This window comes from Pleurodeles waltl, chromosome 12, assembly GCF_031143425.1.
Source record: "Pleurodeles waltl isolate 20211129_DDA chromosome 12, aPleWal1.hap1.20221129, whole genome shotgun sequence".
NCBI classification, from domain to species: Eukaryota; Metazoa; Chordata; class Amphibia; order Caudata; family Salamandridae; genus Pleurodeles; species Pleurodeles waltl.
Genome location: NC_090451.1, coordinates 429,717,648 through 429,861,826, shown reverse-complemented (window position 1 = coordinate 429,861,826; position 144,179 = coordinate 429,717,648).

The window sequence follows — 144,179 nt, the reverse complement described above, 5'->3', positions numbered from 1 at the left end:
ATTAATGGCATGATAAATTGAATGACATCCTCCACTCCCTCCCGGACCTCCCTCCTCCATTGAGCCCCGCTCCCCAAAAATTCCTGCCAAGCCTGACTGTACGTCTGTCTTGTCGACCCTGCCAAAGAATCTAGGACCAGTTGAAGCATCCTCTGGCTTTGACCTTCCACAGCTCGAGTTGCATCCAGTTCTTGACCTTCTCTGTGGCCGTGTCCATCCCACGGAACCTCTCCCACTGTGAATGACACAAAGTATCTGCAATGTCATTGTCCATGCCTGGTATATGCGTCATGCTTCAAACAATGCCATACGAATATCTGCATTAGCTTCAATATCTTGGTGTCCTGGCAAATTGTCTATTTGTACCACTGCCATATTGTCAATGTGAAATAGCACCTTCTTATGTGCTAGCTGATATCCCCATAAAGTTACTGCTACTACCAAAGGGAAGAATTCCAGAAAAGTGATACTCCTACCCCCTCGCTTCTGCTTCCATTCCCTGGGCCATTCCTCTGCACACCATTGACCTTACCAGTAGATGCCAAAGCCGGTCCTGCCAGACGAATCCGAGTACACTTGTGCATCAAAACTGATCTCCTTAAGGACAATAATGGTATTCCATTGAAGGACTCCAAAAAGACCCCCCACATTCGTAAGTCCTCCTTAACCCCTGCTGACAACTGAACATGGTGATGCGGCAAAGCCTTGCCTGATAATGCTAGCCCCAATCTCCTACAGAATATCCTCCCAACTCTGACAACCCGGCATGCAAAATTAAGATTCCCTAGCAGCACTTGAATTTCTTTCACCTTTTCCCTGCTCAGCATGGAGTCCAACAACAATCTCATTGTCAATTTTTTGTCCATTGGCAAACACGCCTCCATGGCTTCTGAATTAATCTTAACACCTAGGAAGGACAGCACTGTTCTGGGTCGTACTGGCTTCTCCGGTGCTAAAGGGACTCCTAGATCCCCCATGACCTCTTTGGAGTCAGCCAACATGTCCTTGCATTCATCCATCCCTGCTTGTCCCTCAAAGAAAAAGTCATCCAAATAGTGTGTCACCCATGTCTGACCCATTGCCCATGTTAAATCCCACTGCAGAAATGTGCTAAGATGCTCAAACAAGGCTCAAGATATAGAGCATCCCGTGGGAAGAGCCTTATCTACATACCATTGTCCTTCAGATTGTATACCGAGTAACTCAAAGTCGTCCGGGGGCACTGGTAACAACCTAAATGCCAACTCAATATCACTTTTCACCAATAAGGCGCCCCTGCCTACCTTCTCCACCACAGCCATTGCAACATCAATTGAGGAATAGTTAACTGAAGATAACTCCGCCGCTATATAATCATTGACTGATTGCCCTTCGGGCCAAGAGATGTGCTGAAACAAGCTACATTTTCCTTTCTTTTTTTTAGGCACCAATACAGTGGGGGAGACAATCAAGTCTGGCATGGGCCAATCGTCAAATGGGCCTGCCATCCGTCCTTCCCTGACTTCTTTCAACAACTTCTCCCGTACCACTTCCCTTGTGGCTGCTACTGATTTAAATTTTGTGCCCATCTCCTCACTCTGGGTCCCTTGTATCCCAAATGAAAAACCCGTATAAAGCCCTCTTCCAAAAACCTACTGTTGACTGTCCTGTCGTAGTATGCCAGCCAAACCCTTATTCTGTCCACTTTAATGGGCGTACGTGCTTTTCCCCACAGGTCCTTTACATCCATGGCTACCCTGGAAGCCTGAGGATTGCTGATCCTGCCGATGCATGGCAGATCCCTGCGCAGGTGCCCAGTTTCCGGTTGCTGCTTGACAGTGTCCCTCTGCACCACAGCAGTGCAGCAATGCATGTCTCCCTGCACACTTAGAACACTTGTGGCGAAACTTGCAGTACTTCCTTGTGCAGAGGTCTTTATTAAAGTCCCTGCACGTCCCCCCTGTCCAGTCTGTCCTTTAGCTATGTTCCCCACCCCCCTCGAGTGGGGCGACCTTGAAAGCGGCGATACACGACCGGCAACCCACTGGCCGTGAAAATGGTCTTCCAAACTTGGCTGGACCCATTGTGTGGTGCCATAAATCAGACTCATCATCCCCCCATTGTATATCAGGATCTGCCACCATTTGTGTGCAAAATTCATCATCATATTGCACCCAGGAGTAACCCCCGCAATTAATCTGCGCTTTCCTGATAATATCTATATATTTAAACATTGCTACACTCCTCTCTGGGTGTTTTTCACAATATAAGCTTGCATAAATCAGAAAGGCGGCCGTCCAATTCTCAATCATCAAGGGAACCTTTGGACACTTGGCCAGCTCATATTCCTCCTGTTTTGATCCTTCTTTTGCCCTTAGTTCCCTGTGTAGAAACGTCAGCATCTCCATTTACTCCCCATACCAATTTTTTTACTTTGTGGCCTGCATAAGCTGAGCCCCTGGCTTTGAAATTCCCATGTACGGCAGCTTTTTAACCTTCACCTCCTTGCTTTCCTTTGGCGCTGCCAAATCACCTCTCTGTTCTTGCCCCCATTACTCTCTGTAACCTTCCCCTCCAATTAGTTGTGAGACGTGTCCCGCACTTGTGTCCCTTTCACCCCCGTCTCCCCTGTCGCCACACTGTTGCCTATTTTGTCTTCCTGAACTTTTCCCCCTGTTCTATTATCTGCTTGCCTTGAATGTATGTACCTACCCCGGTGCCTTTTATAAGCTTTCCACTGTGCAATCTCAATCGTTGTTCTCGTCTACCCCCACTGAAACCATGATCGCCCGTTCTGGCATCCCGCTCTGTTCTTACCTGGCCTTAGAATCAGCACCTGTGCTGGAGCCCTCTTCTTCACCACCTGTATTGCTCTAGCATACCTTATACTCTCTTGTGTTGCCTCCTCTGCCACCTGCCAGCCCTGAAAAATAGGAACTGAAGAGCCATGAGAGTTGCTCCCCCTTCTCCTCCCTGTGCCCACCATCGTTGTTTTTCCCCTTCCTGTAGTTCATCCTCAATCAATTCACCCTCCTTCAGACTGTCCTCCTCATAGTCAAGCTAGACTCTGCCCCCTTAAATTTCATATGTGGTAACTGTGGCAGAATGTGCCGCCTGCCACTGCAGCCTTGGGTATAACATGCCTCCCCGACTGTCAGTCTCCTGAAGGGAGTAGGCCGCACTATGCCCTCCCTCCCTGTACCTAGACAAACTGCCAGTGCGTAAAGTGATGTTCCTGACCAGAAGCCGTACCTTGCTCCCTGACCCGGTGCGCTGCCGAGGTCATACTAGGCCTTCGTGCAGCAGCGCTATTGACGTCCCTCGCTGGGGTCGGTCTGGCCATTCTGGGCCACGCCTTCTCTTCCCCTCGGGTTCTTGGGGCTGTACTGGGCGCCCCCGAGTCCTTGACTTCGCCGCCCTATCGTGTCTGAGAAACATGCATCAGATCTATTGCACTGGCTGACTTGTTGCACTGTGCAGTGCGTGCCCCTTCTTGCGATCCCTCGCTGCATTTAACTCTACCCATCGCATCTAGCCCCCTGTCCCAACTATGTGGCCGCTCCTCATTCTTCTTTGCGTAAACTTTCAACTGCTTTGTCCCCTTTTTCCTGTCTTTCCCTGTTCCCACTCCCAGCTCAACCCCAGATGCTGATTTCCCCTCTCTGCCCCTTCCTCTTCATCACTCCACTCCAATGCCTGGATATATCATCGCACCCCACCGCAAGGGTATGTATTCCTGGGCATTTGTAATATATATAAATCCAGATGCTCCCTTGCTGCCCCCGACACCCTATCCAGGCATCCCTCCCAACTCAAAATACTCACCTCTCCCAGCTCCTCTGCCTCCTCTTTATCGCTTTGCATGCCCCCACCCCATAACTATTTCCACCCTTTCCCCTGTCCTAAAAAACCCTTCTACCTGCCCACCAAACTACCTTCCCTTAGATAACCCTTCCCTCACCACATGTAATCCCTGCTTTATCCCTCCTTCCTGTACCCCTCTTTTGGCAGCCCCCACTGTCACTCTTCCCCTGGGGGTTCTGTCCCTGGTGTTTCCTGCTGCTCCCCAACCCCCCGTCCACACACGCCTTCCATTTCAGCGAGCAGCGTGCTATTGGCACTGCTCGCCGCCAGGTTGACGCTTTTCCCCGCCGGAAGCCTTCCTGCCTGTACCTGCTTCACCAGGCCCCACCCCCTGGGCCTCCCCTCGCACGCCTGCCCTCCTACTAGGCCCGGAGAAGCCCAATGCTGCCTGGGCCACGCCGTCGGCTGGCCCCCTCCTCAGCCCTCTCTGGCCTCCTTGCACCGCCGAGGCTGCTCTTCGTGTATGCGAGCGGCCTTGTGCACTCACCTCGGTCTCAGCAGCATGAGGGCGGCACAGCAGAGCTCACACCTGCACCACCACCGCTACCCCCGCAGACTCTTTTCTCATCAAGCGGCCTGCTTCCCCAGAACCCCTGATTAAGAGGTCCAGTAGACCGGCCTTCCGTAGGAGCTCAACGGCCTGTGCCACTCGCGCATCGCCGTCCACAGCCATCCCATTAAGCACTCTAATCTATTGCTGCCAAATATATAATGTCTAGCCTTTGCAATGACCGTAATGATACCCATTGGAAAAAATGCTTGTGCACTATTGTCAGTCAGACAAAAGGTTTACCTAAAATGGTGGTATGTGCCAAAAATGGCCACCTATATACCCTGACGCCCAGTGTAGCCCAAAGCTAGCCCAAAAAGCTGAATGTGCAGCCCTGGGCTGCTCCATTCCCCAAACTAAACCCTGGGAGCAAGGCGGGGGAACCTCCCTGTGGTCGTCTGTCCCCCCCCCCCACCAAGTTCCCTTTTTGCTGGTTACATGGATAATTGCACTTTTGCTGAAAGGTTTCACTGCGAGTGAACTTTTATTTTCCTTTGTGTGTCTGATTTACGCTGATGGCGGCCGTCTACTTTTCAATTTATGTGGCTAGAAAAGTCCAGTTAGGAGTTTACAATGCTAATAGCTCAAACTCGAGCAAACGCGAGACCCATTACATTGCAAATGCTTGTTTGGAACTGTGCTTATTGCCACCTTGACACACTGTGCTTTTCTCCCTAAAGCAAACAATTCTAAAGCAAGAAATCAGTTTGTGGATTTTTATATGGACCTGGGCGAGCTTAATGTGGGAAATAAACACCCAGTAAGTCTTAAGCGTTTATTTCTCTTCCTGCAGGTGTGGCGTCGAAAGTCAAGCACTCCTTCAATACCAAATACTGAGAGTTTGGATAGGCTGTTAGACAGTCTTGACTTCAGCAGTGACGAAGAATCTAAAAAAAAGAAGGTATGATGGTTTCTATCCTGATAGATGGTAACCATGTCCGTGTGAATGAAGTGCGAGGAGATGCGAGTGGCCAGACCAGACTCAGCATTCAGGGACCTTGCAGAGACGAAAGACAGAAGAGACTGGACAGGTTGAACTGACTTTGGCACACAATGACCTTAATCAAAAAAGAGAATTCATGTGAGTAAATGTTAGGGCGAGGGGGGCCGCTACATAGAGGTTGACCATGCATAATGCGATGTGACGATGTGATAACAAACAAAGTGAAATAGAGAGGATTCCGTAAACACATGGAAAAAGTAACAGAGGCGTGGTGTGTGTGAGGACGGTTTTATTATATGAAGGACAGTGTCCGTAAGGAGGTTGGCCTATGTAAAATTCCTCTGTGAGGGGGTGTTTGATAGAGTGATTTATGTGTGAGGGTAAGGTCTATGAAAGTGGCATATCTCTGTGAAGAAGGCTCTGTTTAAGGATGTCTGTGTGAAGGTGTGTGTGTTCGAGTTGAGAATATGTATGTTGGGGGTATTTGTGTGGGGGTGGTAGACGTCATTTCAAACTTCCGAAGATTCGCAATGGGCAGCACTCATGAATTAAATAAAAATGAACAATTGTGATTCAGTGGATTTCACAACTGCTCATTCACCTGGTAAGTATTATCTGAGAGCCTGCACCTTAAAATGAATGGATGGTCTAACACATCAGGCTATCGGCTAATTAGGTACCTTTGTTACCATGCAGGCGCCAAATAAATATTTAGCTTAGTCTATCCATACAGTAAAGGTCTAGAGGAGCAACTGGAGAATGCTGGCCAGATGCCAAGGGCAGAATCTAGCTGTACACTAGTGACATGAACATGGTATTTAATGGTGTGCACTGCACCTCATTTTTTATTTAGTGCTGTGATCATACCCTCATTCTCCCTGGTCCCCTCCTGATATGCACACTCCCATTGTCCCAACTGTGCATTCGGGCCCAGGATGTCCTCATTCTATCCTCCAAGGACTCCTGTAAAAAAGCAAAGAAATAGGAGTATTCAAATGTTCTGATCTAGAAACATCATTCACACTCACTCTGGCGCCTGAAATAGACAAAAGTCTTTGTTCCACTGCTTCATTTGCCCATTCCTTGCATCCAGTTACATTTCACTCATTTTAGACATGCTGCACGTGTTGCACCTGTGTACATGAGTCAAGTGTCAACCCTGCGTTTCTTGGAACTGTGCTAATTGGCAGCTTCAAACACTTTGCGTTGCTCTCCAAAGCAAACGATTTAAGGCAATACATCAATTTTTGAATATCTACATGGACATGTGGGAGCTTAAAGCAGGGCATAACACAGTGAGCCATAATCGTTTACTTCTTTTCCTGCAGATGTGGTGTCCAGAGTCAAATACTCCTACAATACCAAAAACTGACAGCCTTGATGAACTGTTTGATAGTTGCGACTTCCGCAGGGATGGGGAATCCAAAGAAAAAGAGGTGTGGTTCTTCCTAACCTGATAAGTGGAAACTATGTTAGTGTGATATGTGTCGGGATATGCGTGGCTAGACAAGCATTAATAATGCATGCAAGAAGCTTGCAGATATAAATGACTGAAGAGATTGGAGAGGCAGAATGGCCTTTTGGCACAATTACCTTAATCAAGAAAGAGAATTCCTGTGAATAAAGGTTAGGGTGAGGGGGGCCTCTAAGAGAATTTCTGTGAGAAAAAGGCAGGGCGAGGTGGGCATCTAAGAGAATTCCTTTGAGTAAAAGGTAGCGCTGGATGGGCCTCTACAGGGAGATTGACCAGACATAATGAGATGTGATTGAGTGAATTAGAGAGATGAGAATTACTGAAGCACATAGAGAAAGTAACAGAAGTGTGGTGTTTGTGGGGAAGGTTTTATTACATGAAGGCCTGAGTATTTAAGGCGGTTGGCCTATGTAGGATGCCTTTTTAAGGGGGGTCTTTGTGAGGGTGATTTGTGTGTGAATGGTAAGGTCTATGAAAGTAGTATGTTTCTGTGAAGAACGCTTTATTTAAGGATGTCTGTATGAAGGGCTGCATGTGTTTCGGTGAGGAATGTGTGTATTGGGGTATTTGTGCGGAGTGGGAGATGCCATTCCAAACTCCATAAGCTTTGCACTGGGCAGCTCTCATGAATTGTAAAAAAAATGAAACGTTGTGATTCAGTGGCTTTTACAACTGTTGACATCCTTAGTAAGGATTCCCAGGAAGTCTGCAGCTTAAAATTAAAGGATACTCTAGCGCATATAGACTATCAACTGACAAGCTACCTCTATGATTTATGCAAGCATGCTGACACCAAACAAATATTTATCTAGCAGTGGCGGCCGGCAGCTTTAGGAGGGAGGGGGGCGGGCGACACACACACACACACACACACACTCATTCTTTCACACACAGACACTCATGCACATCCATTAACAACACTCATACCACTCAAACATGCACGCACGCACCAAACATTCATTTAAAAAAATCGCACACACTCATTCTTTCACACACACACGCACGCACATCCATTAACAACACTCATAACACTCAAACATGCACGCGTGCACCAAACATTCAATTTTACACATCACCCACATACACACACACACACACTTACCTTCAGCCTCCAGGTCCCAGGAGGGTTGGGACTGCTGCCTTCCCTAAGGTCAGCCAATGAGGGAAGGTAGCAGTCCCAGCCTCGTCACAGAGTGGGATGGGGCCAGTGAAACTGCTGACCCCACCCCACTCTGTGACAAAGTGTCACTGATTGACACTCGCCCTGGGCACTTCAGGGCTTAAAAGGAAGCGCCCAGGGAGAGTGTCAATTGGTGACGCTTTCCTTGTCACCCAGGGGAGGGCCTCGAGGCACCTTTGCTGAGCCGAGGAGGTCACGCCCATAGGAGCTGTGACCTCCTCAGCCCAGCAAAATTCAGCTCAGGCAGCCAGGAGTGTGTGCAAATCGTGCATGTCTGCTCCTGGCTGCCTGGGCTGAACATGGAGAGTGTCTGTCAGGCTGACCTTTGTTCAGCCTGACAGACACTCTTCATGAGGGGTAAAAGGTGGGTTTGTGTGGCCCCTCCGCCCTAAAGGACGGGCCGCCACTGTTATCTAGGTTTATCCACAGAGTAAAGGTCCGAGGGAGCAACTGGAGAATGCTGGCCAGGGCAGAATCGAGCCAGGCAATATGAACATGGGGCTATAGTTATCAAGCTTTTGTCACCTTTGCGCAACACAAAGGGCCACAAGAGTGATGCAAAACCGACTTGAAATTTACCAAGCAATGCAAGGCCACCTTCCTATTCTCCAAGCAACCGCTGTAAAAAGCAAAGAAATACATGTCTTCAAATTTACTATTCCAAAAATATTATTCCCTCTCACTCAGACTCTTGTAAAAGATAAATGTAATTGTTCCACTCCTTCATTTGCTAATTCTTAGCATTCAGTTACATTTCACTTATTTTTGAAATTTCCCCCCTTTTTTACTTTGGACATGGACCAAGTGCAAACCCATCATTTTTTGGGACGGTACTTAAAGGCACGTTCACACACTGTGCTTTTCTGTCTAAAGCAAACATTTTACAGCAAGAAATCAAACTTTTCATTTCTGTATGGGCCTGTGGGTGCTTAAAGCAAGACATATACATGCAGTGAGCTTTAAACGTTTACTTCTCTTCCTGCAGGTTTGGCGTCCAGAGTCAAATTCTCATTCATTACCAAATACTGACAGTCTTGATGGGCTATTTGACAGTCTTGACTTCAGCAGTGATGAGGAATCTAAAGAAAAAGAGGTATGGTGCATCCTAATCTGATAGATGGAAACCATGTTAGTGTGAAATGTGTGGGGATATGAGTGGCCAGATCGGCCTCAGCTTGCAGGAAGCTTGCATAGATCAAAGACTGAAGAGAGGATGGAACTACCCTTGGCACACAATGACCTTAAACAAGAAAGGAACTTCCTATGAGTAAAGGATAGGGCACGGGGGCTCTCTACAGGAGTTTGCCCAGACATAATTCGATGTTATAGCAGGCAGAGAGAAATAGAGCAGTGGCGGCCCATCCTTTAGGGCGGAGGGGCCACGTCCCCCCACCTTTTGCCCCTCATGAAGAGTGTCTGTCAGGCTGAACAAAGGTCAGCCTGACAGACACTCTCCATGTTCAGCTCAGGCAGCCAGGAGCAGACATGTGCGATTTGCACACACTCCTGGCTGCCTGAGCTGAACTTTGCTGGGCTGAGGAGGTCACAGCTCCTATGGGCGTGACCTCCTCAGCTCAGCAAAAGTGCCTCGAGGCCCTCCACTGGGTGACGAGGAAAGCATCACCAATTGACACTCTCCCTAGGCGCTTCAGTTTAAGCCCTGAAGTGCCCAGGGCGAGTGTCAATCAGTGACACTTTGTCACAGAATGGGGTGGGGTCAGCAGTCTCACTGACCCCATCCCACTCTGTGACGAGGCTGGGACTGCTGCCTTCACTCATTGGCTAACCTAAGGTCAGCCAATGAGGGAAGGCAGCAGTCCCAACCCTCCTGGGACCTGGAGGCTGAAGGTAAGTGTGTGTGTGTGTGTATGTGTGTGATGTTTAAAATTGAATGTTTGGTGAATGTGTGCATGTTTGAGTGTTATGAGTGTCGTTAATGGATGTGCGTGCGTGTGTGTTTGAAAGAATGAGTATGTGCGATCTTTTAAAATGAATGTTTGGTGCGTGCGTGCATGTTTGAATGGTATGAGTGTTGTTAATGGATGTGCGTGCGTGCGTGAGTGTCTGTGTGTGAAAGAATGAGTGTGTGTGTGTCTGTGTGTGTGTGTCCCGCCCGCCCCCCTCCCTCCTAAAGCTGCCAGCCGCCACTGAAATAGAGAGGTGAGAATTTCTTAATCACATAGAGATAGTAACATAGACGTGGTGTTTGTGAGGAAGGCTTTATCATATGAATGCCAGTGTCAGTTTAGAACATGACCTAAGTAAGATGCCTCTGCGTGGGAAAAATTGATTTATGTGGGAGGACAAAGTCTATGAAAGTAGCATGTCTCTTTCAAAGAAGGTTTTGTTTAAGGATGTCTGTGTGAGGGGCCTGCATATGTTGGAGTTAATAATGTGTAGAGGAAGGAAGCTATATTTGCAGGGTTGTAGACTTAATTATAAACTTCACAAGCTTTGCACTGTGCATAGCTCATGAAGTTTAAAAACCTCAAAATTGTGATTCAGTAGATGTCAAAACTGCTTACACCCCTGGTCGGGATTCCCTGAGCATCGGCAGATTAAAATTAAAGGATGGTCTAACATATGCAGGCTATCTGCTGACAAGCTGCCTTTATTATCCATGCGTGCATGCAGGTACCAACCAAGCATAGGAAGACTTCACGATTATGTACAACTATGGTAAAGATTCCTTGAGCATCAGCTACTAAAATGATTGCCTGTCAATCTGCCTGATTTCTTCCCTCTCCTGCATGCAACACTGAACAAAAAATTAACTTGCCCATCCACCACGTTTTGTTCCAGTATGAGAATTCACAGCTGACAGTGTAAAGAGAGTTTGCAGTCTTTGTATGACCCGTAGCAGAGCTCTTACACTACCAGACAGATAATTCCACAGAGGGGACTGCCTCACTATGTAAACATTGGTTGAACTAGAAAATGCATGTGGTGGTAAATATAACAATCCAGTCAATCAACTGCATGATTTACCCTCTTAAATGTACCCAATGGGTATGCATAAAAAAGGGCACAAAATGATAGGGAACGTCAGATACTATAGGCACAAGTATGCCACAAAGCAGTTACTCGAAAAAATTGGTATAGTGGTAAAGGTGGTTGATGCCGCTAGATATACCTGTCAAAGCCAGGCTATAAGCCAAGGTAATCAGACAATATTTTTGTTCACACAAGAGAAGGTACTGAAAATTCATGGTGTTAATGGTCTGGGTGGTGTACTGTCAACTGTTTACTTGCAGGGTGTAGCTCCATTACGAAATAACTCTTCGTAATCAGAGAATATGTTTCTCAAATTGGCCATCCATTTGGTCTGTTGAGTGTGAGTACTAACCAGATCCTACTGCAACTATCCCGAGGGTATGTTATGTATCTGCGTGTTTGTGGTCTGTGGTACATGAACAGAGTGTTTGAGAGTACCACATTAATGGACGACTATGGGTTATATTTTGGAAGCCCCTGGCTCATTACTGTGCACAAGATGAACCTGAGACTGTTTTTCCAGACAATGAAAGTATAATACTAACCTTTCTGAAGCCAGAGGGAGGAGACATAGACACTGAAATGGGGAAGAGGAAACAAGGCTCTTTCGAAATTCAGTTAATTTCTTTGGCTGAGATGGGTTGTTGATTAGTCTTCCAGTAGCATGGACATATGTTAGATGGTGGTGGTGAAATGTGGGACTACAGTCTCTGTTGGTTAGTGTGAGAAGAGTCCTCTCAGTAACACCTTAGTTTGTGTCTCTTTCCTGATCACTGTTCAGTGTAGCTGTTGACAACCAATGCAGAGACATTGGAACTCCATTGTGCTTGTGTTTTGAGTGCCCCTGGTTGTGTACCATATTGCTGAAAGGAACACCAGTATGCACTAAGGCCCTCATTATGACATTGACGGTCTTTTCTGAAGACCGCGTGGTGGCGGCCACCAACAGACTGCTGCAGAGGTGGTAATCCGCCCACCAGATAAAGGCACACAAACACAAAACCGACAGAAACCAGCCACAACCACAATTCCGCCAGACCCAACGGAGGCAAAAAACTGTCGGACCCACCCTCCCCGCTATGCCAGCAATACACCACCCTCCAAATAATGGACCACGAATCCCCACAGCGGACATTCACTGGCGGTCAGCAATAGGCGGTGCACACCGCCGCAGCAGAATTGGGCACCCAACACCACTAGAAGCCAACATTGGCCAGATTAAAAAAGCCACACCTGACACATATACACACACCGTACACACTCACCAACAGCACTAAAAACCCCCCCCCCCCCCCCCACAATCCTTTGCAAACATGAAAAGACTGCTATATGTTGCCAGGCCAGACCTTTAGGGAACTGCACACACACATCACATCCACCTATACACCTGTCACGCATCACACACCATACACCCTACCTCAACACATGACACCCTCTGCACAACACACACACTACACAATAGGTATGTACCCACAAAAGAACCCACGTTTCACTGATGAGGAGTTGTGTGTTATGGTGGAAGAAATCATCAGGGTAGAGCCACGGCTGTTTGGTGCACAGGTCCAGCAGATCTCCTATGCCAGGAACATGGAGATATGGCGGATGATCGTGGACACAGTCAACTCCGTGGGACTATATCCACGCACAAGGGATGACATTCAAAAGAGGTGGAATGACCTACGGGGGAAGGTGCATTCCATATCATCGAGACACCAGGTGGTCATCATGATGACTGGCGGTAGACCCCCACATCCTTCCCCACAGTTCACAGCATGGGAGGAGCAAGTCTTGGCAATCCTGCATCCTGAGGGCCTAACTGGAGTAACTGGTGGGCTGGACACTGGTAAGTCACCACTACTACCCTACCTCCACCAATACCTGCATGGCATGTCATCCCCTCACCCTGACTCCCTACACCCCACTCCATCCAATACAGCACCACCCCAATAACCACCCTCAATCGTGTACCCCTGCATGCCCTACCCACTGCAGGCACACCCTCCCAGCTCTGCATACACACACAACAGCAATGCATGGGCAGCATGTCGAACTACCAATCCCACAACCCATCACCATTCACTAACCAAAGGTGGGAGGACAACACCAAACCCATTCGGAAAGCCAGAAATGCAGAATATGTGACAGACAATGACTCTAACAAATCAAACACATCTTCACAGGTGCCCCAGCCAATGTCAGCAGCGAGCAGGTGCCTCAGCAACCCAGTCCTCCACCAGAAGATGCCCTCAGTGATGACAGCAACTCTGGATGTCCTGAGCTGGATCAACTCTCTGGCCCATCTGGGACCACTGTTCAGTCTGATTCCACATCCCACAGCAAGTCCACCACAGGGCACCCCCTCCGACTCAAACACCACAGCAGCCATCCAACATCCCCAAACCTCTGTCCCTGGACACGTTGACTAATAGTGTGCCCACCTGTACAGGGACTCGAGTCGAAACCACACAGGCAAGACAGTGAAGGTCCTGGTGTAAGTGGGAGTGGACACACCATTCAGGGGACACAGGGGGCCAGGGACAATGAGAGGTCAGCTGTGCACCAGGGGGAGGCCAGGGCAAGGACACCGACTGCCCAGGAGGCACTCACACATGTCCTGGGGGCATACCAACAATCCAAGGACAGGATGGGGCAGGAGAACCAGTGGCTGCAGGGGGTACACTATCAGTAGGTCATGCAGCAGTTGCAGGTCCTAACTGCCAACATGGCCTCCATTGTAGGGGTGTTGGGTGTGATGGCCAACACCATGCTGGAGCAGAGAGCACACCACTGGGCCACTTACACTAGCCAATCCACTCAGCAGACATCAAATCTGCTGCAGCTAGTGCACAGGAGGATCTGCAACACCACCCACAGGCCACCAGCACCCCACCCCCTGCAGAAGTTGAACCACCCCACATATATTCCCTGTGACCCAGACAGACACCAGGGACTGTTGCCAAGCCAAAGACCACTGCCAGGAAAGGACCCCCTCCAGAATGTCTCCCTTGTGTGCCACTGAGTCACCTTGTTCACTTTGGACTGCCATAGCTCCTTTTCTTCTGTCCCAATGGACACTGGATCTGTGCTACAAAACAACTGGGCCACTACACTGAAGTCTTCGTTCACCATCACCACACTATTGCACAAACCCTTCCTTTTTGTCACTTAAATAAACACCCTTAAACACAACCTGAGAATTTGTGCCTTTTCATACAACAATTTGCAATGTATGTAACTGCATTATCCTGTTCAAATGTCCTGTAATGTGTGAATCTATTAAACAAATGTGTTTAAGCAGTCTGTAGTCATCACATCAGTACACATCTGTGCCCACACCAATATCTGCAAAAAGGGAAAGCATAAGTGACAGTCAATTGGAAAGTAAAAGTAATGCTTGGCACAGCACAGCAGGCACACAGCACTTTACTGAAACGGAGACATGAACAGAACTTCAGTCTTTCCTTAGTGTCATTGGAAGTACTGCTGTATTATGTGTGTCCTGTTTCCCCATCCTCCTCCTCCTCATCCTCATCACTGTCTTCAGTGTCCTCTGCTGCCACAGGTGCATTGTCTCCTCCCTCCTCCTGCAGGTAGGGCACATGGCGTGTGATGGCCAAATTGTGCAGCATGCAGTAAGCCACCACTATCTGGCAGACCTTCTTAGGGGATTAGCTTAGGGATCCACCTGTTAAATGGAGGCACCAGAACCTGGCTTTCAGTAGACCAAATGTGCATTCAACAACCCTCCTGGTACACCCATGTGCTTCATTGTACCGATTTTCAGCCCCTGTTCTAGGATTCCTCACTAGGGTCAACAGCCAGGACAGGTTTGGGAAGCCGGAGTCACATGGAAGTAGAGAGGGACACACATTACTCATGAACAATGGTATGGAGTACAACTCCAGTTGGCATACACTGACATACATTGTGTGAAGACTTAAGTTCATCTATAAGCCACACTCTGTGCCTCTGTAGTCATGCCATCACCTGTGGGACTCTGCTGTTCCTCAATACGTAGGTATCATGCATAGATCCAGGAAACATGGCAGTGCCTAGGAGATGTATTGATCAGCAAGGCACACCATCTGGACATTTAGAGTGGTAACTCTTCCTATTCCTGTAGACCTGCTCATTTGCCCTGGGAGGGTCCAAGGCAATGTGCGTCCCGTCAATGGCCCCAATCACATGTGGTATGTGTCCCATGGCGTAGAATATAGCCTTCACAGTGGGCAAATCTTCACTCTGGGGGGAATGAGATGTAGCTGCTCATGTGTTTGAGCAAGGCAGCCAAAACCCTTCCAAGCACATTTGAAAACATTGGCTGGGACATTCCTGCAGCCAAGCCCACTGTCACCTGGAATGAACCACTTGCCAGCAAGTGGAGCACTGACAGTACCTGTACTGCAGGGGGCATTGCTGTAGTGCTGTGGATAGCAGGAATCAGATCTAGCTCCAATAATTGACACAGCTCAGTAATTATGGCCCTGTCCAGATGATAGTATGATGTGCCGGTTCTGCAGTGTAGCCAAGTCCACTAGGGATCTGTACACAGATGCTTGCCTCCTCCTCCGCAGTGGTAGGTATATAAATAAACCGAGCATGAGATGTGTGTGACTACAGGAAGTATGGACACACAATATCATAGTACACAGAGCATCTATGTATGTAGCAGACTGGAATTGCCTTGAGGTGTACAATCGATACCTATGAGGCATATTAAGTTATCAAAATAAGTACCAGCATTAGGAAATGACAATGCCCATGCTACAGGGGAAAGGGCCCCAGCCTTCACATCAGAGGAGTTGGAGAAGCTTGTGGATGGGATCCCACCCATGGGCAGCTGTATGGGCCTCCAGATCAACAGGTGAGTACATCATGGGTATGTTGAATGCGACATTGCTGCATGAAGATGTATGTGTGTGCTGGCAGTGTATCATTTGGGGGGGTTGTCTGTATATAATGTGTATGCAGAGGTACGGGTCATGTGTGTCCTTAATGTGGGATGTATGCAGTTTGTAAACCACTACTGTTACAGATTGGAGTGTTGAGTTCATGGTTTCCTTCTGTCTGTGTTCCCTATGCAGGTCAGCACCCATCAGAAGAAAGAGTTGTGGCGTGCTGTTGCCAAGGACGTACGGACCCTTGTGGTACATAGCCGGCGGAGCACCCACTGCAGGTAACGGTGGGAGGACCTGAGAGGCTGGACCCGGAAGACTGCAGAGGCCTGGCTGTAGATGGCCTCCCAATGAGGGAAGGGTGCCCGTCGGACCCTGAACCCCCTAATGGCCCATACACTGAGTTGGATGGGCACTTGAGGCCAGCACAGCAGCCACAAGGTGGGGGTGTGTGGTATTAATTTGTGTTGCCTGCCATGGGATTTGGGTGCAAGCTTCTAGTCAGTGGATGCCCCGATATGCTGGTTTAGCTTTTCTTGTGGGGTCCTGCTTAGCAATGTAGGGTGGTATGTATAGTTGATATTGGTAAGTAGCTAGCATAGCATGGCAGACATGGCTTAGTCAGTCCCAGTAGGTGTGCATATAGTAGTGTTTGGGTTCTTTACTGCTGTTGTACACAGGTAATGGTGTGACATTGTGGGCCACAGTGCACAATGTTAGTCCCAGTGAGTAATTGTGATGTGGATGCCATACGTGCTGTTGTTGCTGTGATTGACCCAGTGCTCCCTTTCTTTCTCCCCTACCCTCTCTCCTTGTCTCATCTTGTCCTTGTGTGCATTAGCATCATCTCGCGAAGGAGCAGGGGCACCCGCGAGTGGGGGAGCTGCAGCCCACTGGACACAGGAGGCAGAGTCCACTGATGCCGAGGGGACCAGTGGGTTGGAGGGCGAGGGGAGCTCCACGGGGGAGACTGGAGCAATGTCATCTGACTCAGATTCCTCCTCGGATAGAAGCTCCCTGGTGGTGGCGGACCCTTCTGTGACCACCCCTGCTACAACATCTTCCATCACCCCCCATACCAGCACCGCCCTCCCAGTAGCCCCCCACCCAGTTGACGGTGCCCGCTCTCCCAGGAGAGTGGGTGTTTCCTTCGCCCCAGGCACCTCAGGCCCTGCTCCAGTCAGCAATGCTGCCCTCACTGACTGAGCAGGCTATTGAGTTCCATCTCTGTAGGGCAGTCAACCATAGTGAACGTAATCCAGGGGCAGGCATCCCAGATGCAGCAATGCAGTCCCTACCTGGAGGGCATTCACGGTGGCTTGGCTGTCTTGCAGAGATCGTTTCAAGCTCTGGCTTCCTCTTTTATGGCAGTCAGTGTCCCTGGTTCTTCAGTCCCCCCCCTCCAACCACCTGTTCCCAGTCTCCAAGCCCTCTCCCACAACCCAACCCATGCACACAATCATACAAGCATACACCCAAAACAACAGACAGGACTTGCACAGAGAAGCACTGGCAGCACACTTCACTCCACAAGCATACACACAGCCAACACACAGAAGCACATAGAACAACAGCCACTGCCTCCACTGTCTCCCCCTCCTCCCTCACAGTCACGTAAACACACACACCTGCATGCACTGCATCTCCAGTCCCAGATCCTGCCACCTGTACAGCCTTGCCCACAGTCACCACAACAGCAGACTAGCACCCCATTCACCACATGCCCAGTCACCACCACCACCATCACAATCTCATGCAGCACACCCACCTCACTTGCAGACACCACAACAACATACATACACACGTCTTGTTTGTCCTCTCCCACCCTTACTGTCCCCTCCAAAAACACAAAAAAACTCCCAATCAGAGACTCAAAAGCCATCCACCTCACACACGCACACTCTCCATGCACCTGCACCCAAGTCCAGCACACCTACTCCTCCTACAACCACTCCCTCTACCTCCACTCCCAAACCTCCTCCCATAACCCACTGCATTGGACCTAAGATGCCTTTCCTTTCCCACCTTGACCTCTTCCATCCTCCCGCCCCATCCTGCCAGTAAGAGGAAAATCCCTCTCCCCCAGCTCAGTACCTCCAGCTCCCAGTCCACTCCTGTTCCTCCCCCTAAAGCTTCACCTGTCACTACGGGGCACAAGAGTGGCACTCCAGCCCTCCATCCCAAGCAACCACCTCTGCCCCTAAATAACTGGGCAAGGACCTGCCTCCTCCCAAACCCATGTCCAAGGACCCCCCTCCTAAGACACCTGACCCCCTACCCTCTAAGGTGCCTGCCTATGATCTGCATAATACCCCTGCTCAGTGGAGTGATTGGGCTGTCAGGAGTCAAGTTGGACCTTGGACATTGCCCTGTGGCTTTATACTGACATTGGACTGGCCAATGGCCCTTTCTGTAAATAGAAATCTCCTTTTTTATTGAGGTTGCTATATCCAATGTATTTCAGTAGTTAGACCAAAGATATGTGTCCTGGCTTTCTTTGCTCCTGGCTTATGTTGTTGTTGAATTGCTCTGCAGGTAGTTCTCGGTGCATGGTATGTGTGTATGGTGTGTGTTGCGCGTGTGGGTGTGTCACTCTCCCTTCCCTCTCTTGTGTGCTAGGTGGCTGTACTCACCGTCGTCCTCGTCTTCGTCGGCGTTGCTGCTGTAGGACTACCATCGCGTGGTACAGCATCGGCAGGACTTCCAGTTCGGGTTCCATGGCCACGGCGGAGTCTTCTGTGTCCCTGGAGGTGAGTGTCTCCTTTTATATGATATGTTTCCGCCAGGCCTTTGGTGGCGGTGGTCCCGCCCTGGAAATCCTGGCAGTCTATGTCATAATATGGTGGGCGGGTCGTTGTTTTCTACCAGCCTGAAGATGGCTACCACTGTGGTCAGTGGACGGACCGCACTGGCGATTCGGGTGGTACATTGGCTGTCTATGCGAGGGATCACCGCCATGGTCATAATTTCATGGTCTTCACCGCCAGCCTGGCGAGAGTACCACTGCCAGTGCCAGGGTGGCGGTCAGCTGACCGCCAATGTCATAATGATGGCTTAAGTCTGCATCTGGAGAACAGCCTGGAGCAGACACATGAAAGAAGAACGACACTGAACCGGTTCTGGAAGTGCAGAGAATCCACATTTCCTGTCTGCTTTCAGAGTATACAAGTGGGAGCCACTAACCCACTTATGGTCCAATTCCAAATTATATTTGACTACGTTTCTTTGTCCTCAAAGTACTCTGAGGAGTCCTGTGCAACCAGACCTTGTAATGGTCTGACAGTTAGTTTCCCAGAGGTGATGACACATCACTGAGTGTGTTGTCAGAGAAAAGGAATCTCTTTCCCCTGATCTGAAGTGCCTGGAACCACCCAGCCAGCTTAGAGAGGGAAGGAGCCTACCTACCCTGCAAGGGATGGGACTGTAACAATCTATACAAATGTCTCCCTGCCAAATTCAGGATTCTCTTTAGTTTTCAGAAATGAGTAGATTTAAGGTTTTACCCAAGGATTTCATAATAAATCACAAAAACATCTAAATCCCTTTGGTTCTGAAACCTGGAAAGATGGGAACCTCAGCACGTCAACATTTCTGTTGATGTTATGTTTAGGGAAAAAACATATGCTTTCATGCAGAGCACTGCTTTCCTATCATTTTGCTATATACTGAATATTTTCTCTGTTCCCTTCAGGGGAATCCACAAACCCTAGTTACCTATTGAATCCCCAAGATGTGGAAGGAAAAAAGAAGATTTGGCCTGGAAACATTTGGTGGAGAAAGAGGTTCTGCATCATAGGATTTTCATTGATCGCCATAAATGTTAAATAACTTCCTCACAGCTTTTTTTATGTACGTACATTTTGAAAAATGCAATTGAAGAATGTTTATCACTCAAAATAGTTTTCAATAAAGTCTCAGGTCAGTCTGTCAGATGTATTTACCTTATGAGTGGTGTAGAAAAATAGTTGAAGCTATTGCATAGCCTTTGAATTTTCAACACTGTTATGGAAAAAGGCTATCTTTATTCCAAAAGCATGATCGGCTGAAGCTGACGGAGGTTAAAAAGAAGTCTGTATCTTTAAGAACCTTAGAAACACCCCATCCCCAAATACATTGTAGAGGCAGTTTTCCTGTGAGTGTCAGTTTTTTTCGGTTCCTTCAGGCAGAAAATTTGGACACCTCAGGTTTTTTCACACCTCCAAAACCTTTATCTCAAACTTCAGCACTGGCAAAAAGCATTGTACTCAACATTTTAACATCCTCCTTGTCAGGTAAATTCATTTTTTCCTATTTCTGACAAGATTTTTCAATCAGAATGTCTTCTCTTTTTAGAAACTGCCCATCATGTGTAAGAAAAAAGTCAAGTTCTGATGCTCATAAAGTCTGTGTGGTTTATGTTTCACCATCACACTGTTGTGGGTCCATTTCTAGCTTCCTGCCTGGGCACAGTATTTGGCTTAGCTTAGGCTTGAAGCCTGTACCCTTTTACCCATATAACATGCTCTATATTCATTTTCATTCATTTTAGCACAGTTTGTTTTAGCAGCAATGTTTTTATTTCTTTAATCAGTCGGTATTCTGCAATAGTGTCACTATCAGTGTTATGGGTAACATATTTTTCATTGCGTTATTCTACCCTAGGTTAACAAGAACAAAATGCAAGGTACACTGGATAATATTCTGTATTGCTGCCACAAGAATGAGTAAATAATCCAGCACTTAGGTACATTCCCACATCAGGCTTATTCTGCAAGAACAAAACATTTTCCTATATAAACATCTTGTAGGACAAAGGACATTAGAGGGGGTTCTAGCCAGGACTTTCCATCCATACTGCATGTCAGTTTGCAGATGACCTCAGCCTTTATGTCTCTATGGAACCTGATCTGGAGACTGGAGGCCTAACCTTGAACCAAGGTAACGGGGTGGGGTGTCCTTATCATGGACACTGCATGGACAGATTTGGCTTACACCGCCAAGCTCTCGGTAGGGGCTAGAGAACAGGTTTTAGGTAGGAATTAAATATTCATGTTTATTGTAATATGTTGGGGTTGTTGATATTTACATCTCTGATTTTCACAATCCTGATGTTGTTATTTCTCATACTCCTAATAATTGCAGATCATGCATTTTATCATAGATTGAAGACTTTTCAATAAATGTCTTGAAAACTATTCTGCATTGCCTTTCTTGCATGTGTCTGTATAAGGGACTTATTTTTGGAGAGAAAAGAGCAAGGCTTGTTCACCACAATTTCCCAGAGGGGTTTTCAGAATTTTTATGCGCTAGGCTGCCACAAATCACCTTTACCGTTAGGGTTTGGGTGACGTGCTGCTATAGAGCCATGATGGTTGGGCCGACAGCTGCCAACTGGTGTGGGAGTGACTCAGTTGCCTACAAGCAGAGGTGCTGTGCCCCAAATCCAGCAGTCTCGTTGAGGTGCAAGAATCCTTATGACATGGCACCCCCAATGATGGTGTAGGCACTAATTTTATGAGTCTCCTGAGTATCTCTGTCTCTCACACACTGAATGTACCTTAAGTACCATTATATGGAGATGTCCACGGTCTTAGGGACAATACTCCTCAGCTGAATAGGGAGCACCTATCTAGGCTGTGGGTTGTTCAAGCTTGAACCTTAAAATGATTTCCCCGTGGATGTTCCCAACTCTGATACCTATTCTTTAATATGGCAAACGTGATAACCATTCAGGAGAGCTGCAGACATCTGCTCATGCAGTTTCTTTTAGCTAATGGCATAACAGAAGAGGACAGGGAATTTACATTTGTTGTGGAAGCCCACAACGCATATAGAACAGATATATTTTACTCTTGGGTCACCTTTCTTGAAACAGCTGCAAATATACATACATTTCACACCTACAGAATAGTAACATACCACAACTGTACCAAGCTTATCAGTACTTAGAGATACCTCTCTCCTATCAAGAAATAAAAACCTGGTCAATGGTACCCTCCCACTTGTAATACAACCTGTCAGATTAGGTCCTTTAAATAATGATGGACAGATGTGGCAACACTTGGCACATATACACCGCAGCCCAATGTGCAGGCTATGACAGTAGCTAAAGTATGCAAACTTTACAATCAGCTATTAGCAATATATAGACAAGTAAAACAATTCATAATGTGGACTTTTAACACTGCCCAGCAAGGTCTGCTCCAGCTGTTCATCAATTGGCCATTCCAGGTATTAATCCATGAACAGTTCTCTCAATAATGGGAAAAGCATCGACAGAATGGGAGAATATTCTGTTCTGGATTGTACAAAAAAACAAATTAGCTGGAAGCAGTATTTCCCCATACGGGACCCCAAGACAAACATAGAATTCTCACAATGTGCTTGCCATTTGGTATGGTTCGCTCAGTAGAAGACTGTAATACTTGGGGTACAGTTGTTGCAACTTACATTACCACACATGGTACCCCAACACTTGCTACTTTACCAGAAGTGTTAAACCAAATTCAAAATGAACACAGGGCAGCCACAGTCCTGGACTCGGGATGAAACTGATGTCAAATTTTGACACAGTGTCCTCAATTAATTTAAGCAACATTAAAGGGGAAGCAGCAACATTGGCTAATCACTTATGGCTGCGGGAGATTCTTGGGCCAGAATAGGAGCGCAAGCTGAGAAAGATTATCTCCGAAACCACAAATTCAGAGAACCACCCCTAAGGAAGGTACTAAACAGCTACAAAATGCTGGAATAAACAAAATAAAGACAGACAAAGTCATAGAGGAGAATCTCCATAGCTGGAAACCTCTGAGAGAAGAAGAAATCTCTGAAATAGAAAAACTTTGAAAAATCCTGATAGATGCCAATATACTGATACACGTCCTTCTCATTCCAAATAGGACACACCGATAAATGGAGTGAAACGGTGGGATAATCAGAAATGCAAAGTGACTAAGTAAAGCCGAAGAAGGACTCACAATATTCCTCAAAAGCTTATGTTTAAATAAGAACAAAACTCCTCAACAAAAGCCCCAATGTAAAAAGAAAAAGGTGGCTGCAATTTCAATCAAAGATGACAGCCATGCTGAGAATTGCAGTTGAAGAACAGGACATGGGCAGTGTCCCTGCTAGACATCACGCCAGAGGTTATGATATGTCACTAGAATCTTATTGATCATCTGGATGTGACAGCAACTAACGACTTTCTTGTAATCGAGACTGCGGAGAGGCACGCCCTCCCACGTGACAGGGTTTATGAATTAAATATCCAAATTGAAGGAGGCATAGAGTGCACTCTTGAAGTAATAGTCCGGAAAACCTAAACCGTGATATACTATTGGCAGAAAAAGATTGACCACCTGAATTTGTCTACAACCTCCCACATGGGGAAGATGTAATTTTGTTTTCATTCTCAGTCCAGGTTCCACACGCTGGTCAAAAAATCTATGCCGCTGATTGGGGTCTGACACAGGCTCCCGTGCTGTAGTGCAGCCACATAGAGTCGGATAGAGTTTCCTCCTACTGTGTAGTGCCTATTAGATCTACACCACAGTCTGTACCCCAATATCCTATTGAACATGAAGCTAAAGCTCAGGTGAGAGAGATTCTCACACAAGTTAAGTACCTGGGAGTAAATGAGCCTTGTGTCTCTGCAATTAATAACCTGTTATTCCCCGTTGCAAAACCAGATCATTCATATCGAATAGTCTCAAATTACAGACACTTAAACAAGTACACACACACTTATGCAATACAAAAAGCACACAGCACAACACTAATTGACAACATAGTGCGCAAAAAATGCAAAACAATCTTGGATATTTCAAATGTTTTTTTCCGCCAAAATCCAGCACCTGTAAATCGGGATCTAAGTACTTTCAGCTTATTAGGCACACAGAGGCACTTTTGTCACTTTCCAAAAGGGTATAAGAACAGCACAGGGTTGTTCTCAGTCTAAGTAACATCAGTACTACAAGAGACTGGTCTTGAAGCATTGTCCTATTGTGGATGATATTTATCTCACCGATGACAACCTCAACATACATCTGGCCAGGGTGGATCAGATCATGTTAGGATTCACCAACCAGGGCTGCAAATTCAATTTTAGGAAAACTAAAATTGTTTTTCCTCAGTGTCGTATTTTTGGGATACAAGCTATTGGATGAAGGCAACAGCCTGGCCCCACACTTTCTGGAAAAATGTGTCAACTTCAACCTCCAAATACCATTAAGTAACTGCAGTCATTGCTGCGTTTCTTTAACTTTGGCAGAACATACATACCTGATTATGCACAATGCTTAACACCACTCTATGATCTAATTTGTCCAGATTTTTCAAGCAAACACTGGACAGCAGAACACACACACATTCTTAGATAACTGCAACACTACATGCTAGAAGCAAAACACTTACACATGTGACAACAAAACAAATATATTCATCAGAATGATTGTTGGTGCCATAGGATTCACCTATGTCACTTTTAATGAAGGTTTCACCATACCCATAGCATACAAATTGAATTTGTACTCACAGAACAATGTTTTGCACCCACAGGAAAATACTGACTGCTGTACAGATGGCTGTCATTAAGGAGAGGCCACTTGCCCAATTGAATTGCATTATTGTTGTTACCCCGGTGCCAGCCCTTGAGGCGGTCACTAAAGCTAGTGTGCAAAATGCCAAAGCATTGGATTCAATGGGCAACCTCCCTGACTGCCACTGATGTTGATTACATCTTTGACCCAAAGCTTCAGACCTAAGAATTCCTCCAATACAAAAGGAGTACCCGCACCTACTAATATATTACCACTTGATCAATACTGAACTATCATTTGCACTGATGGTTCAGCACAACCAGCTGTAGGTACTAAATATCGATACTCAGCTGCTTGTGCAGTCGTTAGCAGAGTGTTGAGGGATGGTACCTTTCACCCTCAAAACACCTACACGCAGACCCTAACGAACAGCACTGCACAACTGGTAGAGCTTAAGGCTCTTGTTTTGGCACTGGAAAGTACGAATCCAGACCAACCAGCACTAATTGTATGTGATTTATACTATTGTGTCCAGTCCTACAACGATTACCTAAATCACTGATGCCTGAACAGCTTCAGAGATTCCAAAGGGAACACCATCAAACACAGAAACTTGTGTGGGAGGGTTGCTGATCTTTGGGACAGAATACCAAACGTTCATGTACATATATTGGGCCTTCAGCATGTAGGAATACACATCATAGGAAACACGCTTGCTGATGAAGCTGCCAAATCTGCAGTAGCTACGACTTCTGTTGCTGCAATTACTCATTCTTATACGAGGTTGAATAATGAGACTCTGGCTGCTGTGAAAGCTTTGGCTGATGGCAAGCCTTTACCAAAAGCATACCCAGCAAAATATTCCTACCATCTCAGTGCCCAAAACATTGCATTCACAACCATTCCAGGGGTGGAAGATCGTGTGATTAGCAACCAAGATCAGAGATTAGCTCTCATCAAAGCAGCGCATGAGGGTGTCGCTTCTGCTCATGCAGGTGTGGCAACTTCAACATCTCTATCACAAAAACACTTTTGGTAGCCAGGTCTATACAAACAGACCAAGCAATATGTCCTTTGTTGTGACATTTGTTAACAAATTAAAGAGTCCTCCATCAAACGCCCAGCGCACACATCCCTCTTAATTTTTGACAAACCTTTACAATGTGTGTACCTGCATCATTGTGGTCCCTTACAACCTGATGGTGCATACAAAAACATTTTAGTTGCTGTTGATTCCTGTGGGTATGGCAACAATGGTCGGCTGATGCTCAGACTATTGTAAAAGATTTGCAAGTCTTTATCGGCACATCTGCTGTTGCAAAATTCCACTTGGACCAGGGCCTTGCTTTCCCACTAGGGCATTCAGGGGCACTATAAGAACAATGGGTGTTCAGCTCCATTACTCCTCACCCTATCATCCTGAGAGAAATAGTGTTGTGGAGTGGAGGAACAGAGACTTAAAGCACTCCTTAACAGTGAAAGTATTAGGTTCAGGTTGTAGTTGGGTTCATCACCTATATAGGGTCTAGAGAGCACTAAAGAACCTGGCAGAAGGCCCCTAGGGGTCGCACCTCTTATATGGTCCTATGTGGGAGACATATCTATGTCCCAGATCTTGATGATCCTGGCAAGGTGGCGGCAGGCACATCGTTTGACATAAAAGAATGTGACACTGTTTTACAGGAGCTACATCAATTCTGTGATGAGAATGTATCTGCCTGTGCTGCCACCTTGGGAATAAGGGATTTGCCTACAACATTTATAGGCTAGAATCCTGAAGTTGGAGATCTAGTTCATGAATGATTGCTGTAAAAAAGGAGTTTAGCCTATCCTATAGAGCACCGTCTCCAGTACTGGGAATACACATAAACAGAACTGCCATCCTTCCACCGCTACCTGGTTCCAGAGAGAACAGATTTATTTCAATTGATAACATCAAATTGCACCATGTGGCGATCTTGCCCAATGGATCAAGAGGTCCATTGGGTAGCCCCTGTTCCCCTCTCACTGCCTGATAGGATATACATCTACAAGCAGTAAGCAATGCTTCTGCAAGTACCAGTGCTACAGTTGCCTCCTCATGCATGGGCAGGGTGGAGAATAAGAGTCTGCTTATTCCTGTTACCACTTCATCAACAAGAAATGTCCAAGATATGGAACTTTATTATTCCAATTCAATACAGACAGATAACATTGTCTACTATGAACCACCACAACAAACGGGTCCAGCTGCCAGCTCTGTACAGGCTCTTGTGTTTGCACACACTGCTTCTGGTTATTTAATCAACAATGATGACTTTTCAACTCATCTGCTTCTGCAACTGAAACTGTGTCAAAGACACGTAATCTATTCATGTGGCTTGAAAATAATTACTTAATTTATCCATGGTATTATCTGTTGACATTGCTTGCCATTCTGCTCTGGTTTCATTATTGTCTTTTTCACTTGATAAATGGTCATTATCTTCCTGACACTCTGCTGTTGAGCTGGTGGATGAGGTATTGACACCTTTCCTATCTTCCCATGAGGTCTGAAGAGACTTATCCCTTGCGAACATTTCAGCAGTTCCAATTCCAGGTGGGATTGTGTGGGATAAAGTACCATTTGATATCTACGATCCTACTGAGGTCATTTAAATTCCATATGTGTTTAAAATTTCAATGAGTGATGTTATTACACCTGGTATTGTTTCCGATGACTGGGATGGTAAAACAGTTGATTCCATGGTTTCCAAGCATGAATATTATACTGTATTTGAAAGTGAAGATGTGTACATGAACACAGCGAATTATGGGGAAATGCTCTGTTATCACCATCACGGACATTCCTTTCTGCATGGAGCTAGTACTCCAAGATTGGTTTACGATTACATAGAACGGGAACATTGTTCAATACCAGCTGTGGGGAGCTCCAAAATGTATGTAGACAAGTTTGCGTATTTTACTGGACATGACACTAGAAATGCTAAGTCATATTATTTCAAATTGCCGCCTTGTAGAATGAGGAAAATATTGCTAACCAACACAAAATTGATCTATTCAGACTCCTTTTTTCCCAGCTTGCTGTTGAAGCCTATGAGTATGGGAAAATACTGTTGATTTGAAGAGTGTGTGGAGAATAAAAGATTGGGAGATACAGGGCATGGAAGCTTTGTTTACAGCACGCCCTATTCCTCTACAAATGATATTTTTAAATGGCACAGCCCAGCAAACATCCTGTTTGGGGTTAATGAAAGTAAAAGAATTGAATGCACCCAGTATCAGTCTCCCCACACCAGCTAAATTTCACAATTGGAAAACAATTTTAAATGTCACTGAAGAACAACTTACTGCTTGGGTTCAGTATGGTACCTTTAATTCATCACTTTAGAGTCCCAGTGGCTGGTTATTGTGGCCAATGGACACACCAAATGGCTGTGAGGCATGTTTGTTAATTCCTCTTTAAAGCAAACTGTCCAGACCCTCGCTATGTCTCTGCTCAACATTCAGGCATTGTTGCTTCCTACAGTGTGGGTAAACTGTGCCAACAATGGTTACGTTGTTCCACCTCAGCAGCTGTTAAAGAACACTTTAGTCTCCTTTCTGAGGAATCAGTTTGCAAGATTTCTTGTTAGGACTCGGGAAACCATGCTTCAAACACTTCTTGTATGCCATATATAACAAGATCTGGAAACTTTCCCAGATGAAAGCTGCTGCTTGATCAAGGCAGATTGATAGGGAAACCATGGAAAAGGCTTTAGCTGTTGTTCATAATGGCATGAACACTTTATCTAACAGAATTTACACCTTAACTTAACTTAATATAGTGTCATCTGCAATTGATTTTATTAATTCTAAATTACATGGCCTTTTTACAACATGGACAAAGGCAGCTCAGCTCCACTATGAACTTAAGTTAGAAATTACAGGTTCTAAAAAGTGACTGCTTGCCTTGGAGCCATCTTAACCGTACTGAATTGTTTGCCGCTGTTAATTTGTCCAGACAACAACAGATAATAGCTAAAAAAGAAGCTATTGAAAAGCTGAAAAAATGCCTTTTACTCTAGCAGAAATCCCCTCACCAGTATGGTTAATACATGGAGTAATACATCTGCCTATTTACACCTTTTGTGTCATAAAATGCTTAAAGCATTTTGCCATAGGCAGGTTTGAGTGGCTAGGAGACAGTCACATACACAAAGTGTGGGAATTGCCTTTTGAATGCAAATGTCTGAAGGGTGAAACAGAAGTATTTCTTAGCAGAAGCGAATGTGAGACTACTATTAGTCCTTCTATGATCTGTAAGCAGGTGTCCTTGCACAGTTTTTGCAACACGGAGGTCGCAAATTTGGCATGCCGTCTGAAAGGTACTTCAGTCTTTTTGATTCATCCAGTATTTCTGATATATTATAATGGAAATTATGTGGTTTTGAATGATCAAAGCTGCTGTAGAATGAAGCCACTAATCGCTTATTTGATTTCAGTTACTCCAATGGTAACTTGTTGTGGCCATGTTTTATTCCCCCACCCCCACACAAGAAATGAAAGTGGCAGACTTGTGGCCCCAAATTGCTACTCCTAATGTGAATTATGACAAGGTGAGCAAAGTAAAGGTGCTATTGTTTCAAAAACATGCAGCTCTGATATCACCCAAGGACACCTACAATCTCAAGATAGATAGCAAGCACATCAGCTGAGATACAGTCCCTACTAATTATCAACTTACCCGGACATTTTTTAGAATTGGTGGGCAGAATCTTTAACCTGTGAAATACTGTGGGGATTGTGCACCAATTTTAAGGATGTTAGCTCTGGATTTGTCAGCATCTTTGAGACCATGTTTGGAGTACTACCTTCAGGCATACATTCACTCTTTTTGAGTATCTTTGCCAGATTTGCTATAACTTTGCCATTAATTGGCGGAATTCTGCTGCTGCTATTTTTGATATGCAGTGGATTTCCTATCTCAGTAAAGCAGCATGTGGAGCTATCAACCGCCTAGCTGTACCGTAAACTCATGATGCAGTATTTCAGAACTTCCTTGATAGGGGAGCTGGAGCTAGATTGGACATTGACATTCCGACCAGTTCTGACATGTGTCCAGCTGATCTTCCATTGCATTTGGTGCATCTTCGAATGTGCACCTATAGTGCGTCTTACCTTGCATCCCGCACCACTTGTGGACAAAGATCTGTTAATGTGCTCAATAAGGGTTCATTCACTGACATGCCACTTGAGACTGCTGTTGATTTGTGAGGCATCCTATGAGCCACCGCTTGTGGATCTACTGGTTCCGATGACATCAGGCAGAATGGACAGTGCTACCTTCGCAGTTCATTCTACGCTAGAGACTTCAACACACTTCTGCTATGTGGATCCCTCTGCCAATACATTGATCAACGTCTTGCCTGCTACAGTGTAGTCGTTTTTGGTATCTATCTCCCTTGATGACATCAGAGATGTTCTGCAAGACCATAATTACTGTTAACATTTTATCATTGACTTTTTCAAAGTATAAAATGTGACACCAAATTGCTTTTTAGTTTGGCCTGTCTGTTGGTCTGCTTTGCTTGTTGACTTAGACATTTTGGTGGTCATTATGACCCTGGCGGTATTCTGACCGCCATGGTTAACGTGGCGGTATCACCACCAACAGGCTGGTGGTAATGACTGTCAAATTAAGACCACAGCGTGTTCCCTCCTGTAGACAGCCAATGTACCACACCAACCCCCAGCGCGGCACGAACACTGAACACGGCGGTAGCCACCTACAGGCAAGGGGAAGACAAGGGTCCGCCTACCATATTATGACATAGCACACCACCTCGATTTCCGGGGCAGTAGCAACAACACCAAAAGCCTGGTGGAAAAACATCATATAAAAGGAGACACTCACCTCCAGGGATACAGAGGAGTCCGCGGCCGCCATGGAATCTAAACTACAAGTATTCCTGATGTTGTTCCATGCCATGGCCATCCTGAGCACCAGCGCCTATGAAGACAACAATGGTGAGTATAGCAGCCTAGCACACAAGGGTGGGAGAGAGGGGGGGAAGAGTGACACACACACATGCACAACACACACCATTCACACACCACATACCTAGAACCACATGCACAGGAATTTAACAGCAACAGAAAACTGGAGTAAATAAACCCAGGATACACACACAGTTCCGACCACTGTATTCCTTTTATATGAATATGTAAAATGCAAAAACATGCACAACTGCAGAAATAAATAAATGCAGGCCCAAAGGCGAGTCCAAACTTACTAATGACCACAGGGCAAAGTCCAAGCCCCAATTTTGACTCCTGACAACATCGGGACTCCACTGTTCAGGGGCATCATATTGGAAATGTGCAGGCACCTCAAGGGGCGGGGATATACCAGCAACAGAAAACTGGAGTAAATAAACCCAGGCCACATACACAGTTCCAACCACTGTATTCCATTTATATGAATATGTAAAATGCAAAAACATGCACAACTGCAGAAATAAATAAATGCAGGCCCAAAGGCCAGTCCAAACTCACTAATGACCACAGGGCAAAGTCCAAGCCCCAATTTTGACTCCTGACAACATCAGGACTCCACTGTTCAGGGGCATCATATTGGAAATTTGCAGGCACCTCAAGGGGCGGGGATGGGGTGGGTGGAGGTTGCAACTCATTGTGAGGGGGCTCCTAGCCCACTGGTTCTGGAGGGGGCTTCCTGGCCACAGGTTGAGGAGGGGGCTTCCTGCCCACATGTTGAGGAAGGGGCTTCCTGCCCACAGGATAAGGAGGGGGCTTCCTGCCCACAGGATGAGGACGGGGCTTCCTGCCCACAGGATGAGGACGAGGCTGCCTGCCCACAGGATGAGGAGGGGGCTGCCTGCCCACTGGTTATTGATGGTTCCCCTTGGCCTCTGGTTCTGGATGCTGCTTCTTGACCTCTGGGTCCGGGTACAGCTCCTTGGCCTCTGGTCCTGGATTCTGCTTCTTGGCCTCTAGGTCCAGATGCTGCTCCTTGGCCTCTGATTCCGGATGCTGCTCCTTGGCCACAATTTTGAGTGGCCATGGTTTCCAGTGGGGCCTCCTTGTCCAGGGAGTTCTGTGGGGACTCCTTGTCCAGGGATTTCTGGAGGGCCTCCTTGTCCAGGGATTTCTGGGGGGTCTCCTTGGCCATTGATTTCTGGGGGGCCTCATTTGTCTTGAATTTCTGGGGGGCCTCCTTGGCCTTTGATTTCTTCGGGCCTCCTTGGCCTTGGATTTCTGGGGGGCCTCCCTGGTCTTGGATGTCTGTGGGGGCTCCTTGGCCTTGGATTTCTGGGGGGCCTCCTGGGCCTTGAATGTCTGTGGGGCCATCTTGGCCTTGGATTTCTGGGGGCCTCCTTGTTGCGAGGGGACGGCATCTTACTCATGTGCCCCTTAGTAGCAGCTGGAGACTTTGGGGTTGGAGCTGCGTCAGACTGGGTGCTTAAGGTGCTGGGGTGGTGTGACCTTCCTTTTAGGGGCAGCAGGGGGAGGGAAGAGGTCAAGGCGGGCAAGGAAAAGCTTCTTAGGAACAATGGGGTGGGATGTGGGAGGAGGGGTGGGAGTGGAGGTGGAGGGAGTGGTCGTAGGAGGAGGAGGTGTGCAGGGCTTGGGTGCAGGTGTATGGACAGTGTGTGTGTGAGGTGGATTGTTGGTCGGAGTGCAAGCGTGTGTGTGTTACTAGATAGGGACAGACAGAGAGGGGGAGGACAAACATGACGTGTGTATGGATGTTGTAGTGGTGTCTGCAAGTGAGGTGGATGTGCTGCATGAGGTGTGGTGGTGGTAGTGAATGTGCATGTGGTGTGTGGGGTGCATGTCTGCGGGTCTGCTGTGGTGACTGTGGGCAAGGCTGTGCAGGTGGCAGGATCTGGGACTGATGATGCAGTGCATGCAGGTGTGAGTGTGGATTTGACTGTGAGGGAGGAGGAGGGGGAGACAGTGGAGCAGTGGAGTGGACTCTGGATGATGTTGTGTGTGCATCTGTGTGAGTGCTTGTGAACTGAAGTGTGCTGCTTGTGTTTGTGAGAGTATTGTGTGTTGTTTTGAGTGCATGCTTGTCAGAATGTGTGCGTGGGATGGGTTGGTGGTGAGGAGACTGAGACTTGGTAGTGGTACTTGGATAGGGGACGGATGAAACAGGGACACGCAGGGCAGCTGGGCTGACTGGGGCACGGCCTGAGGTGCTGGGGTGAAGGAGATGCCCACCCTCCTGGGTGAGCGGGCACAGGCAACCCGGTGGGGGGATACTGGGAGGGTGGTGCTGGTACAGGGGGTGGCAGTAGAACCTGTAGCTGGTTGTTCCCAGAGGGGGCTGCCACCACCAGGGAGCTCCCATCAGAGGATGAATCAGAGTCAGTAGTCTCACCTCCTGTCCCCTCTGTGGTGCTCCCCTTGCCCCCTGTCCCACCAGTCCCCTCGGCATCAGTGGACTCTGCCTCCTGGGTGCCATGGGCTGCAGCTCCCTCTCTCGCCGATGCCCCTGCTCCTGTGCCAGATGATGCTAATGCACACATGGACAGGATGACAAAAGGAGAGAGGGGGATAGAGGAAAGGGGAGCACAGGGTCAATCTCAGCACCAACAACACAGATGGCAGACACATCACTTTCACACACTGAGACTGGGAATAACCAGAATGGACCACACTGGCATACCATATGCTAAGTACAACAGCAGGTAGGAGCCAGACACTGCCAGCTACACACCAACTGGGACCAGCTAAGCCCTGTCTGAACTGGCATATTGGGGCATCCACTTACTAGAACCCTTTACCCAAATCCCATGCCAGGCAATAGAGATGGTTGACAAACACACTGTACTCACCCCCTTGTGGCTGCTGTGATGCCCTCAAGCGCCCATCCAGCTCTAGGTAGGCCAGCGCCATCAGGGGGGTCAGGTTCCTATGGGCACCCCTCTCTAGGTGGGAGGCCATCCCCAACTGGGCCTCAGTGGTCTTCCGGGCCCAGCGTCTCAGGTCCTCCCACTGTTGGCTGCAGTGGGTGCTCTGCCTGCTGTAGACCCCCAGGGTCTGCACGTCCTTGGTGATGGCATGCCACAATCCCTTCTTCTGATGGGTGCTGACCTGCAGAGGAAACACAGAAGGCGATACACCATGAGCCTGACAATCCAGTCTGTCACCGATATGGCCCACAAAAAGCATTTCCCCTCATCAGGCACTCATATGACCTGCACCCCTGCATTTATGCTGCCACCAGCCATACCTCCCCACCTGACACACTGCCAGCACACACACACATCTCCATGCAGTCATGTTGCATGCAATGTACCCATGGTGTACTCACCTGTTGGTCTGGAGGCTCATACAACTGGCCATACTAGGGTAGGACCCATCCACAAGGCACTCCAACTCCTCCAACGTGAAGGGTGGGGCCCTTTTCCCTGTTGCACGAGCCATGGCAGGTTCCACACACAGGTCACTGCAGCAAACGAGGTGGAGATGTGGTTCTGTGGAAAATAAGGAATCAAGTGAAGTGGTAGAAAGGAAATGGTGATCATGTCTGCAGCGGTGAACATAGGTCATTGGTTCCCATTATCCATAGAGGGCCATGTTAGCCAATGAGGAATTGCACAGCGGTGCAGACCACCTTCTGCCATGGCGCGAACGCCAGCGGTGTGAGGTCACTTTCACCTGTCCCTGAATACAGGACAGGCGGATGCCATTTTCCAATGCTGGTACACATGTACAAATTAATTAGTGCGTCATTGTAGTTGAATGTACTCACCTACACAATTCCAGTGTCCAACATACATACATGCTCTGTGTACACTGCTGTAGTGTGTTCATGGTTCCTGTTGTCACTCCTTTCTTACATTTGGGTTGCTTAGGTACCAACCACTGCAGAGGAATAGGAGGAGGCACACACCCGTGTACAGACCCCTTGTGGACTTGGCTACACTGGAGGACCGGCACATCATACTCACCTATCGTCTGGAGAGGGTCACAATCACAGAGCTGTGTGAACAATTGGAGCCTGATCTGCTACCTGCTATCTGTAGCACCACAGCAATCCCCACTCTTGTGCAGGTACTCTCATTTCTCCATTTCCTGGCAACAGGCTCTTTGCAGGTGACAGTGGGCTTGACTGCAGGGATGTCACAGCCAATGTTCTCTATTGTGCTTGGAAGGGTTTTGTCTGCCCTGCTCAAACACATGTGCAGCTACATCGCATTCCACCAGGTAGATGATTTACCCACTGTGAATGCAGGATTCTATGCAATGGGACCAATATACTATTGGGGCCATCGACGGACCCATATTGCCTTAGCCCCCCAGGGCCAATGAACAAGTGTACAGGAATCTGAAGAGCTTCTACTCACTCAATGTCGAGATGGTGTGCCTGGCTGACCAGTACATCTCCCTCGTCACTGCCAAATATCCAGGGTCAGTGCATGATGCATTTGTACTGAGGAATAGCAGTGTCCCACAGCTGATGGTACAACTACAGAGGCACAGAATGTGGCTAATAGGTGAGCCTGTGTCCCCACCCAATGTTTGTGAGTGTATGCCTTCAGGAGTCATGGCCCATGGCATTGTGCAGGGCTAATGTGTGTCCATTACTTCTTGCAGGTGGTTCTGGCTACCCAAACCTGTCATGGCTCATGACCCCTGTTAGGAATCCGAGAACAGGGGCTAAAAATGAGTACAATGATGCTCATGGGCATACCGGGGGGATTGTAGAAAGGACCTTCGGTCTCCTGAAGGCTAGGTTCAGGTGCCTCTATCTGACAGGTGGATACCTATGCTACTCCCTTGAGAAGGTCTGCGGAATCTTTGTTGTGTGCTGCAGGTTGCACAATTTGGCCCTCAGACGGCATTTACCCTATCTGCAGGAGGAGGGGGTGGCAATACAGATGTGGCAGCAGTGGAGACTGAGGACAGTGAGGAGGAGGAAGAGGAGGACGATGTAGACAACAGGTCACATTTGATCCAGCAGTACTTCCAATTACACTCAGACAAGACTGTTGAACTAAACATTTCTACATTTTAGTGTTGTATTGTGTGACTGCAGCATCATGCCAGTCATTCCCTTTGCATCCCACCTGACTGTCACCTATGCCTTCCCTTATTGCAGATGTTGGTGTTTTTCCAACAGTGTACTGCTATGATGTGTACAGACTGCTGAGACACATTTATTGGATTGATCAACATGTTACTGGACATTTACACAGGATCTTGCAGTTCATTACATTGTACTTTACCTGTAGATAAAGCACTATTACTCAGGGTGTGTCCAAGGGTGTTTATTGAAAATTGTCCTACGATGGGAAGTGCAGTAGAGTAGGGTGATGTTTTGGAATAGTCCAGGGTAGTGGTCCAGTCTGTTTGTAGCACAGGTCCAGTGTCCAAGGAGCCATAGGAAGGGGAGAAATGACAGTTCAAAGTGGACAAGGTGACACAGAGGAACACAAGGGGGACATTAAGGAAGGGCTAATTTCCTGGTGGTGGTCTTGGTCTTGGCAAGTGTCTCTGGTGTCTGAGTCACAGAGAACATTTGCGAAGTGGTTCACCTTCTGCAGGGGGAGGCGTGCTGGTGGCCTGTGGGTCCTGTGGCAGGGCCTCCTTTCCACTAGCTGCAGCAGGTGTGGAGGGCTGGTCAGTTCACTGGCTAGTGGAAGGCGCCCGCTGGTGTGCTGTGTACTCCCTCATGTTGGCCATATCACCCAGCACACCTCAATGGAGGCCATGGTGGTGTTCAGGGCCTGCAATTCTTTCTTGATCTCCTGGTGTTGTTCCTCCTTCAGCCACTGGTTCTCCTGTGTGATGTCTATCACCTGACCCATTGTGTCCTGGGATTGTTGGTAAGCCCCCAAGACATTAGTGAGGGCCTCCTAGACTGTCAGTTCCCTGGGCCTGTCCTACCCATGGCACACAGCTGTCCTCCGAGTGTTCCTGGCCCCCTGGGCCTGTGTCCCCAGAACAGTGTGCCCACTGCCGCTGACCCCAGAACCCTCATTGCCTTGCCTGTGAGGTGTGGACTGGGATCCCTGTAAAGGTGAGCACACTGCTGATTGAAATGTCCTGGGGACAGAGGTCTGAGAATGTTTGGTGGCTGCTGTGGTGTTGTATACTGAGGGAGGAGGCTTTGTGAAGGACTGGGTGTGGGCTCAGGTAGCCGACTGACCAGTGGTCCTTGATGGGCCGGGGAGTTCATCCAAATCCAGAACTCCAGAGATGCTGTCATCACTGGGGGTGTCTTCTGGTGGGGGATTGGGTATCCGTGGCACCTCCTCGCCACTGAGATTGGCTGGGGCACCTGTGGGTATGTAAATGGTGTGTTATGTTATATGTCTGTGACTTATTCTGCATCCCTAGCTTCCCCTATATTGGTGCTGTTGCCCTGCAACTTTTGTTTGTGTATGGTGATGTATTGTGGGATTGTTAGTTCTCCATGCTGTGCATGCGTTGTTGGTGGGTGTACATGCAGGACTGGAAGGGATGTGCATGCAGTGAGTATGGCATGCAGGGCCTGGCATTTAGGTTTGTTAACTGTGGTGGTGCACTGTGTGGGATACAGTGGAGTGATGGGTGTCAGGGTGAGGGTGGTGGTGGCATGCAGGTCTGGGGGGTGATAGGTAGTAAATGTTGACTCACCAGTGTCCAGTCCTCCGTCAACTCCAGTGAGTCCCTTAGGATGCAGTATTGCCAAGACTTGCTCCTCCCATGCTGTCAGCTGTGGGGGAGGAGGTGGGGGTCCTCCGCGATTCCTCTGAAAATCAAGCTGGTGCCCTGCTGCAATGGAACGTACCTTCCCCTGTGGATGCTGTCCCATGGCGTTCACCCAGTCCATGATCCTCGGCCATAGCTCCATCTTCCTGGCAATGGACATCTGTAGGATCTGTACTCCAAACAGCTGTGGCTCGCTCTACCCTGACTATTTCCTCAACCATGACCCGCAACTCCTCATCAGTGAAACTGGGGTGCCTTTGTGGGGACATGGGTGTTGTGTGTTGTGTAGGGGGTGTTAAGTAATGTGGGGTGTGGGGCGTGTGGTGCATGACAGATGAATTGATGGTTGTGGTGTGTGTGTAGTTGTCTCTGTAATTTGCGTGGCTGGTTATTGCAATCTTTTTGTGTTAGCAAAGGATTGTGGGTGATGTGGGTGGGTGTTTTATAGTGCTGTTGGTGGGTGTGTGGGGTGTGTATATTTGTGTCAGGTGTGTTTTTTTATTCTGGCCAATGTTGTCTTGTTTTGTCTTTGGGTGGCCTTCTACACCACAGCAACGGTTTACCGTTGTTGAATGTCCGCTGTGGTGATTGGTGGGTGATTATTTGGAGGGCATAGTATTAATGGCGTTAAGGTTTGGGTGGTAGTACTGACAGTTTATCACGTTCAGAGGGTCTGGCGGATTTGTGGTTGTGGCTGTTTTCTGTCGGTTTTGTATGTATGTGTCATAATGTGGGGGACAGATGTCTGCCTCTGCGACGGTATGCTGGTGGCAGTCAGCACAGCAGTATTCGGTATTTACCGCCAAGGTCATTAAGAGGGCCTTCATCTCTTTCATGTGATTTTATATATTCTTTAAGGTTTTTAATTAGAGCATTTTTAGACTTTAGGCTTTGGAATTTGCACCCTTGTTTCAGCAATGGGGAGGGTGATGTGGGTCAATTTCTAGCTCACTGCCTGGATACAGTATTTGCCTTAGCTTAGGCTTGTGGCCTGTGGCCTATTACCCAGATAGCACGCTCTATATTCATTTATACATTTTTATTCATTTTAGCACTGCTTGTTTTAGCAGCAATGTTATTATTTTGAATAATCAGTCACTATTCTGCAGGAGTGCCACTATCAGTGTTATGGAAGACATATTTTTCATCGTGTTCTTCTACCCCAGGTTAACAAGAACAGAATGCAAGCTACACAGGTTAATATTTTGTATTGCCGCCAAACACTGTGTAAACAGTCCAACACTTAAGTACATACCTACGTCAGGCTTATTTTGCAAGAACAAGACACGTTCCCTATATAAACATCTTGTAGGGCAAAGGGCATTAGAGGAGGTTCCAGCTAGGGTTTTCCATCCATAATGCATGTCAGTTCGCAGCCGACCTCAGCCTTTGTGTCTTTACGGAGCCTGATCTGGAGACTGGAGGCCTGATCTTGTACCATGGTAACAGGGGTTGGATGTGCTTCTCATGGGCACTGCACAGACAGATTTGGTTTGCACCGTCATACTCTCGGTAGGGGTTAGAGAATAGGTTTTAGGTAGGAATTATATATTCATTTTTTTGCAATATGTTGTTTATAATTACATCTCTGATTTTTACAATCCTGATATTGTTATTCCCCATAATCCTAATCAATGCAGTCTTTTCAATAAATGCATTGAAAATTATTCTGCATCTCCTTTCTTGCCTGTGTGTGTGTAACAGACTTGTATTTGGAGAGAAAAGGGTAAAGCTTACTCACCACAATTTCCCTGAGGGGGTTTCAGAGTTCCATGCACAAGGCTGCTATAAATCACGTTTACCAGGTGCTGCTAGAGAGCCGGGAGGGTTGGGCCAACAGCTACCAACTGGTGTGGGTGTGATTCAGTCACCTACAAGCAGAGGTGCTGCCGTCCCAGATCCAGCAGTCTCGTTGAGATGCAAGAGTTCCCATGACAACACCAGACAAAAGGATGTGCCATTTGTCAGAAAGTGTCAAAGAGGACATTCACAGACATAGAGGGACTTAGACAACGAGGTTTGATACAAGACATGAAAGCAGAAAAAAAGAGAAAGAAGAGGAAAAGACTGGAAAGATCATCATCTCATCATTCGGCTGAAAAGCTTCAAAAATTTAGTCTGGATTCCACAGAGGGAGATCTACAGATCAAAAAGCTCCTTTTTGACATTAACACCACCCTAATTGGCACTGTTAACCAACATCAAGAACATCATCATTGCAAGATTTGGCTCCAACTTGTTCATCATCCAAAGAACAGTTGATGTTGACGCACCATCATCACAGCTCGGCGTCTAAGTCGACGGCAATATTGACATCACCACCGTTGACACTGAAGAGTAGGATGGCACCAGCTTCACTGTTGTCACACTTTTGTTCAGTTTCAAAGATACACCGTTCGGAATCGAAGTCCCACCATTCAGCTAACGAAATTACCTTATTCAACATCGAAGACAAAGATACACCATTCAATGTGAAAAATACATCTTTCCTTGTTGAAGACTCCAGTTCCAGTAAAAAAGATTTGCACAACTTCGCTTACACCTCCCTTGACATCGAGAGTACATCAAATCAGTCTGTCCTTTTCCCCAGAGTTGTCTAGGTCTCCTTCTGTGCATTCATCTGCATTTCAGCAGTTGAAGGCTCCATTTGTTTAATTGGATACTTCACTTCCTCATATAGGAACTATAATAATTGCAAAGGATCCTTTACAGTATACTTTACACCCTTTGAATCAGGCTCTATTTGAAAGGTTTTTAAAAGCCACATCCATGCCTCCCATTAGAAAATATAAACCTCCATCTCCGATTAGTACACCAACGCAAGAATGCCTTCTGACAGACGATTTATGACACCCTTATGGTCCCGATCTATGGAAAGATCTCTTTATTCCACCTGAACACATTCATCCTATACTTCAATTTCTCTGCCTTGGATTCCTTTTAGGATATCAAGATGCGTTAGGCAGGGGTGCTACGAAACGGAACATTAATGTAGATACACCTCAACCAACAGTATCTATGATCCTTGAAACTTTGCTGCCAAGGAAAACTGCAAGACCTCTTCTTCCTCTTTTTCCTGGTCTTCTAAACCTAGTACAGGAAAAGTTCCTTACTCTGGCTACGGTAAAGTCTGATAGACGTAGACTACCCAAAAAGTACAGGTCTACACAACAGGATCCAGATTTTCTGAAGATGGATCCTAAACTGAATTCAATAATTGCTATTGTGGTAAGGCATAGGCGTGCTTTTGTAACAGAATCCACAGTGCCACCCAATTGGGAGAGCAAGCAAACGGATGTCATTGGAAAAAAGGACAGCGGAAAAGCCTCCATCCACTTAAGAAACATCAATGCTTCTGCCCTGCTTGGCAAATATCACTGAGAAATCTGAGATGAAATGAAGTTGTTTATGACTGATTTACCAACTCACAAACAACAGGATTTTCTGGAAAGTGTTAATGAGGGTTCTGTGATTTCCAACCAGTGGATTTGGTTGAACTCTCGGAATCCTTATTCTGTCATGGCATTATCTTATGACGAACATCCTGGCTGAGACTACCTTCCCTAAAACGTGATGCCCAATTGAAGATAGCAAATTTGCCCTTTTCAGGTCCTTCTATATTTGACAAAATACTGAGGAATATGGTTAGTATGAATAATGGGGCAGAAAACGAAAGGCTGTAGGCCTTGGAGGACAAAAGAAAACCTACAGACGGCAGTACAAGTCTAGATATAGACGATACTACAACCATAGGGTTCAAACCCCTAGGTGGCCTAATCAATATTTACAACAGCAAAGACAATCTCCAAGACCATATCAAAGACAATTCCAAAAGAGGAGATCCACTTCAACAAAACCTTCACAAACTAAAGGCACAAACTTGTTTCTCATCACATACAATTTCTAAGATTCTTAGTAGGAAAGAATTATCATCAATATTCTGTGCTTCCTTTTGGCCTAAAATCAGCTCTCTGAACCTTCTCCAAATGTCTGATCTATTGTCATGCTCCTACACCCTCCTTCCTGCCCTTCATGGCCTGATATGCTGCAGCTGTCCCTCCTCTCTTTTCGGTATGGTCAGCTGACCTTGCCTTTGTCCCCTCTGCTCTCTGTTATCAATGTGCATGGCCCTGTCCCCTCCTTATCGCTTTGCATGATCTGCTGTTCTGCACTGCCGATCCACTTGCCCTGAGTGGGGTATTGTGCTGCTGCAACTCCTGACACTTGCCCTGTAAGGTCAGCTTGGTGCCCCTGCCCATCTCCCCCCTGCCCTTTGTTATAAGAGTCCATGTCCCCACCCCATTCCTCCTTTCCTCCGTGATCCAATGTACCAAACTTGCCAACATTTTGAACTTGGCAAGAGGGAGATTTTGAAAAAATAATTGGGAATTGATTCTCCCTATTGACTTACATTGAAAAAGAGGAGATGTTAGGCAGAAGATAGATAAAATAAAGCCATTTTGGGTTTAAACACATTGGGAGGCTCCTGCCCGAATTGGGCCTGTTGGCATATACGGTTGCATTGTTAGCATGACTGAGCTTATTTGGTTTCTTATCTTTAATTTTTAAGGGGATGCGTTAGAGGTTCGATGGACCTTTTGACTGTGCTTAGAGAAATTCCCACCATAAATCCCAGTACAACATAAATCATCAATGAACAGCAGTAAATGCCTTTGGAGTCAGTAACTCGTCACGCACCATGACCCATTTGGTCACAAATAACCACACCTTTTAGTAAAAGTTAGAACATTTATTGCCCTAGATTAACAATGCTAATGTTGCGAAAATTAGTCTCAAAACCACCTGATACACATATGAGAACAACACTAATTGACCAAATCTAAAGAATCTCAATGTAATTAATGCACTGATAACTAAACCTTCTAGAGTCACAATACAAATTAGCAATAGAAGAAACAGCACAATGGTAATAGCATACATCTAGGTTTAGCAACTGTGCAACATCAAGTAATTCGTTATTAGCAACTCTTAACTTGTCAGAGTTTCCCTTACTAACCTTCAGATTAGAATAGCATGTTTGGGCTTCATGCAAAACGATTTTATTCAACATAAATTTGGAAAATCATCTAGCCATGGCACTGTCAAAACAGCAGTTGGTACCTAGAAACAAAAGACAACATTTTCAACAAGAACATTAACATTTGTTATACCTCTCCTCATATGGCTCAGCAAGCTGTGATTCTCTTTGTCAGATGGACATTAGCAACAGGCCATGAAAGGGAAAAGGTTCAGAAAATGGGGATCCTAAGTTCTCCAAACCGTCAGAAAACAATGTCTAAGGGGTCATCATTCAGCATCAGAAGTCTAAGCAATTAAGTAGAATCCTCTCAGGAGGAATCGAAATAGCAATGAGCATATCTCTCCAGAAGTACAATAAGAGTGTGCGAGTGAGCATCTTCTCTCTGTGCAGTCGGGTTAAGTTAAAACCATCTAAAGAACTCCCCATGTTGCCACTGGTCAAAGAAGTGTATGTTTGCAATTAGTCCAGTAGAAATAAAAGTATAAATCTAAGATATAGCTAAACTGTCTTTTATATGTCGATGATTGGCTCCTCTTCTTCTGTTCCCACCGTCAGGCTCATCAGGTTACATTTTATTATCCATCCGTACTCCAGTCAGTACATCCATTGTTAGCTACTGTGAACATCGCTGTCTCACGCATCAACTATACAATGTTTCAATAACTAGTACACAATCTTCTAGCAAGCAGTTCACATGGGAAAGTTAAAGACATCTGCTAAAGTTTGGTCAACACAGTGGGGAAGCAATGTGTGAATTCATTTCTCTAGTTATATTTTTCCCATGTATTAATCAAACAGTACAGCTTAACATGAGGCAGTGAAAACTAGGCCCAAACCTCACTAACTTAAGGCCCACAATTTATAAAGCAAATACATGATGCAAATTCATTAATACATCCTACTACTGCATTTTCTTAGAGTAATTACTTCAATTAGTATTAATAAGCCTTTAATAAAGACACTTCGTGATTAATGAAGGCCTCTCAAGTGGGCACATTTTCCAAGTTACACATTATTTTTCTATGTTAATTCAAATTCAATGCAGATTCATAATCCAAAGTACATGAACCGTTATTAGTAAAAGTTCAGAGTTCATAGTACTGCCACTGTCTCTTCCTTCTGGCTCTGTAAGTCTGTAATATTGCCACAGCCTCTCTTACCTGTTCTGCATGGTTGGCTTGTTACCCCTGGCCCCCTTCCCCCTGACCTCCAGGTCTGTTGTGCTACCATTACCCCTCCTGCCTGCCCAGCATGTTCAACTTGTTGCTTCTCCACCATCCTCCCTGCCCTCAGTTATCCAAGTCTATGCCATTGACTTCTGCCTCCCCGTAGTATTTTAGTGAACAACTAGTTTGGTAACATTCTATATTTGTCACAAAAGTGTCATGTCTGACATCATCTTGATGTAATCAAAACTGTCACACCTTAAGCATTTCCTTTAGATATTATACAAATGGGAGGGTCTTATTCCCATAGAAATTATGGTTAGTGTTGTAAAAATCTAAAATGAAGACATATTTTCAAATAGCGACAAAGCACGTTATTTTCTACCTATATGTTTTTTATCCAGTTGGTCACTTCATTATATGTAAAACACTTAAGGGAGACACACTTTTGTCATTGGGCTACACTTGGGCTACATTTGGATGATATTTGTGCTACATTTGGGCTCTTTTTTCTCCAGTGGCCATCTTGAGAATCTTCTTTGTTATGAAGTTCCCTAATTTCCTCATTAACTGCAGTATCCTCAGTAGAAAACGTTTTCAGCTCTCAACTTCAATTCCTTCAAAATGGTGTCCGATTGTGCCACACTTTTGGCATACATTCAGAATGTTAGCACTGTGGTTGCTCATTAGGTCACTCTAGTAAAGCTGCCTGTCACCGAGCATTTAATTGAAAGGCTACTGCTGGTGTTGAAAGTTCATGTTTCAGTCTGCATGACAGAATTTTTAATGAAATAGAAGAGGAAGATATTTGAGAACTCACTTAAAATGTCCTAATTTTTCTTTCTACAACACACACCATGATTTCTATGACAAAATGAACCCCCTCATTTTGTTCCTTTAGAAATATGTCCCTCATCACAACCCTGGCAGTCGGTGATAAAGCGGCGGTAATACTGCCAACAGGTCGGCAGTAAAAAAAATGGAATCACGACCATGGCGGAAACCGCCAACACAGACAGCCACTTTAACACTCCGACTGCCACGGCGGTAGAAACAAACACCGCGGCTGTCACCGCCAACAGACAGGTGGAAGACAATGTACCGCACACCCTATTACAAGGCACCAATCTGCCAGCTTTTCTGGGGCGGCACCAACGCCATCAAAAGCACGGCGGAAACATTACACAGAAGGGAAAACACTCACCCCTCGACACACAACGAGGAACTAGGACGCCATGGAGCCCGAGTTACAGGTCCTGTCCATGTTGGTTTATCTCCTCATCTACCAGGAACATCAAAGACGGCGATGACGACCACGGTGAGTACTGCACCCAGTACACAGGGGAGGGGGGAGAAAAAAGAGAGTGACACACACACACAACACCCCCACCCCCCACCCACAACAAACATGCACACACACACACATCCAATAACATCACAGATACACCCCGTCACCCCCTCGAAGAACTCAAGGACCAAATGAAATGAGTTTAACCAGTGTAATAATCGAACAATCAGGTAGCCCAAGATAACTTTAAATCATCAGTATATACAAATATTTACAGCAAGTACACAAGTCCTTACACTGTCCCATTAAATGTCTGTGGACCAGTGGTCCCAAAAAGCATGGACAAAGCCCACACATGACACCTGCCTCAAAACGGAGAGAACACTGCGGGGGCATCAGGTCGAAAAAAACACAGGCACCTCAGTGGGAAAGGGGGGGGGGGGCACCCCAGCCAGATGATGGGATGACGCCACTGCTCCTTGAGGGAGCTCTATGCCCACTTCCTGGTCCTGGGGAGTGCAAAGCCACAGTCTCTCTAGTGGGTGGTTTGCCCACTGCTTGGTCCTGGGGAGTGCAAAGCCACAGTCTCTCAAGTGGGTGGTTTGCCACTGCTTGCTCCTGGGGAGTGCAAAGCCACAGTCTCTCTAGCGAATGCTGTTCTCCACTGGTTCTGGAGGGGGCCTGGTGCCCAGAGTGCTTCATCCTGCCAAGGACTGGGGTAGTAGATGCTGTTCTCCACTGGTTCTGGAGGGGGCCTGGTGCCCAGAGTGCTTCATCCTGCCAAGGACCGGGGTAGTGGATGCTGTTCTCCACTGGTTCTGGAGGGGGCATGCTGCCTAGTGATGCTGAGCCACAAGATTTACTTGTAACAGGTAGTATGATACTCCATGGAGGCAGAGCCACACTCCTCCTTGCGACGACTAAGGATGTAAACTGCTGGTAGTGCCAATGATGGTGGTGGTGCCTCATGTAGTGTGTGCAGGGTCCAGGATGTCTCCTGCAGCCTCGGACATCTGCCCACTGGGGATGCTGCTGATGTCTGCTGTAGGGGCAATGGCTGGGCACGTCGCGGGGCAGGTGGCTGTCGCTGTGGCGGTGTCTGCGGCGGAGATGCTGCCGGTGTTGCAGGTGTCTGCACTTGTTGAGGGAGACACGAGGCCGGCTCCCGCAGGAAGCACGGAGTCAGCCGGGAGCCCGGAGACCTCAAGGCTTTCCCTGCATTCTTCAACAAAGGATCTTGGGTGACCTGGGTGAGACCAGGGCACCCAGAGAGTAGTGGCCGAGCCCCAGGGGATAAGGTCCCTGATGCCAAATTTAGCTCAGGGAGGAGGGCTGTGACACCCCACTCCCATTTTTGAATGTGTATTTGGCCCCAGGGAGGTGGTGGCCCCAGGGGCCGGGAGTGTCCAAATGGCCCCCACTAGTGTTTATTTGGCCCCTGGGAGGTGGTGATCTCTGGGTCATATAAAAGCCTCAGGAGGAGATGTCTGAGAGACCTCCTCCTTTATTGAAGAAAGCCCTGGGGAGGTGGTGATCCCCAAGGCACAGAAAGCACAATGGAGGAGGGTGTGCGCATCCCCCCTCTGAATTGTTAATTAAGCCCAGGGGAGGTGGTGGTCCTCATGGCTAAAAAGAGCCCATAAAGGGGGGCTCTCTGTGTCCCCTTCAATATTTTGTTATTTTAACATTCATGCCCCCGGACCTGGCCCACTGGGGCCTTTTTTGGATACAAGCGTCAGTGCTTGTTTTTTTCCCCATTTTTACCACAGATTTGCAATTTCGCTGTAAATATTTTAAAAAATGCTTTTTTGCCCTGATGGGGTCCCGGGGTGCCCCAGCACAAAGGCTACAGGGTAGGGTGTTCTTACCCTGTCCCCTTTTCTTTTGTTTCCCCAGGCTGTGAGTGGCGTGGTGGTGACTGCAGGGCCTATCCCCTGACCACGTCCTGCGAACAACCCCGGCCACACTCAGCCAAAAGCTGTGCAGGGTTGGGTGCTATTAGGAGGTTGGCAGTGACCAGACCCTTTGGCCAACACCCACTACACATAGCCAAAGGCCCTGTGTGGGGCAGGGTTGGGTGCATACAGGGCGTATACCCATTAGTGGCATGGGATTTGGTGCTTATAGGGGGTTGGAAGCAGGACCTGGCTGCAGATTAGACCCTGTGACCAACACCCATGGGCGGTGGTGGTTGGATTAATGCAGCTCCCCCTCCCGGGCAATATACCGCCCCAGTGACCACCGCCTTCCTGGGACCGGCCCGTGGACAAAAAAAGAGGGGGGCATGCAGCCCCCCTCCTGGATCCATTTATGGCCCTGTGGACTGCCACCCCCACAGGTACCGGCTACTGCTATCTCCCAAGTTGTCCGCCCACATGAGATACCTGTTTGCTTTTGCTTGGAGGGACCTGTGGCAGCCCCGCCAAGCAAGAGCAAACACTCTGCTTCCAGCTAGCAGGAGCTGTCAAAATGCTCCTGCTTGCTGGAGGCAGACTTGTCATCTGTTTTTTCTGCCCACTGTTATGCAGGCAGGGAAACAAATATTGCTCCCACATTCAGACAGTTGCATATTTAGCAGCTCCCTGCATGCAGGAGCAATGCCAGCTCCAGCAGGAAGCAGGGTGCCAGCCGGGACCACAGGGACCTTGAAGATTCCCCCACAGTGTCCATCAAAGGATCATGGGTGCCCAGAGTGGGACCATGGCACCCAGGCAGTAGTGACCTGGTCTCAGGGGATGGGGTCCCCATGGCCAAAATCAGCCCAGGGAAGGGGCCACGAGGCCCACCTCCCATTTTTTAAATATGTTTGTGGCCCCAGGAACGTGGTGGTCCCCGGGGCCGCAGAAGACTGCACGCCCCCACTAGTGTTTTTTTGGCTCTGGGAAGGTGCTGGTCTCTGGGGCCCCTGTAAGAGGGGTCCACGAGGCCCTCTCCTTTATTAAAGAAAGCCCTGGGAGATCTGGTCCCCAGGGCACAATAAGCACAATAGGGGGGAGTGTGTGTGTCCCCCTCCATTTTGTTGATAAAACCTGGGGGGTGGTGAACCCTGGGGCAAAAAAGAGCCCATGGAGGGGGGCTCCTGGTGCCCCCGCATAATTTTTTACTATAGTACTCATGCGTCCAGGACCTGGCCCACTCGGGGGCTTTTTCGTATACAAGCGCTGGAGACAGTGCTTATTTTTTTTTCATTTTTGCCTTGGATTCTCAATTTTGTGGTAAATATTTTAAAAATTGCTTTTTTGTCCCGACAGAGTCCGAGGAGGACCCCAGAACCAAGGCTAGGGAGTTAGGGCCAGATGTAGTAACCGTTTTGCATGGCGCAAACTGCGAAAATCGCAGTTTGCGCCATGCAAAATGGCCATCGCGATGCACATTCCCATTTTGCAAGTCGCTAAAAATGTTTTTTCAGAGCAGGCAGTGGTCCAATGGACCACTGCCTACTCTGAAAAAACGAAACTAAATGTTTTTTTTTTTTTTTTGTATTGCAACTCGTTTTCCTTTTTCTCCAGCAGGCCACCATCCCTGTGAGTGCAGGGAATCTCAAGGGGGTTGCAAATTGCGACCCACCTCATTAATATTAATGAGGTGGGTCTTTGCGACCCCCTTGAGATTCGCAGAAGGTGTCTGAGACACCATTCTGCATACAATTTTGCGAATCGGAAATTGCAAGTCGCACCGACTCCCAATTTCCGATTCGCAAAATCTTTTTTTGCTACATCTGGCCCTTAGGGTATTCCTACCCTGCCCCCTTACTTTTTTTCCCAAGGCTGTGGGGGGGTGACTGTTTAGTGGGATTTTGGCCATAGGGTCTGGCAGCTGGCCAGGTCCTGCAGACAACACCCGCCACACTCCGCCAAAGGCCGTGCTGGGTTGAGTGCTTAGAGGGGGTTGGCAGCAGGGCCTGACCACAGGTCAGGGCCTGCAGCCAACCCCCACCCCACACAGCCAAATGCCATGCATGGCGCAGGGTTGGGTGCATATAGGTCGTAGGCCCTGCAATGAACCCCGCCACTCATTGATGAAGGCAGTGTGTAACAAAGGATTTGGTGCTTATAGGAGGTGGGCTGCAGGTCGTGGTGGTGGTTGGATTCACGTAAAACAATTGTGATTACTTACCATTAAAAAAAACATAGAAATTCACTGAAAAAAATGAAGGTTACAGGGATTTTATAGCTAGGAATTAGAATTAAAAGAACCATCGCAATTCACTTACAAAAAACAAAGGTTACAGGGGCGTTATTGTTAGGTTTCCATTTTAGTTGCACAAAACCATAGAAATTCAGTAGTTATAGTTATGGTTAGATCAAGTAACTATACCTCGTGCCCTAAGGTAACTATAACTCTGAGAACTTTAATAACATCATTCATAATATCAATGTAACATCTGTGGTAACATTATCAAAGAGAAAATTGTACCTGGTGGAGGAGCGAGGTATAGTTACCTTAGGGCACCAGTAACAAAATATGTTTCAATGTGAGTGAAATAAATCCAAACAATCCTAGAAATTTAGTTGTAAAGGAAATGAAATTTGTGTCCATTAGGAAAGAAAAAGTTTCAAGAGGGTTGTGTTAATCTGGAATCAAGCGATTTAATGTTATGGCTATGTGAGATACTGCCTTTTCTTAAAGAAGACATGCTGATCTGAAAGTGACCTTTCTTTTTATTAAAAGACACATTGTACAGCATTACACAAGTCACTCATGAGTATTCCTGGGATAAAATTCAATTAGGCCAGTACAATTTGCAACGTTTCCAGCATTTCACTATATACTTTTTATATGATTACCAACAAATTACACCACATGGCATAATCAAGTGAAAATCATATTGCAGGAACACTGGTTCAATGCAAGCAGGCAGAACATGATTGGCTCTCCTTCACATCACTTGTATTTTAAAACTAGGTTTAGAAATGCATTTTGAGCTAAAATATATTGTAAAAAGTCAGACCAGCATTTCACCTCATTTTACTTAATTTCTTAAAAATTTCTCGTAATTATGCAAAAGGAAATTATAGCCCATACCGATGATGCAGCTCATTAAGTTTCATTTACACACAACACATCCGCAGCATTGGGTGGGGGAAATGGCAGTAGGCTACTTTACCCCCTGCTTTAAAACAGCATGTTTATGTCTCTTGCCTTGAACTGCCTCCTCCAGGCAGTAGTAACCCTGGCAGACAGGAGAGGTCAAGTATTTATTATTCTAACTAACTCCAGTCTTGGATTATTTTCAGGAAAGCTAATAATTCCCCAAGTATTTTAAGAAGGGGTTGAAAAGTAGTAGTTTTGCATCGCGGAAAGTGCTGCCCACTCAAGACATCAGATTAGAAATATCCTTAAAACATTTCTGTACACTAGTGTTTGTTCAAGAGACAGCTGCTTATCTTGTCAAATTGCAGCAAATATGTAGCTCCAATTGTGTATATTAGGTAAATTTTGGAAGATTGGACCTCCTTCATGGCTGTTTGCTCCACTCTGATTAGACTTGTTTGGAACTAATCAATTTTATATGTATAATTCACTTTATTCTTCCGCCCAATAATTTGCCTTTTCCACCCCATCAGTTACTCACCCAGTGCAGACATGCACATTTTATTTGGCTCTACGGCATTTTTTGTGCTTACCACCAACATATTGCCTCTATGTAAAAGAAAGATGCACCTCTATGAACTGTGTCTATTGCACAGTTGTGTTGATGGTGCATTAGTTTTAACAAATATTCTATCAGAAAGCAACACATGCTTTGATCGATTTTGTGACCACTGGTTCTTGTAAGCCCCATCCCTTTGTTACTATTTTTGGGCAGGTGTGTGGTCCAGCAGACCATACTCATCCCTTGCTGGCCATTGACAATACTGTTAGCGCTTCTGACCTTATTTGGTTTCTTGTCTTTAATTTATAAGGGGACGCATTAGAGGTTTGATGGACCTTTTGACTGCGCTTAGAGAAATTCCCACCGTAAACCCAGTACAACACAATTCATCAATAAACTGCAGTAAATACCTTTGGATTCAGTAACCTTTCACGCACTATGACCCATATGGTCATGAATAACTACACCTTTTAGTAAAAGTTAGAAAGTTTATTTCCCTACATTAACAATGCTAATATCACTTAATTTAGTCTCAAAACCATCTGAGACACATATCAGAGCAATGCTGGCTGACCAAACCTTCTTAAGAACCTCAATTTAATTAATGCATCGATCACCAAACCTTGTAGAGTCACTGTACAAATGAGCAATAAAAGTAACTGCACATGGAAATAGCATACATCTAGGTTCAGCAGCTGAGCAACATCCAGTATTTATTATTAGCAACTGTTAACTTGTCAGGGTCTCCCTTACTAACCTCTGGATTAAAATAGCATGTTTGGACTTCATGCAAAACAATTTAGTCAGCATAAATTTGGAAAACATCTAGCTATGGCTGTGCCAAAACAGCGGTTGGTACCTAGAAACAAAAGACAAAATTACAGAAAAAACATTAGCATTTTGTCATACCTCTACTGATATGGATCAGCAAGCTGCGATTATCTTCGTCAGTTGGATATCAGTTCGGTCAGCATCAGCAACAGGCCATGGAAGGGAATGGTTTGGAAAGGGGGACTTTAAGTTCTCCAAGCCATCAGAAAGCAATGTCTAAGGGATCAGCATTCAGCATCAATAGTCTATGCAATGAAGTTAAGTAGAAATAAATAATCAGGAACTATTCAGCTCCTCTGACGGAATAGAATGAAATGAAATGAATCTCCTTCCATTGTGCAGTCGGGTTGAGTTAAATTTGTTTAAAGAACTTCCCACATTGCCATTGGTAAAAAAAAATGTATGTTTCAATTAGTTTAATAGAAGGAAAAGTTTAAATCTAAGATATAACTAAACTTTCTTTCACACGTTGATGATTGGCTCCTCTTCTCTTGATCCCAACGTAATTCTCGTCAGGTAACATTTTTGTATCCTTCCGTACTCCAGTCAGTGCATCCATTGTTAGCTCTTGGAAACATCGATGTCTCACGCCTCAACTATACATTGTTGCAATACCTAATACATGGTATTCTAGCAAGTAGTGCTTACGAGAAAAATTACAGACATCTGCTAACGTCAACATAGTGGAAAAAGAATACATGAAACTAAGCCCAAACTTCGTTAACCCAAGGCTTACAATTTATAAACCAAGTACTTACTTTATTATTAATAAGCCTCTTATAAAGGCACTCCATGATTAATGGCGGCCACTCAAGTGGGTATATTTTCCAAGGCGCACATTGTATTTCTATGCTAATCAAATTCTAAGCAGATTCATAATCAAAATACATTAATGCTATTAGTAAAAATTCAGCGTTCACAGTCTCTCCTCTGATGACTAAATATGTCATCACACTAACATCTTCTCATACAAATTTAGCTCTTCTAAAATTTGTCCTCTTTATAATTATTTCCTCTTTCCAATTTCTCCATTTTAATTTCTTCCCTCCTCTGATCATTTTTCAATTTCTTCATTTTAATCACACAATACAATTTAGATTATTCACTACTATCCCTTTCCCCAGGTTGCCAAGCCAATTCCCCACGGAAGGAAATCCTTTGTCAACATTTTCCCACACCCCTGGTTCTTTCAGCTCCTTCAAATCAGCACTTTCATTAGTCAGGCTGTTAACAAGGCTTCTAATTTCTTTTCTGTTGTTAGGTATATATGAGCAACAATGTTAAGGATTCAGCATTTTACAAACTCTGCTCTCCTTTGCTAAAAGGCTGTCTAACAAAAGGTGGTTCTGAAGAGTCATAGATCTTACCGCAGCCATTTCTGTATCCATTAGAATCATGGTTCCTGAAAAATGTGTCAACATGTTATCCACAATAATAGACAACTTTCAAATTTTCAAAGAATTCAAAATAACATCCCCTGAAGGAATTTTTGCACCATATATGTCTCCAACTGTGCCAGAACATGATTCTCGCTTTTGTCTAGTATGATGTAATTGAGTCATTTTATGTATCTTACTCAAATTCTCTAGCTGAAATATCTTTGGGAAAACTATCCCCAGGTAACATGTGCCATACCATCCTCTAGGAAGACGGTAATATGCATTGGGTCCACAGATGTAATACACTCCTGGAATTGCTGTGTCTTGTCCATTTAACTTGAACGTCCATTTACTCTGAAACAAAAACACATACCTACATTCACACATTCCTACAAACAAAGTATCAGTTCTAGATTTTGACCTATACACACAAAGCTTTCCTACGTGTTGTACATCTAAAGATAACCTCCCTTGTGTCTTTATATCACTAAATGCATGATCATTTCTAAATGTCCTTTTCTCCAAGCCCTTTTCTCCTTTAATGCCTTTCTCCTGTTATCTGTCTGATCTAAGAAGCTCTTTTCTATAGGTGTAAGCAAGCACGTTAGGTCGTTTCTATGTGCGTAAGCAGTGCCATAGGTCAACGTAGGCTCAAATAACCCTCTCACTAATTCTATGGTATTCTTTTTAGCTACTCTACTCAGGTACTTAATTTTAGGGATAAACGAAAACACCATATCATGATTGGAATAGAAGTATTGACTGTACTCCTGGTTATAGAATCTGGTTAGTAAAATACTACAACTTATCCCATAAGTAAGGGGCAGACTCTGGTAAGTAAGTCCTTCCTCTACTGATGAAGGACTCTTCATGCAGACACAACAATTTCTCGCATCCATTGTATCAACATACTCATGCAATAAGCAAAAGAAAACATTAAAAGAAAGTTCTCCCTGTGCATTATCTACATGCAAATATTTCTCATCTATCCAAAATCTATCTATTTCTGAGAGTGTAGCAGCTGAGGTGTAGTTGGGTGCTCTCTTGCCAAGAAAAATCATGCTCACAATCAACACCAAACACAATATCGTGCAGACAAACGCCAAACCAATACCCATATATTTACAGCACCTATTCTTCCTACCCTGTTGGCTAGGATTACTCATGATCAGTAAAGAATCAGAAAGCGAAAAATGTATCGCTGTGCAGCAAAAATTAAAAAAAACTTCTTTAGCAGTTATTTACAGCTTTCAATATTTCTTCCAGGACACTTGTCAAAATTGGTTTAGCAGCTTCTCAAATCAGGGTATCAAAGTCTTTTCAAGCTACTATCAATAGTCTCTTTTACTTTTTCTCAGTTTACAGTTTTCACAAAGCTCAGTTCATTTATCTTCTTCATGTACCAAAATATTGACCTGGAATGTCTCAAACAAAACAAAAAGACAAAATTTCTTTCTGCCATTGCTTGTTGTTACATACACCCATTTAGGACCTGCATACCTTTGACTTGCGATTCTCTTTTTTCAATCTTTGATCTCCGTTTAACTCTCCATCACTCAAATCCTCTTTCCTTGTTGTGTCTACTTCTTCCTCAATTGTTGCCAGTGTAATTATTTCCTTTCACTTTTCTTGAGACTTCACCACTTGTCTCCTTTCAGTGGACCTTTTGTCAATGCTCTTGTCAGTGCTAGGTTTGCAATTCCTCTTTGGTCTGCAGGATTTTCTCTTGATGTACCTGCAACTGGTTCAGGAGCAATCAGACCACTTTGGCTTTGATCCGTCTCAACTACTTTCACCTCAGAATTTGCCATTTTCCGTGTCTGACTTTCATGAACAACTGCTTCTGGGAGAGCCCTACTCTGACTAGACTCTCCTGCTACCTCGATCAAGGTTGGTTCGCTGTCACTTTCCTGTGGGTCTTCTCCTTCGTCTCTCAAGGGAGTATTTGCACTGGTTTCAGTTTGCTCAGATTCAGTCTCTGACTCTCCTTCTCCCCTCCCCAGTTCTGGAGCTGGCCTGGACATTGTTGGTAGTCTCAACTACTCATCTTCATTGTCTAACGGACACAGTACTCCCCGAGTATGGCTGGCATGGATCCAGTTCAGAACTCAAGTGTGCCTTACAGCTGTAGTAGTAATCAACTCTACTTGGTAAGGACCCTTTCACCGAGGCTCCAGACACTTCTTCCTCACATGTTTTCTGATCACAACCCAATCACCTGCTCTCAGGTTGTGGCCTTGTTCTTGAGAGGGTTGCAGTGTGGGGGCTTCCACCTGATGAGACAAAGAGCGAACCACATCAGCCAGACCTTTGCAGTAGTCCAACACCATATCATCTGTAATGTTCACAGGAGCATTTGCAGTAACTGGTGGCAAACTCATTGCTCTGCCCATGAGGATTTCATGCGCTGACAATCCTGTCTTCCTGTCAGGTGTGTTTTTCATTGTCATCAGAACTAATGGTAGTGTGTCGGGCCATTTCAGATTCATGGACACACACATTTTCGCCATTCTTCATTTCGAGGTACCATTCATCTATTCCACAAGCCTTGAGGCTTCAGGGTGGTAACTACAATGACATTTCTACTCAATGTTTAAAGCTGAACATAGCAACTTGATTACTTCATTGTTAAAGTGACTTCCTCTATCTGATTATAAAGAGACCAGAAAACCAAAACGTGCTGTCAGTTCCCTAAGCAGTAACTTTGCTACTGTGAGGCTATCATTTCTTCGTGTAGGGTAAGCTTCAATCCAATGACTAAAAATGCAAACAGTCACCAACACATATCGCAAACCTCCTCACACCGGCATCTCAATGTCATCCATCTGCATTCTGCTAAATGGATCTCCTGCTCTTCCAATGTGGCTCATGTTGACCACTGTTCCTTTACCCACATTCATCTGTTGACAGATGAGGCAACAATGGCAAACTTCTTAAACTGTAAACTTCACACTTGTATAGCACACTACTCACCTGTTAGGGTCTCAAGGCACTGTATGAATACCACTGTGGAACCCCACCTGGCTTTTCCCTGTGAGGCACCCACTCCTGGACAGCCCCAGAGTGAAGCCAGGCATCCAAGCGCTATGAGGGCCGTTGTGGAGATTAAGCAAGCTATTGCCCAGAGTTACAGAGTGGGACCCATTAATTAGATAAGGCACCGAGGTGGGAATTATCTGGTCCAAGAGAATTGAGCCCAAGACCTGCCGAGGTGGGAATTAAACCCTGGTCCCGGGCCAGCTCTCTGCATCAGGGTCTGCTGCTCCAACCATTGTGCCACACTTCTTCACAACTTCTTAAGCAACCTGTCTAAATTTCGGTATGAACCAGGTTTGTTTGAAGGTAGGGACATTGCATCCCTCCCAACATGTGCTTGGCCATGATAATATCTAGCCATTTGTGTAACAGGCTATTAGGTAGAACCACTTGTCCCTTCCCAGACACCAAGACGTCGTCTTCACGCTGAACACATTTTAGCTTTACCCAATTCCTTTTTTTCATCTTTGTCAACATTATCCTGTAATGCTTTCAATTCTTCCAGGGTGTCTACAACATGCAAAGTATAATTTGGCCACACTTCATCTTCTGGTACCAACTCCCACTTATCCTTGAACAATATACAGTTCAACGAGAAATAGCCTGTGACTTGATCCGCATATCCGTTTCCCATTGAAACAAAATCTTGTGATTTCAGGTGTGCACTGCATTTCACCACAGCAATCTTTTCAGTTAACTGAATAGCTTGTCACATCTCATGGATTCTTTCACCATTTCTAACTGGTGAACCAGATGAGGCCAGGAAACCTCTCTGTGACCACAGCTCCAAAAGTTGTGGACTATTCCAAATCCATACTGGCTTTCAGTATAAATGGTAACTGAGCTGTGCAGAGACATAGTATCCTCCAGTAAGGGCTACCAATTCTGCCACTTGAGCAGAATCTACGCCTCAAAGTCTGGACATTTCAGGTGTACCAGAAATCGTGCACTCAGCATATCCTGCTCTCAGTGTTACTGTGTTGTCTCTTAAACAGGAACCATCAACACAAATAATCTGGTCATTTTCTCGAAGACGTGTATCTCTGATATCAGGTCTTGGTTTTGTGCACAATTCAGTCACCTCCAGACAATCATGTTCAACCTCATCTGATTTGTCAATTTCTACATTTTCCTTTGGAAGTGAAGTTGTCGGGTAAAGCAAGTTTATTCCATCCTCACTGTGAGATGGGAATTGGTGTACTGTGTTATTACTCTGATTATCCCTTTGATCTGTGACCTTCTGAGGAACCTTTACCTGCTGCTGCTCCATTGGGGCTTGAGGTATTGGAATTTGCTGCCTACATACCATTTGAACTTGCGGTTGCATTTGTTGCGACTAAGGTATCTATAGACGTGGCAACTGCACCTGCTGCATGGGCTGGAAACCTTGCATCTGATTCACATTGGTTTGAAAATTTGGATTGTGACCTTTCATTCTCGGACCTCTCATTTCTTTAAAGGAATTGTCATCACTGATTTGCTGAACAGTACCTTCCTGACTCACCAGCGAACTTTCCCATTTCCAATGTCTGAGGCCTCCGCAAGCGTGACATGGCAATAATCTCTTCATTCCTTGTACATCACTGTTAGACTTTTTCATCCTTGGCGTGGTCTCCCTTAACTTTTTGCCTCTGTTCCCCAGGTTGTTGATGCGTGCTGGACTCTGATTTTGCTGTTTCTGTTACTCTGGGCACTTTACCACTGCTAACCAGTGCTAAAAGTGCAAGTGCTCCTTTACAAAATGTGTATGTAATTGCCTTATCCATGATTGGCACATTTGATTTACTAGTAAGCCCCTAGTAAAGTGCACTGGAGGTGCCAGGGTTGTAAATCAAATGCTACTAGTGGGCCTGCAGCACTGGTTGTGTCACCTATATAAGTAGCTCTGTAATCATGTCTCAGACCTGCCATTGCAGTGTCTGTGTGTGCAGTTTTAACTGTAAAATCGACTTGGCAAGTGTACCCACTTGCCAGGCCTAAACCTTCCCTTTTCTTTACATGTCAGACACCCCTAAGGTAGGTCCTAGTTGGCCCCAAGGGAGGGGTGCAGTGTATGGTTAAGGTAGGACATATAGTAATGTGTTTTATATGTCCTGACAGTGAAATATTGCTAAATTTGTTTTTCACTGTTGCAAGGCCGGTCCCTCTCATAGGTTAACATGGGGGCTACCTTTAAATCTGATTAAAGTGTAGATTCCCTTTGGGAGCGGATGGACATGTGGAGTTTGGGGTCTCTGAGCTCACAATTTAAAAATACATCTTTTAGTAAAGTTGATTTTAAGATTGCGTGTTTGAAAATGCCACTTTTAGAAAGTGAGCATTTTCTTGCTTATGCCATTTCTGTGACTCTGCCTGTTTGTGGACTCCCTGTCTGGGTCAGTTTGACAGTTGGGCTGGTTGCACCTCACCCTAGACAGTGACACAAAAGGAGCTAGGGTGTAGCCTGCATTTTCTGATGAGCCATCTGTGCTAGGAGGGAGGGGAGGAGTGGTCACTCACACCTGAAAGGGCTGTGCCTACCCTCACACGATGCAGTCTCCAACCCCCTGGTGAGTGCCTGGTGCTTGGCCTGGGCAAGGCAGGATTTCACATGTGCCTGGGCTGGGCAAGGCAGGGTTTCACATTCACAAGAGACTTTGCTTTGAAGTAGGCCTACTTCAAAGGAGAACTTGGGTATAAGAAGGGCACCCAAAACCACAGACTTTAGAAACACTTCTGGAAACAAGAGGAACCTCTGCCTGGAGAAGAGCGGAAAAGCTGAGGAAGAAGAGCTGCCCTGCCTGTGACTGTGCTTCGTGGAGCTATCCTGCAGTTGCTGCTTCTGCCAGAGTAAGAGGGCAAAGACTGGGCTTTGTGTGCCTTCCATCTTGAGAAGAAATCTCCAAGGGCTTGATTTAGAGCTTGCCTCCTATTGTTTGAATTCTCAGGGACAGCAAAGACTTCTCTCTGCCAGCATCTGGAGTCTCTGGAGGTGCCCATCCAGTTCCTGGGACTCTGAAAGGAGAAGCTGGCAGCCTAATAGGAAGAAATCCATGCACAGAGTGCAGTGCTGGGAAAATATAGACGCAACTCCGATCTGCGGCTGAAGAAATTACGTGCCGCCCGATCTGCAGCTGAAAATCGACGCTCGCCAGAAACGCAACCGAAGAATCGATGCACGAAGCAGGAGAAACGACATGCAGCATCGCTGACGGAGGCTGGGAGATCAACCCCTGCTGCTTGTGTCATTTTGTAGTGTTTTCATTAAGTTACTGTGTGTGTTTTGGTACAAATACTTTACACTTAGCACTCTGAAGTTAAGCCTACTGCTCTGCTAAACTACCAAGGGGGTAGGCAGGGGTTAGCTGAGGGTGATTCTCTTTTACCCTGACTAGAGTGAGGGTCCATGCTTGAACAGGGGGTAACCTGACTGTCAACCAAAGACCCCATTTCTAACAATCACCCTGAACTTTAACAGTACTCAAATCAGGACCACGGTTCACACTTTCCATTCCTCCATGACCGCTACCTCTTGCTTGATTCTGGAATGGCATGTTTCCCTGCTGCTGCTGTTGCAGAAAACTTCCCTGCATGCCTGTTTGTGCCGCTTTAATCTGCATCACCATTGCCTTCTCTTTCAACTTTCTCTGCTTCAACTCAATCTTGTCACTACAGTACTTTGCATACTGCAATACTTCATCAATCGGCTTTGCTTCCCAGCAAATCAAATGACTCTTAATCATTTGGCTAATCTCACATCTCAGTCCCTCAACAAATCTGAACACAAAATGAATCATGTCTTTCGGCTCAGTTGTCTCTGTACCACTGTAATGCTTGAACCCCTGCAACAATCTCTTGTAGTATGCATGTGTGGACTCCTTCGCTTTCTGAGCTGTCCTGTCTTTTCTCTGCCAGTCAATATTCTCATTTTCAAAAATTTGATCACCTTATAGTAGCATTTCATTACGTCAGGAGATGGTGCACCTGTTACTCGATCTCTCTGAGGTTCCCTTGTCGGCCAATTTACCCTGATTTTGCATTCAACCCATAAGTCTGCTGGGACTACTATCCCTAACAGGGTGTTCAGACCTTCCCATAGGCATTTTACGAGCTTCAAAAAACTTTGTCTGCTGATACTATTCTACTGGCTTCTCTTTCAATCTGGGGGTAATCATTTGCATATGACAGAATGCCACTTCTGCTCCAGGGGACATGGACAAAATTACCTCCTCGAATCTCCCTCATTGGTAGAATTTTTACTGGGTCCTCGATGGCACATTGGCCGTTAGACTCGCAGAATCACTTTTTCTCTTTTCTGTTTTCTTCACTTATCTGCCTTCCCACTTGTCTAAGGCTCCCCATGTTTGAATGCTCTGAATTAATTCCCTAAGGAAAATTTTCATGCCTGGAACACTCACGTTTTCAAAATCGTTTGAGTCAAAATCTAACCTGCAACTCCTTCTCAAGTGCTTTGTTTTCTCAATTTCTATGTCATATTTCTCCTCTAGGTCTGATAGTTTCTGAGGTGCTACTTCCTCTTTGTTAATAACCAGCTTGCACAAGTACAGCAGCTCATCTTCTATAAACATGTCAATCCTGTCTAACCCCATTGTTCCCTCAATTAGGTCTTCGGCCTCTAGTCTGAGTCTGTTTAAATTCAGGGCACTTCCTCCGCTGGAATCTCCTTGAGCACTGCTCAGTTTTTCTAACCACTCGGTTAGCTGCTGAGCTGTCAAACCCTTGTTATGTCTTACACATGGCACCTGCTGTAAGGTTAGGTTTGGCATCTCTGGTGTCCCCGTGCTTGGGTTAGGACCTATGTATGATCTCATCTCATTATTTGGAGAAGTCCTGATAGGATTTAAATTAATTAACTGACCTATTCCATCAAATGTTGGTCTGATGGGGGTTATCATTCTTGCATCTTCTAGTCTTTCCCTTGCTATGCTTGGGTTCAGAATTTTCTGCTCACTGTTTCCGTTATTCCCCTGGGTGAACAATGGTATGACTGGACCTATGGTGATTGGTACTGACACTGCATCTGGACTTGGTCGAACATTTTGGTCTCTCGGGTACATTATTCCTGTATTCTGGCTAGTCAATGCAGACATTTCTGTTTGTGATTCTGCTATGTGAGTGTATCTCAGGATCGCCTGTGTTTGAATCAGTGACATCAAGTAAGGAGTAGATTCTATCTGAACCAATGCCGGCTTCTGGAAAATTTGTCTTGTTGCCACTATAGGTTTGTTGCAGTACCCACAATAGGTAAATCTGGGTAACGTCTGGGAATATCCATTTGTGGCATAGGCTTTTGGATTACTGAAGTACTGGGTCCACTGTTGCTAACCTGTATCTGGCTCTGGGTCTGTTCAGCTGGTGCCAGAGCTGTAGGGGCTACACTGGTGGTTGAGCTTCCCTCATGTGCTGCATATGGCTGTGAACGATTTCTCAGTAACTGTAAAATTAACTTGTCATCATCTGACTTTTCATTCTGTGTCAAAGACTTTCTAGGCTCTGTCGATTTCTGTTCTTTGTCATAAGAAGGATACAAATCCCTATTACTAGTGCTGTTTCTAACTTTGTTCCTGTTCTCTTGGGTAATTGCCGGAAACAACCTAATTCCCTGTAAAGTCTCCATTCTCCCAAATTCCTGATCACTATGCCATCTATCTTCAGCTAGTGTCTTTTCAGCTTTTCTCATTCTTCTCTCAAATTTCAATTACTGTTGCTGTCTAGCTACTAGTTCCCAAATAAATAATGCTCCAAACTGTGCTGGTCGTGGAGGGGTTTTAAATTGTACAGCACCGTCCTCAAATTTTCTAAAACCCTCAGATTAAAGGTTCCATGGGCAGGAAATGCCAAGCTCCCATCTTTCTTTGTCTGTTTGGACCACTGTTTCAACCAAAGACATGGCGCAGCACACTGCTCTTCGAATACAATATGTGCGGGTGTACCTTCTGATGGTGTAACTTCCCCTATCCTCGTTGGAATAAACGTATCTCCCCTTAGGGCACTCTTTGAAGCTTTGAAAAATTAAATTTCTGTAATTTATGCTACTTTCAGTCAAATCAGGAAGTGACTTTCAATCCCCAAATCCTTTTCTCCAACCTTCTCAACCAATCGCGCTTCACGGTTGTCCAGCAATCCGTGCGCAACCCTTCTCACTAACTGACCTATTCCAGCACGTCTCCAATGACGTCACACTCACGTGTACAGCGGCTGACAAAGTCTTTCGGCTTGCCCTCCTCACCTCAATTTCATGCAAAACTAATGCAAAATATTGCCAGCACTGAATAAAATCAAAACCCAATTTGTCTATTTTACTACGGGTAAGGTTACACCTAATAAAAAACCTTATTGATCTTTCGCTGACGGCCTTTTCGCTCTAACAGCTACTCTTTCTTTCTCAGTTTCCCTGATTCACAAGCAAAATCTGACCCGCAAATTTCACTCTCAACTAGTCATTGGGTCTGTCCTAGTGCACATAGGACTCACCAAATCTCAGTCAAAAAAACCTATCTCCCCCTTTACCACACACACTTGAGTTGTCAACCACACCTGACTTTTCCTATTTAACCAGACAAATTACAACAAAGACCAAGGGGGTCATTCCGACCCCGGCGGGCACCGCCCGCCGGGCGGAAACCGCCAAAAGACCGCACCAAGGTTCTGGGAAAGTCACTGTAGGTTCTTAGGGCAACATTTTCTTTCCAATCTGCATCATTGAATCCGAAAATTCAAACCTTTACCAATTTCTCTCACTAACTCTGCAAATTATTTTGATCTCTTTAGGTGACTAACCGTACTACTCTGTTATCATCTCTGGTGTGCTCGGCTCTTTTGGAGGCAGACCATAAAACCCTCTTATCATTTTCCGGGCCTTATGGTGAGCTCCTAAGTAGACAAACCATGTACTGGGGCTTATGGTGAGCTCCTAAGGAGAGAAACCATCCTACTCTGCTACCATTTCTGCTTGTGCATCTGACGTTATTTGGTTTCTTATCTTTAATTTATAGGGGGACGCGTTAGAGGTTCGGTGGACCTTTTGACTGTGCCCACAGAAATTCCCATCAAAAACCCAATACAACACATTCCATCAGTAAACTGCAGTAAATAAACTCAGAGTTAGTAACTTATCACGCACCACGACCCATTTGGTCATGACTAACCACACCTTTTAGTAAAAGTTAGACATTTTATTTCCCTGGATTAACGATGCTAATATCACGTAAATTTGCCTCAAAAGCATCTGATACACATATAAGAGCAACTTTGGTTGACCAAACCTTCTAAAGAATCTAAATTTAATGAATGCATTGATCACTAAACCTTCTAGAGACTCTGTACAAATTAGCAATAAAAGTAAATGCACAATGGAAATAGCATACATCTAGGTTCAGCAACTGAGCAACATCAAGTGTTTATTAATAGCAACTGTTAACTTGTCAGGTTCTCCCTTACTAACCTCCGGGTTAGAATAGCATGTTTGTACTTCATGAAAAACAATTAAGTCAACATAAATTTGGAAAACATCTAGCTATGGCTCTGTCAAAACAGTGGTTTGTACCTAGAAACAAAAGACAAAATTACAGGAAAAGCTTTAGCATTTTGTTATACCTCTCCTGATATGGATCAGCAAGCTGCTATTATCTTCGTCAGTTGGACATCAGTTCGGTCAGCATCAGCAACGGGCCATGAAAGGGAATGGTTTGAAAAAGGGGGACTCTAAGTTCTCCAAACCATCAGAAAGCAATGTCTAAGGGGTCAGCATTCAGTATCAATAGGCTAAACAATTAAGTGAAGTAGAAATAAATCATCATGAACTATTCAGCTCCTCCAATAGAATAGAATAAAATTAAATTAATCTCCTTCCATTGTGCAGTTGGGTTAAGTTAAATATAGCTAAAGAACTTTTCACATTGCCATTGGTCAAAAACATTGTGTGTCTCAATTAGTGCAATAGAAGGAAAAGTTTAAATCTAAGATATAACTAAACTGTCTTTGACACGTCGATGATTGGCTCCTCTTCTCCTGTTTCCACCGTCAGGCTCATTAGGTAACATTTTAGTATCCATCCGTACTCCAGTCAGTGCACCCATTGTTAGTTCCTGGGTACATTGCTGTCTCATGCCTCAACTATACATACTAGTACACGATCTTCTAGCAAGCAGTCTTCATAAGAAAGTTAAAGACATCTGCTAACGTTTTGTCAACACAGTGGAAAAACAAAACATGAACTCATTTCTTTTGACAAATATTTCTCACAATTCGTTAGAAAAGTACACGTTTAACATGTGGAAGTGCAAACTAGGCCCAAACCTCACTGCCTTAAGGCCTACAATTTATAAAGCAAATACATAATGCAAATTCATTATTACATCCTACTAATGCATCCTACTGATGCATTTTCTTAGACTAAATACTTCAATTAATATTAATAAGCTTCTAATAAAGTCACTTCATGATTAATAGTGGCCACTCAAGTGGGTACATTTTCCAAGTCGCACAATGTTTTCAATGTTAATCAAATTCTAAGCAGATTCATAATCAAAATATAAAATATGTTATTAGTAAAAATTCAGCGTTCACAATACCGATAACCTGCCTGAAATTATGGACATCAGACCTGATGAGTAGACCAACAGTGTGAAAGAAATTAGTTAATTCTTGACAAGTTAAAATAAAATCATACACACTGGGGGTATATTATGCTGGAAGGGTGGGGCTGTCACTGAACAAAGGCAACTTAACCAAAGAAACAACAATGCGTTAGTGTAGTCTGAGGTGATTCAAGGACACTAAGGTCTCTGGTGAAGCTTCAGGCACAACAATCGCCTATCAGCACCAAATGTCCAGCAAAAGCTGTCTGTGGGCAGCAACGTTATAACTTAGATCACTGATGGAATTCAGACCCATGTATCTGACAGCAGCCCTGAACTTCAGGGGACAAGCTCTCACAGGATAGGGGTCTCAGAGCAGAGCTAAACCTGAGGTTAAAAAGAACTTGAAGGCTAGGGAGAGCCCGCAATCCATTGGGACTTCTCAACATTGTGTGAACTAGACGTTGTTTGCACAAACTGAACGTCTCACAATCATTTTGAGGCACTATTAAGGCACTTTTGTAGAATTGAAGCATTCTCTATACATAGGTAAATGTTTATTGATATTTATTTATAGCATTTCAGTTATGAACAAGTAAAACCAGTGAGCTCAGTTTTCTCTTTAAATTATCATCAACTACTGCTTAAAGAGCAAAAATATACAGCTGGAATACTGTTTTACACATTGATCGATTATAATTCAAAATGCAGCTTGTTTCCATTAGATGCTCATGATTGGCAAATTGAAAAACAATAAATGTACACTTCTGGTGGTTAGATCCGATAGAAATAATGCGATTTGGGACCTTGAGAATTATATCACTGCTCAATGCACATTAATGCCGGTATAAAATAGAAGCCTTTAGGCATTTAGTGGAGGAGGAAGTGCAGACATAACACTGCTGAAAAGGTTTTATTTGCAACAAAATGCCTCATAATGCAAGTGATACGGATCAAAACATGAGTAACTCAAACTGATGGGGTCACAAGTCCCCTAAACAGGACTGGCTTTAGGGCGCGAGCTGCACTAGGCGCTGACCTTGAGGGGGGACACTGACCTCAGTGGGGAACAGCATGTTTAGAAATAATTTACGACTTTACTTACAATTTAAAACACTGGCTGCAGAATTCCTTGTGCTTCAGCTTTTAGGCAGCAAGTAAAATGTCACAATAACTCTTGTGATTAATGCTCCTGCTAGAGAGAGAGATCAGAGTTTTGTCTGGTGGCAGTTTTGACTCGTCACTAAAGTAGTGAAGAAGATTAATATGCTTGCTGCAAAGAACAGATCAGCCAGCACTTTAAAACAAACAAATTGTATGTGAGAGATGGGTTATGGAGGGATTAGGGGCACTTTCGCTGGGTGGTACTGAGGGAATCCGAGGAGGAGGTCAAAGGTGGGGTGCCAAAAAAATTGTTCACACTGGGCGCCACTAGTTGTAAAGCTGGCTCTGCTCCCAAATCTCACATTCACACATTCATTGGCCTTGGGCTCGCTGAAGCCCCATGAAGCAGTTGTGGGCCCCTAAAGGGTTGGGACTGCTACTGCACCACAGGGGCTGCAGAGGCCTGTGTTACGCCCCTGTAGAAGAGCCTTTTTGAGGGTCACGTTAACCTTAAAACAATAAGCTTATAGCCTTTTAGGAGTGTTAGGTATTGCCTTTTCACAGAGGCGACTGAATAAGATGAAGGTCAATTTCTTAATTGGACAATGCATTAAAGAGCTGTGCACAGGAGCTTCATGAACCCTGCCACCCACATTAGCAGCTACATCAGAGGTGGAGTTCTTGATAGACCTCTTCTGTCTGCAGCTCGGCAAACAAGAGGTCAGTTGCTGGGTGTAGCTCAGGGACGTCAGACGCTCCCAGTTGTAGGTGTATTGGATCCTGCAAATAAAACCTTTTGAAGTGACCTCAGTCTTCGGGAGGTTCTTTACCACATCTTGGCGATGAGGAGAATCTAAAATAAGGAAAGAAATACAATCATCAACTTTCTGCTTCGCTCTGGGGTACGCGGTGCTGTGCACTCAAGTTTGCTGCACATCTGGATCTAAATCGCTGAGGTGTACTCACACTAGAATTGACGTATGCACAGAGGATTTGGTGTCCTCCCATTCTTCCCTTGCAGGTGCTTTGGGACACCCGCGAGGCAGACAGAGCATGACACACAGGAGAGTAAGCATGTGTGTCAGACAACAGACGCATGTCTGACAAATGATGATGGCTTCTCCAGTCAGGTATTCAGCATGTGTCTCAGGAAACAGATGTGTGTGCATGTGCACATCCAACCAATAATGTCTGCTTCTCCAGTCCGGTAACCAGGGCAATGCCTGATGCTGCACAGCCTGTTGGCTACAGCTGCCATCCTATGCTCCCCTAGCAATGCTCCACGCTCATTAAACTCATCAGGTCAGGTTTCCTGACGGGTTTTCACAAACGACCCACTCTTCAAAGCTCATGGAGCGTTGCAAATCGCTTTGTATTAATTAAGGGTTAGAGTATCAAAACTGTAAGTGACTAGATTTTTTTGATTTTTTCTTCTCAACAATTCTTTTGAAGGCCACTTAAATTTACCTTCCTGTCTTACACCTGACAACAGTTCAGCACATTGCCCAGCCTCCTCTATTCCTACAGCACCCAGGCAAACCACACATTAATTGGCGTCATTGGATTTTCAAGAACTACCTGGTAGCCATTGAGGCAGCAACGTTTGCACCTGAACGTAGAGTGGCAATCCTATACAGCTGTATTGGCTTTGCAGCACAGGAAGTCTTTAACAACCTCCCAGCAATTCCCTCACCACATGGGCATTGAGGTGACAACAATGAATGGAACCAAAACAAGGATGCTTTTGCATGCATGGGTGAGTCTTGCAGGCACCAATCTACTCCTGATTGTGGAAAGGAAACTGAATGGCAAGTGACAAGCTAACCCTCAAATCCCACGTGTTAGTCTTGTGAACATCTGGTTATTACTACAACATTTCCCTCCTTAAAAGAAAACAGATAAAACTTTGACCATATATATTCAACAAACTGAAAATGATAGTGTCTTAACATTCAGAGTGATCAAAGTGTCAAAATAAGATGAGTGAAAGGAAGGATGGATGGATGTGTGAGTGAAAGGGTGGACAGAGGGGTGAGTGAAAGGGTGGATGGATGGGTGAGTGAAAGGGTGGATGGAGAGACAACTGAATGAATGAGTGAAAGGGTGGATGGGTGGGTGTGTAAATAGGTAAAGGAGAGAGGGCTGGATGAATGAGGGAAAGGATGGATGTCAGGATGGATGACCATAAAAGTATGGATGACTTAAAGAATGAGTGGAAGACGGTGGATGAGTTAAAGGGTGGATGGATGATTTAAATGATTGATGATTGAGTGAAATGGTGGATGGCTGGATGAGTGAAAGGTTGCATAGATGTGTAGATGGATGGATGATAGGTGGATGGGTGAGTGAAAGTTTGACTGGATGAGTTCAAGTGTGAATGGATGGATAGGTGAATGGATGAATTAAAGGATGGGTGGCTGAGTGAAAGGGTGAATTGATAGATGAATGGATGGATAGGTGGAAGGGTGGGTGGTTGAGTAAAAAAGGACATATGGATGGTTAAGTGAAAGGGAGGATGTATGGAGTGAGGGGTGGATAGTTGGATGAGGCAAAGGATGGATGGATGGTTGGCTGAAAGGATAGATAGGGAAAGGATGAGTAAAAGGTGGACGGATAGGTTTTATGGTTAGGGTTGGAGATGGATAGGTTTGTACAGGGGCATTGTGAACCCCAGCTTTAGTATCTATAGAGGGGGTGGAGTTCTTGTTGAGCATCTTCTACCTGCAACTCAGCAGACAAAGGCTCCTTATTAATGTAAAAAGGTGAGTGGGTGAGTGGGTAAGAGGATGGATTGATGGCTGAATGGATGAGTGAAAGGGTGGATGGATAGCTGAGTGAAAGGGTGGATTAATGAATGGATAAATTAGTGAAAGGGTGGATGAGGGAAAGAATTGGTGGATGACTGAAAGGGATGGTGGATGGACAATGAAAGGGCAGATGGATGGATAAGTGAAAGGGAGGATAAATGGAATGAAGGGTGTATAGTTGGATGACAGCTCATTATTTACGTGAAAAGGTGGGTGGGTGAGTGAGTAAAAGGATGAATGCATTTAAGAGTGAAAGGGTTAATGAATTAATGGATTGGTGAAAGTATGAATGCATGAGTTAAAGGACAAATGGATTGAAGGATGGATGGATGGATACATGAACCACTTAGTGAAAGGATGAATAGATGAGTGAAAGGGAGGGTAGCTTGGTGGATGGATGGAGCGAAAGGGTGGGTGGAAGGGTGAGCAAAAGGATGGATGCATAAGTGAAAGGGTGTATGGAGGGATGGATTACAGAATGGTTGGATGGAGAGATAGATAACTGAAAGAATGGATGGATTTGGAGATGTATAGGTTTGGAGATGGACAAATAGGGTTTGATATGGATTGGCAGATGGATGGATGGATGGATGGATGGACAGAATGGTGGAAGACTGAATGATGGATGAAAGAATGAATGGTTGATAGAATGTGAAGGTGAGATGGTGGATATCAATACGTGGATGGAGGGTTGAAAGGATGAATGGATAAATGCTTGAATGGAAAAGACAATAAAGCTTTTCCTTATTAACAAATTATTAAAGTTACAATCTCTATTTGAATCTGTTTAATCACGATTCGATAATCACCTGAATACAGCATGTGTGAATATGATCTAGGCAATTGAAACATCAAATGCAAGACATTAAAAGACAGCTTATGCAAAGTTAAATACAATTCTGTTCCCCATTAAGGCAAACTCCCTAATGTTCAGCTAAGGTTGTGGATAAGTAGAGACATTTTTATACCAGCAGGTGTCAGCAAATATATCTTTGAATTTGGAACCAAGTGAAGGATCAAGAGAAGGAGAAATGTACTTGCTCTAAAAAGTTAGTCTATGAGCAGAAATATAAGGATCATTGGGTCTCAAGAGAGGAAATGGACGTCTGCCTGCAAAGGTGGACAGGAATGAGTCCATCTAACATACAATGAAATCATCAGACTTAGGAAGAGCTACAGATCCCACATTTCCAACCAAAGTAGAAACTAATTCAGATGTATCATTCATGATGTGCTTGGTGTCGGCCTTGTTCCTATGGATAATATAATGCCAGATTCTTCCATTATGCCCGTCATAATATCTCACAAAGGTGTATTCACCTCCTGTGTTTCCCATCTTGTGAAGGTGCTGAGAATCATCGTCCATCCAATCATTTGTAACAAACATGACCTTCACCCAGTAAGCTTAGAAAAATATTACAATGATAATGAATGTAGCGATTCTGGTGCCTGGAAAAGAAAGAGAATTATGCACAGCATGTAGAAATATAACGCTTTATTTAGAAAATAAACAACTTGTTTCACTAAATCTAAGTTCAAAATAACGTGTGCACACACAGAAGTAATGGTTATGCATTTCACAAGTTAACAGATCATAAGGTGCAAATGAATGATGGTGAATCTATGTCACCACGTTCTATCATCTTTAATCTGCTAGTTCTTCAAGAAGCAACCTATCCTGTGATGGGATTGAAATCCCTGTAGTGTGATTTGTTAGGGATGGGCACTGGTGAGATCTATCACTGTGCTTCATGTTTTCTGCAGGTGTGTGGTCCCTTAGAGAGTGATCTTACATTTCTGGACCTCGACAGCACTGACATCCTATGCGAGACTCTTGACATCAGCCCTGACATGGTGAAAAACAATGGGAAACAGGAATGGTACCTGTTGACAAACAAGTATAAACAAATGTATGAAGCGCGTTTGGTTAAAAAATGGGGAACTGCCATCTCAAAAAGAAACCGTATCCAAAATAACAATGCGTGAGTGTACACTGATGAGATGTGAGAGGCCGCATACCTCAGGCTAAGGCCTCATACGCAGTTATCAAATGCCCTACAGATGCTGTATGGGGATAGAAAAGCTATCATTTAGATTACACATATCTTAAAGTCTGAGGTATTTGATAGCAAACCTTTAGGTTACTCACATTTCAGAGAATAAGCGTCTTAGAGTAGGATTATCCATAAAGTGACCTAGATCCTGAAGGCCAAATTCAGTGACAGCACGTCAATTTTTTGAGCTACAGGAAACTTACAGGCTGAGGCATCTGGCAGTAAATATATTTTACAAAAACTTACATAGGCCTAACAGGCTTAGTAATATGAGAGCAAAGATTTACTTAAGATTGCTAAACTAGAAAACGTATCAGCCTCCTGTGAATTTTATGTTCTTAGTTATTTCTAAATGGCTCAACATTGTATTGTGGTGCACCTTTTGGAGGGAAAGCTTTGAAGGCTTTTATTCTTCTATAGAATTGAAACACTATGTCCAATTAGATGAATGTGTCTTTCTGTAGGTTTGTGCTATTACTATTGTGAATATTTAAAGGCAGTAAGCACAAATTGCATTTTGAATCCATTTCATTTGACGTGTAAGCAAATAATATAACATGTACCACATTGATTGAATGCAGTGCAAAATGCAAAATTATCTTGTTTCCTTCAGCTCATGAATGGAAAGATGAAAACTAATATGCATTTTCTCATATAGAAATTTGTGCATATATTTGTCTGTGTGTGTGTGTGAGAGAGAGAGAGGTAATTTGCTCTTTTCTGAATGGTCACCCTAGATTTGTTTGACTTTTGCTGGATCTTATGTTTTAGCTGAATGTAGACCTCTGTACATTTTACCCCTGCTAACCAGTGATAAGGTTCCTGTGCTCCACCTTTCAACATGATGAAATTGGCATTTCCCTAATTGGCATATTTAACATACCTCTAAATCCCTAGTTCATAGTACAAACATGTACCCAGAACCTGTATTTTAAATGTCACAAGTAGACTTTATCACCCATTGTATGATCCATTACAGCAGTGATACTCAAAGTACAGCCTGGGGGCACTTGAGGCCCTCCTGACCTTTCCATGGACCCGTTAGACCTGGCATCCTTGTCTTGGTCTCCCCAGTCTTTTTGGCATCTGCTTCCTATGTTTTGACTGTGTGGTCAACTTTTTTCTTGCTGGTTTTGGTACTCTGGGAACTTTAACACTGCTGACCAGTGTTGAAGTGCAAGTGCTCCCTGTGTAATTTGTATGTGTAATTGGCTTTTCCATGATTGGCATGTTTGATTTATTAGTAAATCCCTAGTAAAGTGGACTAGAGGTGCCCAGGGCCTGAAAATCAAATGCTACTAGTGGGCCTGCAGCACTGATTGCACCACCCACATAAGTAGCCCTGTAAACATGACTCAAGCCCGCCGCTGCAATGTCTGTGTGTGCAGTTTTAAGCTGCCAATTCGACCTGGCAAGTGTACCCACTTGCTAGGCCCAAGCCTTCCCTTTTTAACCATGTAAGGCACCCCTAAGGTAGACCATGGGTAGCCCTTTGGCAGGGTGCAGTGTATGTTAATGGTGGGACATGTAGTGCTGATGTGTTTTCCATGTCCAGACAGTGAAATACCACCAAATATGGTTTTTACTGTTGCAAGGCCTATCTCACTCATAGCTAACATGGGGTCTGCTTTTAAATATCTTTCAAGTGCAGTTTCCCATTAGGAGGAGAGAGAGATCTGGAGTGTGGGATCTCTGAACTCACATTTTAAAAATACATATTTTGGTAAAGTTGTTTTTAGATAGTCAGTTTGAAAATGCAACTTTTAGAAAGTTGGTATTCTCTTGCTTAAAACCATTCTGTGTCTCTGCCTGCTTGTATATTCCCTGTCTGGGTCAGACTGACAGTTAGGCTGTTTTTGAATCTCCACTAGACAGTGACACAAAGTGAGCTGGGGTGTAGCTGCATCTCCTGATGGGTCATCTGAGCTAGAGTGGGGGCAGGAGCTGACATTTACACCTGAAAGGGCTGTGCCTGCCCTCACACAATGCAGTCTCCAACCCCCAGGCGTGGGTCTGAGACCAGACCTGGGCAAGGCAGGATCTTGTGAACAACAGAGACTTTCCTTTGAAGTTTGTCTACTTCAAAGGCAGAAAGTGGTATAGGTAGTGGATCCAAAACCCCAGATTTTTAGATTCCTTCTGGAACCAAAAGGAAACTCTGTCAAGGAGAAGAGCTGAAGAGCTGGAGGAAGAGTACTGCCACTTTGCCTGTGACTGCGCTTTGCTGGGTTGGCCAGCTGTTGCTGCTTCTGCCTGAAAGAGGGCAAAGACTGGACTTTGTGGTATATTCCTGCTTGCGAAGTGTCTGCAAGGGCTTGGATTGAGCTTGCCTCCTGTTTTGAAGTCTCAAGGCCATCAAAGACTTCCTCTGCCAGCACCAGGACTCTCTCCTGAGACTCCTACCCTGTCAAGTGGTGCCCACTCCAGTCCCTGAGTCCTTGGCTGAAGGCAGAAATCCATGCACGGGAGCCGTGCGGAGAAAAATTCGATGCACCACCTGCAACGCGGCTGTAAAAAAGACGCACCACCTGCATTGCGGCAGAGAAACGATGAACCACCTGCATCGCAGCTGGAGAAATGAGGCAACACCCACTTGCGGCTGCTCAAATTGACGCAAGTTCCACACAGTGCAGTTCCTCATCACCATGAGGCCGGATTTCGCATGCATCATCGATGGGCGTCAAAATCGATGTGAACCTGCCCGGACCCGAGGTGGCCATCCAAAAATCGACACCTCTCTCTCTTGTGGGAGAGAAAAATGAAGCATTGCCTACCCGACTGGAGAAGAAACAACGCACTGTCTCACTCGTGAGTAAGGAATCAACACATTGATGACTTTTCCAATGCAAACTCGCTCGTGCTGCTTTATTTTTAATGCAAACCTTGTACTCTGTGTAACATCAACACACCCATTTATTTTATTATTAGATTAATTCGGTCTAGAAGTCTAGACCATTTGACGTAATAATAACAATCGTACATGAAAGAAAAGAATGTGATAAAAGCATAATGACAATATAAAACCAATAATCGTCAGAACATTATAACAATAAAAACAGCAGGACAAAGCATTTGATCATAAATATAAATACAATAAATACAACATGAATAGATATAGTAAAAAAGAGAAAAAGATAAAAGCTAAAATATATAAGACTTTTTGTCTAGAGGACCAGTGTGCACAACCAGAAGACAAAAAGACAAAAATAGAGTTCCCATTTAACTAAAAGAAACATTATCAGAATACCAATCAAAAAAACAACAGTAAAAGCTATAGGGAAGGACTCTATAAGCTTGTGCAATCTCTGGTGATCATATAGAAGGCAACAAATTCCTAAAGGAGATTTCCTGCTAAAAATAATACAAAGAAGATAAAAAGAGCAGATTAAAATCCTTCTAAACACTAATATAAAAATAACTCAGGGGCCTTTGGGTACAACAGACTTGCGACGGATGTACCAGGCCTCCGATAAGTATTTAGTGACTGGAATGGCTACCCTGGGAGAGGAATCATGCGTGCAGATTCTAATGGCTGTCACTCTATCCTGAGATGACATATTTTTGCAAAGGGGAATAATCCACCTCTTTCTGGGTATCTTATACAAAGGGCAGAAGAATAATACATGCTCTATTGTTTCTTTACAGTGTTGGCAAAAGATACACCTGTCATTTGAAGCGATGTTAGATGACCAGTGGGCCGTGAAACCATTGATAGGCAATGTACCATATCTTAACTGCAGGTATAGAGCGCGGGCATATGGAGGGATAGGGAGGTTCAGGAAATTCTCAGCCCAGGGTTCATGCTTAATTTGAAGAAAATCCATTGTTAACCTACCCGCCCCCTTTTGGTGCAGGGAATATTCGTTAACTTTCTCCCAATATCTGCTTGTAACAAATTTCTTAGCATTATCAGGAATTTGGTCCGGGTATTTCCAATAATGGGGAAGACCCATTTTGTCCCAGGCAATTTTCATTTCTTTCAGCCAGGGGATTTTCTCCAATGCCTTAGGGGCGGCTATCAACTCTCTTATAGCCAGCCTATATGGTTCAAGTTCAGCAGATTTCCATAATCGAATCCAATAGGAAAGGGGTCTTAAGGCCGCTATGGTTTTAATACTATTTAAACCAAGGTCAAGCCTTAAAGGGGTCATTGGTGTACCCGTACCAAGCCTGGACACCTGCCTAAGGAAAATATTTTCCTTGGTTTGCAGAATGTCCAGGTTTTTGTGGGATCCCCAAATTTCCGCTCCATATAAGGCCGCTGCTCTAATTTGAACGTTATAAATCTCCGCAAGAATGTTCAGAGGGGGGCTCGGAGCCTTTCTAGAACTACGGACTAAGGCCCCACCTCTTTGGCCTATGATTAGAGCCCCTTTGTCAATAGCTGCCTTCCATTTGCCTGATGTAGATAATCTGAAACCCAAATAATCGAACTCTTCTACTTTCTCCAATGGGGTCGAATTCATCTCAATATTAACACGCAATCGTTTTTTGGAGGTAGTGAATATCATAAATTTGGTTTTCTTGATATTTACATCTAGACCATAGTCGCTACAGTAAGCACAGAACTGGTTGATCAGATGTTGAATTCCCATTGGCGATTTTGATAGTAGGATCGTGTCATCTGCATATAGCAGACAAGGGATTTTTATCCCACCCAGTTTCGGAGAATCATTTAAGCAGTTCTCTAGGTAGTGGATACAATTATTAATGTAGAGCAAAAAAAGAGTAGGTGCCAGAACACAACCTTGTCTAACTCCTTTTTTAATGGCTACGGGATCAGTCAGCTCGCCCCCCTGTCCACACCTGATTTGGGCAAAGGTATCTTGGTGCAATTGAGCTATAAGTTTCAGGAGGCCAAATGGCACTCCCATATTTAATAATGTTGACCACAGCAGATTCCTGGGGATCAGGTCAAATGCGGCTCTTAGATCTATAAAAACCACATAAAGGTTACCCCTCCCCAGGTCTACATTCTTCCATTTTATTGACATAAATCTTAAAGCTTGGTCAACTGTGCTCACTGCGGGTCTGAAACTCGCTTGTAAATCAGAGAGAGCTTCAGACTCAATAATCCATTCCTCAAGATGGAACAGAAGATGTTTCGCATAGATTTTTTGGAAGTTATTGAGGAGACTAATTGGGCGGTAGTTAGCCGGAATGTTTGGATTTCCTTTTTTAAAGATCGGTACAATTTCAGCCCCTTTCCAAGTGGATGGAACTGGAGCTCCCGCTGCAATTGCATTGCAGATAGAATTGAGGTAAGGAGCCCATATGTCAGGTCTAGATTTATATAGATCACCTGGGATTTTGTCTGGGCCAGGTGCCTTCCCCCATTTCAGGGAGTCTATTGCTACTCTAGTTTCGGATAGGGAAAATGAAATTGGAATGATCTCTTGGTTTATTAAATCATTGGGGGGACACAAGGAAACTTCAGGCGGACCTCCATAAAGTTGCCCAAAATGCTCTACCCAAGTTGCTGAGAGGACTGTGGAGCCAGGCGCGGCAAGGGAATCACTGTCAATATCAGCTATTAGTTTCCAAAACCTGGATGTATTATTGGATAAGGCAGAATCCAAAATAGTGGCCCATCTGGCCTCCTCCCAGCTTCTGCGTGCCTTTAAACATTCCTTCTTATAAGCCCCCCTGGCTGATCTCAACGTCACAGCATGGCCTTCTTTAATTGCATCCAGGAGAGCTAGTTGTGCTATTCTGCAAGATTTATTGAACCAAGGGGCATTGTACTTTTTATTGAAGTTGTTAAGAGTCTCTTTTGTAAAAAGTTGTTTTAAAGATTGAAACAGATCAGTGTGGGCTGTAAGAAGGCTGTCGCCCTCCTCAGACTCAATGAACCGAGTCATACACTCCATTTGATTTGCGAGCAAGCTGTAAATAGATGCCAGATGTTTTGGGGAGGAGATAACGGATTCCCATTTGAGATTACATCTATTATTAGTTAAGGCCAGTTGGGAGGCATTTGTCCTGGAGTGAGGCGCTATGAACGAAGAAAAAAGACCTCTGGTTGATAAAATCAGAGGGTCGTGGTCGCTCACGGGCTGCTCATCTACCCTCATATCTACCATGTAACGCCAAAGACGAATATCAAGAAATATGTAGTCAATGCGACTGCTATGTTCTCCGCGCCTAAAAGTGGGACGCAAAATAGCATCCGAATGTGAGCGGCCATTACAGGCTCGGAGGCCATGGGCTAGTGCAATGTCAGCCAATAAGCGCGCAGATTTATTCAATCTTGGTTTTTTGTTGGAGACTAGCTGGGGGATGCCCCAATGGGCATCCTCTTCTTTACAAATTCCTTGGACTAGAGGATTAGGTTCAAAAGTAACATTGAAGTCTCCTCCAATTAAGACAAGGAGGGAGGGATTACTTTTAAGAAAATAGTCCAAATTCGACAGAACGTCCGACTCGGAGTGGGGACTCACATTCCTGTTATAGATATTAATTAAGAGGAGGGGTTTTCCTTCAGAAATCATTAGCGATAGTGCTTGCAGGTCCGGGCAACCTGTATCTATTTCTTCTATCTTGCACCTGAGAGAAGTATTTAGCCACACAAGCAACCCTCCCGAAGGTCTCCCAGAAGATGACTTACGGGCCGGAACCCAATAGCTTTTGAAACCGAGTCTATATTTGGGTTCTAATGCCCATGTTTCTTGAAAGAGACAGATCAAGTGATCATCAATAAGGTTACCCCAACCTGGGCTTTGTAATTTGCTTTCCAATCCAGCTATGTTCCAGCTGAGTACCTTATCGAGATCCTCTGAGCATGAGGACCCAACTTTATTCTGGGAATATAGCGTACTAGGGGGGGAACTGTTAAAGACCATGGTACTTCCCTCGGGTGGATTAGGACCAGGAGATTTCTCGCTCTGTATCTTTAAAACCTCGCTGGATGTAACCCCAACAGCATTTGAGTTTGGTGAATTGACCATACGGATAGGCCCCAAGGTATAGGGAGCGTTTGACAGATTAGAAATGCATTCCTCAGTTGCTTGGCATGTTATATTTTTGGGTGATCCCGGGACAACAAAATCTGCCAAGATAAGGGGGGCAGGAGGATTAAAGATGTTAAGAACAATAGGGCAAATGGTCTCAGCTTCACAATTAGACAATACCACTTCCGGAAAAGCATCTCCTAGTCAGTCTGCCTCAGAGAGAGAAGATAGAGGACGTCTAGGACCAATTACAGGGGTAGGCAGTGTGTGAGTAACCGGACCAGCCCCGTATGATGGTGGCGATTGAGTACTCCAAGACGACATAAAAGGTGGATAAAACACTTGTAGCCTGCAAAGAGAAGTTTTGCCCGTTGTAGGATAAGGTCTGTTAGCATTTAAAAAAAGTCGTTGGACAAGATCGGGGGAATTAAAATTAATGACAATACAGTCCCCTGAACCGATCTTCGCTACGGGCCCACCCACCCTACCCTTCTCACCATCAATATTGAGGATGACATGGAAAAAGCGAACCCCGCATTCACATGCAAGCAGTGGATAACCTTGTTTTTGAGTTCGATAAAAGATTCGGAAAAATGAGGTTTGAGTTCAGGAACATTTGATATGATGAGGACATAAGGGCATGATTCTGGTGGTAAATGGAGCACTTTTGGTTCTCGGAAGTCCCTGCTCATAACCTTCTTTTGGTATACTGGATGTGGGAATTCCCTGATAGGGATGCCGTCTCCCGAATTAGTTACTGGATTGTTCCATAAGGCGGTTCCTTTTGACAGGGAAGCTAAAGCCATATGAGGTTTGTTCATCAAGGTACTGGGAGTTTTAGCAGAACTGGGCCAATCGTGATTTAAAATGGGAGGACAATTTTTGGGTATTTGGCCAGTGTGTCTATTGGCAATAATAGAGTCATGATTAGGTTGAATTTCTACAGGTAAAGAAATTGTTGGTATTTGCCTGGTCGTAAGACTTTCAAGTTTGTCCTCGATTATTTGAAGACGGTTGGAAATAGGGAGAAGTAGTTTTGAGAGCTCATCTCTTATGAGATCCCTAATAAACTCGTTTGCATGGGGGACGTTGGTATTGTGTGAGGAAATTGATGCCATATCTTTAATAGAGGGTTGGGCCGAGTTAGAGGGACTCAAGGTCCTAGATCGTTTATTCTTGAGAACAGGTTCCCTTCGCTTCCTTTTCCCTTTAGTATTAGATTCAGTTAAAGTAAGGGAACCTTCTGTTGAGGGATGCTGGGCCAACAAAATTGGTGCGGCACAAATGGCAGTTGCAATTGAAATATCGTCTTGGATCTCTTGAGGAATTTTGGACGGAGAAGGGGAAGGGATAATCGGTACAGACTGAAGCTCTAGTCGCGGGTGGGGCTGTGAGACTGGGCTATCATGGGCTGAACTAATAGGTGCAGAAGGAGGGGCAGCAAGGCGTCGTTGCACTAATTCTATTTCTCTTTCGAGTTCCCCAACGGCCTTTTGTAAAAAACCGCCTAGGGTATTGTTAGAATGCTGTTTCCCATCTAAGCCCCCCCCACGTCGTCTGCCCATTTTACTAAGAACCAGGGGCCTTTAATAAGCTCCCAATTAATAGTAATACTTAGGCCTTTGGAACCCAACTTCTACCCCAAGCAAGCGTTAAATAAGCTTCTCAAACCCTGCTATTTGCGGATCTCACGGACAAAACTACAATCAAAGACCCAAATGCATATATGTATATATAGTTTGGCCCAACCACTTTTCGTGAGCAAGCAAACACAGGGCGGGAAATGAATGGTGAGTTCCAACCCCTGCACCTCCTACCACCCACCAAAAGACGTATTTTGGTTAGAGAATATATGGGGAATTAGTGGGAGATTCAACTAGAAACACAGCGGGCGAGCAAAAGCTGATTAATATTGGTAGTTGTCCACTAGCTTGATGGAGGCCTGGTGCTTGGTGGGAAAGCTACCCCTACGCAATAAAAATAAGCTTGAATTTGTCCTTCGGGCAGTCAAATGCAAAATGGTTATCTGGGACCACAGATTGAAGTAGATGTCAGAGGGGTGGCCCTGCCCTGCCTCTTCCTGGCAATGACGGGCAAGGACGGGCCCGCCCTTGGCCCGGGCTTTGCCCGGGCGCCGCCCGCGCGCGTCCCGCGGAGCGGGAGCGCTCACTGGTTTTTAAAGGGCTCCTGCCCTAATTGGAAAGGCGGCACACAGCTGCTGCCCGCCTCCTCTGGTCCCGAAAAGCGTTCAGCGCGTCCCGCGGAGCGGGAGCGCTCACTGGTTTTTAAAGGGCTCCTGCCCTAATTGGAAAGGCGGCACACAGCTGCTGCCCGCCTCCTCTGGTCCCGAAAAGCGTTCAGCGCGTCCCGCGGAGCAGGAGCGCTCACTGGTTTTTAAAGGGCTCCTGCCCTAATTGGAAAGGCGGCACACAGCTGCTGCCCGCCTCCTCTGGTCCCGAAAAGCGTTCAGCGCGTCCCGCGGAGCGGGAGCGCTCACTGGTTTTTAAAGGGCTCCTGCCCTAATTGGAAAGGCAGCACACAGCTGCTGCCGGCCTCCTCTGGTCCCGAAAAGCGTTCAGCGCGTCCCGCGGAGCGGGAGCGCTCACTGGTTTTTAAAGGGCTCCTGCCCTAATTGGAAAGGCAGCACACAGCTGCTGCCCGCCTCCTCTGGTCCCGAAAAGCGTTCAGCGCGTCCCAACAACACACCCATTGTTTTCTATAGAGTAAGACTCTTTTTAATTTAAAAATTCATAACATTGTAGTTTTCGTCTTGTTTTATTTAGAGAAATATTGGCTATTTTTCTAAACTGATGTTGTGTCCATTTTGTAGCGTTTTCACTGAATTACTGTCTGCGTTGGTAGACATACTTTACACATTGTCTTTGGGATAGGTCTGACTGCTTAGGCCAAGCTACAAAGGGGGTGAGCAGGGGTTATCTTAAGTGGGTATCGCCATTGCCCTGAATAGAGTGGTGGTCCCTGCTTTGACACAGTGCAAACTAACTTCCAACCAGAGACCCCAATTCCAACAGGACCCCTCAAGTGAAGATCAGCACTGGGCTGCTGCTTACTTTACAGAGAACTAACATTTAGAATGATTTTAAATAAATCGCAAATATTTATTTACAGGCCAACACCACTAAAAAGCAAAGAAGGAACCCTGCATCAATTTTAATTTTAAGAACACTTTCATTTTAAAAAAACATCTTGCAGAAAACGTGTGTAAATATCATCAAGCTCTCCAAAGTTCAAAAATGTGTATTTCACTAACATGCAGAAGGATTTCACCTAAGTACATCACATTACATCAGTGCATTGATACGTTTTTTTTTAAAAGATAATTTTTAAACATGAATTTAGAAACATTCATGGCTCCCCCTACCCAAAAGCAATGTCATTAGTGAACTAAAGGCCAGATGTATCAAGCGTTTTTCAATTCGCAACCGGTGCGAATGTCCGCTTGCGAATGCAAAAAAGCATTTTATGATGTATGAAAGGCATTCTCAGTGGGAAAATAAGAAATCGCGAAAATAACGATTTTTTGCGAATGAGACACAAATTAGTGTGTCGCAAACTGCGTATTGCAAATAGCGATATGATTTACCGAATTGCTTTTTGCAAAATGCTAAATGCGATACAGAATAGCGAACCGCAGATAGCGATCTCCTTAATCGGGCCGCTATTGGCGAGATGCAGATTGTGAAATGCAAAAACGGATTCGCAGTGCGATGTAGCAAAAAATCACAAATTGCGATTATTCGTAGAATGGCCGTTTGCACATGCAATTTACCACAAACTGAAACCAGGCGGTAACCAGGTACAACCTATATAAAGAGGCCCAAAATGCCTCAGCCCCTGTTCCACATTGGCTGCAGTCTACATCATGGCGAGGAGAATGAGGATCTTGGCAGGTCTGAGGAGAGAGAGGAGGAGACAGGAGCGCATTTTCAGAGTGCGCATAACCCTTTTTGAGCAGACTGAGGAGGAAATTTATGATAAGTACAGGTTAAGCTCAGCCATGATACTTGACCTGATAGCTGAGCTACAACCCATGCTGCAGCGCACAACACACAGGACTAATAGCATATCCACAAGTTTGCAGGGATTATGCTCCCTGCACCTTCTAGCCTCAGGGATCTATCAAGGGGTCATAGCAGCAGCTGCAGGGGTATCGCAGTGCGCCCTCTCCAGATTTTTCAGTGCATTTCTCAATTTCATGCTGAGCAGAGTACAACTGTACATAAGATTCCCCAACACCCCACAGGCATTACAACAAACTAAAGTTCATTTTTACTAGATAGCACAGTTCCCACGTGTGCTAGGTGCTATTGATGGGACACATGTAGCAATCTGTCCACCATCGGCCACCATGTATGTGTATCGCAACCGTAAAAACCGTGCCTCCTACATCATTACCGATCTGGTGGCCAGATACCCAGGGAGCACAGATGACTCCTACATCTTTTGCCACAGCGGGATACACACAAGACTGCTAGCTGGGGATTTTGGGGATGGATATCTACTAGGTAATTTGATAGTTCACAATAATGCATTGATGTAAGCATGACGTCAGACAGCAAATGTACTCATTTTAATATCTGTGCATTCAGGAGACAGTGCCTACACAGTGCAGACCTAAATGCTAACGCCCTACCTGAGCCCTGCCACTCCAGCAGAGAGGAGGTACAATGCTGCACATAGGGCTACCCGCAATGTGGTGGAGCGCTCTTTTGGGCTGCTGAAGAGCCGTTTCAGGTGCATCCATAGGAGTGGAGGTGCACTACAGTACAGCCCTGATACAACATGCAAAATTGTGTCCACCCTGCACAACATAGCAACCACCAGGGGCATACCAGTGGAACTCACGGAGCCAGACTCAGATGAGGATGATGATCCATTACCACCCCTTCTACCAGCAGACAGGACCAGTGCAGCAGAAGGCAGGCAAAGAAGGGCTGACATCACGCGCAACCATTTTTGATGTAAGAAATTACAAATCCACTTAAATAATATGTATTTCAGTAGTTAGCATCTTTATTACCTTGACTTCAGGTAAACAATGTGTCATTAGGACATAGCTATTCACAATTGGCAGACATGATCTATTAACAGTGTCACACTATTAGCATCATAGCATGACTTTATTTCTACATGTTGAGGAGGTCCCCTGTAGCCCTCAACACCACTTCTTCCGTCCACGCACTCCACTTGAGTGCTCAGTGCCCTCGCTGGCACCTCTAGTAGCAGTACTGTGTCTGGCACTGCGATGCCTCGGATCAATCACAGGGACTGTCAGATTGCTGAGGCTAGAGGACTCCTCACTGTCTCCAACACCCAGTTCACTGGCTGTGGCACTGCGTCCTGTTTGCATGGCATTCACTACATTGTTAATTTGCACTAGTCCCTGTGCAATGTCCCGACTGCAATGTGCCATCTCCGCCTGTATGGCAACAGCACGCCGTGATATCTGGGCTGCTGAACTTACAAGCCGATTGACTGATCTACAGAAGCTATCAAACTTTTCCAAATATTGGTGATGGTGCCTGTGCTGGCTGACGTGCTTCTGCCGTATCTCAGTGCATAGGTCCCCAATGGCCCGTGTCAACTCCTTGGTGTTTTCTGCAGCTCTTTGCTGTCCCTCAATCAGGGTCTCCAAGTGCTTGTTTTGTAACCCCATATTGCTATTGTGAGACACAAACTGTCTGTGCAGTGACTTCAAATGTTTGCATTGCAGGCGCTGCACCTTCAGCATGGAAGCTTCCAGGCCGCCAAAGATTGACGGGCCCACTCCTTCTGTGCCCTATCTGCCTGCATCGTGGCACCTCCTGAGGGGAGTTGACTGATGCTGGTGCTGGTGCAGGCACTGCTGTCTTCCTGTGGGATTCGCCTCTAGTGGTGGTGTGGGTTCGTGTTCAGGCATCTCATTTGAGTCCAGGTTGTACTCTGGCAGTGGTAACACCCTTGCCCTACGTCTAGTCGGAACAATACTGTAGGACTCACTGGTATTTGAGTCTGACTGTGGCTGTGTTTCTGCTTCCCCCACTTTTTCAGATCCTCCAGCAGCAGGGACCGAGTCATCTGCAAGGACAATGAGCAGCATGTCAGTTCTAGCATTTGTCACAGATTTCCACAGTGTTGCTTTGAATGTACAATTAAATTGTGTCACCCTGAGTCGTTTGTGGTGTTTCTATATGTGGCTGACCACTGTCTTGCTATTCATGTTGTGTATTAACCTTAGGGTTGTGTACTACCACTCCCATAAGGCACTGTTGTGTTGTATGTAAGATGTTACATGGACTACTTTTCACTGTGCATCAAGCTATGTTCTATTTCCTAAGGGGCATGTGTACGTGCACATGTGGGAATACACATAATCACTGGTCTTACCTTTGCTGGTGCTGGGTGTCCCGAGGTGTTTCTGTCAGTTACGCCACTGACAGCTTCTGGCAGAAATGTGGACTTCACCAGGTCTTCCACAGGGTGGACGGTGTGTGGGTGGATGGTCTGCCTCCGGTGCTCCTTGCCTCCCTAAGCCTGCTGGCCACCCTCTCCTTGGCACGGGACCGCAAGTCGTACCATCGCTTGCGTATCTCCTCCACAGAGCGCTGCGCAACACCCACTGCGCATATTTTTGTCTGGATGTCAGACCAGAGTTTCCGCTTCTCACTCAGGTACTTGGAGTCTGTCATGGTTCCCAACAACCTTCTCAATGAGCACCTCCAATTCTTTCTCACTGAATTTCAGCTTCCTCTTCCGGTCTCCCTTCTCCTTCCCATTGCCAGCATTGGCCTTGTTGCAGTTTGATCCTGGCTTTCTCACAATGCTGACTCCATGGTGCTGGGCTGTGTCTCTCTCACTGCTCCTATGGATTTGGCATCTGGAAACAGCATTGGCTGACTCACTTCCTGCTTGTGATGTTATCAGGCTGTTTGGGTTTGCCGTTTTCACTATTTGTGATATGTGCAGTTCTTTTTGCGATTCGGTATTTGCATCTCGCAAATAGCATTTGCGAATTTTAAGAAATCACTATTAGCATTTTTCAAATTTGATACATCGTGTTTTGGAAATCGCAACCTGGAATCTTGATACATCTGGCCCCAAGAGACAAGTCATTTTTTTACATGTACCTTCTGACTGGCTTGGTATGACATTATACAAGAACAACATTATAGTTATTTGAATCAAACCCAAGAGAAGGTTTTGTACAGCCAGCATCCTGAAATCATGTATTTTTAGGTCCTCTCATATGTGATGATGAAGAAAAAAGATGGCAATGTGAAAACAATTAATTGCCTAGGATGACACATTTCGATCAAGTGGGGAAGGTGAGATTGAACCCAGGTTTTCTGGGTTCACATTGTGCAATTCAGCCACTGGATGTACATGTCCCTGCCCCTTCTCCCACCTTCCACCCTTCCCCGATCTCATCCTGCTGGCATCAATGTGGCCATCAGTCACACCACAGACCAAACTTTTCGGCCCTTGGGAAAATGTTTACAATTACCCATGCACTACAGTGACAGTGTAAACATGACTGCATGCCTACCGTTTGTAGACTGACAGTGCAGTTTTAAACTGAAAATTCAATCTGACAACACAACCTCTTATGGTAGGCCTACACCTTAATTTTAAATATTAATAGGTCACTTCTAAGTAGGCCTACTGTGCAGAACACAGCATTTAAATGTTTAGTGATAGAAGTGTCCTTACTGTGACAAAGCTTCAAAAGCTATTTTCACTGTAGCAATGCTGGCTGTGCCATTAGAAAGATTGGGATGTAATATTACATTTAAGTATGTGATCTCCGGCTAGGAAACACCGATTCATTTCATTCTTAAACTTTTTTAATATTTATTATAAAGCCAATTCACTGGTGAAGTTGGATTTGTAATACATATTCTGGAAAAGGTAATTTTAGAAAGTTATCTTTTTTCTGCCTAAAACCTCTGAAGGCCCATTTGCACAAACTCTAACTGCCACCTGGAAGCTGAGTAGCCACATTGATGAGGTGAGAAAAATGATTTAACGCAAGGCAAAGGCTTGTGTGTTGGGATGGGAGATGTTTCTGTTCCTCTGGCAGGATGACCATCAATGAGCTCAGGTTAATTTAGTGACTTTAGTGGTTTACCTTGCCAAGGGTTGTGGTTATTATTTGAGGTGGGTACTCATCACCCTTAACTAATAGCCACATGTTTTACACTCTCAAAGCTCATTGATGCAGTTATACACACTTAGGCTTTTTTGACTTTATTGCTAAATATAGGTAATGCAAAACGTTGTTGGGAAAGGTTTTAAAGGCAATAAAGAGTCATAACGCAAGTAATAAAGATCTTGAGAATCCAACTAAGGTAGCTTTAAGAGGGGTAATGTTAATTTTGGATAAAGACCCATAAACATCATGAGTGTTTTAGATATTGCCTTTTTATTTAAGAGACACCATAAAGTGAGGGTAAATATTTTAAAATATATGGCACATCATGAACAGCAGTGCACATTTCCCTTTCTCACCCTGAAGAGATAGTTTCCGTGGAACAGCTAAAAAGATTTAGAAACACTCAAAATATTCACAACACAATCATCAGCTGATTTTTGGTCACCTTAACTCACGCCTTCCTTAAAGGTGGAACCATGGCACAGAGAAAACTTTGCCATGTAGTAAAATGCCACAGTATATTCCTGTTTGGGAAAGTGGCATTTACCCAGGTTGTTAAAATGGAATAAAAATGAGGCTCAATTTTGATGAATTAGTTGCACATGTGTGATATGATATTTTCTTCACGGCTCTTCCCCTAAACTGATTTTACTTGTCTTTCAAACTCACTGTTAATACCTGTTGTACTTTTTGTGGTTGACACGTAAAAACAAGATGCACTTGCTTATGAATTTGTGCAATGTACATCTCCATGGGGGATCAATTATTTTTCAAGCAGCTGTCCCCTAGTAAGCATCATATTTTTTGGTCGATATTAAATTTCCCATATTTGACGCATTGGACATAGATACAAACAAATCTCAACATGTTGTTCCTGCTCTTTCTGTAATGGTGTGATCTCAGTACGAGTACACTTACTTTGTTGGATACAGTCAGTGCTGACAGCCTATGAGAAGATCTGGTCACCAGGCATGACAAGGGGAAAAATAATGTGACAGAGATGTGGAACTTCTTGATGAGTTTTTAAAAAACCATTGATGTTTGGATTATACATGACTGAAAAGTTAGGACTGTCCTATGCACAGAGAAACCTTATCCGGGGGAAAAACAATATGTGAGTGTAGATAGTGATGTTTCAACAGTTCTAAAGTCAATAGCTAAGTTGACAGTCACAACAACTATCCATCAGGTTACAAGGATCCTACAGAAGCAGTTCTCTGGATAGTAGAGATCTCACTTATGCAACACTTTTCTTACAGACTTATGCATCTCAAAGTAAAACAGTCCTTCAAGTTACACAGATCTCATTGACTAAGACTCTCAGCTGGGCTATAACTATGATTATATAGACCTTGCAGACCAGGGTGACAATGGCACCATTATAGGAACAGTTATAGGATTCTTACAAGTTCACAATTCTAGCCGTAAACCTATCCCTTGGGAATACAGCAGCAAAGCTATGGCTCAAGTTACTAAGTTGAAATCCTATCTCGCCTTTTGCAAGATAGATTTACTTTGTTATAAACCAACATTTCAAGATGTGATACTGAGATACTCATGATTTAGAAGCTTTGGAAAGTTTTTACTTTTTAACTGAATAGAAGCACTATCTAAAAGTAGATTACTGCAGCTGTCCTTCAATTACAACACTACTATTGTGTTAATTTTGAATAGTAATTCTGTAATGCATTAAATATCAAAGTAATGCAGACAAAATACATTTTACACATTGGTTGAACAGTCACAGTTGAACAAACAACGACATAACATTCCTCTCAAAGTTTCGCAGCAAACACACATATCATGAAACTCAAAAATAGAGGGGAGGAGAGAAAGAGAAATACTTTATCCCATCGTGAAGGTTGAGGGTTGGGCCTCACCAAATAGCGGCGTTGCCCCCTACAAGAACTGCTAATTCAAATTTGAATCATGGGTGTCTGGTAAAATTTCAGACCCTTCAAGCTCTGGGATAGTTGCCTCTGCCAAGTTGGGGGTTTTCAATCTTTCACAGGGCTTTGGTATCTGAGGGTTCTAACAGCAGTTCACTTGGGTCAAAAGGTTCATCACCTTGTTAGACTGCACAGATTCCTTTTAAATACAAGACGGTGCCTCTAATCCTCTGGTTCCTTTGAAATACGGTGACCACGGTGCTCTTAATGCTGGTTACTCACCATGACTTGGCTCTGCGCAGGGGTTTGGTATTTCCCACCATTTGGGTGGGACTGTATTAATAATGGATTACCCCCTTTGAGAGATATGTCTTAGAATGTTGGTATCAACTAACTACTGCATTGCTGCATAGTCTCTGCTCTTGAACTGCTCCTGGGAGGTCTAATGGAGGGATGCAGGATCAGTGGTTAGGAAAGAGTTCTCAAGTTTGTTGCCCTACTAACATATCTTCAGGGGATATCTTGGCCAAGGTGTGAGGGGTATTGAAGTAATCGCATATAAGTTGGTGTATGGCATACTCTACCTGTATGTTTTCTAGTTCTGCAATTTGGATGATTTTATTAAGTGTTCCCATGAATCATTCTACATCCCTATTTGCCTGGGTACAATGGGGTGTGATCTTTTGGTGCATAACGCAAAGTGACTGGCAGTACATGGCTCTTTCTTGCCTGCAAAGAGTGGCCCATTGTCATTCCTGACTTCCAGGGGAAGACCTTGCATGTAGAATATTTTTTGAACTTTTATTTCACTTCGTTGGATGACGTAGAATGCATTACCACCTCATTGGTCTACTTGCTGAAACCATCTATCATAACAAGGAGGTGGAGGTTTCATGGTAGAGTGGCAAACTCTGCACTCGTCTGGGTCCATGGTGCTTTAGCATTCTCTTCGGCGATCACCGGTGCAGGAGGGTTGGATTGTACCACCGCTTGAAACTTCAAACACTGAAGACAGATTCCTGGACTTGAGGACCTGCAAAGGAAGGGGAAGAAGTCCAAGAGTCACGCAAGTGTCCTGGGGGGGCAGGAGCCCACTAAACCCCGGATAAATGTCCAAAAGGGCTCCCTCTGGGTGGAAGAAGCTGAAGATTCTGTAACAAAGGAAGGTGCCAGGAACTTCTCCTTTAGTCAGAAGATGTCCCAAGGTGTGCTGGAGGATGCAGAGTTGTTTCCACGCAGAAAGACCACAAACAAGCCTTGCTAGCTGCAAGAGTTGCGGTTGAAGATAATGGGTGCTGCCCGAGCCCAGGAAGGACAATGAGGTCACCTCTTGGAGGAGGAGACAGAGGGGGTGCTCAGCAACAGAGAGAGCCCATGCAAAAGCAGGCAGCACCCACAGAAGCACTTGAACAGGCGTTCAAGAAATCTGAGCATGGCAGTCATCTCAACACAACAAAAGAGGGTCCCACGAAGCCGGTGGTCAACTGAGCGAGTTAAACAATGCAGGACGGAGGGCTGGGGACCTGGGCTGTGCTGTGCACAAAGGATTCCTTGCAAAAGTGCACAGAAGCCCTAGCAGCTGCAGATCACTCAGTACACAGGATTACTTTCTGGCGTGGGGAGGCAAGGACTTACCTCCACCAAATTTGGACAGAAGGACCACTGGACTCTCGGGGTCACTTGAATCCAGCTCCTGTGTTCCAGGGACCACGCTCGTCAAGATGAGAGGGGACCCAGAGGACCAGTGATGCAGAAGTTTGGTGTCTGCATTAGCAGGGGGAAGATTCTGTCAACCCACGGGAGATTTCTTCCTGGCTTCCAGTGCAAGGTGAAGGCAGACAGCCCTCAGAGCATGCACCACCAGGAAACAGTCGAGAAAGCCGACAGGATTAGGTGCTACAATGTTGCTGGAAGTTGAACAGGCATTCAAGAAATCTGAGCAGGGCAGTCATCGCAACACAACAAAAGAGGGTCCCACGAAGCCGGTGGTAAACCCAGCAAGTTGAGCAATGCAGGACGGAGTGCTGGGGACCTGGGCTGTGCTGTGCACGAAGGATTCCTTGCAAAAGTGCACAGAAGCCCTAGCAGCTGCAGTTCACGCGGTGCACATGATTACTGTCTGGGGAGGGGAGGCAAGGACTTACCTCCTCCAAATTTGGACAGTTGGAGCACTGGACAGTCTGGGTCACTTGGGTCCACCACCTGTGTTCCAGGGGTCACACTCGTCAGGATGAGAGGGGTCCCAGGTTACCGGTCACACTGAAATTTGGTGCCTGCTGGAGCAGGGGGAAGATTCCGTTAACCCACGGGAGATTTCTTCGTGGCTTCCAGTGCAGGAGGAAGGCAGGCAGCCCCCAAAGAACCACCAGGAAACAGTCGAGAAAGCCGGCAGGATTAGGCACTACAATGTCGCAGGTAGTCTTCTTGCTACTTTGTTGTGGTTTTGCAGATGTCCTGGAGCAGTCAGCGGTCGATCCTTGGCAGAAGTCAAAGAGGGTGATGCAGAGGAACTCTGGTGAGCTCTTGCATTCGTTATCTGAAGAGAAACCCACAGGAGAGACCCTAAATAGCCCTGAGAGGAGGATTGGCTACCTAACCAGTTAAGAGCCTATCAGGACGGGTCTCTGACGTCACCTGCTGGCACTGGTCACTCAGAGGTCTCCATTGTGCCCTCACACCTCTGCATTCAAGATGGCAGAGGTCTGGGACACACTGGAGGAGCTCTGGACGCCACCCCTGGGGTGGTGATGGACAGGGGAGTGGTCACTCCCCTTTCCTTTGTCCAGTTTCACACCAGAGCAGGGGCTAAGGGCTCCCTGAACCGGAGTAGACTGGATTATGCAAGGAGGGCACCATCTGTGCCTTTCAAAGCATTTCCAGAGGCTGGGGGAGGCTACTCCTCCCCAGCCCTTAACACCTATTTCCAAAGGGAGAGGGTGTAACACCCTCAGAGGAAATCCTTTGTTCTGCCTTCCTGGGACTGGGCTGCCCAGACCCCAGGAGGGAAGAAACCTGTCTGGGGGTTGGCAGCAGCGGTAGCTGCAGAGAAATCCCCAGAGAGTTAGTTTGGCAGTACCTGGGGTCCATGCTGGAGCCTCGGGGATGCATGGGATTGGCACCCCAATACCAGTTTTGGCTTGGGGGGACAATTCCATGATCTTAGACATGTTACATGGCCATGTTCGGAATTACCATTGTGAAGCTACACATACCTATATGTAGTTCACGTGTGCAAAGGTGTCCCCGCACTCACAAAGTCTGGGGAAATTGCTCTGAACAATGTGGGGGCACCTTGGCTAGTGCCAGGGTGCCCTCACACTTAGGAACTTTGCACCTAACCTTCACTAGGTGAGGGTTAGACTTATAGGTGACTTATAAGTTACTTAAGCGCAGTCTAAAAGGGCTGTGAAATAACGTGGACATTGTTTCACTCAGGCTTCAGTGGCAGTCCTGTGTAAGAATTGTCTAAGCTCCCTATGGGTGGCAAAAGAAATGCTGCAGCCCATAGGGATCTCCTGGAACCCCAATACCCTGGATGCCTAGGTACCATATACCAGGGAATTATAAGGGTGTTCCAGTGTGCCAATGAGAATTGGTGGAAATAGTCACTATCCTGCAGTGACAATTTTAAAGCAGACAGAGCATAAACACTGAGGTTCTGGTTAGCAGAGCCTCAGTGATACAGTTAGGCACCACACAGGGAACACGTATAGGCCACAAATTATGAGCACTGGGGTCCTGGCTAGCAGGATCCCAGTTACACAGGCAAAAACAAACTGACACATGAGTAAAAATGGGGGTAACATGCCAGGCAAGATGGTGCTTTCGTACAAGTGAACCGTCCTTTTTACAGGTATAACTGAAGTGAGGCATACTGGCCCACTCATGTAATGTTCCGCTGTTATGTACCTAACTCTCCCTTGGCCTACACCATGTTAGTATGTAATGCTGTGCAGTGCACGTGTGATTGCTGTAATCTGCTGTAATGTATGTGTGCCTGGGTCTGGTTCAACATATGGGGGTCTGCAGGTTTCATATTGAGAGTCCAGGAGCTTTAAAAGGCATGTGGCGGTGAAGAAACCATCCCACACAAACTTGTGAATTGGTGGCTTGCCTGAGAGCTAGGTAGGATAAACATAGTTGCACTGCCTAAAATTGTAAAGCTGGAGCTGTACGTCAGTGTGGAGAAGCCTAGCACAACTTCTGCTTGTTGTGACCAGGACTGGGGACTAAGGGCCTGATTTATACTTTTTTTGTGCCGTATTACCGTCATTTCTTGATCTACCATCCACCCTACTGAGTGAGGGTGACATTACCCAGGGGAATCAAGACCACTCCTCAGTAACCTGGAGTACCAGGACCTGCCTGCCTGCTGAAGACAGAGGACACTGTCAGGAGAAGGTGAGTGCCTGGAGGGAGTAAGGAACAGTGCAGATCTTTCTAGTGGATTCCTGAAGCAAGCACAGTGTGAGAATTATGTCAAGTTGGAGCTGTTACACTGATTGGGGTGGTCTTACAAACACTGTGTGCGCGTAATTTTTTGCGTGCCATTTTTCACTTTCACTCATTCTTTCAGGTTGATCAGTTCTATAGAACAATATGTGACTTAAGATCATGTGCATTGTTCTTCTGCTCAAAGCATCAGGATGCTGATTTAAACCAGTAGCCTTTTTTTAATTGATTGTGTTATATGTTGAGCGGACAAACCATAGATAATAAAAAAAGGTAACAAACAGTGTCATCACAATGCAAGTGGTTCTGTTAAAAACTTTCCAATATAACTAATTTTTATGAGGATAATGATAATATAGACTAAAGAACTTTAGGTATCAATGGTGTTATTGATTAAGAGATATGATTGTCACATAGATTCTCATTATCCTAATGAGACTACTGGATTTGGGTGGCAGAATCACCTGAATTTTGGGGTAGTGAGTACAATCCCACATCATGTAATACCTGTCGACCCAATCTGGGTTTTCTGGCCAACTAGCAGTGCTGCCTCTGCACCCGAAAGTGGGGATGATTGTGGCAACTGAGTAGACTCCTCAGGGCAAACTTTAGCAGTGACGGAGTGACGCAGAACGTTTGGACGCCAATGTCGGTGGAGTGCGGCTGAGGAGCGCAGAACAGCCCACATGCTGGGACATGTCAGGCGAGGCACGGGGCAACAGAACTGGTCCCACGGTGCTGCCTGCCTCATCCCATCTCATTCCCGGCTGACTTGGCCTGACCTGGCCCCCAGCTCAATTCATCCAATTCACTCAACCTGAGCCACAAGACGGAGCCGCAAGCCACGCACCAGCATCCGGTTTTGACCTGGTGCAGTCTGGTGCTACTGCGAAGGGGCAGTTAACAGGAGGAGCTTGTGGCCCGAGGCCCACACCCAGCTCATTGAGGGAAGTTGAAGTTGAGGTGGCAGCAGTAAGGGTTTGGGGGTCAGGGAGCGTGGTGTGCAGACCCTTAAACCCCCACTCACCTTCAGTCAATTGCTGACCACGCCCCAGCAAGCGGGCCAGTGGGACAGCAACGCGGTGTTTGGACCTGGGCAACACGTGGACCCAGTAGGAAGGTGGGGGGGCTTGCGGGCTAACATTGAGACTCCAGTTGCTTGGACGTGGTGGAGCTGATGGTGCCATACTCCTACCCAGACACAAAGGTGAAGTGGCTTGAGCCCAGGGATCTAGGCATCCAGGAACTTCACCAGAACACCCAGCTAGACGTGAGTGAGTCAAGCTCCAAGCATCAGTAAGCACCAGCACAGCACAGCACAGCATAGGCCTAACACAGACTACGAGGTGGTGCAAGCAACAGTGAGCAACTGCAGAGTACCATATCTCTCAGTCAAGGACATTTATTGAGGGTGCAAGCTACTTCAGAGCTTTAGGCTGCAGCCACCTTTTTGCACGGAAGCGACCGGTGTTAGTCCGGTGCGGCTTGTGCCTAAAGGAAAGCTGCCAATCACCTCATCACCAGCACAGGCACTCAACTCTATCTTGGTCGCCTGCCCACCAACTACCACAAAAGGAGCAGAGGGGAAAGGATGACACTAGTCAGGGAGGAGAAAGGCAGCAAAGAGGTTAAGGCAAAGCTCCCCGGGACCAACGGACTCAGTGGTCCAACCGAGTGACACTTCTGAGTGGAACCCTTCCACCAACCCAACAGCGACCAAGAAACCCATCAACACCTCAAGTAAATTAGTTGGACATCACAAGAAAGAGGGATACAAAATCCTGACTTTCTGTCCATCCCAGCTCTCAATGGCACACAGTCGGTTTCACTGCATATGGACGCTGCTACTGGGCCAACATTTGCAGCGACAGAGAGGCCCCTTCATGATAAGGAAAACTTCCACAGCAGCACCCCAAGCGCCCCTAAAGTAGTAACTATGTAGAAGTGCACACTGGTAACCAACGGGACTCCTTTTCCACTCTAAATCTTAGCAACTGGAATAACTGGAGACAGAACTCCCCTCTATAGACTCCACAAGTACCACAATTACAGCTATTATAGCAATCTCTGCAGGGAGGGAGTATCAGCAATTACATAATGATGCATGATCCACCTCTAATTGATCTCTCTGACACTTGTGCCACTGTTTCTTCAACTGAGCCGGTGGCTTGTGAGGGATCCACTAATTTGGCCCAACCGTCCAACACTACGCAAGGTGGTAAGGAGCATTCGGAAAATCCAACAGCTATTCTGAAACAGTGTATTACCATTAGCAGCAGCTCATTGGCAGAGATGGAGGCATACCCCTCCTCCAACCCACAGCGCTCTCGTTTCCTAGCCAAGCAGGATCAGGCAATGGGCACTGTGTTGGGCTGTCTAGAGGATGCAAAAGTCCAGGCGGATCCTTCTTTAGAAGCTAAACTCAAGGAGTACCGGTCAGTTTCCAGGGAGGTTGGGGCCTCTTGGCAGGCCCATCTATCCACCATGGATTCAAGGTCAGCAGCAATTTATTATCATGCAGACAAACAGGAAACTCAGGTGGACCTACTCAACGTCTTGGCAGTGCATATTGTGAGTATTGACAAGAAGCTTCAAGGGTTGAGCGACCTGATAAGAAGGGTTCAGACCCATTCTTACACTCAGCAAGTGTTATGTCAATGTGTTTCTACAGGAGACAACTCACCCAAGACCATTGAAATTATAAATGAGATCTTGACAGAAATCATGGCCCAGGCCCCCAGATCTCATGACGGGCTTTGTAGGAGCGAAGGGTATTTGCATGATAATTACCTTGAAAAGAATGGCACTGACAGTGAAAACAGAAATCCACAGGTTACTTGCTTTTCCCAGCAGGAGGAAAACCTGAGTTCATCTGGATGCAGCAAAGACTCCAACACTCAAGCAACAAGCCCCATCAAGGAAGGGATTGTAGGAGAAGTTTCAAACACCTCAGCAGCAAACAAGGTCTCTCTTACTAAAAGGGAAAAGAAACAACAAATGAAAGCTCAGAAGAAGGCCAAGGTGGCTCAGCAAAACAGTATCTGGACGTCATTCGCAAAGTCCATTAGCACGCAGGGCAAAGACTCTGAGGGGAAAGACAAGGGAGACTTGGAGGATAGCAGCATATAACTATGCAAAAGCTTAACCAGGATAACCTACCACTAGCCGTTTCTGCATGCAGAAGTCAACCACCTCACCGAAACCAGTCATTTAAGGATATCAGGTCATCTCACAGCTTCTGGGGTGGAAACTCACTTCAGCGGGAGATCACAACAAACAACCCCCCGGGAAGTGGATCCTAACATCGGTCTGATCACTGCTCAAGGGAGCTGAAGGGGCAGCGCTGGGTGGGAAGCCTTCGATTATAGGAAAACATCCAAACACCTGCAATAATCGAGCATTGTCAGGCCTCACAACATCTTCTACAGGCAAACACCATGTTGAATACTGGCAAGAAACAATACAAAAGGAATGATGCTAATCTCAAACTGCCTACACCAATGAGCCCGCCAGGAGGTCAGACCTTATAACAAACTGAGGCTTTGAGTGACTATAAACTCCTCTTCATCCCCTGGTACAATTCAAAAGGGGCCTTTGATATCTTAAATAGAGGAACAATCATCAAGCTCATTAATGCAATTCGGCCCCTAGCCCATATCACTACGACTGTGCTGCAGACAGTGGAGTTTGTTCCATAGCCGAATAACAGGGACAAAGAGGCAACACTTACACCCTGGGCCCCTCCAGCCACCACCGCCTAAATCCTGGCATACCAGGACACCTTTAGTTCATGGGGCATTACATTACAAAGACAAGAACCAAATTGATATCCTAGCCTCCTACTCCTGGGAATTGTGAGGAGGGCTTCAGTGTTGAAAGGAGCACTTTGAGTGTAGGTGACTCCAAGCAGACAAGAAAATTTAACTATAGTAAGGAATCAAAGTTCACTACTTCATCAGGGGAGTAGCCATCAAGTATTTATTGTCCAAATCTCAGACAATGTCAGCTGGCATGTTCCTGCAGTCAAGATCCAAAATTTTGGGCATCCCAAAGGTGGCCTCAACTCACTGTGTTCAACTAAAACTAATTAGGCCATCAAACAAATCCATCTTGGAATAGACTGGCTGCTGCCAATTAAGTTGGAACTTCAGGTGGTAAACGGTGCTAATACACCATTGCTATTAACCAATGTGTACATTCACCCAAACAAGGAGCAAAACAGAGAAAACATGGAAAGACTGTTATACATCCTCAAATTGTTGATGAGGCAGTACAAGGAGGCCATTCATATTGTGTCCGGTGACTTTAATATTGACTTGAGCAAAGGCTTTACAAAACAGGGACAAAACCACCATGGCTTGCACCTGAACAACAGGTTTGAAAATCTTGGACTCCATTGCTTGATGACCCACTTAGGGGCGACTCTCCTTCACCTGCAACATTTTCAAGTGGTTCAATGAAATCAACAATTGACTTCACGTTAATAAATGAAGCAGTACTGCCACTAGTCGCCGCCTACAATATTTATGCAGGTCTAGAGGGCGTTCATTTTCCACAAGCCATACAGTTAAGATGGGCATGGAAGCGACTACTAACCGCAAACATCATCATCGCCGCTCCAATGACCTAAAACACAAAGAAGTTAAAGTGCAGGGGTATGGCATTGAGAAAATTGAGAAGAAGTGTATTGCTGAGCAGGGTCACTCAAAGAGCTTCAGAGAGAATTTGAAAATCAGGAACAGACTGCATTGTGTTCATGAGCACGGGTGAAGGTATGCAAGCACCTGAACAATTCATTACTGAACACATTTCCTAATAAAATCCCCATCTCAAGCTCTGTAGTTGCTGCAAATAAAAATCTGAAAGGTGTTACTGAAGAGCATCCATGGTATAACAGATCTCTGCGTAGATTAAAAAATATAGTCTCATATGAGACGAAAAAAGTGGCAAAAGGGGCACGAAGGAATAAGAACCCCGACAAAACAAAGCTCCTTAAATTGAGATCACAATATAAGAAAGACTGCTGGATGGAAAAAAGGCAGTACTATGAAGGTCTGTGGTCAAAGCTCCTGATGTCTAGTAAACTGACGAACAACAAAAAGTTCTGGCAACTGGTGAATGGGCTGGTACATGGGAAAAAAAAGTAATACCAATGCAGGCTTTGATGCTGCCTTCTGGGAAGCCCATGTCTCAGCGTTGTATTCGTCCTCAGACCAAAAGGTGATGGGAGGGGACGCTCTGCCCTCAATTCGTTGTGCCTCAAGTTCGACTGGCTTTGGCTTTTGAGTAAAGTTGAAAACAGATGCCTCCCTTCCCGACTCTGATCAAGACAACGCTATCACGACAATAGACATTGAGCAACAAATGGGCATTATAATAAAGCTAAAAACGGAAGAAGTCCCTAACGCCGTATTTAAAGGTGATACAACATACTGGGCCTATTACTTGGCACTCCTTTTTAATGATCTCAAGGGCACTAAGCTGCTTCCAGATGCCGGGAAGGGGAACATCTTCCATCCAATTTATAAGACCGGCAATCCTGCCTCTCTGCTAAATTACATGCTAATAGCCTTGAATAATGTTGAAGCAAAGCTTTATGCATCCTCTCTGCTGTTACAAGTATCGGTTTGGATACACAAGAGACAACTCCTACCTTGAAGTCAGACTGGCTTCAGAGTAGGCATGGGGACTTCAACCAACTTGACAGTCTTAGCTTTGCTAGGCATATAGTCCAGGCACAAGAAACACCGACTATTCAACTGTTTTATTGATCTTAAGTCTGCGTTTGATCATGTCCAGAGAGCTTGCGTATGGGAAAAATGAAAAGCTGGGATCTCCCCAGTAGCCTGTTGAACACAATGATGGAACCATATTCAGGTATTTGGACACAAGTCAAATTTGGAGAAGGTGGCCAGGTTACCAATGGAATTCAAACTTTAAATGGTCTAAAACAAGGATGTGTCTTAGCCCCATGCTTTTTAATTTATATCTATCCAATCTAGCCAATGCTCTTTCTCCGGTAAACAATCACCCGCCCGTTTTGGCTCAGGAAGCAATTGCATGGATACAGTACGCAGACGAAATAGTATTACTTAGTCAAACTCCAATTGGTCTGCAGCACATCATCTTGCACTTACTGGTTATATAGCAAGCAAGGTTTGGAATTGAATAAAAGAAAAGTGGTCAGACTGGTGGACTCGAAATTTTAATCTTTTTCATGGTTGATCAACGGAACCCAGTGGAGGTCTTTCCCGCATATAAATACTTGTGTTTCATAGTGGACCAAAACCTGACCTTTACACCTCAGCTTGTTGTTGCTCAAGCAAAGGCACAATCCTTGACCTATGGGTTTAAGATATTAAAACAAAAAATTAGTTGGCCATCATACAACCATCTGCTCTCTGTAATGTTAGCACGCCTATAACTTCTGAAACAGTTGAACATTTTATGTTCTTCTGTCCTGCTTCTTCTTCTTCTAGGTCCAAGTAGATTCATAATATCTGCCGAGAAATGGGAATAAGGAAATGTGCTTTTGCCCTGAGGATTTTAAAAAGTCATTGTTCTAAAGTTTTAATATATGCTCTTAGTAAGTATTTACTAGCAGCATGGCGTATACCAAATTCTTTTATCAGCAATGTGTCTTAATCACGATTGGACAAGATTCCTTTAAATGGTGTAGAGGGGGTGCTGTTATCTTTTTATTGTCAATATGGGTTTAACTTGGAACTGTATTTTATATTTTTTTATTTTATTATTTATTGTGTATTTGCTTTGATGATCCATTCATCGAATAAAGCTTGAGTTAATGGAACGGCTAATGCCAACAGATACATATGGGGCTGAAACAATGTTGGGCAAAGAAATAGCAGTTTTAAATCAAATACACATGAAGGCCTATAAAACAGTGTTCCAGATTCCAGAATCAGCTTCACCAGTGCAGGTACGCCTAGAATTTGGATTAAAAAACTACAAATTTCAGAGCAAAATCGTGTATGTAAAACTCTGCTGGAGACTGTGAGCTGCAGGGACAGGAACTATGAGCAATCCATGCTGGCATGAAATCGAGGAGCAACAGTGCTGCAACACTATAGGCTCCTGGGAAAACCATCTAAACGACTCTGTAAAGGAACTGGGCCTGCAAAACATCTGGGCCATGAGTTTGAGCAAAGCAGAGTTCTACCGGATGGTAAAAGCTGCAACTCCGTTACTAATCACTTACAACAGACAAGAATATGCTTGCCAAAAGACAACATGCCTGGACTGTACTATCATCATACAAAGCACTCTGAGCACAGGAATATTTATCAGCATTATTCACGCAATCGCTGAAATATCAATTCATGCTTCTGCGCATTGGGACGATTGAAACTAAAGGCCCCGGCCCCGTACTGGAAGCAGCAGTTCAGGACTCAATCTTGTTGCTTCTGTGGGTGCAAACAAGAGTCATTTGTTCACGTTTTTTGTGTATGCCTGGTGTTGGCCGAACAAAGGAAAATATACTTGAAATACATTTTCATGGCACAAGGTATACACTCATGTAGGCCAGCTATTATTAGCTTGTTAAGTGGCTCTTCAATTCCTCTTGCCTGTCGGGGGACTAAGTTTATGGTGCAGACTTTTAAAAAACTGTCAGATATTGCTGAAATGGTAGCGTAAAGCCAGGATGGATAGGGGTGCTACTATTTCTAATTCCCTCAGGTGTTTGATGATGGGTAGTTATTTGGCTAAGCATAGGAAACTGAGCAGCTGGTGACATATCAAAGTCTAGTTGTAGGGTTAGTATCTACCATGTGGTGTAATCAAGTGATTTTTCGATTTAAGATTCAGGAACAAGGAAACTCTTTCCCCAGATATTTTGATTGTGTGGGCACTTTAGGATTCCTAATTAGGTTGTACTGTTATTGTATATACATGGTTAGAAGCAAGGTCTTATCTTTAAGACCCTGCTTTTGGACAATTCTTAATACAAGTTTTAAGCGTTATGACTACTAGGCGGGGCCAATCCACCAGGATAGTGAGTAGTCTAGAGGCACATTAATTAAATACTACCAGGGTCTGCTTTTACTGTTTTTTGTAATCGCCTGTTTTTAACTATTACAAAAGTGTTTGTGAGCATTTATTAGCCCGACAACATGATGAATTTTAAATTGGCTGTGGTTTTAATTAACTATGCTAATGACATTTACTTACTTACTTACTTACTTACTCAGGGGAATCGTGGTTGATCAGATCTCATCCCTTTCTCTCAGTTAGTTTAGTCTCACACAGGCAAAGACAAACAGAAGCAGAATATAGTTCAATAAGGTTTATTGAAAGAACTGCCTCTTAGATAAAATGGAATGTATTGCAATATCTGGGAAGATAAAACACACTAAGAGCACATTTGTGATGAGGAGTGAAACACAAAAACAGTCCCACCATACTGTCACTAGGATTAATACATATATTTCCTATCTAAACTATGTTAGAGGACAGCGTGATAAGCCCTAATCTGCCCTTCAGGTTTCCCCCCTGGGAAGAAATCATCCCCAGTACTTGAGCAAGGAAGCCTGCTGTCTAGAAAGACACCGTCCCCATATAGGCCAGGGATTCGGCAGTCTAAGCAAGCAGATGTAGAGAAGAGATTATGAAATCAGCATGCAGTTGTGGTCATCTGGCTGGACTCTCCCTCTAATGTGTATCGGACAGGGAAGTGTTTTTATAATAAAACAACTGATGTTCTAAGAATAGGTCCCCATGTAAGAATATGTATGTTTCTGTGAATGTCAGAGATACAGCGTACCACTTTTGCAGGCAACCCTATCTCACTGCAGCTTTGAGGAAAGCAGAAAGTGAAATGAATGCACCGCTGAGAACGTAATGCTTTACTGGTGAAGGAAAAAACAGATAGAGAAAATAGAACACCGCAATGCTAGAAAACTAAAGCGATGCTGAATAAAATGTAACTGGGCTAAAGTGCACAACGACAGGCCTAGTTTGCTAAATTATTGTGGCTAAAACATGGGTAAAATATCTATACAACAACCTCCCCTTGCCGTTTCGAGGGTGGTTCAAACCCTAAAATGAAATAAAAAGCTGTTAAAATCTATTCATAAAGCACATAATCATGAATGTCATTAATAACAACAAATTAAAGGACACTTGAGCATGAGGTAACAAGGGCAATTTAAAACATCAGTGGCACCAATGAAAACAAATTCAAAAGTCAGTCTCATTTTCAGAATCGCCAATTATATCCGAGACAATTGAAGCCAAGAACTGTTCCACTTCAGCAGGTGGTAAAATATCCAAATAGTTGCCAAGGAAAACCATTGAGCACTCATGTTCCAAAGCTTGAGCTCCAGCTGAGGCAGCAGACTTCCGTGCTGTGCTCAATGTTGAGTTAAGAGCTGCAATATCCATAAAGGGCAACTCATAGACAGCTTCCCGTAGCAAACACACCCTCAATGCGTGTGTCTGTTAATGAGCCCTCAGAGAGAACATCAACAGATCAGCATCCAATGAAAGTAAGCGACCGGTAGAAAGACAAACTTTCAGTGCACATTCGAAATGGCACCAAAGGCATCAAAACACGGCTTCACACAATCCAAAACCGGTCTAAGTGGCGGAGACCAGTCACACTCTAGTTCTTCCAGGAGTGGTGCTCCAAAATAGTGCATCATGCGTTCACTACACCGTTGCACTGATGGTAGCGCTTTCAATCCTCCTTGTTGTGAAGGGACAGCCATTGCACAGAAAAACAACTGCAGAATGCCACTTATTGTAGCGAAGGTAATTGGAAATGCCCAAAAACACTCAAAAATATTGAGAGTATGCCTGAAGGTATTAAGCCAGATATAGAAGAAAAGGTATGAATGAAACCGGAACCAACAGCCTTAAAGAAATGTGTGACCCCAGTAGCACTGGACACGTTAAATATTCATCCCACAAGTTCACCAAAGTTTGTACTTTAAAGGGACTGAATCTCTGCAGATGACCTTGCAACTTGAAGTGCATAGGTCTTGCGCGAAGATGTAAGCACCACATGTTTCTGAAACAATAAAGCCTTGAGTCTGCTCAACTTGTCTAAATTCACATCTGAAGTAGAAATATGCGGCCAAATTACTGCTACTCCCCTTTGTTGAGTAGAGGGAAAAAAGACATTCCTGCAACAGGTTACAATTTGGGAGACGAAATGACATAAGCTGTTCAGCTCTCATTCCACAACTCTCACTGTTAAGGAGCACATAGCTACAATTTGAGAGCACCTGGAATGCAGATCACAATCAAGGGGACTGGAACTCCCTTCAGATAGCAAGCCAAGTTCACTGCCAAGGCATTACATGCTCCGTGCAAGGACAGCTGCTTAAAAACCATTGAATGGCCACAGAAGTCTCACTTTCACTCTCTTGAAACATTGCTGGCATAATTTCCCTACACTATGAGGGTCATCACAACCCTGGCGGACGGTGTTAAAGCGGCGGTAAGACTGCAAACAGGCCGGCGGAAAAAAAAGGGAATTATGACCGTGGCGGAAACCGCCAGCAAAGACAGCCACTTTAACACTCCGACCGCCACGGCGGTACAGACAAAGCGCGGCGGTCACTGCCAACAGACAGGCGGGAGACAAAGTACCCCCCACAGTATCACAACCTACCAGCCACCTTTTCCGGGGCGGATTCACCGTGGATAAAAACACGGTGGAACCAGCCATTTCAATGGGAAAACTCTCACCTCTACACACTCCACGAGGAAGGAGGACACCATGGAACTGGAACTCCAAATGCTCCCTGCAATAGTCTTCCTGCTCCTGTACAATCATCATCAACGCCGGCGCCGAAGACAACGGTGAGTACTGCACCTACGACATACGGGAGGGGGGAGGCAAAAGTCAGGGACACACACACGCAACACCCCCACCCCGACCCTCACCCAGTACAACACACACACCAATGCATATCCAAACATAACAGTAACAACCCCAAAACCCCCTGCAAGAATGCAAAGACAAAAGGAAATGAGTGCAACCATTGTAATACATCAAAATACAGTAAGCAAATATATACAGATATAATTTCACATTCAACAAAATATTCATCACTTAGTAGTGCAGGTAATGCACCATTCAATGTCCGTGGACCACTGGGCCCAAAATGCATGGGCGAGGCCCACACACAATACCTGTGCAAAACGGAGAGAACACTGCTGGGGCATCAGATAGAAATGCAACAGGCACCTCAGGGGGGAAGGGAAGGGGGTGCACCTCAGCCGGATGACAGCACCACGCCAGATCCACGAGGGGGCTCCATGCCCATTGATGTATCCTGGGGAGTGCAAAGCCACAGTCTCTCAAGTCTCTACAGTGGGTGGGTTGCCCACTGTACCATCCTGGGGAGTGCAAAGCCACAGTCTCTCAAGTCTCTACACTGGGTGGGTTGCCCACTGTTCAATCCTGGGGAGTGCAAAGCCACAGTCTCTCAAGTCTCTACAGTGGGTGGGTTGCCCACTGTTCAATCCTGGGGAGTGAAAAGCCACAGTCTCTCAAGTCTCTACAGTGGGTGGGTTGCCCACTGTACCATCCTGGGGAGTGCAAAGCCACAGTCTCCAAAGTCTCTACAGTGGGTGGGTTGGGGAATGCAAAGCCACAGTCTCTCAAGTCTCTACAGTGGGTGGGTTGCCCACTGTTCAATCCTGGGGAGTGCAAAGCCACAGTCTCTCAAGTCTCTACAGTGGGTGGGTTGCCCACTGTTCAATCCTGGGGAGTGCAAAGCCACAGTCTCTCAAGTCTCTACAGTGGGTGGGTTGCCCACTGTACCATCCTGGGGAGTGCAAAGCCACAGTCTTTCAAGTCTCTACAGTGGATGGGTTGCCCACTGTTCAATCCTGGTGAGTGCAAAGCCACAGTCTCCCAAGTCTCTACAGTGGGTGGGTTGGGGAGTGCAAAGCCACAGTCTCTCAAGTCTCTACAGTGGGTGGGTTGCCCACTGTTCAATCCTGGGGAGTGCAAAGCCACAGTCTCTCAAGTCTCTACAGTGGGTGGTTTGCACACTGTACCATCCTGGGGAGTGCAAAGCCACAGTCTCTCAAGTCTCTACAGTGGGTGGGTTGTCCACTGTACCATCCTGGGGAGTGCAAAGCCACAGTCTCTCAAGTCTCTACAGTGGGTGGGTTGCCCACTGTTCAATCCTGAGGAGTGCAAAGCCACAGTCTCTCAAGTCGATAACAGTCTCCACTGGTTCTGGAGGGGGACTGGTGCCCAGAGTGCTTCATCCTGTTAAGGACATACGGAGTGGATGCTGTTCTCCACTGGTTCTGGAGGGGGATTGGTGCCCAGAGTGCTTCATCCTGTAAAGGACAGACGGAGTGGATGCATGCCTCCACTGGTTCTGGAGGGGGACTGGTGCCCAGAGTGCTTCATCCTGTTAAGGACTGAGGTAGTGGATGCATGTCTCCACTGGTTCTGGAGGGGGACTGGTGCCCAGAGTGCATCACTCTCCCTGTGACGGTCCCAGTTCCCTCACTGCCCCTGCCGCACATGGGCTAGCGGTGCTTGAGTTGGCGGTGCTTGCCCTGTTCAGCGGTGCTTTCCCTGTTCAGCGGTGCTTGACTTTGCTGTCTCTGACCTGTTTCGCGGTGCTTGCCATGGCGGTCTTTGCCCTGTTCAGCGGTGCTTGACTTTGCTGTCTCTGACCTGTTCAGCGGTGCTTGCCATGGCGGTCTTTGCCCTGTTCAGCGGTGCTTGACTTTGCTGTCTCTGACCTGTTCAGCGGTGTATGCCATGGCGGTCTTTGCCCTGTTCAGCGGTGCTTGCCCTGTTCAGCGGTGCTTGACTTTGCTCTTTCTGACCTGTTCAGCAGTGCTTGCCATGGCGGTCTTTGCCCTGTTCAGCGGTGCTTGCCCTGTTCAGCGGTGCTCGACTTTGCTGTCTCTGACCTGTTCAGCGGTGCATGCGATGGCGGTTCCTCATTGCCCAGCGGGGCTGTGGCTGCCGGGGCCCTCCTGGGCACTGACTCTGATGGTGGCCTCCTGGCCACTGACGATGGGTGTGCCCTCCTGGGCAGTGACTCTGGCGGTGGCCTCCTGGACACTGACGATGACGATGGGACTGCCCTCCTGGGCACTGACTCTGGCGGTGGCCTCCTGGCCAGTGACAATGGGACTGCCCTCCTGGGCAGTGACTCTGGCGGTGGCCTCCTGGCCAGTGACGATGGCACTGCCCTCCTGGGCACTGACTCTGGCGGTGGCCTCCTGGCCACTGACGATGGGGCTGGCGGTGGCCTCCTGGGCAGCGGGGATGATGGCGGGCTTCTCCGCCGTGCTGCTCTTCCCAGACTTTGGTGCTTTCTTCTGCCCCTCCCCCACCTTGGGAGGACTCACAGCTGAGTGGATAGTCCCCCCGGGACCCTTGTGAGCGACTTTGCCGGCTGGAGCCTTCCCCCTCTCCCGTCGGGCACTGTCCAACTTCTGGTGCTTCACTGGGGGGGGGGGACTGGCTGTGCGGTGGCTCCGTGTCACACTGGCTTCCCTGGTGCCCGGTGCACTCCACATACCTCTAACAGGCACCACTGGTACCGGAGATTTTTTGGCTGAGGTGCTAGTACGGGACTTATGAATGGGAGGAGGGGGTGGGAAAGAGGTCAAGGTTGCTCAGGAAAAGGTTCTTACGAACACTGGGACTGGTAGCTGGAGGGGGTCTGGGAGTGGAGGAAGAGGAGGTGGTTGTAGGAGGTGTAACTTTTGTTGATTTGGGTGCAGGTGCATGCGCTGGAGGCTGTCGTGAGGTGGATGGATGTTGGGTGGGTGTGTGCCCGCGTTTGTGTACTTTGGGAGGGGGCGTCACAGACACGCTGGGAGAGGAAACAGGGGACGTGTAAATGGTAGTGGGGGTGGTGAGTGCAGGTGAGCGGGGTGTGCTGGTGGGTGTGCTGGTGCGGGACCTAGTGGCTGTAGTGGTAGTGCATGCAGGTGAGAGTGTAGACGACACTGGGAGGGAGGAAGGAGACGAGGAGGAGGGGGACACAGTGGAGGCAGTGGATGTTGCTGTGTCTGTATGTGTGTGATGCTTGCGTGAGTGCCTGTGGGATGTGTGGTGCTTATGTTTGCCTGAGCTTCCCTTGTGTGTTGACGTGTGTGCAGGCTGGTCTGATGGTGTGCTTCGGATAGGCTGGGGTACAGGGGATTGGGTCTGGGTGGAGGAATTTGGAGGGGGGAGGCTAGAGACAGGGACAATGGCTGCGATCAGTGCTGAGGCCAGAGATTGCAGGGTTCAATGAAGGGCAGCCTGACCAGAATGAATGCCCTCCAGGAATGCATTAGTGTATTGCAACTCCCTTTCTACACCCTGGATGGCATTTAAAATGGTAGACTGCCCAACAGTGAGTGACCTGAGGAGGTCAATGGCCTCCTCACTGAGGGCAGCAGAGGTGACAGGGGCAGGGGCTGAGGTGCCTGGGGCGAAGGTGATGCCCACCCTCCTGGGTGAGCGGGCACGGGGCAAAGGCTGAGGGGCTACTGGGAGGGCGGTGCTGCTTAGAGGGGGCGTGGCGGCTGTACCTGTAGAAGTGGGGGGCACAGATGTTGCCGCCACCACAAGGGAGCTCCCATCGGAGGACGAGTCCGTGTCGCTGGTTGTTGATCCTGTGACCGCCGTGAAGCTCCCTTCGCCCTCCGTCCCACTGGTGTATTCAGAGTCCGTGGTGTGGCCCTCCATGGCCATGTGGGATGCAGCTCCCTCGTGCTCCGGTGCCACTGTACCTCCGCCTGAGGCCTAGGCCTGGACTCAACACACATACAGACAACTTTTTGGATTGTGTTTCGTGTTCTGTGTAGCTGTGGGTACATACCTCTGAGTTGCTTGACTCTGTGGTCGCTGTTGTCCTTCCTAGGCACCGTCAGCTGGGACATGTGAGGAGATGGCGGAATCCTCCGGTGTACCGACCGCTGGTGGACCTGTTGACAATGGAGGTGTGACATTTAATCATCACCTACAAGTTTGACCGTGCCACAATCCAGGAACTGTGTACCCAGTTGGAGCCTGACCTGATGTCAGCTATCCGCCATCCCACAGGGATCCCCCCTCAAGTGCAGGTGCTATCAGTGCTCCATTTCCTTGCAAGTGGGTCTTTTCAAACAACAGGGGCCACGGCATCAAGGATGTCCCAGCCTATGTTTTCCAACGTGTTGCCCAGAGTGTTGTCTGCCCTGCTGAAACACATGAGGAGCTACATCGTTTTCCCTCAGGTGGAGGATTTGGCTACTGTTAAAGGTGACTTCTATGCCCTTGGACATATCCCCAACATCATAGGTGCCATTGATGGGACCCATGTGGCTTTGGTCCCCCCCCCACAGGAGTGAACAGGTGTACAGGAACCGGAAGAGTTATCATTCCATGAATGTACAGATGGTATGTTTGGCAGACCAGTACATCTCCCAGGTAAATGCTATGTTCCCTGGATCAGTGCATGACACCCACATCCTGCGGAATAGCAGCATCCCTTATGTGATGGGTCAACTCCAGAGACACCGTGTGTGGCTATTAGGTGACTCTGGTTACCCCAACCTGACATGGCTACTGACCCCAGTGAGGAATCCCAGGACCAGGGCAGAGGAACGCTACAATGAGGCCCATGGGCGGACTAGGAGGGTGATCGAACGCACCTTCGGCCTCCTGAAGGCCAGGTTCAGGTGCCTCCATATGACAGGTGGTTCCCTCTTCTACTCACCAAGGAAGGTGTGCCAGATCATCATCGCCTGCTGTATGCTTCACAATCTTGCTTTGCAACGCCAGGTGCCTTTTCTGCAGGAGGATGGTCCAGATGACGGTGTTGTGGCAGCTGTGGGGCCTGTGGACAGTGATGAGGAGGAAGCAGAGGAAGAAGACATTGACAACAGGGACTCAGTCATCCAGCAATATTTCCAGTGACACACAGGTGAGAACACATTCTTGCCTACTACAAGTACTTTCACACTTCTACCTCTATCCTGTCTGTCAATTGCAAGCAGTATTTGGTAACTGAGTTGTACATTTCCATTACGGTTTCACAGGTGTGGTTACCAACGTGTGTCATCTGCTTACATTCGTCATGGACTTGTGATGTGTGACATAGGTATGTTGACATTACATTTGAGAATGGATTTTGTCACTGTCATAGCTAATACACATTTTCAAAATCACAGACTGACTCCAGATTGTTTTGTGCTTCAAGGGTGTTTATTGAAGTGCTAAATATTGGAGGGGGTGGTAAAATGGTGAGGGGTGATGGTGGAGGAATGTCCATGGCAGAGTCCAGTCTATTAGTCTCACAGGTGCACTGCCCATATGGGCATAGGAAGTGGAGCTGGGGCAGTTCCAATATGGACAGGGTTACAAAGTGGGACAGTGGAATGACAATCAGGGTGGTCTCATTTCTTGGCGAGGGTCTTGCCATCGTGCTCTGTCCTGTTCCTGGATCTCAGGGACCGCTTGTGGGGTGGTTCTCCGTCTGCACGGGGTGGGGTGCTGGTGTGGTGGTCCTTTGGCGGGGGCGTCCTGTCCGCTAGCGCCGGCGGAGGTGGTGGGCAGTTCATCGTCCATGCTAGTGTCAGGGGCCCCTTGGAGTGTCACTGTGTCCCTCATGGTGTTCAGTATGTCCTTCAGCACCCCTACGATGGTGCCCAGGGCGGAGCTGATGGTTCTGAGTTCCTCCCTGAACCCCAAATACTGTTCCTCCTGCATGTGCTGGGTCTCCTGAAACTTGGCCAGGACCGTAGCCATCGTCTCCTGGGAGTGGTGGTATGCTCCCATGATGGAGGAGAGGGCCTCGTGGAGAGTGGGTTCCCTTGGCCTGTCCGCCCCCTGTCGCACAGCAGCCCTCCCAGTTTCCCTGTGTTCCTGTGCCTCCGTCCCCTGGACCGTGTGCCCACTACCACTGCCCCCAGGTCCCTGTTGTTGTTGGGGTGGTGGGTTATCCTGGGTTCCCTGTAGTGGTGGACACACAGCTGATTGACGTGTCCTGGGGACGGAGGTATGGGCCCGCTGGGTGGGTGCTGTGCTGGTGTTTCCAGAGGGTGGAAGGTCTGTGTTGGGCTGTGCCTGTGCGAGGGGAACCGACTGTCCCGAGGCCCACGATGGTCCGGGCTGGTCATCTGGATCCAGTTGGCCAGAGCTGCTGTCATCACTGTGGGCCTCTTCTGTGGGTGGGGTAAAGATGTCTGGACCCTCCTGTCTGGTGACGTTGGGTAGTGGTCCTGCAGGGGTGTAAAAGCATGATTATTGCATCTGTGTGTGTCATGGTGTGCAATGGGTGGGTGACTGTGTACCCCAGTGCTAGCATTCCTGTGTGGGGGCTTGTGTGATGATGGTTGGGGGGGTGTTATGGGTATGTGCAGTGGGCATGCATTAGTGAGGGGTGTCCATGCTTTGTTGTTTCATGCAGGGCTTGGTGTTGGGATGTGTGGTTTGTGTTATTAGTACATTAGTGAGGAGTTGGAGTGATAGGGGAGGGGTGATAGCATGCAGGTAGGGTGGGGGATATGATAGTTAAGATTTGACTTACCAGAGTCCATTCCTCCACCGACTCCTCCGAGGCCCTCAGGATGTATAATGGTCAAGACCTGCTCCTCCCATGTTGTTAGTTGTGGGGGAGGAGGTAGGGGTCCACCGCCAGTCCGCTGTACCGCGATGTTGTGTCTTGAGACCACGGAACGCACCTTCCCCCGTAGGTCATTCCACCTCTTCCTGATGTCGTCCCGATTTCTTGGGTGCTGTCCCACTGCGTTGACTCTGTCGACTATTCTTCGCCATAGCTCCATCTTCCTAGCTATGGAGGCTCTACCCGTACGATTTCCTCCACCATGACCCTGAGCTCCTCCTTGGAGAACCTGGGGTGTCTTTGCCGCGCCATGGGGGGGTGTAGGTGGTGTGTGGGGTGGTGTATGTGGTGATGAGTGTGGTGATGTGTAGTGGTGTGTAGTGTTTTGTGTGTGGATGTTGTGTGGGTGATGGTGTTGTGTGCCTCTGTGTGGTGGGGTTGTCTATGCTGTGCAGTCTCTCTGGCCTTCGTCAATAATTTTTGTTGTAGGGGTTTGTGGGTGATTTGGGTGGGTGTTTTATTTTGTGTTGGGTGTGTGGGAGTTGTGTTTGTATGTGTATCAGGTGTGTGTATTTCGAATTGTCCAATGTGGCGGTGTTTTGGAGATGTGTGTGTATTTTGAGTGCGGCGGTGTGTACCGCCAATGGAATACCGCGGTTGAAAGACCGCCGCGTGGATTCGTGGGTCGTGATAGCATGGGCGTGTTTCTGTTGGCGTGATGGTGGAGGATTTGTTTTCGCCAGTTTATCACTGACCTTTGGTGTGGCGGACTTGTGTGGGTGTCTGAATTTCGTCGGATTCCGAGATGTGGGTCATAATAGCTGTGGCGGATTTCCGCGGCGGTGTACTGGCAGTCTTCTGCGCGGCGGTAAGCGGCTTTTACCGCCAGGGTTGTAATGACCCCCTATATGTTGTCACTATACCCAAGTGCTCCGATGACACATAGCGAGGGGCTGGCCTATTTGTTCTAAAACCCCCAGCGGAGTTTACAAAACGTGTATGACACCCATTGGAGTCCACTGGCCATAATAACCACCCACCAGGACGTGAAAGTGATGTGTTAAATGTTCCATTCTTGACCCACTCATCAAGCTGACCTCCAGATGCATTTATGTACTTTTGCTATTTATACAGTTTTGCAGGGACAGGAATGCTGGGCATATTAAAATCCTTAATTTTTGCCAACCCTGAACAACTTGTTCAGTTTTGTTTAAAAATATCAGTTGAACAGGTATCAGGTATGCTCTAAATAAAGCTTGCTTTCCACTTATTTGCAATTTTTAGTTCCCCATACAGTCTTAAAGTCTATTGATTTCAACCAATGTTCATAGCCTTCTGTAGATAACCGGGAAACAAAGGAATGAGAATAAATCAATTTTGTATCAGTCAATAAAATGTGTTGACTTTCCATTATTTATATTTAAAATAATATGGCTCAGCATTTTTAACATTGTGCCCAGAGAAATATGCAAACTTTATAGTATATGTTTTGGGACTCCTCACTGGCAGAGTGGAACAGTGTCCCCCCTGCCTATAACTGAAAATAGTCTTTGGAGTACCTGCTTTGTGAATGAAATGATGTCCATAATAATTATAAAGGAACGCATCTCTACATTTTGCTTTGGATTGATAAACATCCTCACTTTCAAATACAGTGAAATATTGCAAATTAGACATCACAGAATCAACTGTTTTCACATCCCAATCATCAGAAACTACTCCGGGTGTTATAACATTGTTCATGGAAAGTTTAAATACATACAGAATATGGATGACCTCTGTGCTCTTGACAGTACTATTGCAGTAGAGGCAGATGAGTTGGTGAAAGTGTAATTGATGTCGGCAAAACATGCAGAAGCAGTTTGTGCAAAAGTTGGAGCCTTGTTTGGAAGAGGAGAGCTGGCAGAAATCTCTTGCGGTGGTTCATAGTAGACTATACCATCCGTTTGTGTAGAATTTGAATAGAATTGCTCAATGTTGTTGATGTTACTTGTCGCAGAAGAAGTTAATGAAACTAATGAAAGATCATTTTCTACCCTCCCCAAGCTTAGAGAGGTATCAGCGTCGCTGCTTAAAACCTGTAAAGGAACATCCTAGTCTGTAGTGAGAGGGATTCGGGTACTACTCAGGAGTCCTCTAGGTCTGTTATACAGGATCGGCCATATGGTGTAGCTTGACATTGTCAATAGAGTCAAAGTGATTTTTCTTTTGAACCAGGCAGTGATGATAAAATGATAGTTCTGGCACTATGTATTACCAGGAATGGAACAGGTGCACAATAGGAAGGACCAATGTCCTTTTTCACAGCAATCTTTTCACGCACTAGATCCCCAACCTTTCGAATCCAGCCAGTAGATGTTATTGGTACATCCCTTATTCCCAAGGAGGCAGCACTGGCAGATGCGTTGTTGTCACGGACCTGTTGTAAGTCCTGCAAGACAGTGACACGTTCATTTATGTCAAAGGTGTACCTGCCACCTCCGAGCCAGGACCATCAAGATCTGAAACATACATTTGTGTTCCAAATAGGCATTCTTATAAAGTACGCCCCTCAGGTACCTTCTGGGAAGATTAATAAGTGCTCTCTGGACTCCATACAGGTGAGTAAGCCAACTACGACCCGTGCCTAATACCCTGGCTGTTAAGGATTGCTTTAAATACCGGTTTCTTCACTCCACAACACTATTTTCCTTGGGATGAAATGGAGGCGAATAATGCAGTTAGACCCCTAACAAAACTATGGCGTCCCTGAAAGCCCTTAAGGCAAATGCAGGGCCCTGGTCAGAGTGAAAAGCTGCAATGCATGTGGGCCTGATAAAGACTTGCAAATCTTTGATAACAGTTCCAGCATCAGCCGAGCATTGTGGCCGAATCCTTAGACATCTGGAGCATGAATCAGCAGCCACTAAAATGTATTTGTCAGGTGTCAGGGGACCACAATGGTCGAAGTATACACATTGCAATGGTTTGTGTGAAATTAAGAGGGGTGTCTGCAGTAGGTGTTTGATGGTGGACCCTTTTATTTGTTGACAGATGTCACAACAAAGGACATACTGCTTGACCTGTTTGTATGGACCTGGCCACAAGTAACATGCTTGTAACAATGATAGTGTATCTTCCACACCAGCATGGGCAGAAGCAACTCCCTCATGCGCTGCTTTGATTAATTTTGGTCTTTGATCTTTGTTGGGAATCACACAATTACCCACCCCTGGTATTACCGCTAAGGCTGTATTGAGGCACAATATGCTGAAGGAATACTTGGCAGGATATGCCAAAGCTTTCACAGCAGACAGTGTTTCATCATCCAATTTCGTTCTAGAATGAGTTACTGCAGCAACAGAAGCCGTAGCTACTGCTGATTTGGTTTCTTCTTCAGCCAAGGTATTGCCAGCAACATGTATTCCAACACGCTGGTGCCCTGGTGTATGTACAACATGAACATTAGGTAGCTTTTCCTTCAGATATGCTACTTTCCCCCAAAGAAGTCTATGTTTGATGGGGTTACCTTTTGAATCTCTGACACCATTATAGCACCAGTAATGCATATATTCATTGAAGGACTGGACACAATAGTATGAATCACAAACAATCAACATCAGCTATTTTGGATCCATGTGTTCCAGTGCCATCACCTGAGCTTTAAGCTCTGCCAATTGTGCAGTGCAGTCCCCTAAGATCGGCATGTAAGTATGCTGTGTATGGAATTCACCATCCTTCATGTAGCCACTCATGACTGCGCAAGTGGCAGAGTATTGATGTTTTGTGTTGTCCATAGCTGGTTGGGCTGAGCCATCAGCGTGCCTAATTATTTCATATTGTTCAACAGGTAATGTATTTGCTGGAAGTGGGACGATCATATTGAAAAAAATATTGAGTTTGTGGCCATCAGAGACGTTGCCCATTGAATCCAATGTGAATGTAGTGCTTTAGCATTGGGAACGCTAGCTTTAGTAATAGCCTTAAGGGCCGAGATTGGGGAAACAATAATGATACGATTCCCCTGATGACAGCCATCTGAACAGCAGTGAGAATTTTCTCTGTGGGACCAAAGCATTGTTCTCCTGTAGGGTACAAATGTGATTTGTATGCAATCAGGATGGTCTCTCCCTCATTGAAAGTTACATAGGTGAAACCAATGGCACCAGCAATCACTTTGATGACCAAATGTTTTTTGTTGTCCCTTGTGTGTAAGTGTTTAGCTGCAAGCATGTCTTGTAATTCTCTAAGAATGTGTGTGTGTTAAACTGTCCAGTATTTACTGGAAAAGTCAGGACGTATCAAGTCATATAAAGGTTTAATGCGTGGTGTATAATCTGAAATATATGTTCTGCCATACTGGAGCTTTCTGATGGTGTTTGGAGGTAGTAATTGTGCAAATGTTTTTAAAAATTGGGGCGCTAGGCTCCTGCCTTCATCTGATAATTTGTATCCCAAAACATGCCACTAAGGAAGGCTATTTATATATTTTTTAAATTAAATTTGTAGCCTAATTCGGCAAATCCCACAAAAATGCGGGCTTCCCATCTTACATGTTGCATGAGGTAAATGTCCATGAGGTAGATGTCATCTACATAGGACAAGGCCTCAGGGTCAATGTTGTGTAAAATAGATGTGACGTGAGCTGAAATCAGTCCTGGACTGTTTTTGTACCCTTGTGGGAGACAGCAAATGTTTTTCGAAAGCCTAAAGTGCAAAAACTTGTTAAGTTCCTACTTTCAGGTGCGATATTTTGACAGAAAAATCTGTTGGGAATATTCAAAGTTGTATTATATTTCTTGTGCACTATATTGTTCATAAGTGCTGTGCTGTGTGCATTTGGTATAGGAAATGGGTGTGTATGACTGTTTAATTGTCTGTAGTCTAAGACTATTGTATATGAATGGTCTGATTTAGCTACTGAGAACAATTGTTCATTGGTGAGACATAAGGTTCAGTTACGCCCTAGTACTCTAAGTGTGAGAGGATTTCCCTCACAGGTGCTTTAGCTTCATACTTTATTGGATATTGGGGTTGAGGTTGGGGATGGGATTTAATGGGTATTACATGATAGGGGGAATATTTATCCCCTCCTATGTGTTTGCGATATAACGTGGGTGCCTGCGCCACTGCCCAATCAATGTTGTGAATTTCTATGAGCTTTCTGGGGACAACGGATGAGAAAGACTTTTCAATTATTTCTTCTCGATAAGAGAGATTACGGACAAATTCTGGTGACCAATCCTTCTCTGCCAGCAAAATATCATAAATGGTAATGGCGCAATCCCAAAAGATGGCATCTATTGTGCATTCAATGTCTCATTTTAACTATATAGTTACCTTATACACCCTATCAGACATGAAGACATGCATGTCCGCAGTCTCAACTTGTAAGAAGTCATTAGTAGCGTTCACCTCCAGATGCTCTTGAACATGCCAGCGAACTATTGTGACCTCTGCTGCACTGTCTTGTTCTTCAATAAAGCCATCTTCCTGAGTGGCATGTCATATTGCAACTGCTGCCACTGTTTTCTTTTTGAATTGGGGTTTTTGTCGTGGAAGTTTCTCTTCCTTCTTAACAGAACCTTCAGACAAGTGTTGTGAGTCCTTTCTCGGTTTCGTGTACACTGTTCGCAGCTCTGACCGTGTGTCACTGTATTTTTCTGGTGTGTCCAGAAAGGAACGAGATTGGCGTGTATCAGTATATTGATATCTGTCAGGCGTTTTTTAACTTTCTTTTTTACATTATAGCGGTTTTGAAGAGCTTTCAAATGTGGAGACTCTCCCCTTTGTTTTTTAGGTGTATATTGTTTTTTATCCCAGCGATTTCTAGAACCTTCAGGTGCTTGCCTGGTAGAATCTTTATTATATTTACCCTGTAATTGTGGTTTAATTGATCTGGCCCTAGACTATCTCGACAAATACTATAGTAGGTCTTGTTGATAATCTTTGGTAGCTCATGTTCTTGATCCTGTGCAGGAATGTCCCGGAGCCGCATACGTACTGCTAGTGCAACTGCCTCCCCTTTGAGATTACTTAATATTATTGAAGACCCTGTGGCAAAATTGCCCATCAATTGCATCCCTAAATCAAGGGCTAGAGCAGTCCCCTATTTGTCTTGAATTTGTTTTAACACCTCTGGAAGATCGGCAAGTGTCGGTGTATTCTACTGTGGGTGACCACACCAAATGGCAAGCACATAGTGAGTATTCTATGTTTATCCTGAGGACACATATGGAGAAAAACTGCTTCCAGCGCATTAATTTTTAGAGCTAACCAAAACAGAATCTCTTCCCGATTGGCGGGTACTCTACCCATGATCGAATGTACAGTCTCAGGATTAATGCGTGGTGTAACTGCATGTGGTTGCGCTGGGACAGCATGTGCTGGGTTAGTATTTAATGTTTGCATTACAAACTGTACTAACAGTCTGTATATTGCTGGGGGCTCTGTAAATAAGCGGCAAATCTCAGCTTCCACCAAGGCTGCTGCATCAGGGTGTGGTGTGTATGTGGCTAGTATAGGCCAAGTAGAACCTCATTGCTCAGAGTGCCTAACCTAACATGTAATATTGCATGTTGTAGGGTGCCATCAAGCCAATTATTATGGTCTTAATAAGATAAAGCTATCTCTAAATATGCATACGCTCTGTATTGTACAAGTATGTAAGCAGGTGTGTAGTAATGAAATGTGTTAGTGTTCCCATCAACTAAGTCCCATCATCAACTGCTGGAAGAGTGACCCAAGAATAACATATTTCTGTTCTGTAGGCCGTGTGACCCTCAGCAACAAATGTGACTTGACCCTCCGGCCTGTGAGGCCATTTGCCAATAAATGTGCTGTGAGTGGTGGTTGCATGTTTACTACAATTGCTACCCATTGCGGGTTTGCCATGGTAATGGTAAAGGTATTTGTTCAGAGATATGGACACCAAATGGGGATTGGTCCTTTTAAGGTTCAAGCTTGAATAACCTACAGCGATGGATAGGTACTACCTACCTAGCTGAGGAGGAAATCCTCAATACTACGGATGTCTCCGTATGTAGTATTGAGGTGCCTTTAGCACATAGTGAGACAGAGATACTCAGGAGGATGTGAAAATTAGTGCCTGAACAAACGTTGGCAGCGCCATTTCGCGTTGGTTCTCATCATCTTAATGAGACTACTGGATCTTTGTGGCAGAATCAACTGAATTGTGGGGTACTGAGTATAATCCCACACCATGTGACACCTGTCACCCCAGTCTGGGATTTCCGGCCAACTAGTAATGCCTCATCTCCACCCGAGAGCGGGGATGATTGTGGCAACCAGGCGCATGACAGAGTGAACTCCTCAGGGGAATTGTAGTCAGTCAGATCTCATCCGTTTCTCTCAGTTACAAAAGTCTCAAACAGGCAAAGATGAACAGAAGTATAGTTAATAAGGTTTATTGAAGTGACTGCATCTTAGATAAAATGGCATGTATTGCACAAACTAGGATGATAAAACACACTAGAAGCAAAATTGTGACGAGGAGAGTGAAACACAAAAACAGTCCCTCCATACTTTCACTAAGAAAAATATATATATTTCCTACCTAAGCTATGTTAGAAAACAGCGTGACAGTGTGATAAGCCCTAATTCACCCTTCAGGTTCCCCCTCCACCCTGGGAAGACATCATCCCCTATACCTGAGCAAGGAAGCCTGTTGTCTAGAAAGACACCATTCCCATATAGGCCAGGGATTCAGCAGTCTAAGCAAACAGCTGTAGAAAAGACATTCAGCTATCAGCATGCAGTCGTGGTCATCTGACTGGAATTTCCCTTTAACGTGTATGAAAATGAATATGTATGTTTCTGTGAATGTCAGAGATACAGCGTACAACTTTTGCTGGCAACCCTATCTGACTGCAGCCTTGAGGAAAGCACAAGGTGAAATGAATGCAGCGCTAAGAACAAAATACTTTCCTAGGTGAAGGAACAAAGAGGGAAAATAAAACAACGCAGCGAATGTGGCTAATGCTAGAAAAATAAAGCGATGTTAAATAAAATGCAACTGGGCTAAAGTAGACAGCGGCAGGCCTAGTTTGCTAAAATAATGTATCTAAAACATGGCTAAAATAGCTATACAACATGATAAGGTGAGGATGAACCTTTTTTCACACACATCAGAGGCAGTGCTGATATAAGTTCATTTACACACAAAGCATGCACAATGCACAGGCAGATTTCTATTTGGCCGAACTATGGGTTTCCTGAAAGGCAGAGTCCATGGATAAGGGCCCACTATGTCCTGGGTCAATGTATGCTCCTGTTTGCAAAAGTGGTATTTAGCAATCTTTTGAAAATGGAGAAATTACGTAGTTTCACTCTTGTGAATGAGTTACCTGCTTGTTAGTTGTTTCTTCATGGTTGTTTCTCTTATCTGGCTTCAGAACTCCTTGAAATTGCCTGTTGTACATCTTGTTTTTGCTATGCAAAAAAAATGCACATGTTTATTATCATCTCCATGGGTGGTCCATTATGTTCAGCCATCAATCCAACAGCCCTGGGAAAAATTTGATTTATGCTGATGTAAGCTAGTGTGTTTTTCAGCATTTTGCATGTCGCTTGGCATACAAAATGCCTGAGATTACGTTATTACACCACATTGCGTAACTGAGTTTTCATTTTGGTACAAATCCAAATGTGGTAGCACTGGAACAACAAGAAAGGACACAGTGCGAGTGACTGTTGTTCATGTTGTTTGATTTTGCAGTATTTGTTAGTGCGAAATGTGTCCTTGTGTCCAAAATGACCATTAAGAATGCATTTCACACTGGAAAATAGTGCAAAATGTCAGGCAAAAATTTGGCATACTAATGCATAATTTTGATATTTTTTTACATTTTAGGTAATGTTTACAAAGGAAAATATGCAAATTTCTCCCAGCTCTACTATTCATTATTATCAAGGGCATAGCTTAGGGGGTATTTGGGGTGTTACACCCCCCAAATAAATGTATTCTGTGATAAATATGTGGGTAGGGGTGCTGTCAATGGGGTATGGTGAAGTATCTGTTGTATGTCACCAGGAGGTTTAACGCACACAAACAAAAATGCAGACACTCTCTCCTCTCTGTTTGGAAAGATTTAAAAAATGTTTCCTATTCCACAAAATAATGTGCTTTTTCTCATTTAGTACCCCTACCAATCCACACTGATTACTCGGAAACCTGTAGCTCACAACTCCCAATCTTACTGACCAAGATATGCCCCTGATTATTGTGCAACGCATCCTTAGATGGATCATAAAATTGTGTGATGTGTTAGGCATGCATAATGGAAGTCTCATCACTTTGCCTCTTCTCTATTTGTAGGTGTTTGGCCCCTTAGCGAGTACAACTTCCTTCCTGTACCTTAACAGTAAAATCAATCTGTGTAACACTATGGACGTCAGAACTGATGAGAGGATGAAGAAAGGCAAAGAGGTATAGAGCTTATTGACAAGTTTAAAGAAAACACTATGTGCGTGGATTGTAATGGGATCAAAAGGTGGCACTGCTCTACGAACGGATAAACCCTACCCAGAAAAAAAACAATGGGGCATATTTACCATTGAGTTTCTCCACCCTTGTGCCATGCAAGGGTGTGCAAGGTCGAAGCAACTACTACGTCAGATTTACCAAGCCCTGTGAGCCCACCTTACTTGTCCCAGAGTGGCTTGATAAATCTAGTATAACTCAAGGCGGTGCAAATGTCTGCTTTGTGTTACTCTGCCCCAGAGAGGTGTTCAATTGGTGGAGCATGGATATTCTCACACATCCACCTATGGATTGTGGCACATTCCCAGATTTACCATTACTGGTAGATGTAAGAATGCACCAAAATGATATGGCTTCCCAGGTGAGGCATTCAGCACCACACATAAAAAGGGAAAAATGCCTCTCAGGATTGTTTTGGTGCACTGAGGTTATCCTTTCATGCACAAAAACTATTGCCTGTAATGCATGCACACTTGCACCAAGGCACAAGGGTGCCTGCATTGGGGCTAGTTACCCAAAAGGGAGACAGTGCAAAGAGAAGACAGGAATGCACTGTATAATGTTAAATAAAGTGCATTCCTTCTCTTCGTCTTTCACGTAGCACAGCTCAGCGAGTTGGCTTGCTGTGCTGTGCTGCATGAAAGCTTGATAAATATGCGCCAATGTGTTCGCTTAGACTGAGGAAATCTTCGTGATTTAATATCGCAGGCTATGGTATCAGTACCCATTAGGTTACAAGACTCTCCTGAAGAAGTGTGTGAACCGCAAAGCTATAAATGTTGTCACATAAATCTTACAATATCAGCTGGCAGCAAATCTGTCCTTCAGGTTGAGCATGTCTCACTGGTTAAATCAGTCAGAGAAGTGCTCTTCATAAAGTTGGATTGTTCGTGCAGGCCAAGGCTAATGATAGAAGTGCTATCTGTTGTGTTATGTTTATGCACCTGACATGCAACTTCTCTTCTGGGCTACAACAATTTAACAGAGTTGGTATTATGACAGCAAAACTATGCTTCAGATTAGTGAACTGTAAAATGATCCAGTCTTCTCTGTGCTAGTACTTATGTATCTATATGGTATTTGTATAGCGTAAACCTACCCAAAGGCAACAGCTCAAAGGCAAGGATACATTCAATGGGGCCTAGTCACAATGGTAAATTCAGTCACAAATTTGTTTGAATAAATGTACCTTTTTTACACCTTCCGGGAACTGGCACCGTAAATAGTTTTATGAGTATTAATTTCTAAACCACGAGTGCAGAGATATCTGCACTTGTCAATCCCACTTAAGAGGTGCAAGTTGGGATTCCAAGGCATGGCTTGCCTTGAATATTTAGTAATACCAAGAAACATGTTTCTGTGTATCCCCAAACTTCAATCAGACCTCTTACCACCTTGAAAGTGGTTGGAGACTTACTCCACCAAAGGCTGTTTATTTGCTCCGCAAACTTCAGTCCAACCCCTTTCCACCTTGAAAGTGGTTGGAGAACTACCCTATCACAGGGCTATGTAATTCCCATTTAAGGTTGTGAAGTGGAATGGATTACCTCCTCATTTGTAGGACGTGTTGACGAAGGAACTCTCAAAGGGGAAAAATGTTTTCCATGTGGAAAAATAGTTGTGTGTTTGCACTCCTTTCCCCTTGTGCTGATTTCTCTTCTAAGGAGAACACAGGAAGGGATATAAGACTTTTAAAAGACTCAGATAACATTCCCAGGTATATGCTTGGAAACCTGCATGTTGCACAGCTTTCCAGGCACAAGTCTTAAAAATGTTTGTCAAATCCAGAAAGTAGCAAAACTGAACCCATTTAGAGACACAAATCTACAGGTGTAGAGTTAACATTTCTTTGGTGAATCAAGATCAGTAAGTGATTGGAGGGGAGGAGGTGTTCTGAGAGTTCAGGAGGACTGTTTGTGCATGCAGAGATGCAGCATTCTTAGTTACAATCCAGCATCACACAACTGTATTGTGACAGTGTTAATATATGCAAAACGTATAAAGGCTTTTATGTGAACTCAACTGTGGGCAGCTAAAGTCAGCAAGCTCAGTTTGCCTTTTCAGTTGTTATCAATCAATGAATAAAAAAACAATATCATACAGAGAGTATACATTTTCACACAGTGATATATTACAATTCAAATTCCAATGTAAGCTTGCTACTATTAGCTGCTCTTGAAAGTTGTTGGAGAATTACTCCACCACAGGGCTGTGTAGTTCCCCTATCTGATAGAGACTTCTAGCCGCAGATTCCTTACCTTTGAATTTCTCAGGTGTCAGACTGGATTCTGAAGATTTTTTGTGAGCAGTACCGCTGCATGCTGGTAGGTGGCATCAATCGGTTTCGTTGCATGGCAGTGGCGACGCGTCTGTGCCTGAAGTGGCATTGCGGTCACCTACATAGGCACCACCTTGGCGCGCTGACATCAGTTCTTTTCTTTCCGCACCAGTTAACGCTGATCCAGAGAGGAGCTACCCCGCTGTCATTTTTTCACAGGCTTTTTCCAACATTTTGTCGACTTTGTATTTGAGGAAATTGTCTGCCTGGTGTGTTGAGGATGTCCTTGAGGAAAACAGGGTTTAAACCATGTGGCTCCTGTCATCGTGGCATGTTTATTACAGACCCACACCTCGTGTGTCAATGGTGTCTCGAGCGTTGCCCTGACTTCAAGTTGTGCTCGGACTGCCAGGCCCTGACACTAAAGGCTTTGAGGAAGCAGTCCCCAAAGCTGCTAGCAGCCCAGCAGGTGACGCCATGTCATGCGACTCCTTGGAGATCATGGTCCCAATCAATGTAAAGGTCACAGGACTGCTCAAGGAGCCCCAAGCCCTCTTCTTCCCACTCCAAGTTATGGCCAAGGGAGCATTCTGATGTCATAAATAGGCAGTGGTTGTTATTCCCACTACTTTCTGAAAACGTACAAAGGTCTTCTGTCTATCTTAGATGTGCGAACCCTCAATCTCTTTGTCACAAAGGGGAAATTCAAGATGCTTACATTGGCTCAGGTCTTATCTGTCCTGGACCTAGGAGACTGGATGGTAGCATTGGACTCTCAGAATGCTTATTTCCATATTCCTGTGCTGCCTGTCCACAGACATTACCTACGGTTTACAGTAGGCCACAAGCACTTTCAGGTCACCGTGCTCCCCTTTGGCCTTGCCAGTGCCACTCAGTTGTTTACCAAGGTGATAGTGGTGGTCATATCTCATCAGCAGAGAAAAGGGTTGCCAGTCTTTCCACATCTCAATGACTGGCTGTTGAAAGTGGGTTCGCCCCAGGCTGTTGTCTCCCACCTCCAGACTATGGGGAACCTCTTGCATTCGCTCGGGTTCACTATAAATATGCGGCAGTCACACATGACTCTCATGCAGATGCTCCCTTTCATCTGAACTGTTCTGGTCTTTTGGGCTCATCCTCTCGTGGAGCAAGTCCAGGATATTTAGGCTATGATACTGATGTTTAAGCCTCTGTCCTAGATTTTGGTTAGAATGACTTTGAGGCTACTGGGCCTCATGGCCTTCTACTTCCTGCTTGGGACACATGCCAGATGGGATATGCAGGCTCTGCAGTGGGGCCTGAAGTTCCAGTGGGCTCAGCATCAAGGTCATCTCCCTAACATGGTGCAGTTCTCGGAGGGAACAGCAAAAGACCTGCAGTTGTGGCTAAAAAACAGCGATTGGGTCAGAGGCAGACACCTCTCCCTTCCCCAACCAGATCTCACAGTAGTGACAGATGTGTCACTCTTGGGAGGGAGCGGCTATCTGGAAGAGGAGATCAGAGGACTCTGGTTTCCAGTGGAGTTCGGACTCCACATCAAGTTGCTGGAGCTCTCAGCGATTTGACTGGCATTGAACGCCTTCCTACCCTCCATCAAAGGAAGGCTAGTGCAGGTGTTCACAGATACCACCACTGGCATGTGGTACTGCAACAAACAGGGCAGGTTGGGGGTCGTGGGCCCTTTGTCAAGAGGCCCTGTACCCCTCAACATTGCTAAAACAGCAGGGCATATTCAGGGTGGTTCAACACCTGGCAGGTTCTCTGAAAGCCAGGGCGGACAAACTTAGCTGTTGATACCTAGCTGATCACATGTGGTAGCCCAAAGTCTCCTTCAGCAGTGCGGAGAGTCTTGGTTAGATCTGTTCACTTCCCAAGAGAATGCACATTGTCAGCAGTTTTGCGCGCTGGAGTTTCCAAGCTGGTTATTGCTCGGAGAAGCTTTCATCTTGAGTGGCGTTCAGGCATTCTGTGCGTCTTTCTACCCACATAGCTCCTGCCCAGAGTTTTCAAGAAGAACAGGAACGACCGTGCCTAAGCATACTTGTGGCCTTGGACTGGGCGCTGAGAGTGAACTTCTGCACTTGAGCATTAATCCTCCAATCGGGGTGCCCCTTCAGGAGGATCTTCTGTTGCAGCAGCAGGTGAAGGCCCTCCAACAGAACATATCAACGCTCCGCCTTCTTGTGTGGAAATTGAGCAGCAATAGTTAACAGCTTTCAACCTTCTTCCCGAAGTCTGCATTGGAATTCTGGCAGCCAGGTGTCCCTCTCTCAAAACAGTATACACCTGAAGATGGAAGAAATTTGTGTGATATACACCTGAATCCCTGAACCTATTGACCCGCTTTCTGCTTACCTATTTGATCTTCTTGTTATTCTTATCCTTGCCGAGCAGGGCTCTGCTTTGGGTACTTTAAAGGGATATATTTCTGCTCTGTCTGGCTTCTTGCGGCTGTCTGACCAACCCTTTTTATTAACCATTCGCATGAGTCGGAAGGCCAGGAGCCATCCGACGCTGCAGTGCTCATGTGCTTTAGACGGCTCCCTGCCGTCCGTACACATGGCACGGGAAATCCCTCTGGTGCTGGCACCAGAAGGATTTCATTTGGGTATTTTTAGCCTTGGTTGCCGGGGAACAGCTTCCCCAGCAACCAAGGCTAAAAATATCCCCACCCTGAAATGACATCATTACAGGTGAAAATGAAAGTAAAATGAGTTGATAGGCTCATTGATTTTAATATTCTTTGGAACATATCTCAACCTCCTTAGCACCGACTTCAATAGGAGAGTTACCGTTGTAAAGAAGAGAATCTCCCCTTTCCACAGATACCGTTCACTAGTAGATCCCTGCTTAGGGATCACCTCAGGAGGGCAGTCCTCAAGCAGGGATCCATTCCACAAAGCAACCAGTGGGGGGTGAGCGGCCCCTTGGTCAAGGTCTTTCGCTCCTCTTTATTTTCTTGGACGATACAGTCTTTCTGTCCACCGGGTGGCAGATGGGGACAATATCCCATAATCTGCCCCCGGGGGGGGGGGGGCAGAAAGCCCGCTAGCCACCAAGGACTTTTTTATATTTAGGAAACGGTGGGGACTGCCCAGAATGAACAAGGTAATGCCCCCACCAACCACCAAAACAGACACAGTCTTTCAGCTGGGGGGGGGGGAGATGGGGGTTATTACTTCTAATATGCCCCCAGAGGGAGCAGAAAGCCCACTAGACACCAGGGATTTTGTTTTTTATAAAAGAGGGGTGGGGCCATGCCCCAACCCCACATAAATAGGGACCACAGCCTTTCTGGCACCCTGGTGGGAAGATAGGGTAATTACCCCTGATCTGCCCACCGGGGGCAGAAATCACACTAGATGCCAGGAAATATGTAGTTTTTTTTAAAATAGAGGGATGGGGCTGCCCACCATCGACATGGCCATTTCCCCACCCCAAATAAATGGGGACATAGGCGGTCATTACAACATTGGCGGTAAAAGCCGCTTACCGTCGTGCAGAAGACCGTCAACACACCGCCACGGCCGCCGAAATCCGCCACAGCTATTATGACCCACAGCTCGGAATCCGACAAAATTCAGACACCCACACAAGTGCGCCACACCAAAGGTCAGTGATAAACTGGTGAAAACAAATCCTCCACCATCACGCCAACAGAAATACGCCCACACTATCACGACACACGAATCCATGCGACGGCCTTTCAACTGCGGTATTCCATTGGCGGTACACACCGTCGTGCTCAAAATACACACACATTTACAAAACACTACCACATTGGACAAATCGAAATACACATACCTAATACACATACACACACCACTCCCACACACCCATTACAATATAAAACACACACCCACATCATCCACAAACCCCTATGACCAGAATTACCAAGAGAAGGCCAGAGAGAGACACCACAAACAACTACTAAGCATCTACAGGCACACAATACCATCACCCACAGAACTTCCACGCACCTCACACAACACACCACTAAATATCACCCCACTTATCACTACACACACCACCCCACACATCACCTACACCATCCCATGGCACAGCAAAGACACCCCAGGTTCTCTGAGGAGGAGCTCAGGGTCATGGTGGAGGGAATTGTCTGGGTAGAGCCACAGCTATTCGGATCACAGGTGCAGCACGCCTCCATAGCTAGGAAGATGGAGCTATGGTGAAGAATAGTGGACAGGGTTAATGCAGTGGGACCGCACCCAAGAAATAGGGATGACATCAGGAAGAGGTGGAACGACCTACGGGGGAAGGTGAGTTCTGTGGTATCAAGACACCACCTTGCGGTTCAGCGGACTGGTGTCGGACTCTCACCTTCTCCCCCACAACTAACAACATGGGAGGAGCAAGTCTTGGCTATTCTGCATCCGGAGGGCTTCGCAGGAGTAGATGGAGGAATGGACTCTGGTAAGTCAAATCTTAACTATTACATCCCCCACCCTACTTGCATGCTATCACATACCCCCACCCTCACCCCCATCACTCAAACTCCTCACAAATGTCCCATCATCACAAACCACACTTCCTAACACCAAGCCCTGCATGCAACAACAAAGCATGGACACCCATCACCAAAGCATGGCCACTGCACATACCCATACACCCCCCAAACCACCATCACACAAGGTCCCACACAGGAATGCAAGCACTGGGGTACACGGTCACCCACCTATTGCACACCATAGCACACACAGATGTAATAAACATCCTTTTATACCCCTGCAGGACCCCTACCCAACGTCACCGGACAGGAGGGTGCACACATGTCCACACCACCAACAGAAGAGGCCCACAGTGATGACAGCAGCTCTGTCCAACTGGGTCTAGATGACCAGCCCGGCCCATCAGGGACCTCGGGACAGTCGGTTCCCCTCACACAGTCACAGGCCACCATAGAGCTTCCCCCCTCTGGAAACACCAGCACAGCACCCTCCCAACGGGCCCATACCTCTGTCCACCACTACAGGGAACCCAGGCTAACCCACCACCCCAACAACAACTGGGACCTGGGGGCACTGGTAGTGGGCACACGGTTCAGGGGACAGAGGCCCAGGGAAACAGGGGAACTGGGAGGGCTGCTGTGCAACAGTGGGAGGACAGGCCAAGGGAACCCACTCTCCACGAGGCCCTCTACAACATCATGGGAGCCTACTACCACTCCCAGGAGACAATGGCAACGGTACTGGCCAAGTTTCAGGAGACCCAGCGCCTGCAGGAGGAACAGTATTTGGGCTTTAGGGAGGAACTCAGATCCATCAATTCCACCCTGGGCACCATCGTAGGGGTGCTGAAGGAAGTACTCAATACCAGGAGGGACACTATGGCACAACAAGGGGCCCCTGACACTAGCCTGGACAATGAACTGCCCATCACCTCCGCCGGCGCTAGTGGACAGGACGCCCTGCCACAGGAACACCACACCAGCACCCCACCCCCTGCGGAGGTAGAACCACCCCGCAAACAACCCTGAGATCCATGACAAAGACAGAGAACGATGCCAAGACCCCCGCCAAGAGATGAGACCACCCTGAATGTCATCCTTCTGTCCCACATTGCCACCCTGTCCATACTCAAACTGCCCAAGCTCCACTTCCTATGCCCATTTGGGCAATGCACCTGTGAGACTAACAGACTGGGCTCTGCCATGGACATTCCTCCACCATCACCCCTCACCATTTTACAACCCCCTCCAATATTGAGCACTTAAATAAACACCCTTGAAGCACAAAACAATCTGGAGTCTGTCTGTGATTTCGAAATAGTGTATTAGCAATTACAGTGTCAAAATACTCTTTCAAATGTAATGTCAACATACCTATGTCACACAGCTCTAGTCCATGAGGAAACACAGCAGATGTCACACAGTGGGACCCACATCTGTGAAATCGTAAGGGAAAGTGACAACTCAGTGACCATACACTGGGTGAAAACGACAGACAGTAGAGAGATAATAGTGTTAAAGTACATGTAGTAGGCAGGTTTGTATTCTTACCTGTGTCTCACTGGAAATATTGCAGGATCACCGAGTTCCTGTTGTCGATGTCCTCTTATTCTGCTTCCTTGTCTTCACTGTCCACAGGCTCCACAGCTGCAACAACACCTCCATCTGGACCACCCTCCTGCAGAAAAGGCACCTGTTGCTGCAAAGCTAAGTTGTGAAGCATACAGCAGGCCACGATGATCTGGCACACCTTCTTTGGTGAGTAGAATAGGGATCCACCTGTCATATGTAGGCACCTGAACCTGGCCTTCAGGAGGCCGAAGGTCTGCTCTATTATCCGCCGAGTTCACCCATGGGCCTCATTGTAGCGTTCCTCTGCCCTTGTCCTGGGATTCCTCACTGGGGTCAGTAGCCATGACAGGTTGGGGTAACCAGAGTCACCTGCAAATGGCGAGGGACAGCTGTTAGACACACACTAACCTATAGGGATATCCCCAGATAACCATTCCCACTGACTTGGTTCCAGGAGCTCACCTAATAGCCACACACGGTGCCTCTGGAGTGGACCCATCACATAAGGGATGCTGCTATTCCGCAGGATGTAAGCATCATGCACTGAGCCAGGGAATTTAGCATTCACATGGGAGATGTACTGGTCTGCCAAACACACCATCTGCACATTCATGGAATGATAACTCTTCCGGTTTCTGTACACCTGTTCACTCCTGTGGGGGGGTACCAAAGCCACATGTGTCCCATCAATGGCACCTATGATGTTGGTGATATGTCCCAGGAAATAGAAGTCACCTTTCACTGTAGGCAAATCCTCCACCTGAGGGAAAACAATGTAGCTCCTCATGTGTTTCAGCAGGGCAGACAACACTCTGGGCAACATGTTGGAAAACATAGGCTGGGACATCCCTGATGCTATGGCCACTGTTGTTTGAATTGACCCACTTCCACGGAAATGGAGTACTGACAGCACCTGCACTTGAGGGGGGATTCCTGTGGGATGGCGGATAGCTGACATCAGGTCTGGCTCCAACTGGGCACACAGTTCCAGGATTGTGGCACGATCAAGCCTGTAGGTGATGATCACATGTCTTTCCTCCATTGTCGACTGGTCCACCAGCGGTCGGTACACCGGAGGATGCCACCATCTCCTCACATGTCCCAGTGGACGGTGCCTATGAAGTACAACAGCGAGCACAGAGTCAACCAACTCAGAGGTACGTACCCACAGCTTACACAGAACACAAATCCTAATCAGAAATTTGGCCTGTATGAGTGTTGAGGCAAGGCCTAGGTATGTGTGAGCAGTGAAAAATTAAGCCGTGTAGGTCCCTGAAATGGCGGATGCCTGACCTGTAAAGTGGGACAATGGGATGTGAGGTAACTGCACTGGCGTTGTACACTGTCGCGGTAGGCGGTCGAAGACCGCAGCACAATTCTGCATTGGTTATGATTGGACCCTATGGGTCCCAGGAGCCAATGAGGATGTACGCCGGCTGTGATGGTACGCACCGCCGCGGACGTGACCGCCATTTTTCTATCTGTTCAATCACTCGATACCTGATCTTTGACAGGAGAGGACCTACACTGCAAGTGCTGCTGTGACCTCGATCTGTAAGAGACAATGGCTTGTGCGTCTGGGGAAAGGGCTCCTGCCTTCACATCGGAGGAGTTGGAGAAACTCGTGGATGGGGTCCTCCCCCAGTACACGCTATTCTACGGTCCTCCAGACAAACAGGTAAGTACACTGGGAGCATGCTGTATGGGCTATGCCTGTGTGGAGTGGGGTGGATGAAAGAGATTGAGGCGTGCATGAAACGACGGTGAGTACATGTGCCACATGGCAATGGTAGGGATGGGGGCCAATGACTGTGACAGTGCAGTTGGTAATAACTTTTCTTTTTCCCCTGTACAATTCATGTAGGTCAGCGCGCACCAGAAAAACGATATTTGGCGTGCCATCGCCAAGGACGTCCGGACCCTGGGGGTCTACCACAGACGGAGCACCCACTGCCATAAGAGATGGGAGGACATTCGCTGCTGGAGCAAGAAGACGGCGGAGGCCCAGCTGGGGATGGCCTCCCAACGTGGGATGGGTGCCCGTCGCACCATGACCCCCCGGATGTTCAGGATCCTGGCGGTGGCGTACACGGAGTTGGATGGGCGCTTGAGGGCATCACAGCAGCCGCAAGGGGGTGAGTACACTCTCATTCTGCTGATTTTGCGTGCAGTGGAGGTGTCTGGGTGGGGGAGGTGGGCTGTGGGTTTCCCTGTCAGAGTCACCAGATCCTCGGGGTCTGTGCACGTTCCCAACACGTCCACCACTGAACAGCTCCAAGACTCTGATAGATAAATCACAGAGACTGAGAGAGTTCAAGAGGGGAAGAGGGGATTAGGAAGGGAACAGCTGGGAAGGAGACCTGTAGTAAGAAAAAGGTTAGAACACACGATATGAAAATTATATCTCCTGAAATCAATACTAGGCGGAAGACTGCCAGTAGTGGTGGTTTGCCGCTCGGCGTAGTATGACTGTTGGCTGCTCTCCGTCCATTTTCCGATGGAGAGTTGCCAACAGCCATACTGGCGGGCGGCGGGGAAGTGGAGGTTGCTCCACCTCCACCACCACGCCAACAGAACACCGCCCAGCGAATCACGTCCTGTGATTTGGCGAGGCGGTGTTCTGTTGACGGTGTGGTGTCGGCGGAGCAGCCCCCATGGATCCCGTCCCCTCCCGGAGGATCAACGGAACAGGTAAGTCGATCGTCCATTAGGGGAGGGGGGTGGGGGGTGTTGTGTGTTGTGAGGGTGCATGGGGGTGTGCGTCTGTGTATCTAGAGGGGGTGTGTGAGTGCGTGTATGCTTGTGGGTGTGTTGCGTGTTTTGGGAATGAGTGCGTGTATGTCTGTATGTATGTCTGTATGGATGTCTGCGTGTATGTCTGTATCTAGGTGTGCGTGTCTGACTGAGTGTGTGGATGTAGGCATGTATGTCGGTGTGTGTGTGTTTTGGTGGTGCCTGCGTGCGTGTCGTGTGTGTGTCAGTAAAGTGATGTTGGGGGTCGGTGGGGTGGGGGGCCCTGCCACCTTTGGGGGGTGGCAGGGGTGGTGGGAGGTGTAGGGGAGGGCGTCCGGGTGGGGGTTTGGGGTAGGGGAGACCCCTATCAGTGTCAGGGAAGGAATTCCCTGGCACTGATAGTGCTTACCGCCATGGATTTCATGGCGGTTCCTACCGCTGTAAATCCACGGTGGTAAGCCAGGTCAAAATACCGGCGGCGGTATGGGCTGGGAGGGGAGGTCTGGCGGGCGGAACGGAGAAGCGGCGGATGACCATGGCGGTAACCGCCATGGTCATAATACTAAAAAAAGACCACCAGCCTGTTGGTGGTCTTACCACCGCTTTAACACCGTCCGCCAGGGTTGTAATGACCCCCTATGATTCTAAGCCTAGTCACTCTGAAAACATGAACAATCTAAGAGTTAAGTTTAAAATGACTAAGTTTCAAGATGGCCGGATACCTGTAAGGGAATCAAGATGAATTAAATGAAAACTTTCTTATTCGAGTACTTTCCTTTACATGAGAATCAGAAAAAACATTCTGACTAAATTTTAAACCAGTCATATAAATCCTGTTTTGAGAATGTATACTAGGACCATACAATATTGCATCTAGAAACTCTGGCCTTCTTTGTACTATTAAAATGTTTCAACACGAATTGCGCATATTGCAGATATATATATATATATAGTAAACACCATAAGAGTATTGTGCACCATGAATAACACAATATGGATTCAGGAAACAAATCACATAACTTGTCAACTCGAATATTACATAATAAATATCTTCGAATAGTGGCATACAATAAACAACATGAAATAAACGAGGAGAGAATCGAGCGTCTTGCCGATTCGAGTGTTACCATGTAAAATACCAAGAAATGGTAGCACGCAATGAATATCAAAGTCAAATCATCATTAATCGAATCGCGCGTCTTGCTGATTCGTAAAACACAATGTAAATGTCAAGAAATAACAGCTCACAATAAATAACAAGATCAAAGTACAATGAAACGAATCGCGCTTCTTTTGCCGATTCTTAATCCACCATGTAAATGTCAAGAAATGGTAGTGCGCAATGAACAACAAAGTTCAATCCTCATGAAACAAGTTGTGCGTCTTGCCAATTCGTAAAACATCATGTAAATGTCAAGAAATAGTAGCGCGCAATGGACAACAATGTTTAAACACCATAAAATGAATCGCGCGTCTTGCCGATTCTTAAGCCACCATGCCAATGTCAAGAAATGGTAGCACGCAATGAATAACAAAGTCAAACCTTTATGAAACAAATCGCGCGTCTTGCCTATTTGTAAACTACCATATAAATGTCAAGAAATGGTAGCGTGCAAGTAATCTGTTACTCATTTAAGAATTAAACCAAGAATACAAAAAATCTCCATAACGGTGTCGGAACAGTCCAACCAGCGTCTTACCGCCTGGAACAATGATCACCAATGAAGGATGAAGGGCAGAAGACTGGAAGATCGAAATAGGCTGCCGGGACAGGAGCTCAGGAAGAAGCTGCTGCTCTGCACCGGGACCTCTGAATAGTGACACTGGGAGTTCGGCTGGCTCTCTTTTATAGAGTCTTGGCCCAGCCCAGAACCACGCCGAGGCATGTTGCAGGGAAAGTCTCTGGAAGGCCCTGGAAAGGGGCCACACCCTAACACACTCTGAAAACCTGCAGCAATACTTTGCAAAGGAACAGTATTTGTAAGCATATTAAAAAGAAGTTTTCAGGATTGAACTCTGCAATGCAAAAGGTTAAACCACAACATATCAGCACAATGCATAAATTACATTGTTTTGAGAGTGCTGGGTTTTTGCATTTTATGTCGCCAATAGAGCGCGTACTGCTCTGGTGTTGACAGTACTCCCCTCTCCTACACGCGCTGTAGGGCCTGGTTTGCTTGGATTAAGACGATGAAAGCGTCTCACAAGTACTGGAGCATGAACATCAGATGCGGAAACCCATGAGTTACTTTCAGGACCATAACCTTTCCATGAGATTAAGTACCATAGATTACGCCCTCTCAGTTTAGAATCCAACACTTTCTTGACTTCGTATTCTTCTTCCCCTTGTAGAACAGGAGCTGGATGAGGGTGGACCTTTTGGACTGCCTTTTTCAAGAGGAAAGTGTGGAAGTCTATATGTTTTGTGGAAAGCCACACTTTGTCACCTGGTTGATATTGCGCTCCCTCACAATGTTTTTTGTCATAATGCCTTTTATATTTTTGTTTGGCTTTTTCTAAATGCTGTTGAATCAGTTTCTGGGTTTGATGTAAATGCTGAATGGTTTCTGACACAGCTGGAGTAAGAGAACCTTCTTGAGGAATTGTGATGGGCAAGGTGTCAGGATGATAGCCAAATAAACCAAAAAAAGGGTGTAACGCCAATAGAAGTGTGGAATGAGTTATTGTAAGCTAACTCACCTAACCAGAGCATAGATGTCCAAGAATGAAGTGCCTTTTCAGCGTAGCCACGTAGGTATTGTTTCAAAGTCTGATTTAGTCTCTCCGTTTGACCATCTGTTTGAGGATGGTGACTAGTAGATAGCGTAGATGTCACTTGGAGTGTTTTACACCATGTCTTCCAGAAATTGGAGGAAAATTGTGACCCCCGATCGGAGAGGATAACCTTTGGCAGTCCATGATAACGAACCACTCTCCATTGTTTGACTTTGTTGCCGGGGGAACGGATCTCCCCTTCCGGCACTTCTCCACTTCCAGGTGGCCATTTAAGGACACGCCCCCGCGGGACACGCTCATTGTTTGACTTTGTTGCCGGGGGAACGGATCTCCCCTTCTGGCACTTCTCCACTTCCAGGTGGCCATTTAAGGACTCGCCCCCAGCGGGATGCGCGCGGGCATGCGTCCGGGAGAAGACCGGGCCAAGACGGGCCCGTCACGGCCCGTTTGAGGCCGGGCCGGGCCTAGTCTCTTTCCAGGAGACTTGACAACAAGTAAGATCAGTACCTTACTATATATTGTGTCGCCACTTTTCACTACCAAACCATGGGGAAAAGGAAGGCTGTTGATCTGCCGGCATCCTTGAATGACACCAAAAAACACAAAAAGCGTCACAGGAAATCAGCCAACAAGGTCTGAGGACGTCGCCCCAAATCACTCGAGGAGATAGACCTGCTATTTGAGGAGGTAGAGGCAATTTTGAACAGCGAAATGGATATTAATGGAGCTCTGCCGTCCAAGAAGGCCCTGCCTCAACCCAAAAGCATCCAAGAGTTCTTTAACAACAAGAAGAAGGCCCAAACCACTGACTCTATTATTCAGATCGAAGAAGTAGGGAACATGCCCAATACTAGTGTCACTAACTCCCCACTTAGTCAGGGGACATCTCCAGTAGAGGAAGTAGAAAGTATACTCCTTCCTCTTAGCCCTGAGATAAGGCTGGTTCCCAATCTACCATGCAGAAATCGATTTGGGCCTTTGGCTGAGGAGGGCTATTTGACTAGGGACCATGAAAACTCTAAGGCTGAGCTGGATATTGAGGATGTTAACTCCCTGCCAATTCCCATCCCTACTATTTTTTCTGAGCCACCTGCTAGTGAGGTTAATCTGTCTTCTATCCTGCAAAGAATTGATGAAGTTAGGAACCTGGTACTGCAGCTAGCCAAATTTCTGCAGGGGAAAATGGTAAATCCATCGAGCTGTAAATGCCAAATGGTAGAGGTGGCTGGGAAAGGAGGAACTTTGGCGGTCGGACCTACTCCACCGACCCCAACTGCACATGGGGGACCAGCCATTCATTCCCAGAGCAATGGGATATACATAAGTGATACAGAGGTCATTCAAACTTCCCTTGCGAATAACTCTACCAATAAGCGCTCAGGTATTAATAACATCCCTGTGGACAGGGCCCCCACGGTGACTTGCACCGATAATCTCGGCAGTCCCCTTGTTTCTCTGAGTAGCCAGACACCTGGGAGGTGTATTACTATTGCTAACACACTAGACAAGGGTGATTGTACCTCCCTCAATGTTAGTAGGCCGTTTGTACCTCCCCCTACCTGTGACCCAGATCATGCTACTACCTTATATAGAGTCTACATTGACCCAGCCATCTCAACCAAAAGTCTAGGTTCCAAGAGTAGGAACAATACCCTCTTCCTGACCAATGTCCCGAAATTGTTGTCAGGGTCCGTGGAGAATCATGATTCCCGGATCAACAAGGTTACCCATTGGCTACGCTTCCGACGGAACTGTCTTTCAGTCATACGCACGGACATCTCTAAAGTCAAGAGATGGAGCCCTTTGGGGTCAAACTATGATGTAATTTCAGTTGAGTTCCTTGACAAGACCTTGGTGGACCAACTCATTGCCTTTGATGAACGAACATTTAAGCAGAGGGGGCAAAAAGGGGGAGGTATTTCCTTAGTGTCAGAACTAGACGATGCAAGTCTGGCCCCTGTGTATGGACAGTTGGGTTACATTAATAGGAGGGATCCCCTGATACCAGCTGAATCTATGCAGTCCAAATCTGTATGACTATCCCTAAGACAGTCATCACTCCCTAGGGACAGACCAGAGGAACCACAAATGAATAGACCTGATGGACCCACCATGAACGAGTTGACACCAGAGGATGTTTTCCCTCAACTCCTTGGTATTGAGTCTGACAACACTGGCCTCTCAATAATGACTTGGAACTTAGCCGGCCTCGCCAGAAAATTGGATGATACAGATTGGCTTACGTACAAAAGACCCAAGATGTGTGTCTTTTCCAAGAAACTTGGGTCAAGGATAGAACCAATATAGACGGGTTTCTTTCGTTCAATCTCCCTGCCCAGCCTTCAGAAAAAGTGACAGGTCGTGCAAAAGGGGGGCTTTTAATCCTTTTAAACACAAAATTGCAATGTGACTACAAGATCTTAAAATTTGATAGTGTTGATATGATGGGCTTGCAAATTACCTTTAAACAGAGTTTTAATGCAATTCTTATCAATGTTTATGCGTGATCCGTTCCGCGAGGATCGGAGTCTCAGACCCTAACCTTGCTCTTTGATTTTTTAGATACTTTACAAACCAAATATTATTTAATTGTGGCTGGGGATGTAAATTGTACCTTTGAACCTTCTGCGCTGCTTAGTGGCCTAACAGTGAAGGAGGATGAATTTTTGGCGATCGCACAACTTGACTAAGTCTAAAGTATGGCCTTAGGGCCTGCAACGGCCGCACACCCTCTGACATAAGCCTCGCACCCACATTCAAACGAGGCACAACTACAAGTGTTATTGATTATTTCCTAGTGGATGTGCGACTATGGCCCTTGCTGAGAGACATGAGGGTGGACTTGAGATGTGAGTGTGATCATTTCCCTCTGTTACTCTCCCTCTCTGGGAATGCATTTGGTAGAACCTTGAATACACAATCTACATTGGTTCCCCTTCCCATCTTAAAGAACTCATATACGAAGGTTGGGTGGCCAAAGGTGATGTCGAACCCCTATCTGTTACGTGAGATTTACCAAACGCTTATAGATAAATTGGAAATCTTTGAAGATCTTGATTCCATGGATATCCCACTTCTCTGTATACATGAAACCATGACTGTTAAATTGCAAAGTATTTTTTACAAAAAGACTGGGGCGAGATCGCAAGGTGGGGTACCATCGAACAATAGATGGTTCAACGAATCATGCTCCAGGGCAAAATCTGGGCTAAAAAAAGCTATTATAAATGGGCCCTTGAGGGTAATTCAACAAGCTAGACGTACCTACAAGGAGACCACCCTACGAGCAAAGAAATCTTGGGAAGACTCCATTTGGCAGGAGTTGTTGGATGCCACGAAATCCAACAACAATTAATTGTTTTGGGAATTGTTGACTAAACGAGAGAGAGGGGGCAGACCCTGCCTAAGGAATCACATCCAACCCAAACGTTGGGTGGATCATTTCTCTTCCCTCTATGACAAAATCGATACTCCTGTGGCCTTTGACACACACTCCTTGTTAGTTTTGAACTCGGCCAATTCCCCCATAGGCGGGAGCCTACATAATACCGAGGACCATATCAGTTTTTCCCTAAAAGAAACTGCTGATGCAATCTATTCCTTAAAACCTGGCAAAGCTCCAGGACCAGATAAGATCCCAGGTGACTTCTTTAGATCAGAGCCAGCCATATGGACTTGGTGCATTAACCTACTTTCAAATAAAAAATCACTGAAGGAGGACAGATTCCCACTACATGGAAGGGTGCTGAAATTATTCCCATCTACAAAAAGGGCAATGTGAACCTTCCATCAAACTATAGACCGATTAGTCTCATAGATAATCTGCAAGAAATCTTTGCCAAACAACTTCTAGGCAGATTATTGAGTTGGGTCTTGGAACATCAGATTCTCTCTCCCCTTCAGGCGGGGTTTCAAACTATAATTAGTACGGTGGATCAGGTTTTCAGGCTGGCCGTGCTATACTGGAAATATGTAGTTTTGTCAAAGCAACCCTTATATGTTGGCTTCGTTGACTTGCGATCTGCTTTTGATTTGGTCTCAAGAGAGAAGCTGTGGGAAGTGCTACATAGAATAAGGACCCCAGCTAGTATAATTCAATTATTGGAACGGATGCATGCAGATACATATGCGCAAGTGAGATGGGGCAATAAAGGCGAGTTGACTGACAAATTCCCCATAAATAGGGGCGTCTGCCAGGGATGTGTGTTAGCTCCGCTTCTGTTTTCCCTTTTTATCAATGATGTTGTACAGGTATTAATGGCATGTCAGAATGATGCTCCCTCCTTAGATGCCCAGAAAATCCCCATCCTCCTCTTTGCAGATGACTCGCTACTCATCTCAAAAACTCCCATGGGGTTACAGATCCTTGTTAATAGATTTAATCTATTTTGTCAGAACTACGGTCTGGAGTTGAATCTTAAGAAAACGAAACTAATGGTATTTCACTCCGGGCCACGGAAGAAATGTGCCATTAATTTAGGTGGCGATCTTCTGGATAAGGTTAGTTCTATCGATTATCTGCGTGTGAGGTTCACAGATGCATTATATTGTGAAGAACAGGTTAGTAAAAGTGTTGGACTCCTGCAACACAACGCAGCACCTATACTGCGCTTTTATAGGAGCACGACGACCTAAGCTGTAGCTCCAGCAATTAAGATCTACGTGGCCAAGGCACAGGGAGCTGCTGTCTATGGCGCAGAGATATGGGGCTTTTCTAACAGCAATAGGATAACGACTGGTTAGAACAACTTTGCGAGGTCCTTCTGTGCGTGCCCTTCCAGCACCCCATTGATCCCATTGTTTTTAGATCTGGGATTAAAACAAATAGCTGACTTAATTAGCTTAAGACCTTTGTTATATTGGCTAAGGCTATGGATCGTTCCTGAATTGGTTGTATACAAGAATTCACTTCTAGAACTGCTAAAATGCCCAAATTCCACCTCTATTCCATTGGTTAAGCATGTATCTAGCTGGCTCTGTACCTTGGGCTTAGAAGACTTCTGGGAGAATCCACACAAACTTGAAAAATACCATGTAAAAGTCTTGAAGTGTGCCTATTGGTCCTATGTACGATGCAATTACATTAGCTGTAAATCACATGGCCGCTTAACCAATCTCTTTATTGACCTTAAATGGTATCCACATTTTAAGCCATATTTAGATATAATACCTGATTTACTAGGCAAAGGATTATATGCTAGATTTCGTTTTGGAACATTGCCATTGATGACCGTGACAAGTAGATGGGGACCAAATGCCACATCTGATATTGGCCCAGTGTGTGGTAACATCCCAGAAACAGTCGAACACTTTATGTTTTTTTGCCCTGCATATTCGCACCCCAGGTCTAAATGGATCCATAAAATCTGTCAGGAAATGAAGATAAGGAAACATGCCTTAGCCCTGAGGCTCCTAAAAAGCCACTGCTCTAATGTTTTCATTTACGCTGTTAGCAAATGTTTAGTGGCAGCATGGCGCATACGCAACTTTTACCTAAAAAATGATTTTTAATGGGTTTTACAGATTGGGTGATTGGAGTATCATTATAGTTAGACATTGGTTTTAGGATACTACATTATTTATTTATTTATGATGATGATATTTACTGTTGTATTGCTTTGATGGTCTACTGATCAAATAAAGCTTGTGTTGATGATGATGACGAACCACTCTGTTCAGTAAAATAGTTGCCAATTCACTAGAAGTGGGCAATTTTTTACAGGCGATGAAATGTCCAAATTTCGTGAGACTATCTACTACCACCAGAATTATTGAATGCTGTTGAACCACCGGCAGACCGGTAATAAAGTCTAAAGAAATGTGCTCCCATGGATGACTTGGGGTTCGAAGTGGATGTAACAACCCTTTTGGTTTTGAATGACTTGTTTTAATGCGAGCACAAACTTCACAGTTGTTTACCATTGCTTTTATATCTTTTGTTAGGGTAGGCCACCAAAAATAGCATTGGATCTGTTCAAGAGTTTTAGGAGTACCTGGGTGACCTGCCGTAGGTATAACATGCAACCAATGAAACACTATCTTGCGAAGTTTGGTAGTGGGTACGAACAAATGAGCGTCATGAAAGGGTAAACCTTGCTTGATTGACCTTTTGGGATCTGCTTGGGCCCATGTTTGCCATTTTTCAACAGTGAAAGAGTTGCAACTTTCTTCAAAGAAATCTTCAGTTTTTATGATACATAGAACCTTGTCAGGAGCAATGATAGCTCTGGAGGCTTGAAATGCAGGCAACGTGGTAGACTCTTGACAGGACAAGGCGTCAGCCTTGCGATTATCTTTACCAGGCCGGAAGGTTACTACAAAATCAAATTTGGCCCAAAAAAGCATCCAGCGTATATGCTGAGGGGTCAAAAGTCTGGCGGAACTCATGAATTGAAGATTACGATGATCAGTATATACTGTGACAGTGTATTTGGCACCCAACAAATGATGGCTCCATTCTTTAAAGGCGTCACGAATTGCCAGAAGCTCTTTTTCAGCAATGACATAGTTCTGTTCGGCTTCGTTCAACTTCCGAGACATATAAGCTACAGGATGAAGTTGACCAGTGTCTTTATTTCGTTGTGATAAGACGGCTCCTATTGCTACATCTGAAGCATCAGCTTCCACTATGAAAGGTTGATTCGCATCAGGATGAGTCAAGACTGGGGCAGTGGAGAAAGCTTCCTTCAAAGTTGAGAAGGCTTGATCAGCTTCTGGGGACCATGCAAACTTTTCTTTCTTTCTTAGTAACTTAGTGATTGGAGCCACTGTCTGGGAGAAATGATTTATGAACCTCCGGTAAAAATTTGCAAACCCCAGGAAACATTGTATATCACAAGCAGTCTTTGGAGTGGGCCAATCAGATACGGCTTTTACTTTCTTTTCTGCCATCACCATACCTTGAGGGGTAAGAATAACCCCTAAAAACTCAACTGTGGTAACATGAAACTCACACTCGGTTAGTTTGCAATATAATTGGTGTTTTCGAAGGGCTGCAAGAATTTTCTTGACATGTTGGACATGTTCGTTTTCATTGTCTGAGTAGATCAAAATGTCATTGATGTAGACTATGGCAAATATGTCGAGGTACTCTCTAAGAACGTCATTCAAGAAAAATTTAAATGCTGCTGGAGCATTACACAGATTAAAAGGCATGACGGTGTATTCAAAAAGGCATATCTTGTCTTGAACGCTGTTTTCCATTCGTCACCCTCTCTCATTCTGACCAAATGATAAGCACCTCGAAGGTCAAGCTTCGTGTAGATTTTTGCTTTCTTTACTTGTTCCAATAAGACCGGAATTAGGGGTAAAGGATATTTATTCTTGATGGTGACTTTGTTCAAACCCGTATAGTCGATGCAAGTTCGAAGTTCTCCATTGTCTTTTGGAACAAAAAACAAAGGCGAAGCTGTAGGAGACTTAGAGGGGCGAATGAAGCCATTCTCCAAAAATTGATTTAGGTATTTTCGTAAATGTTGATTTTCATGTTCTGACAGGGCATATGCACGAAAGTTGGGAAGTATCGCACCTGGGGCTAGATCAATTTGACAGTCAGAAGATCTATGAGGAGGTAGAGTCTCTGCTCCTTTCTCATCAAATACATCTTTGTAAGATGAATACTATTTGGGCAGCTGAATTTCTTTCTCCACGGCAGTAGATATGTAAGAGTTGCAAACTTTTGGTACTTGAATCTTTTGGAGACATTGTTCGTTACATAGCGCAGATGAGAACACGATTTTTCGTTCTGCCCAATTGATCTCCGGATTGTGATGAGTTAACCATGGCAAGCAGAGGATAATCCCACATTGGGGAGCATGGATCACGTCAAGTATGATTTTCTCTTTAAGTTTCTTTCTTTGATTCTTATCTTCACAAATCATCGACAAGGGGATAGTCTGAAGAGTTACCGGACGCCAGTCAAGAGTTTTCCATCGACTGCCTGGATGATTTCTGGGGTCTTCTTTTCAATACATGGGATCCCCCATGCACGAACCAATTGGATATCAACAAAGTTCCCAGTAGCCCCAGAATCGACTAGAGCTTTTTTTAAATAGATCTTTTTCTTGACCTGAACTCTTATTTCCAGTTTAAGATGTCTAGATTGTGAAGGGTCCACGGTGACACCCAAGAGCAACCCTTCTCAGCATCTTGGGTGTTTTAGTTTTCCAACTCGACTGGTGCATTGGCTGCGACCTTCTGAACTGGACCTTGCTTGTTCTTTGGTTTGATTGGACAATCTTTGGCAAAATGACCTTTTCGCCCACAATAAAAACATTGTCCATTTTTTCTGCGTAGGTCCTTTTCATCTTTGATCAAAGGTCTTCTGATGATTCCAATTCCCATCGGTTCCGGCGTTCTTTCTTTCGGAGCGCCATGAATATTTTTCAATCTTTTGCGCGTTCCTTTACGTTATGCTAAACGATGATCAAGTCTCAAGTCAAGATTTATGAATTCTTGACAGTCTGTATGTTGTGGGTCGATTTGCGCTAAAATATCTTTTAGTTCCTCTTTGAGTCCCTTGTAAAACAAGACCGCTTGTTTTTCTTCAGGCCAGGATGTCTCGGCAACCAGCTGGTTAAAGTTGGCTAAATACGACACTAGGCCTTGATTCACTTGGCGTGAATCTAATAATTCACGATCTGCTGACTGTGTTACAGTTCTACGATCAAAAACTCTCTCAAATTCTCGAACAAAATTTCTCCAGTTGTACAACAAGGGACTATTTTTACGCACAAGAGGAATTGCCCAAGTAGCTGCATACCCAGACAGATATGATAACAAGAAAGCTACTTTGGACTGGGCATCGAGGAAAGTATTTGGTCTGCAGGTGAAGTGTAGTTCCACTTGAACCGGGAAAGATTACGCTTTCAAAGGGTCACCTGAGAAACGTTCTGGGGGAGCTAAAGGAATTGCAGAAGGAACATTTAGGGAAATCGGAATACTTCCAGAAGCCTGAGAAGAAGTACCTGGCCCAGACACACCTGTGGGACTTTGTTCCTTTTTCTCTACCTTATCTTGCAACTGACTCATTCTCTCTGCTCAGCTAGTTGCCAATTCTTTGGAAGATACCAACCCCTCCTTGGAGCTGGGTGATAGCCTTGACTAACTCGTCTAGCGTGGCCATGCTGAGAACATACACAAGCCAGGAGGATAATAATTTGTGGGCTCACTATTCTGTCAGAGTCACCAGATCCTCGGGGTCTGTGCACGTTCCCAACACATCCACCACTGAACAGCTCCAAGACTCTGATAGATAAATCACAGAGACTGAGTGAGTTCAAGAGGGGAGAGGGGATTTGGAAGGGAACAGCTGGGAGGGAGACCTGTAGTAAGAAAAAGGTTAGAACACACAAGATGAAAATTATGTCTCCTGAAATCAATACTAGACTATGATTCTAAGCCTAGTCACTCTGAAAACATGAACAATCTAAGAGTTAATTTTAAAATGACTCAGTTTCAAGATGGCCGGATACCTGTAAGGGAATAAAGATGAATTAAATGAAAACTTTCTTATTCAATTACTTTTCTTTACATGAGAATCAGAAAAAACATTCTGACTAAATTTCAAACCAGTCATATAAATCCTGTTTTGAGAATGTATACTAAGACCATACAATATTGCATCTAGAAACTCTGGCCTTCTGTGTACTCTTAAAATGTTTCAACACAAATTGCGCAGGTCTCCAGCCCAGAGGTCATCTCCGCCCTGGCGGGCGGAACGGAGAAGCGGCGGATGACCATGGCGGTAACCGCCATGGTGATAATACTAAAAAAAGACCGCCAGCCTGTTGGTGGTCTTACCACCACTTTAACACCGTCCGCCAGGGTTGTAATGACCCCCTATGATTCTAAGCCTAGTCACTCTGAAAACATGAACAATCTAAGAGTTAAGTTTAAAATGACTAAGTTTCAAGATGGACGGATACCTGTAAGGGAATCAAGATGAATTAAATGAAAACTTTCTTATTCGAGTACTTTCCTTTACATGAGAATCAGAAAAAACATTCTGACTAAATTTTAAACCAGTCATATAAATCCTGTTTTGAGAATGTATACTAGGACCATACAATATTGCATCTAGAAACTCTGGCCTTCTGTGTACTCTTAAAATGTTTCAACACAAATTGCGCATATTGCAGATATATATATATATATAGTGAACACCATAAAAGTATTGTGCACCATGAATAACACAATATGGATTCAGGAAACAAATCACATAACTTGTCAACTCGAATATTACATAATAACTATCTTAGAATAGTGGCATACAATAAACAACATGAAATAAACTTGAGGAGAGAATTGTGCGTCTTGCCGATTCGAGTGTCACCATGTAAAATACCAAGAAATGGTAGCACGCAATGAATATCAAAGTCAAATCATCATGAATCGAATCACGCGTCTAGCCGATTCGTAAAACACGATGTAGATGTCAAGAAATAACAGCTCACAATAAATAACAAGATCAAAGTACAATGAAACAAATCGCGCTTCTTTTGCCGATTCTCAATCCACCATGTAAATGTCAAGAAATGGTAGCGCACAATGAACAACAAAGTTCAATCCTCATGAAATAAGTTGTGCGTCTTGCCAATTCGTAAAACATCATGTAAATGTCAAGAAATAGTAGCGCGCAATGGACAACAATGTTTAAACACCATAAAACGAATCGCGCGTCTTGCCGATTCTTAAGCCACCATGCCAATGTCAAGAAATGGTAGCACGCAATGAATAACAAAGTCAAACCTTTATGAAACAAATCGCGCGTCTTGCCTATTTGTAAACTACCATATAAATGTCAAGAAATGGTAACGTGCAAGTAATCTGTTACTCATTTAAGAATTAAACCAAGAATATGAAAATTCTCAATAACGGTGTCGGAACAGTCCAACCACTGTCTTACCACCTGGAACAATGATCACCAATGAAGGATGAAGGGCAGAAGACTGGAAGATCCAAATAGGCCGCCGGGACAGGAGCTCAGGAAGAAGCTGCTGCTCTGCACCGGGACCTCTGAATAGTGAGCACTGGGAGTTGGGCTGGCTCTCTTTTATAGAGTCTTGGCTCAGCCCAAAACCACGCCCAGGCATGTTGCAGGGAAAGTCTCTGGAAGGCCCTGGAAAGGGGCCACACCCTAACACACTCTGAAAACCTGCAGCAATACATTGCAAAGGAACAGTATTTGTAAGCATATTAAAAATAAGTTTTCAGGATTGAACTCTGCAATGCAAAAGATTAAGCCACAACATATCAGCACAATGCATAAATTACATTGTTTTGAGAGTGCTGGGTTTATGCATTTTTGTCGCCAATAGAGCGCGTACTGCTCTGGTGTTGACATCCCTAGGCCAGGGCGAGTGTGCTAGTTAGGTCCCCTTGTTCTGGCAGACCCTGTGGTACCCCATCCCACCTGTGTACAGTGCCAAGTACACCTAGTCCGGCTCCTGTGTCATCCATGTGTGCAGATGTCGGCCATAGCCTCGTAGGCCATGTCCCAGGGATTGAACAGTGGAGCCCAAGTGCGCGGAGTACAGGGGGCTTCTGTGTCTGTTGTGTCCGCCAACGGTAGCGGTAATGCATGCACTCAACGTGTCTTTCTTCTGTCGCCCCCCCCTTTTTGTGGTCTCCCTGTTCTTGTGTGCATTAGCATCATCAGGCGGAGGAGCAGTGGCACAGGAGCAGGAGGAAGCTGCATCCCACATGGCCCTGGAGGGCGAGACAACGGACTCAAAGTTTTCCATTGGGACGGAGGGAGAGGGGAGCTCCACGGCGGGGACAGGAGCTGACACCAGTGACACGGACTTGTCCTCTGATGGGAACTCCCTTGTGGTGGCGGCAACATCTGTGCCCCCCGCATCTACAGGTACAGCCGCCACCCCCCCCTACCAGCACCGCCCTCCCAGCTGCCCCTCAGCCTTTGCCCCGTGCCCGCTCACCCAGGAGGGTGGGCATC